The sequence below is a fragment of the Histoplasma capsulatum genome (genome assembly GCF_000150115.1).
Source record: "Histoplasma capsulatum G186AR genomic scaffold supercont2.3, whole genome shotgun sequence".
Classification (NCBI taxonomy): Eukaryota; Fungi; Ascomycota; class Eurotiomycetes; order Onygenales; family Ajellomycetaceae; genus Histoplasma; species Histoplasma capsulatum.
Genome location: NW_025544803.1, coordinates 1,554,287 through 1,687,354, shown reverse-complemented (window position 1 = coordinate 1,687,354; position 133,068 = coordinate 1,554,287). Strand labels below are relative to the sequence as shown.

Genomic DNA, 133,068 nt, shown 5'->3' with positions numbered 1-133,068 from the left:
AGGGAGAAGCTATTTTGAAATAAAGTGAAGTTCATCATACGTCATAGTTACTTTTCCCATCTTACAAAAAGAATATTTTCTACATCGAGTCAAAAGCGAATGAAGGAATGTGAGCACCGGAACCTGTCTCGCGACGATTAGGAGCAGGAGCAACAAAAGTTCAGTTAAGCACATGCTTGTGTCGGGCGATGGAGTTCGTGTTGGCGCTCCAGAACAGGAAAAGTATTTCAGCCAGTCTAAGTTAGCTTGTGAGGCGAGTTTCTTAGCGCGTCTTATCGGGCGAAAATGCTCAGGGGTGCAAGAAGCTAAAATCAGAAAGGGAAAATTGTTCCTTGAGATTTTTGCTTTTGAGGCATGTCTCTCTGGCCTCTTTAGGGATTCTTGAACCGCGAAATCTGGAATATGGAAATTAACCTCGTTGGTTGGAGGGATAATAAAATGATCATTTTTAGTAGGGTATTATTCAAGAGTGAAAATTGGGCAACATAGGAAATCTGCTAGGAAAAAGAGCAAGAGATAGACAAAGCATTCATGACGTTCGCTGAAATCGAACCAGCCCCAATAACCGCATAGAATTTAATTGTTTGACCATAATATAGTCTTATTTCTCATAACACCCGTTTCCACCTGTGGTATCAGCTTTCCCACCGACATCCTTTATCATCTAGGCCGGTGGATAAGCCATAGACTGAGTCTTCTGATAACCAGCCTGCCCAGCAGCCTGTCGAGAGAGGACTTCCTTCTCTTGCTGAACGATAACACAGCAAGGACAGAAGAAGGACGCGAGGCAATCCTGGACCAGGGACTCTTCATAGTTGTGCTTGGCCTTGATGGTGCCAGGTTCCCATTTCAGGAACTTCTCCAGATGGGTTTGGGTGATGCCGTACTTCTCTCGCAGCTCGGTGCGCCTCTTAACAAGAAGGAGCCATGCGACTGCGAAGCAGTTCATGCCACAGAAGATAAGACACTATGTTGATTAAATCGAGTTAGTAAAGCTTTGGGCTTCGCGTGCTCAATAATGAAGAGTCCTATCGAATATCAAGTGTGATTGAGAGGGTGCCATTTTTTGCTCAGCTTACATTGTCATTGATTGGGCTGTAATTCGCAAGAGTGGGATCTTCCAGACGGGCCTGGGTCTTGCCGAAGAGAATGCACGGGCAGCACCATCCCATTAAGCCTAGAGATTTCGTACGTTCTTGTTAGTGTTTTCATGCTTTCCAGATTGTTATTACTTGATTTCCGCGATCATTGGTCACCACATACAGGTATCTATGGGGTTGAAGCAGCCCCAAAGGGAGTCTCCCCAGTTAGAGTTGTTGGATGTTTCAGGGCCGGACATTTTGTTGAATATATGAAATCAAGGGCGAAGTGCGAAGTAAAAGGGTATCTTTATTGAGATGAAGATATAAAAAAAAAGAACGACGAAATTTGATTTTGTTTAACGAATGAAGGACAAAGGTCAGTCAGTTGATCAAATCTAACGATGGAATTGTTCTCTGACTGGAGGGAGAGACTGTGCTCTATATAAATACTGCATAGTTGGGCGTTCACAAGCACACTCCTCAAGCCGTGTTGCAAGCCACCACAAATCGACGATGACCCCTTTTTCTCATATTCATAGTTCTCAGCAGAACGAAGGTCAATATGCGGGCTCGTATTGAATTCCTTCGACTCCACAACAGACCTTTAAATCCGGCTTGATTGGATCCAAAATGTCGTCCGCGAGTTAACGTTATGCTGCTCTTACGAGGACCCAGAAGGAACTCATGAGGCTCTTGCAGCATCTTGTGGGATTCGTCTGATATTGTTGTCAGCGCGAACCGAACACAATATTTTTAGGAGACTCGAGATCTCGTATGGCTTTCCGATTCCCTGGCCAGTCGCAGCATCCTGTTCGCGCCCGCAACAAGCTCTTAGAGTCGATTCGGTTAGTGTTGACATGCGGCTCGTGATGGTGGACTCCGTGAGGATGTGACTGGCGCAGTGCACTGACTAGGAAAAAGAAACGCTAGGAGAAGCGCATTCTGGGTCAGCAAGGAAGCTTTCGATTGTCACACCAGGAATTCGCTTCCGGGAAAAACGGCTTGTCCTAATTCCCTATCCGTTGATTTTCTTTTTTCCCGTTGAGTGTTTTTGTTTCCTTTTCCAAGCTTTCTTGCTCGGCCACGGGAAGGGCCACAATTCCAAAAGTCTTCTGCGAATTATTGGAAACTCTTGTCGCAATGACGGATTGTGAGATGTGAACAAGCAACGGTTTGCATAGCTATCCATCATCCAGTCACTTCAAAAAGTGGTCCAGGCTAACGAGGCTAGTGGCCACAGCAAGTCTGCCTCGTGGCCTAGACGTTTAAGCGGAGCTCGTTTGTGATGATAAAAAAGTCAATAGAAAATAGAAATAAAAAAAAATATTAGACAGGAGAAAATCCACAAAATCCACAACGTCCAGGGTATGTTTCAGAAACAATATTTTGGGATAAACTCTGGTTCTCTGGATGGTTCCGCCAGCTCTATCGGCGGCCCAACGGTTTAAATTTCCTAGAAACACGACCAAGCCTAGTGAGGAAAATGCCCTTCGCTTCAAGTATTCTAGCTCATAAAACAGACACCAACTGGATCACGGAGGGCGCAAAAAAAAAAAAGGTTCATGGAAAAAGGTCCGTGGATCCGCATCTCTTGATTTTCTCTCTCACATCGACAATCTTGCAATCAGAAAGGGGAGGAAGTGTCTCTGCACAGTGCTTTATCATCCATTACATGATGTGCAGTAGTTACATGAGCCTCTACCTGTACAATACATAGAGATGGGCGCAAGCAAGCAGACCATTATCGATTTACACAATGTATTTTAGAACCTCCCAAATTCCCTGGCAGAAGACGACGATGCTTCCAATATGCGCAGTAGAAAACCGTTCATCACACTAATCGAACATTAACTATGGCTGGAGCCTGGAGGACGACAAGTAGAACATAAGAGTGGCAATTCACTATAACAAAATAACATCGCGTGTGTTGAATCTGCTGCATACCTGATGGGCTGCGTAAGGACCCCAGAAAAGGGGCCACTTTTTAGGATCGCTCAGCAGCAGCAATCACGGTGGGAATGATGCCCCAGAAGGAGTTTGAATAACTAGGCCAGCCATTCCATTCATCTACCCTGCTCTGTTGATAGATAGTGTCCCAGTGTGTATCATCTCCGGAAAGTAGCAACAAAGTGCGGCTCCTTACAAGTTGCAATGGCAGTAAAAAAAAAAAAAAAAGATTGAAAAAGATTGAAAAAGGAAATCATATGAGTCGATCTATTTATTATGGAAACAAAATACTTGTTCTCTTCTTGCCTTGTTATGATATCATCATCCCTGCCTTGTGGAGATGTATACCCTCCCTTGCACAAAACGGTTATGTGTTTCAGATGCCCTACGGGGCTGAAAACGTTACAGCACATAAGAACTGGAAATAATGGGGGAAAAAGGGAGAAAGAAAAGCACACAAATTATATCTATTAAGTGTGGGAGGATTTTTACCCGTCTGCATTCCAATTTTTATGCACCAAGAATAATATGAACATGGAGGGCTAAAACAAAAAGCCAATGGAAGGCTTGGAGAAGCACGAAAGGAAAAAAAGAGAGTAGAAGAAGAGGAAGGGGAAAAAAAGGAAGGGGAGGGTGGAGGATAAAGATATATGTTGAACAGAGGTTGCCAAAAAAAAATACTATCACTCTTGAAAAAAACACCAGTTGATAAACATTTAACAAAAGCAGTTGCCAAATAACAGATGGGAGAATCAGTGGGCGGGGATGGGATGGACAAAGGCAGGTAAGTATTGGAGAGGTAGATTAACTGATGTATATGGTAATAGACAATGCTATCTGACATATAAAAAAAAAGAGGATATGATTCAGGGAGGTAGATGCGTGATAGGAAAGTGACTGCAAACGAGGGCGGGTTCTTCACAAAGAACAATATGGAAATAAAATAGATACAAAACATGAATAAAAAATCATCGCAAAACGAAAAAATAGAAAAAAAACCCTGTTTGGGGTGACGCAAGGCGAAGCGACGACATGAGGGAAAAGAGTAGTAGATAAGTTGCAATGTTCGTAAAAAAATTTAAAAAAATGTTTAAAAGGGAGGGCAAAAAAAAAAAGTACCAGCCCCAAACTATCAGCTCAGTTTTCCACAGAGATAACAGAAGAAAAAAAAATCCATCGTTTCTTTCTTCTCCTCCACTCCCCTTCCCAAATCGCAATCTTCCGCAGGATCTAATGAAAAATTTTTCTCAAAACATCACATAACGCGGTGGGAGCGCGCGGTCAGAGCAACATCGGATAAAAGACACCTCAGCCCATCAATGCCTCTCCCTCATCTTCCTTTCCCTTCCTAACCTCATAGATCAATCAGATTCCCACTCTGCTGTGGCTGTGCCACATACCCCGGCTGCATTCCAAAGGGATTGTTATTGCGCTGCTGCTGTTGCGGAGCTCCCGTAAACTGCTGGTTGAAAAAGGGGTTGTTCGCGGTTTGGTTCGGTTGGAGACGGTCGAGGCCTTGGCCGGCGGAGTTTACGAATACGCCAGGCGCGGTGTGCTGGGCAGGGATACGGAGGTCGCCGACATTACCGAAAGTGTCTTGGCCCTCGCCGGTAGCAAGGAGGGCGTTGAGGCGGGCATGTTGCGGGTTTTGGGTTTGTTGCTGCTGCTGCTGCTGTTGTTGCTGTTGTTGCTGTTGTTGCTGTTGTTGCTGTTGTTGCAGCTGTTGCTGTTGTTGCAGCTGCTGCTGTTGTGTATTGAGGGGTGACTGGTAGTTGATGATGGGGTTTGTTGATGATTGGCTACTAGTGAACTGTTGGACGGTGCGTTGTTCAGTGAGGGAATTGAGGGATGGTGGGCCGGTCTTATGGACCTGCTGCGCTTGGGTTCGTGTGAATGACGAGGCAAATGGATTGTTGGAGCCAGTTGGCATAGGTTTGAGGGCATCTAGTGATTGTTGTTGTTGGTTTGATGCCCATGGGTTATGGGTCCCTGGCTGAAGAAAGCCATTATCTTGTTGCTGTTGCTGTTGAGGTTGTGGCTGGGGCTGTGGCTGGCCAAAAATGTCATTGCCATAAGGGTTACTGTTGAATGCAGTTTGCTGTGGCTGGAGGGTAGGTTGGGGCTGCAAGAAGTTATTTTGCTGCCCGAACTGATCGTAGCCGGGCTGCTGCGCGGGGAAACCGCCCGCATATCCATTTGTATAACCAGTTTGTTGTGGCTGGAATCCGGTTGGCTGAGCGTATTGATTGTTCAAGTAACCGGTGGACATAGGTTGTTGTTGATCCATTGGGTTCCCAAACCAATCTACTGCCGGCTGCTGCTGATATCCCTGGTTATACCCTGTCAATTGAGGCTGAGCAGGTTGCACCGCAGAGGGGGTGTTGTCGTCGAACAGCGCAGAGGGATTGCTCTCTTCCAGTTCACGTCTTCGAAGCTCCTCTTCTTCCTTACTCAGTTTTATAGCCTTGGCAAGATCGTCATCGTCATCTTCGGCGCGTGCTACCCTTTCGCGTCGTTTCTTCTCCTCTTCGGCTTCATGCTTGCTGGCCTCGATTGCAAGGCGGTATTCCGCATCCTCTTCATCATTTGGTCTTTGAGGACGATCCCGTCTTGGACGACGGCCCGGCTCACTGCCGCCAGCAATGCCATGTATTCCATCGTCGATTCCGCTGACACGCGATTTCCAGAGTTTCCGATCAGAGCGTTCGTTTCGTAGCCGATCTTCATCAAGGATCAGCGCGGTTAATTCCTTCGCGGAAACTCGGACTATTTAGAAACAATTAGTGACAAAGAGATTCCTGAGATCTCAGCCTGTTGATATGTATTCGGCGGCTAACCATTTTGTCCAACATCGCGACCATCCTCATCAATATACTGGAACTCGCGCAATGTTTTGATAATATAAATATTCTTCCTAGCCCATGTAACTACCATCTCGGAACCTTCATGAAGGCAGTAGTCCAACACTTTCAATGACTTGAGCACATGTCGCCAGTTCTTGCCCTTATCATTCAGTCGCTTATCTAGCATGTCCATAATCTCGTAGAAATCGCTGGGACTGTATGTAAAGCCAGCTGGTTAGTAAGAAAATAGCTAAAATTAGAAACTAGTAGCCGGGAGTAAGACTGAAGTGGATCTTTATAGAGAGGTGTAATTGCTAACCTATGAAAAGTCATCGCCGCGATTTCCCCCATCTCTGTTCCCGTCGGGCCCCAAGGGTCATTACTCGTCGCTATACGAACAAAATAATAGTAAATCAGCATTATGGAATAGAAACATATGAAGAGGGAAAACGACGGAAATGAAAAAAGCACGTTCATAAAAAAGGATGGAAACATACCATTGCGGACTTTGACCTGCACAGACGAGTATCCCTTGGTAACATTCTTTACACTCCTCACAACCTTCGACATGGTCGCGATATGAAAAGCCTCTCACCCCGAGCTATTGTTGTTTCCTTAAAATAAACAGAACAAAGATGGACAAATTAAGAAGATACCAAAAGATCTCTCAGTTTATGTGACTCCCCAATGATGCGATGGATTCCTCGTCGTTCCTTTCTGTTGTTGTCGTCGGCGTATGAACCGATGACGATTGGGTGTACCAAGGGGGAAAAAAAAGGTTATGGTCTCAGAGAAATAGCACAGCTTGTTTCTTCAAATTAACAACTCTATATCGTCTTATAGAACTGTGAATAAGCCTTTCCTTTTGCCCTTGTTGTTTTGAGCACGCTGTGTATTGTAGGTGATATTTGCGGATGATGAGGGGGTGTGGTGGCGGGCGGGCGGCGCGGCGGCGTGGAACGACAACCTTTCTTGCTGCGCAGAAACCCGAGGAGATCGTCTCTCCTGGATTCTAGCGTGGGAGAATCGACCCTGAATTTGGGCTAAGAAAAGAAAAAGGAGACAATACTAGGCTAAGAAGGGCAAAGTTATTGGAGGAGGGATCGAAGAGGAGATGGCGGGAGATGGTCGTGTGGTGGAGGAGGATGGTGATCGATTGATGATGTTGTAAAGGTCGAATTGGCTTGTTCCCCCGACCCCAATGCGGCTGAGTCGCCTCAAACATGCTGTGTGGCGCGGATATAATCACGTGATAATTTCTTCCCTTTACCGAGCCGGTAGAGCACGGAGGTGAAAAGGACGATTTCCTTTATCATCATCAAAGAAAAGAAGTGGCAATTGTTAAGTCTACATGAAAGGGGGAGAGTCATGCATGATAGATAAATAAATAAATAAAATATAAGCCAATAGAGAAAAAAAATTTAATCTACAGCCAGCCCTTCCTTGGCGATATACGTCTCCTCCGCCTTCTTGATACACTGAATATTAGCCCCCAACTTATTCAACGTCTCAACATACTCATCATACGGATCTGAATCAAACACAATTCCCCCTCCCGCCTGCAAATATGCAACCCCATCCTTCATCAGCATGGTTCGCAGCGCAATGCACGTATCCATCGCCCCATCAAAAGTCCCCTTCCCATCTGTACTAGCACTATTGTATCCAAAATACCCTACCGCCCCCGCATACACCCCGCGCTTCTCACCCTCAAGCTCAGCAATCAACTCCATAGCCCGTACCTTGGGGGCCCCGCTGACCGTGCCGGCGGGGAAGATGGAGCGGAAAGCATCGAAACGCGTCTTTTCCGGCCGCAGGATGCCCGACACCTGCGACACCAGATGCTGCACGTGCGAGAATTTCTGCACGGCCATGAGCCAGTCAACTTTTGTGGTTACCGGGTCGCAGACGCGGTTGACGTCATTGCGCGCGAGGTCGACTAACATAACATGTTCGGCACGGTCTTTTTCGCTGTTGCTGAGCTCCGAGGCGAGTTTGTCATCCTCCTGCGGGGTTTTCCCGCGCTTCACGGTGCCGGCGATAGGATGCGTAATTATCCGCCGTCCTTCTTGTTTGACTAGTAATTCGGGACTCGCACCTATGAGCTGGAATTCGTCGCAGTCGATGTAGAAGAGATACGGTGATGGATTCACGGTGCGCAGGTGTCGGAACAGGTTAAAGGGGTGAAGAGACGTGGGGCGTGCTAGTCGTTGTGAAGGGACGGTTTGGAAGATGTCGCCTTTCATGATATGCTCTTTCAATACCTTCACATGGCCTTCGTATCCTGCCTGCCCAATATTAGAAGTATACTGCTGGTCCCGTTTAATTGGTGGCTGCGGAGGGAGAGGGATGTTAGGGTTTAGCAACACATCGATGGTATGCTGGATGACCTTTTGACCCCGTTTATATTCCACTTCAAGATCTTCACAGCCGTTTTCTGGGAGTCGCACATAGGTGATAACTTTGACAACCTGGAAGAAGTGGTCGAAGGCAACGATGGTATCGAACATCATGAATAACGACTCCGGGACTTTGAGAACATCTTTCATAGTCCGTGCTGTCTTGGGCTCGAAATATCTCACGCAATCATAGCTGACGTAGCCAATTGCGCCGCCGGTCATGGGCGGCAACCCCAAGCCTGGTAATGTGGCGACGCGGAACTGGGAAAGCTCTTCCTCGAGGGCGGGGAGTGGATCGCATTCGGGGCCATGGCCGGGACCAGTTTTGAGGACTTTTCTGGGGTCTAATGCGGTCAGAAACGGAAGTGAGATATGTTTTGTTGGCATATCGTTGCAAGTGAGAAAAGGGAAAACATACCAGCTCCCACAAAGCTATATCTCCCTATTGTCTCCATCGTAGTAGCGCTTTCATAGAGGAAGGAGAGTTTGGAGCTGCCCAGAACAAGTGAATCGCAATACGTTAGGTTGTAGGCCTCTGCAAGAATGAAAATCAATAGCTACATGCTAAACTCACTTCTCCGAGATTTTCAAATATGCCACAGTAGGGGTGAGTAGATCTGCAGGCACAGAGGCTACCAGAGGAACGAGGTTGGGCGGATACGGCGACCCCTTTGATTGTGCCAGGACATCTTTAACCACTTCTAATGTGGGTTGAATCACAACCTACCACAGATTCGAACAAAAAATCAGCTACAATCCAAGACAACCTAGAGTTTTCACGAAAAAGATAGAAATGATAGAAGCGCAATTCAATCGACAGGCCCCCAAGAAAGAAAGGGTATACAAATAACATACTCGTGGTGACATGGTTGCTCGATGGAGGTGTGCGCGGGGTGTGTCCAAGATTCACGGCGGGGTGTTGCGGGTCTCGTTGTAGTACTATGAACGATGCTGGATAAACCGGTCCTTGAACAGGATTTCAAACAACCAAAACAAATCAATTTCATAGAAGCAACTCTCAGCTGTAAAAATGGGGAGACGGAGGGAGGATGGAGGTGTCACAATGGCATCCATGGTACGGAAAAAAGCATTTTCCTGTCAATGACTCTCCATAGACAACCGAGCTCTTGCCCAAAGGTTCAAACCTGCAGCCAACCAAATGCCGCGTTGCAGGCTTGGCGACGCTCAATCGGGAGCTGGCAGATTATGTCATGCACACAGCCGGGGCCACGGAAAATCCGATCCCGTAACTTTGTCTCCTGTCTGCGTAAGGGACTTAGTCAGCCCCCAAATTGCACCAGCCACATTTTAGCCTGATGAGGGCTGGCTGGCGATTTAGCAGCGATTAGCGGCAGCGTTTGGCACCAAGCTTAGACGTAGACCCGCCCTCGCGTCAAACAGTCAAACAGGGGTAAGAAAGGAGGTGGAACAGGGATGATAAATAAATTAAATCTCTGCCCACGGTGAGTTAGAAAAATACTTGTGTTCTAGGAATTCACTTTGTGTTCTTTCTGCTGTGGTAGTTTTAACTATATCATATGAAAAAAAAAAACACCCATGCAAACCTTCCCCGTCTTTTAGCAAACCCCATGAATTATTTCCTTTGTTGTTCTTGAAACCCAATTCCGAGAGAAAATAGCCAGCCCCCGCACCTTCTTTTCTGCTTCTCCATTTACATATAGACTAATTCGATAACCCCCATTTTCTAACGTAGGCATCTACCAAAATCAATACAGTACACAAGAGAAGAGAGACACAAACATAGAAAATTCCCAAGGCTGGGCCGTCGCCCCTGCAAGAGGCACATACGAATACAATATTTTTTAAAAAAGGAGAGAGAGGTGGTATATAAGAATATAGTAATATAAACCAACAAGAAAAAAGAAAAGGAAGATATGGGAGGGGAAGGGGGATTCGAGAGGTCGGTTCCTCCGCACAACCCATATGACCCGGGTGCGGTGCCGACGACTACCAGAATGATAACGACGACAACAGCATCATCGTCATCGACATCAACCCCCAGCTCCCCCAACATTAACATTAACATTAACAATACTTTTGCCGACTCCGCAATCGACATGGACTGTTCTCAAACGCCAGACACGACGGCAACAACAACGACAATGCCAATGCCAACACAAATGAAAGCAATAACACCTTCACCTCAAAAATCAACAATAACAATAACAATACCAATTGTCACAGAACGCCTGATGCGCCTTGCCTGTTTGATAGCTGATTTAAATTCCAGTTCTGGCAACGGCAAAAATGACAATGACACCGATAATAAAAGTAGTGGCAAGAAGAAAAATAACCAAACACATCCCCACATGCCATCGTTGCGATCATTGTCGCAGCAGAAATTAATCGCTATCAATCGACGCCTAGATGGTATCGAGGGGCTCCTGCTGGATCTCCAGGGTGACGACGAGATTGGGATCGACGGAGCAGACGAAGGGAAAGAAGAAAATGGGGATGAGGAAAATGAGGAAATCGAGGATGACAAGGAAGGCGGCGCTGGGAAATCAATAACCAAGTTGTCCGCGTCCGGTGCCTCCGCCAGTATAGGGAACGAACTTGCAAATACCAGCCCCACAGCATCAACTATACATGTATCACTACCAGCATCACCACTGTCATTGCTATCGTCGAATCAACTCGCTCCGCCACAGTTGGTTCCCAAACGGGAACCGCCGGAAATTGAATTCCAAGCAAATGGCAAGGACAAGAGTCAGAGGCAAGTCGACCATCGCGAGCTGGAAGTTTTAATGCGGGACTTGCAACGCGTTACGAGGTGTCTTGAGCAGCGACGCACTGAATGTCTTCATCTGAACGCTGTGTTCACGGTGAAATGCGAAAAGCTCGCGCAGCGGATTCTGGAGATGGAGGACGAGATTGATGAGCTGTAAGTTTGTATTTCCCCGATTTCCTTTTCTTTTTTGTTGTTTCCCCCCAGCTTCTTAAGAGGGACTGGACCAAACCAAGCCCAGTAACCTCCCGATTACTCCTGCTCCTACCCTGTCAGTTTCCTGATGAATCCTTCTTCCCCAAAACATCACTTTTTCCAAAAGAAATATTCTATAATTTTGAGCGATATCCAAAGAAAACAATTGTGGGTATCGATGTGAATCCTTCTTTATTGGCAGGGTTATAATGAAAAATCTTAGTGGAACCTTATTTTTCTCCCCTTTATTTTGAAACAATAATAATAAAAATAACAAAAAAATAACGAGAGAGAACCAACAGACGTGCAGAGAAAATCGAAAACGCAGTCGAATTAGAAGGTTTAAAGCGCACCATGCGAGGATTGGAAGGTTGGATACGGAGTTGGAAGATGAAAATGCATCGACGCGATGAGGCAGGAATGAACCTGGATCTGGATAGCGATTCCGAATATACATGGTCTTCGGTAGATTCTTCTCTTTTTGGTCGTGCAGGAGGAAAGGAGGGGTGGGCTCACAGCAATGAAGTGAGTAGGTTGATGGGAGTGGTTGATGGTAGAAATGATGATATTGATACGTTGATGGATGGGATCAGGATGTGGTTTCGTGATTGGGATGAGGTTGAAGAAGGATTCAGGATCAGAGCTCGCTTGAGGGAGCAGAGGATGGCTATGAGATTGAATCGGGGCCGAGGGGTGGGCTGATTCCTGCAGTGTTCTATGGCAGATGGCCCCGTTTGTTCTAGGCTAGATTTGACTGTGCCATACCGCGATTATTCGGTTGCCTGCTAGTGCGGACCGATTATCTTGAATTTTTGAAGATAAGTGGGGATTTGGTTTGGGGTACGCAAGGTATGGCAGAGAGAATAAGCTCCAACTATCCAACTACCCATCCTTTGTGATGTAGTATCTGCAGTTTATCAGTCAAGCTGATAAATATTTTATTGCAGACTCCGAAAACTCCGGCTTGCGTCATGTTATGGAGATAATAAGGATACCTGCAGTGTCGGGACATATGGGGGGACGGTTATGCCAATATATATATCCTAATATGCTTTTTGAGACGTATTTTTCATCTGTAAAGGATCTCCGCATCTGTACACGGACGCAAGTATGATATGTCTGGCGTATTCAATTGATAGATGATAGGACCATTGCAAGTGATACACGATGCCTTTGAACTAGGTTTTTAGAAAACAGGTGTCATCGTTGAAGATTGATGATAGCCATCTATAGCAAAGCAGTTAGTGAATAAAGTTAGGCGAGAAGCTAGAAAAAGTATAATTTGCAAGGGAACGGAAATAGCGACGATAAACTTCGCCTTACCTGTTTCCCAAATCCCAGAGCAAGTTTCTTGCCGTCACAATCCCACGATAGGGAACGATAGAACGCAGCATCCTCCAAATCCTCCATATTTTTATTATTATTACCTGCTCCATCCGGGTGATCTACAACAGTTCTTGGCGCCGTCCATTTCGCCAGCGCCACCCCGCCACGCTCCACACTCCAAATAAAAAGTCTATCATGCGTCGCCGCGGCGATGGCGTAGCCATCTGGCGAAAATCTCGAGCATAAAGCCGGAGACGACGCGCCCAGGTACAAGCGGTGCAAACACTGGATCTGCTTCGATTCCACATTTACGTTCCAGAGTTTAACCGTATCGTCCATAGAAGATGTGGCGAATAGCAACGATGTACTCTTTTGAAAAAGACTTGACTGCGGCTGTGGTCGGAGCTCGAGCGCCGTTATATCCCCATGGTGGGTCGCGCTGACACTGATGTCATGGGTGGGAACCCAAATATTTGTAGTCGAGCTGGAAGCGGTAACGGCCACTGGTGAACCGGCTATCATGGCGCTGGCAATGAATGTCCACGGCTCCTGTCCGTCATTGGAATTGTAAGTTTTGTTGAGGAGGAGATCGGTAATCCCGCGGTACTCATATACCGATCCATTTCCACACGCATAGATCATCTCATCACTGCACCACGATACCTCATGGACTAGCCCATCTATCACCTGCGGTGCTGGGAACTCATCGGGTCGAATTGCTTGATCCCACAGTGTTAATTCGGAGTGCTGCCCATCGGATAAGACCACAATCATCCGCAGCCCTCGAGGAGCCCAGTAGAGTCCAGATACCATCCTTGGTAAGTCCGGGAGTAGGTCTACAGCAGTCCCATCGTGCCCATACATGGTAATATTTCCATTCATTGGATCTTGGTAGGTAGCTACTGCGAGCATCTTGCCAGCAGAATCCCAACTCGAGGTGGTTACACATGTCCCATCCCCTTTAGTTTCGACCAAAGGCTCATGAGTCGGTGCAACTGCAGAACGTGGCCCTGACAGTTTCCAGAGGCCACAGAATGTGTCACCGGCTGCAGTCACTGTTGTTGGATCATCTGGCCGCCATAGTGTCTGTGTTATCTCGCTGTTACTACCGATGTCAAAGAGGGTAGTGTCTGGACCCAAATCGGCTGCTTTAGAGGGAGATATTTGAACGCCAGTACTCTGACCGACTGTTAAGGTGAAGATCGGTGGAGATGGTTCCCGCTCGTTTTGTCCTCGCATACCGATGTCCCCATCCGCATCTACAACAGGTTCGGCCAGGGGCGACGCCTTGGCTTGGGGGGCTCGTTCTTGGGTCATGTCTTGCTGGTCAATTTCCATGGGTGTTTCACCGGCATAGAACGACACATCGCCATCCTTGGCACTCGCAGACTTCCCAGGCTTCCCAGATATTGGCGTCGTAACAACTTCATTTGCATGCCCATTGACGATCCCGTCCGTTGTTGGTTTGCCCACAGCAGGCTTGGGGAGTGCTGTGCGGGTGCCGGTTTCAGCGCCGGTTCCATCTTTGATATCGCCATGGCCTGGCTTCCGCGCCGGAGTGCGCGAGTCACTAGCAACAGGGCCGAAGAACGATACGGTGGTCAAGGGCAGTGAATTCCCGGCCTAAAATAGTAAGAGGGAATTGTTAGATTGGCATGGCGTGTGAACTGAACAGCACCAACTCGGCCAGCAAGGTTGCATACCTGGTCTAATGATTGTTCAAGTTCAAAATACTGAAGCCCTTTCTGAATTAGAACGATCAGGGCATGTGGTTTAATATACGATGCGAATGGGAAATCTTGGGGATTGTGGTTCCAGGCGCGTTGTAGCATCAGCGCAGCATCTCCGTGGCCTATGAACATTCATGAAAATTGCTCAAGCGGTTAGCGACCAATTCTAGCAAAAGAAAATCAAATTCTTTGATCACTATAAAACGAACCTGATTCCTGTAAATATCTTTGTTGAGAAAAGGGTTTGTCAGTTAACTTTTCATTATTTAATTATTATTGCAACGGTGATGGGGTAAGATAAGATCAACGTTTTTCTCCCTCGTTTTTGGAGTGGGATTGCGGGTAGGAACACCAAACAGAGGCGCGCATATATGCAAAACTCACCTCCAGATCAAGTAGTTGACATGATGCGACGTGAGGCCATCATACGCCATGGTGACATGTGTAACTGCTGTGGCTAACAGCAATGAAATACAGATACCAAGGTAATATTAGCCAAAAAATACCAGCCTCCACGACAGGTATTAATGTCCCCCCAAGCGCAGCACAGGAGCAAAGAAGGATTTGAGAACGCAAAATGTGACGAGCCAGTGGAATTCGAGAAATGGACGACCGAGTAACCCAGGGGGACAACAGGAACCTGCGACGGGAATCCAAAGATTAAATTAGAGCTTGACGCGCAGAGGACCGCAGCTTGAAATCGTGGTGATTGACGGTCTGATGCAGCGGCGCCAACCGGCAGTCGATCCAAGGAGAATAAATTCAAAAACTACAGACGAAAGCCGAGATAGTGATAAGGAGTTTGAAATCGAGGAATCGAGGACAAGGAAGAGGAATCAAAGCGCCCACAATTTCGAGGTTTTCCTTGAGGGGGAAAAGGATTGAAGATTGGCACTACGAAGATGGACCTTTTTTTAGGCGTTAGAGTTCAAACCCACCAAGGATTAGTTAGTTCTGATGCTTGAGAGGGCGATCTCGCGCGCACAGGTTTCCGTCGAGGATTCGGCAGGCTAGCAATTTAGCAAAGGCTTCCAGCCTCTGGGCTGAATCGCTGAAATTTTGGGCTACCGTTCATTGAAGAATGAAGATGGATTGTCGAAACGCGTCAGAAACACCAGTTGGTCGCAGATGGGACAAAGCGCCTGTTTTTCTGTCCCACGGAGCTATGATGCAGGATTTGAAACTGCCTTTGCGCGGTTGTTGGATCCGGGGGTTGTCCACCGGATAAACGATCTTGGGGGCGATTTGCCAAATCTGGGAAACGAAGATTGCTCGACCTTTTAAATGGCAGGGAATAGTTGGTTGGTCGGCGCTCCTTGCCTTGGTTGGTCCCTTTCGCCAAGTTGCTCTCGTCAAATATCCCAGCGGGCCAGAAGTTGTGTCTCGATCTCGGACGATGTTGGCGGCTGAAGGCGCCGGGTTGGCCCGATCGGGCTAGAGGCTGGCTGCCGTGACAGTACGATACCGGGATTGGCGGTGCTGGCCAGCATGGGACCGGTGGTATCGTGTGGTTTTGTTACCATCGTTGAGACCATGGGTCGAGATCGAAGCTATGTCGATATATCTCAAACAGATGCAAGGGAATCAACAAAACCTTGAATTCTACTTGTTATACCCCGCACAGTAGCAGTATTGCGAGCATTCAGCATTCAACAAGCTCAACGCTCAGTGCTATGCTATTTCTCCATAATTCAATATCGTGTGATCGATCATGTGTAGTTTATCCACGGACATCAATATAAACTTGAACCGCTGGGGATGCCATAGGAGACGAATGAATAAATTGCTCTATCGTCTGTCGAATCAAATATCTGCTAGACACCGCAAGAAGCTCGATATAAACTTAAATCAAGATTGTTCAAAGTTAAGCATGATATGCGAGTACAAACGGCCCGGCGTTTGTTGTGCCTCTGTCGAACATTTCCTGGGCAACAAAACCATTCGTTTATGCACCCATCACATCATGGCAAGGCTCCTTGGGGTTCAACTATAGTTTGCACGTTCCCAAAAGAAATTTGTGCACCTCCTATAATTAACCGTGAGATCCTGAGTTGCTGGAAAGAGAAAAGAGTCCACTACTAACAATCTAATGTCGAGCAAGAGCCTCTTTGCTGTCCATGAAACTGTGAAATCCAACACATCGCCTATGGGCATCCCGTTTTATTATTATACTGCGTATTTTCTATTCTTCCGTACCTAGTAGTTACTAGTACCCATATCGATGGCAGATGGCTATATTGCTATCATGATCTCTCCTCGTCTGGTGTGGGGTCATGTGATCTCATTTCCAAAAGGTCCTGCGACCTTCAAAACACTCGCTGAAGCCGCCAGCAAAACAGCTGCAAGCTGACCCTTCGGAAAGTAAACGAAATTCTGCTAACTGCGCGGTCCATGGGCACTGGATTCAGCGCTGCCAATCTAGTGGAATCTGCTATTCATTCTATTACCGTACACCATCCGGAATAGGACAACTATCTGCTTCCACAACATCTCTCATGGCGCCGCGAATAAACATACCTCCTATCACGCGAGCGATTCTCAGTGCCATCTGCGCTTTATCCTTTCTAAACGGTGTGGCCAGATGGAGACAGTATGAAGGCTCGCCGGGCGTCCCGATCCCTTATCTATCTCTGGTTCCGTCCAACGTTCTCTTTTATCCTTGGACACTGTTGACGGCTACATGTGTCGAACTAAATATTTTCACTGTTATCATTACCGGAGCGACAGTGCTATATGGAGGGAAATATCTCGAGCGGGCATGGGGATCGCGAGAGTTTGCAAAAGTTATCCTTGTTGTTTCACTGGTACCGAATATCGTCATGACTTTTCTCTACATCCTCTGGTCGAGTATTGTGTCTGATGCTAGTATTGCGTGAGTCTTTTTTTGTTTCCTGCCCATGGAATCTTGATCTCTTATTTCATCGGCGTGTCTACGAAACCGTTACTAAAATTGTCATTTCAGTCAAAAAGGGATATCTGGCGGGATAGCGATCCAGGCGGCGTTTCTGGTGGCCTTCAAACAATTAGTCCCTGAACACACCGTAACAATTCTTAAGGGCATTATCAAAATGCGAGTCAAGCATTTCCCTGCTCTCTTCCTCCTCCTGAACGCCATCGGTGGCATCGTGCTCGGAACCGATGTCGCGCTCAATTTGAGCTGGCTCGGTCTACTATCGAGCTGGACATACCTTCGCTTCTACAAACGCCAACCAGACCTCTCCGGCACCTCAACCAACGAACTCGGCATGAAAGGAGATGCCAGCGAAACCTTTGCCTTTGCCAATTTCTTCCCAGACGCCATACAACCACCCATCTCATTTGTCGCAGATAAGATATACTCAATCCTCATTGCCCTACGTGTCTGCACCCCTTTCTCGGAGGAGGATATCGCATCAGGCAACGAACAAGCAAGAGCACGTGGACAAGCGGGGCTTCCAAATCTGTTGAATAACGGCAGGATAGGCAGCGGAAGAGGCTCGGGTAAGCGAGAGGAGGCAGAACGGCGGAGAGCCCTCGCTCTTAAGGCTCTGGATCAAAGGCTTCAGGCAGCCGCCCCAAGTAGGCCAGTTCAGCCAGCTGCCGCAAACTCTTCCCCGTCACAAAAAATGCCCCCACGACAACCTTCGCCGCTGACAGCAGCCCCGTCTGTTCCTCCCGGCCAAAGTATGCTGGGTGAAACGAACTATACACCTGATCATTCATGATGAGAAAATGAACCAAGCAACAAAAGAAGCTTGTTTCAGATTGTGAAGGTTTTCAGCACTATAATAGGACTAACGGGCGGATTGGCACGTCCAATTTATATGTGTGTTAAACGGATTCATTTTCCCACAATGTGAATGGAGTGACGGACCTACCATCCACACTGTTATCATTAATGTCAGTGACATGCGGGTTTTGTGATAGGATACGGTATGATTTTCCACCCGTCTTTCCCACGGCACATGTTTTCCCTTCTATCTCCTCTTTCGTGGTCTAGGACGATTAGCTTTGATCCTTGATCAATTCTCTGTAACATTCTGGTTCACAGCTGGGGCGGGGTATATCACATTTTGGAATCAGTTCCTTTTGTTTGATTATGAATTTTATTGTATATGCACTTGTGTGTTTTCATTCTATATATATCCCCCGCCTGATGACGCTATCCTCCTGGACACTCAACGCCCTTCATATTATCTCATTCGCCTTCCACCTTGCGATAGCGTTGCAAAGCCTGTGAATAAAACACCAACATTTGTTTCTATTACCCTACTTTTCCCTACCCACTTATTTAACTATTATATACTTTTTAACACCCCTTTCATTGATGAAAGGTGTAATTATTTCTATTCTTTGCATTCTGATCTCTTCTAATGGTTTTGTTTTTTCTTTCTTTCTTCATATTTAGCTCCTGTTCCCTTGAAAATACCCCTATCGTCTGTAAGATGGGGATGCGGACACTCGGAGAATCCCATTTTCAATGCTGTTTCAAGCTCATTCCTGGCCATGTGACACAAAACCTACTATCTACAAGTTATCTATACTCAGCATCATTGTAGAATGATGATACTCTACTTAAAAATCATTGAGATTCAAGTCACATTTTTGCACACATCGACATCCAATCATTTCATCCACAAAATGAAGAAACTTTTGACCCCCCCTCTCAAGCTTTGTATGATTCTTAGAGACTTCGCTTCGCTCCGTCTAATTAAAATATTTCCGCTTCATAGCCGCCTCGCCATGGGTATGGGAAATCTCTTTCACCTGTTCTTGACCTCTTCCAATTCTAATAGGCAAAGATGGTGGTACTGCCAATGTCTACGGCAACGGGGATACATCATATTGAATTTCTCTATATTAAAAGATGGATACTTTATCAGCTGTTGTTTCTCAAACCTCTACAGCCACCGCCTCGTTACTTTCAATTAAATCTCACCTCATACCTTTGCTCGATGTTACTGCTTCTTTTCTTTCCAAGCCCCCCTTCCCCCCCAACAAAAAAAAATGAAAAGAAAAGAGATTTGCGAATTAGCGATTGAGTATTCCGGAACTGGGTTTAATAAGCGCTTTTTCCATCATAATATACAAACATATTGACATAGATGGCACGATCTAGGAATTCATCGGTCTTTAATGAAAGGATAGGGTATGCAAAAAAGGCGGGGGAAATTGACATATTCTACTCCGTACCACCCAACAAAAAAAAAAAGAAAGCAAAAGTTATACATGAAATGGGTTCTAATACATGGGTCAGTGAGAAAAAGGAAAGAAAGAAAAAAGAGGGCCAAAAAAAGCCGTCCCTCTCCACTCGCAAAATATACATATATATTCTACTTCTCGGCCCTCAGCCGCTTCACATCTTCTCTCGCGGCCTCAAGCAACTTCTCCTGATCCTTAATCATCTGTCTATTCTCCGCTACCCTCTTCCGATCCAAATCACTCAGCTCTTTCTGCCGCTGCGTCTCTTCGATCTCCGCCTTATCCGCCTCCGAGAGTGGGATATCCTCCGCACCCGTCATCTGCTTAAAATCGTCCCAGATATGCCTTATCGTCTTCTTTTTTACATTGATGCGCCTTACGATCTCAGACTCCGTTGGCGGAGGCGCAAACTCGTCTGACAGCTGCTCTTCTCCTTCTGGCGCGGGAGGGGCTGGGGAAGGGTTGGCGGTCGCCGGATTTTCACTACTCGGGGAAACAGCTTCGGACGCCTCAGCAGCTTTGTTCTTGAAATATATTGATAATATGGCCGGTCCTGCTTGGTTGGTGGTTTGTTTCACTGTGACGGCAAGCGTGGGGTTGTGATATTTTAACCGCGGGAGACAGACGCGCCAGAATTTCCTGGCTCCTCCGTGACCTTCGTAGATTTTTTGCGCGTAGGTAAGGTGGATGCGTGTGACAGGTGGGAGTCCGTGTGTGGACGTTGCCGGAGGAAGGAGGGCTGCACCAAGCCCAACTCGCATGTTCAACAACTAAGAGAACCAGTGGGAAGTATAGATTAGCATTAAACTATTCCTACATTCGTTGGGTTGTAGTATTGGTTTGATGAATGGGGCATCGACAGATTGAAGAGCCGGGTTTGTTCACCACAATTTGGTGTAGAAATATTGTAAACAAAAAATAGTAGAGTTGTCAACCTTCTGTAGAATGAGAACGAAATTAAGTTAGTCATATTATCTTTCATGGATATACAGCTTTAATGCAAAGAATGGGCCGTGTTTCAACATACTGCCTTGAGAGCTCGCATCCGTTTCACTATGGAGACCATGGTGGCGATTGCTCTCCTGCCTCCGCCAAAAATGGTTTCTGGGAGGCCGTGCCTAAATTAATTGGGACAGGAGATTGTACCGGGAAAACAATCGCCAATTAACAGTGGGAGGAAATCGACAACTCCGCGATGCATCTCCCCGAAGCTCGAAATTTTGGGAGCTGATGCTCGGTCAATAGAAAGTCCGACATGATAACTAGTTGATGGGCTGAGTCAGCAAACCGTGGAGTTTTGAGGTCATCGCATCTACAAAAACCCCGCTACTAGAAGATCTTGCAATTTTGCGCAATACCAAAACTCATTTTCTGCTAACCGCTTAAATTGCCTCTTGGGCGTACTTAGCTAGAAACTATGGCGGCTGCCGCTGTTGCAGCTGCAGCGCTGGACCCCAGCAATAGCGCCAAAAATACATTGAAACTTGAAAATGTAAGAGTCATTCTGCCCCGCACATTGAGTAGGGACACTGCTAACAGCGGTGTTCAAGACGGACAAAAGAGACACCCTTATTGCAATTGAAAAGAAATACCAAGCGCAATGGAAGGCGAACAAGGTTTTCGAAGTCAATGCCCCATCTATATCCGAAATCCCCCCTGACTCTATCACCGCCGCCGGCCTGCGGGAAAAGTTCCCAAAATTCTTTGGCACCATGGCATATCCATATATGAATGGAACTTTACATGCCGGCCACAGCTTTACCGCCAGTAAAGTAGAGTTTATGGCGGGGACTGCTAGAATGGAGGGAAAACGAGCTCTATTTCCTCTTGGTTTCCATTGCACCGGTATGCCGATCAAAGCTTGTGCCGATAAGCTGGTGGACGACATTAAAAAGTTCGGGAAACATTTTGAGAGATATACCGACGAAGGGGATGAGCCCGACGAAGCGCCCGCTCCGACTCAGGGAACCAAAGAGGACCTGACCAAGTTTTCTGGGAAGAAGAGCAAGGCCGCGGCCAAGTCTGTGAAAATGAAATACCAGTTCCAAATTATGTTGGCTTTGGGTATACCCCTTGAAGAAGTACATAAGTTTGCCGACCCTGCCCACTGGCTTGAATTTTTTCCGCCATTGTGTGTCAGAGATCTCGATAGTATCGGAGCTAGGATCGATTGGCGGCGTCAGTTCGTGACCACGGATGCCAACCCTTATTACGATGCCTTTACCCGCTGGCAGATGAATCGCCTCCATGAGCAAGGGAAAATCTTGTACGGAAATCGATATACTATCTATTCACCCAAGGACGGACAACCGTGTATGGATCATGACCGGACTGAAGGTGAGGGAGTTGGTCCACAAGAATACACCGCTTTGAAACTTAAGGTCAAGGAATGGTCGCCGGCTGCCCAAGAGCTCGTTAAGGGGAAGATTGAACCCGACGCCAATGTGTACTTTGTTCCTGCCACCCTACGTCCCGAGACGATGTATGGGCAGACATGTTGCTTCCTTGGGCCTAAAATACCGTATGGCATCTACAAGGTCAGCGAGAAGGAATATTACATTGTTACTAAGCGCGCGGCCTGGAACATGGCCTTCCAAGGCACTTTCTTTAGCAGTGACAATTTCCCACGAGACCAGAGTGAGCTTCAACCACTAGTGGAGGCCCCTGGCTCCACATTTGTTGGTACGCTGGTCAATGCGCCTCTGTCTGTTCATACTGGGGGTGTTAGAATACTTCCTATGGAGTCCGTGTCTGCAACTAAGGGAACTGGTGTCGTAACATCGGTACCGTCAGACAGCCCAGATGATTATGCAACTGTAGTTGATCTCGCAAAGAAAGCTGATTACTACGGTATTAAGAAAGAATGGGCTGAATTGGAAATCCTTCCCATTATCGAAACCCCTTCGTATGGGAACCTTACAGCACCAACCTTGGTAAAGCAGCTCAAGATCAACTCACCAAAGGATGCAGTTCCGCTCGCCAAGGCAAAGGAATTAGCATATTCGGAAGGATTCTACAAAGGTACCATGCTTCATGGTGAGTTCAAAGGCCAGCCAGTTCAAGAAGTCAAAGAGAAGGTCCGTGAGTCTCTCATCAAGAGTGGCGATGCGTTCCCATTTGCCGATCCTGCAGGCAAGGTCGTCAGCAGAAGTAATGATGAATGTGTTGTTGCATATCTTGGCCAATGGTTCTTAAATTATGGGGAAAACGATCCGCAGTGGCAGAAAGAGACCCTTGATTATGTGAAAGGACCACTCAACACCTATTCTCAAGAAGCTCGCCACGGGTTTGAGAAGAATCTTGAGTGGCTGAATCGATGGGCATGTGCCAGAACTTATGGCTTGGGTTCCAGACTGCCATGGGATCCTCATTTCCTAGTCGAAAGTTTGAGTGACAGTACAATTTACCAGGCATATTATACCATTGCACACCTTCTCCACGCTGACAGATACGGAAAGGAACCGGGTAGTCTCGGAATCAAGCCCGAGCAAATGACAGACGAGGTTTGGGATTATATCTTCACTAGAAGAGATCTTGGCGATGATTTAATTCAATCAACCGGCATCCGTAAGGAGGCTTTTCTGACTATGAGACGAGAGTTTGAGTACTGGTATCCCCTGGATGTGCGCGTTTCAGGCAAAGATCTTATTCAGAACCATCTCACATTTTGCCTATATATCCACGCCGCGCTTTTCCCTCGGGAATACTGGCCACGCTCTATCAGAGTCAATGGTCATTTGCTGCTGAACGGTGAGAAGATGAGCAAGAGCACTGGAAATTTCTTGACCTTGAAGGACGCAGTGGAAAAATACGGTGCGGATGCCACTCGGATTGCCTTTGCTGATGCGGGTGACGCGATTGAGGATGCGAACTTTGACGAATCAGTCGCCAATAGTAATATATTGCGTCTTTTTACACTGAAGGAGTGGATCGAGGAGGTTGCCAAAGACAGCTCTCTCCGCACGGGACCTGCGGATGCATTCTTCGATAAGCTGTTTGACAATGAACTGAATGTATTGGCTCGGGAGGCAAGGAAGCATTATGCTGAGTAAGTCAATAATCGTGTTCTGCTTCAGGATATATATTTAAATGTATGTATGTCGATGTCTAATTTGAATTATCCCATAGCACAAATTTCAAACTTGCTTTGAAGAGGGCGCTCTACGACTTTACCAGTGCAAGAGATTTCTACCGCGAATCGACCACCGCTGCTGGTATTGGTATGCATCGCGATATAATTCTTCGATACATCGAACTGCAAGCTCTCCTTCTGACACCGATTACTCCTCATTGGTCTGAATACGTGTGGCTGGAGGTCCTCAAGAAGGTATGTTTCCCTGAAAATTTCCACCTTTCTAAAGGTATCCATATCCTCAGGCTGCTAATCATTTTCCTTATCGAACAGCCGGATACCATCCAGAATGCCCTTTTTCCTAATGTTCCAGAGCCATCCCCAGCCCTTTCATCCGCTCTAATCTACGTTCGCACTACCTCCTCAAACATCACCTCATCCGAAGCTACCTTTGCCCGCAAACTCTCCAAGGGCAAAACCGTCAGCTTCGACCCTCGCAAACCAAAGAAGTTGACCATCTTCGCCGCCAAGAAATTCCCCAGCTGGCAAGAGAAATATATCGACCTTGTCCGAGAGGCGTTCGATGAAGTCTCCCTCTCCATTAACGATAAAGAGCTGAATGGCAAAGTGAGCAAGTTAGGCGAGATGAAGAAAGCAATGCCGTTCGTGCAGGGATTGAAGAAGCGATTGGTCACGGCAAAGGAACTGCCGGAAACAGTTTTTAACCGAAAACTGGGCTTCGATGAGCTATCGGTTCTTGGCGATATGGTTGCGGGTTTGATCAGAACGACTGGATGTAAAGTTGTGGAGGTCGTTGCCGTTGAAGAGGGCGGTAAAGCGGGTACGACCTTGGATGGTCAGCCGAGAGAGGGGCTACCAAATGTTGCGGAGAATGCAGTGCCCGGACAACCTACGTTCCATTTCGAGAATATCCCCGAGGCGGGTGAAGTGTAATTTGTGACCGAGTAACGTTGTTTTCGATTTATGAGGTCGCCATGACGTGCTTTGTTCATTGCGGGGCTGGGGGTAAAGAAAGGTGATAGAGATTTAGAGGGGGTATCTTCGTTAAGGTCTATTTAACGTTAAGAGGCATAGCGTAAGAACAAGCAGAATATATATTATACATAAATATTTGACACGAGCCTGGCTCGCATTCTCCGATCAAATTTTCTATATTTATTGATCCAACTTGTAAAAAAAAATTGGATATGTGACCGAGGAGCAAATTGGTATGATAAACGCCAACCCAAATGTTTAAGTAGCAAAACACCTTTACCCGTCATATCATACAGTTTGGTCTGTCTATCAGATATATGTTAGTTACATGTCCGTAAGAAAAAATACTGGGATATGGACCAAGGAACCCCGAAAGAAATCTAATGATACAACCGTTTTGAAAAACCCACCAAAATCGAAGGAACACACAATCGATACGATCAACCCTAATCTAGCCTCCTCCTTTGCGTCTCCTCACACTGCTCATCGGCCTCTTCACTCGCTTTCTCGCAACGCTCTGTTGCTTCTCAAGCAAAAGTGAATATGCGCACATCGGCCTCCTCCTCGCAACAAATTTCCCCGCAGGGCTAAACACCTCGACCTTAGGCGTAAGCCCCGCCTCCAAATCCTTCGCGCGCACCTGCACAACGAGTTCCACCCACCCGCAACCCTCAATCAAAATATCCGTGGACAGAACCTGATACGGCAGTGTGCTCATCATCTTCTTCTGTTTCCTATCCAACGGCAACGAAGTCGGTTTGCCGTACGTCTTGGTTACATCTCCGTCAATCTCAAATATGCCAGCGGATTTTATCGATTCAGCGAAACCTTCCCTGGCAATGGTAGGCACATTGGGCACCTTGCGCTGCTCTGCCTGCATGAGTATAGCTTTCTCCGTCGACGTTACGTGTGGCTGTATTGGGACGAATGGGGCGGCGAGAACGACGAAGTTGTCTGCGTCAACTGGTGTGATACGGATGAGCCCCCCACCAAGGACGAGGGATTGTTTGGGTTTTAGTGTCAGCCGCTCGGGTTTTAAGCGTTTCTTCATGATTAAGTCTGATTTGTGATCATCTTTCACAAATTCTTCTAGGCCGGCGCGGGCGAGGCCGGGAAGGTCTATTACTTCCCCCCTTTTTCTGCCAAAGGGGATGCGGATAGGGGATGCGGTTGTTCCTGGGAGGGAGGACACAATGGGAAAAATGGGATATTGCGCCACTTGTTGGGCAGGAGGGAGGAGGGCATCGACTTCTCCGTTGGTCTCACCATTCTGATTTGGGTCAGGATCTTTAAGTTCTCCTGGGAGTGGCAGGTCTCTATAATCCAGGGTGGCATCGGTAGAATTTGAAATCCGGTCATTGGCCTGCAAGCTCTCCTCGAATCTCCCGCTGCCACGTAACTTATAAGGAGGTAGCGCTCTAGGGGATTTTGGAAAAACAGCTTGGAGTAAACTGCTTTTGCCCACGTTCGTTTTACCAACCATCCAAACACCCCCACCTTCCTCCCAAATTTTATCCTTGATCTCCTTCGTCCACCAACCCCTATGCGCACTAACCATGTGCACGTTACCCAAACGTACTTTCTCGCCTTTCGAACCTAATGCCTCACGCATTACGTTTAGGACATAGGTCATTAGGTGGTCCACAAATTCCTTTCGCGAACCGAGGAGATCAGACCGAGTGATGATAAAGCTGAGAACGGGTTTCCTGCCTCCACCGCCATACTGTATAGTTTTCGCTCTTCGGTTTTGCGTTCGCGGTTTTGCCAGGTCTAGTATTCGGCTGATATTAGGGATTAGGGACATAGGGAAGTCCGCAGCGTCTATAATGTGATACACATGATTGTGCCTGTAAGGTGATTCGACGAGGATGTCTTCGATGTATGATATTGGCGGATAAGGAATGGGAGACGCAATGCCATGATTTATAAGGCCATGACATCTATCACAGAATGGTACCTTTATATCGCCTAACGATGGCGTATCTATAGATATTATCATTTAGTCTAGGGCTCGCTCATACTCGCGGGCTCCACGTACCTTTAGGCTGTGGTGTAGACTCTACGCCTAGTTTTATTTCGGCTGGAGCACTATTAACACTGTCGACATTACTGTTCCGATTCTGAACACCTTCTGCTGCAGAGGGGGACTTTTCCGAATCGGAAGAAAATCGGCGAATATACTCCTTCACAGATTTTCTATTGACGGAGTAGTACCCGGCTTCTTCAGGAGTGAGCCATTGCGTAAATGCGCCGCATCCGGGACATGATAATGGGAGCGAAGTAGGATCAAGTTTCGGGCAAATACGCTCGGGTATATCTGGAATTGGGGTATCTGGAGAGGAGTGATGAAGTCGTCGCGGAAGGACTGGGAGATGGATGCTGCATACGCTCGGTTTCCATCTGGAGGAAGTAGAATATGAAAGTCGCAGTGAAGGAAGATATCCGAAATTGATAAGTCTCCGCAATGCAGACCGTGGATTTAGTGACATTATATTAATTAAAAGCAACCAAAAGAAAAACCATCGCAACAAATTCTCGAGAAATCTCAGGCACTGAAATTTTGGTCGAGAAGACAGCGCATATGGTCTTCCGGGGTGACCGTATAAAATATAGATAACAGGACGAATGCCACACCCAATGGAAACAAAACGCTGACGTATTTACTATGCTAGAGAATTATGGGAATAAAAGCAATAAGGATAGTGGATAAAAGTGCAGTGTCATCCATTTCCATTGAAGAAATGATTAAATTTTCATCTAGCCCCTATGTATACAGAGCCAACCCAGGCAGTATGAACCAAGCTAACAAACCGATATTTAAACTCTGAACGCCTTGCATCGTGAAAAAGACTAAAAACGAATTGCATGCATAATTGGAAATTAAGCTCTTCCCTTCCCCTTTCCTTCAACTTCCTTTTCGTCAGGTATATCCACGTCCTCGTCTCCGTCTCCATCACTCGTCAATTCATCATCTTCTTCGTCGAAGCCGAAATATCTCCTTACAGGCGCGGCGGACTTGACTGATTTCGGTCGTGTGATCGCAATCGTGCTTGTCTGTTCAATATCCTCCATATCGCTTCCATCGCTCGGACTCGATGAAGACCCGGAATCTTCACTACTGTTGCTGACGCTGGTACTTGACCCACCTAGAACCTCAGCTCCGGCCAGGTTATCTTTCCAGTTGCCTTCTTTCATTGCGCGCAAAACAGCCTCTCTCGCTTTTTCACCCACTTCCTCCTTATCTTCCATCCACGCCCCATCAACTTTACCCTTGCCTTCACCGTTTCGAATCTCCGCTTCACGTCTCTCAGCCGCCTCAACCACAGCCTCCCATCTCTTTCTTCTGGCTTCCTTTGCCTTCTTGTCCATATCGGGCTTGAGCGCAAGGTACTCAGCCAGTGCTTTGGCTTCCTTCACGGTCCTAAGCCGACGACCATCGAGATTACGGTTCGAGCCGTTGTTCTCTTCCTGGTTTCCCTTGCGGCGACTAGACATACGGCCTCCAGCAGCACGAAGCTGGGAGCCAAAGCCGCCCTTCCCACCGCATAATTTGGCGCTGAGTCGAAGAGGGATAAATGTGTGTTGCGAGAGGGTTTGCGCGTGGTCGAGGAGGGAGGCGATGGAATTTGAAGAGTAAGGCAAAAGTTGTTTATTGTCAGTAGTGGTTAGGAGAAGACGTGAAGACACATTCCTCAGAGACGATGGGAGACGCGAGGATATGTTGTCCGCAACATCGGCGATGGTTGCAGTGGATGGGAGAGAGAACGAGAGGGTGGGTGGCAGCGGCAAACCAGGGAAAGAGGTGAGGAGGAAATTTATCGTTTGAGATGGCATATTGGCGATATCGATATGATTTCTATTTCGATAGCCTCAGATGGATACCCTGCTGTGCTTTGGTATGCTATCTAAAAAGATGTTTGTTCGTGGCGAACTTGATAATGAAACTTGATAATGAAGAATGCTGCGATAGAATTGAGATTGACGTCGTTTCGCGGAAACAAGTCACATGATCTACCAGCCACGAATATGTGTACCGCTTCCTAGTACGGACTAGCGCCCTGAACCACACTGCAAATAGCCACCTCTCAGTTCGTCACTTAGGGCAAACCCTAGTCACGTTGTCGGTCACACTATCGGCAATAGAAAAGCATTGAACAAGCGCAAAGGTCCAAGTCCAGCTCAACAACCCTCATCACCGCCCGAATACCCCATTGTCAAAGCGATTCCCCGAATTGCGCCAGGAACTCGCGACAATGTATGATGGCCTTCAACTATATGCTGCTGAATACCTTGCTAATTCTCAAACTCCAGGCTGATCCCCAAAGCTGACCGCAAGAAAATCCACGAGTACCTCTTCCGCGGTATGTTGAACCAACGCAATTTCTCACCCATACCTAAATTTTTATTTATTATATGAATATTTCGATTCTAATCATTGTGTCAAAATTATATAGAGGGCGTACTCGTGGCCAAGAAGGACTTCAACCTTCCCAAGCATGGCGACATTGACACCAAGAATCTCTACGTAAGAAACCCCGAAAAATTGCAGAAAAAGAGGGGGGAAAAAGAGGTCACTTAATAACGAAATTATGAAAAACAACAGGTGATCAAGGCCTGCCAATCCCTCACCTCTCGCGGCTACCTCAAGACCCGCTTCTCGTGGCAATACTATTACTACACCCTCACCCCTGAGGGCCTCGACTATCTCCGTGAATGGCTCCATCTGCCCGCTGAAATCGTCCCCGCTACCCACATCAAGCAGCAGCGTTCGCACGCTCCTCCCCGCGGCATGATGGGCGGAGAAGAGCGTGAGAGACGACCCGGTGGTCGTGGTGGCCCGCGAGGCGACGGTGGCTACCGACGCCGTGAACAGGGTGACGCCAAGGAGGGTGGTGCCCCTGGCGACTTTGCTCCTTCATTCCGTGGCGGCTTCGGTCGTGGACGTGGCGCTCCTCCAGCTTCTTAAGTGAAGATGATGACGATTGGGAGATTGACGAAGTTTTTGTCCGGTGTTTACAACCGAAGGGGGTTATGCTCGGGTATCGTGTGGGTGAATGAGGATGGTTGGGAAAATTAAAACATGCAATATTTAACCTCAAATGAAATAAATAAATTATTACCTGGAAAATAATTTCTTTCTGCGAATTTGTTTTATTTTGCAATGTGTCAACATGACTTTGATTCCAGCTGATTCTACAGGGACCTACCGCCGTAAACGGGCTTTTCTTTAGATACCATAAACAATATCTACAAATACGAATCAACCTTTTTCCCATCTAAAATTCGAAACTTTTAATATTTACATATTTCATTTCATTTACAGATGGCAATTGAGAGACACCAATCGCCCTCACCCTAACCTATTCGATAAGAAAAACCACGCTGCTACCGCCTACTCCTTGAACCTCATCTGATCATACCTCACAACGGCCTGCAAAATAACCGTTGCCCCCGTCACACAATCCTCTGCCGACGAAAACTCCTCTGGATGATGACTCACCCCATCCTTACACGGCACAAATACCATACTCGTCGGTACTTTTGTCGAGGTAAAAACACTATCATGTCCTGCCCCACTCCGAATCGTACGATACAGTGACTCCGGGTTCGCCTGATCCTTCAAAACAGCCCTAACAGACTCCGTCACGCATCCAATGCAGTCCTCATGGAAGTTAACTGCCGGACTGTCCAGGTCCAACACCCACTCAACCCGACACGGCTTCCCAATCCCCTTTCCTTCCTCTGCCGCAATCGCCGCAAACTCCTCCCGCAACTCCGCATCGCACCGCTCTACAATCGCCGTATCCGCCGCGCGGAAATCAAGGCTGAAACTAACAAAGCCCGGGACCGTATTGACGCTGCTGGGCTTGATATCAACTATTCCCACGCTCGCAAGACCGCCGTGCTTCTGCGCAATCTCGCGCGCGCGAACCATCATCCTCGCTGAGGCGTAGAGCGCGTCCGCCTGGTGCTCGAAGGCCGTGGTCCCCGTGTGTGTGCCACGGCCGGTTACGTTGATGCGGTGCCAGCGATATGCCTGGACGGCGGTGACGACGCCCACACGCTGACCAGCGGTGCTGAGGTAAGGGCCCTGTTCGATGTGGAGTTCGAAATGGGCGGCGATGGGATATGCGGTGTGTGAGCATGGGGTGGAGCCCAGGTAGCCGATCTTTTCTAGCGCGGACTTCATGGTTTCTGGGGCGGAAGCGGCTGTTGGGAGGGAGGCAACGGTGGGGACTTCGCGGACGGTATGAGCTTTTTCGAGGGGAATTTTGCCCGCCCAGACACCGGAGGAGACCATGCTTATGGGGAAACGGGCACCTTCTTCGCTACGTTTTGTTTTTGGGTCAATGTCTAAATAATTTTCTACGTTTATCCATGGCTCTTAGGAGGGGGATGAGGTAGGCTGGCAGTATGGTTAACCTACTTCGTCCAATTGACGACACCAACCCCTCCCTCCGTTTCGATTCCTTTCTCTTCTAAGACCCTAAGCATCTCAATTCCGGCACAGACCCCTAAAATACCATCATATCTGCCACCGGTCGGCTGTGTATCGAGATGGCTCCCAACGAAAGTAGCGGGGACCATCTTTCTCCGTCCGGGACGGACAGCAAAGATATTGCCCATCTCATCGACGGTGATATTGCATCCCAGGGCCTTTGTGGTTTCGATGAACCAGTCTCGTACTTGTTTGTCTTCTTGCGAGAGGGCTAGGCGGCCCATTCCTGTGTCTGTTGGACCACTGTAAGGGCAGCATGATCGTCCACTTTGTCAGCTACATTGTAACGCCATTTGTTATGTTTTTTTTAAACCGGCCCGATTATTCATAAATCAATGTCTACTAGTCATCATTTCATAATATAACTAGGCGCAAGCTATGATTGATAATCGTCGCACCATAACGGGGTAAATGCCCAAAAATAGCATGCGCAAAGCAGGAAGAAAGCACATACTCTCCCCATCTGATGCCTGTGCCCCATTGGCAACTATGATGAATATAATTCCACAACCTCTCCTTGTTGGCCCGAAGCCCCGAAACATCGGCTTCCGAGAGCTCACTGGTCAACATGGATTTTCTGCGAAATGGCTGTGAAGACAAGAAACGATGATATTGAAGGGTGCAGTGCACGGGTTGGCAAATTCTTGAGGCAAGGATTATACTGTGCGGGGACAAGTTGTAGATGGAGATACGACACATGGTATCCACGAAGGGGTTGCTAAGGCATATATAAGTACGGAGTAGCTGCAAACCAGATATCAACTTGATTGCGGTTATGAGGTTTGCTCATAACCGATAGCCCTCAGCCCGGGGGGGGGATCCAGTCGGCATTCATCAAGTCAACGGCGCTCATGAAAGGTTGTTTTTGGGATGCTGACCCAATTTAAATGCCGCGTACAATCCCCTTCAACTTCAATTACAGTTTGCTTATTACTAGTATCTCTCACCTGGGACAATAAAAAGATTCGCAGTTATTGATGGTGGGGAAGCTGCGGGGTGGGATTAGATAAGATCGAGCTTGCAATAATTATACACACGGACCCAGGCCAAAATCCACGCACCGGCCCAGAGGATCATTATTGTCATTTCACCAAGGGATGAAGGACCCAGAGCCGGTAGCATCTCCCTTCATTCAAAACACAGTTTATTTCGCATAGAGGAAATGAAGTCAAAAAGAGCATAAAATTATCGACCAACTATTGTCGAATAGGAAAGTGTCCAAAGATTCGAGTATTGGAGTATTTTGGACAGAGCCACGGCCATCTCTGGTAAAAGGCAAGAAATGGATTCTGAGCTAGCCTGTTCCACTCCATGTAGTTGCGGGGTTGGAGTGTCTTATATCCTAGGTGGTATTATATAAGCATCCTATGCCCGTGAGTTCGAACCCGACATGTGTGATAGAGGTGTAAGCCGCGGTTCATATTACTTTCCATATTTTGTTTTCATTTGATTTGTTGTAATTAAATCCCGTCATCTTTTAGTTTCCTCCTACATTGTGGGACCGTGCAGGTGCATCATCTTCCGCTCCCATCCGCGGCTGAACTTCCCCCCGGTCACTTCTCGTGCAAGGAGCTATCTTCTCATAGATCTGCTCCGTAGTTACAGTACAAAAAGCTCATATCAGTCATCCCTCGACCGCTGGAATCTCAAATCCCCCCCATATTCCATCAATTACTTGTGTTCCAAAAGTTAGCTACTCGTCGCAAAATAACTTCGCCATGTCTGCTGCTTCCGCTGCTTGTATTTTCTGTAAGATCGTGAAGGGTGCGTATCGTTCCCCTCATAGCTGACATCATTGGACCCCTCATCCGGACACATGGGTACTAACTCCGCTTTTCCACAAGGCGAGCTCCCGTGCTTCAAGCTCTATGAAAGCGAACGGGTCCTGGCCTTCCTCGACATCATGCCATTGAGCAGGGGCCATGCGGTGAGTTATGCGCTCTTTGCTTCAAGTTTGGATTGGGACTACGGGAAAGCAGCCACAGCCTGCACGTTAGTGGCCAATTGGAAAACCGCCATTATCATCAGTTTTCACTGTGTATCTTTGAAAAGGAGTCACTTGTTCTCCTTTTTAAGTCTCGGATAACACAATACACTTGGGCTACCAATAAACCTGCACACGGACTTGAAATCGATATACTAATAGCTGGCCAAATTCGGCCTCACGCAGCTCGTCATCCCCAAGTTCCATGGTGTCAAACTCACCGATATTCCCGATGAAGATCTTACTGAGCTTCTGGTATGTAGAGCACATCAAACCTAAGTGATTTCTACCCGTCCTTCCGCCGTGATTCCCGGCAATTCTTGAAAATGAACAGCCGTTGTGCAACAAGAACCAGCGCGAAGAAGGCAAGGAAATACCCTGTACAGTACAACTCCGACTCTGAGGAGTGGGATCCACCAATCTTGCTACATACAGATCACTGTGCTACCATTTCAAGCTCCGGTTTCTTCTCTCCTGTGTCATAGTCTCTGGCAAATTGCCCAAATTGCCTCATATTTTCTCATTTATGCCCCCTGATGAGTAAATTGGGCAGCTAACCAAAATAACTCCGTCTTTTTTACCTGCCCAGCCCGTCGCCAAAAAGATAGCAATCGCCTCTGGCGCAGTCGATTTCAATATCCTCCAGAATAACGGGAGACCAGCCCATCAGATTGTGGATCATGTAAGTTTTAAAACATGCATATCCATATTACGTTCTACCCTGTGCTAACAATTCCCACGCAGGTTCACGTTCACATGGTATGTTTCATTTTCTTTTTCCCTAGCGTCCATTTGCGATTTGTCAGGGACTCTTATTTCTCAGCCAAGACCGAGACTTGTTCATGTTGAAATCCTTTAAAACGAGGGAATCCAAAAAAAAACGAAGAAGAAAACGTTGAGCACCCTCACAAGGATTACCCGGCCCTCCCCATCTACGCATCCAACCCCATAGCCTAACACAAGCAGCACAAAACACTTAAAAAGGAATGCACACAATACTAACATTGGAAACACTCTCTCCCCCCCGTTCGTCATCAATTTAGATTCCCAAGCCAAACGAAAAAGAGGGGCTCACGATTGGCTGGCCCAACGCTGAGGCGGACAAGGAGGAGCTCAAGAAGCTGTGGGAAGAGCTGAAATCGAAGATGTAACTGAAATTATGTTATACCAAATCTCTCCGATGTAGGGAAGAGAGGGAAGGGGATTTGAATCGGAATTCGATTACGGAGATGAGCGGTGAGTGGGAAATGTGAACAATGGGAACCATTGTATTTTCCCCCTGGTTTACACTGCATGTGTGTGTACGTGGGGAAAAAAGGGGCTTATTCAAGGAACGGTGGGTGAAAGGCAGATATCATGATGAAAAACCAAGTGAAGCTATTTTTCTCTCTTCTTCTTTAAATTTTTTCCCTGCCCAATGTGTAGTTGGTTAGCTAGTAAAAACGACGTGAGATCATATTTTTATCCATCATTCATTCCACCAACGCCCTTCCATACAACCCATCACATTCACACACCAAGTTAGCTGGCGAGATCGCAAAGAAGCGCTCACATGCGCTGCTTGATCACAACGACAGAAATCCTCCCACCACACCCGTGTCGATCTACGCCTGTTTCCCGTCCACCTTTGTACTCCGCCGGAGGGAAATCCATGATGGAAATCCACACCTTGAACTGTTATCCCTAGGTACGGCCAGTTGCTCATAATCTCTGTCGTCGCTTGCCTCAGCACGTGCAATTCAATTGTCGTCTGCATGCTCGCTTACCACAATTTAAGAATGGGCTGAATGAAACATATATAATAAATTAATTAACTTCATTGTTCTCTATTTAATTTTTCTTGATCATTATCTCGTTGTGGTTGTGGAGCTCACGCGCTTTGCATGTATTTTATATCTAACATGGAAAAGAGAAAGAGAAGAAAAAAGATATATATGCAGGTGGAAGGGAATAGAAAGGGAAGAAGGTTGACCACAAAGGGAGAAACAAAAGATACGACTCCTCCAGTGACAACTGAACATAACAAAGCGAACGCAGATGTAAACGAGAAAGTAAAAGAATCACCCGAGATCCCGAAACAATTGGGAAAAAGGAAAATAATTAAATTAAATTAAAAAATTAAAAAATAAAATAAACGAAGGAGGTACAAGAAACATTCAGACATAACATGAAGAGCCTTTAGGAACTGGAGCTGAACAAAAAGGAATCTAGTTAGCCGCAGCCGCAGCCACAACCGGTGTCTCCACAACGTGGCTTTGAGGCCCGAGTGTATCTGTTACAGACTTTTCCGACACTGTGGTCTGCTCCTGCGCCTTCACAGGGGAAGCCTCTGTTTTCGTTGCTGTAACAGCAGCGGCTGCATTTTCGGCATCCCTTATACGATCGTAGACGGAGCGCGCTCGGATATATGGATCAAGCTTCCAGTAGAAATCACTCAGTCGCGAGGCGATATCTTGCCTCTGCTTTTTAATATCTTCAGCCTTATCTGCGGCGTTGGAAGAAATGTTTATCCAGTCTAGCGTCGTCTTTTGAAACTCATCAACGATCTTAACTCGTTCATCTTTGAGTGCGGCAGCTTTAGCGGTGTCTTTCATTTGGTCATTTTCGCCAGCCTTGGGCTCTATGTACTTGTACTCGTAGTCATCACTACCCCCAAGGCCTCGGGGAATGGCTTCCTTGGCAATAAATTTTTCTAGTTCTTGGTAGTTCGATGTGAAGTGGACTTTCGAAGCGACTATGGGATCCAGCCAGCCCTTGATGATTGCCCAGAAGCCTGCGAAATGTGTTAGAGACAGTGCTCGAACAACGCCGAGTTGAGCGATATGAACTTACTGGAAAATATCCAGGGTGCTTTATGGACGAGAATCGCACCGAGGCTTTCAGGATAGTTGGCTTCGAAGCATTTGATGATGAATTTAACGGGTATATAGTCCTACGAAATCGCGTAAGCTTATGTATAACCGGCGATCCACGATGAAGCGGGGGAGACTCACCATATTTGCCAGTCCAAAGTCGGTCATATCGAAGACAATAACCTGTAATTTAATTAGCATCCGATGTCGATTGACGAAAGGCATGACAGTGACATCAATAACTCACAGCGGTGTCTATTCTCGAGTCCAACATCAGGCGACAGGTCTCGATTTGAAAAATGATGTTTTTCTCAATAGCAGATTGGCAATAGGCACCAATACGATGAAGCCGGACATTGGTATAGCAAATCGGTCTGCCGAGCTTATCCTTGCCACGGCAATATGCCTCGCCAATTCGAAGCATATGAAGCATATCCTCGCCCTCCTTTTTCTTGGTGGGGTCGTCACTCTTGCTGTTCTCATGGAACGCAGCCTCGCCTTTAAACACGATCTCATCGTCCACCTTCCACTCCTGAGATCTCCATCTAAGAGTAGATATCAACATCACCAGGGCTTTCTGGACATCCCACTTCCTTGCCCGGAGGAATCGAAGCAAGAAAGCGTCCGGGTTATCTTGCTTAATCGCATTCCAGAAGGCCGTCCGTAGCTCCTCGGGTGATTGACTGGCTAAAGCAGTCAAGAACTCCTTGTTCAGCCCATATTTATCGTCATCGTCCACCATCTTGAACTGGCTAGCCACAGTTTGACCACTGGTGGTCGAAATTTCTTCCTTCTCCTCCACAGTCTCGTTAGATCTACCGAAGAAGCCAAACCGTTTCTTTGTGACTGTCTTCTTCTTCGAGGTCACGGAGGAGGTGTCCGTCGTGTTCGCAGTTGTGCTTTGGGTTTTTTGGAGAGGTAATAAACTATCCGCCCACTCGACTCCGACGCTCTCAGCCTGGCTGATTTTGAATATCTTGAAAAGGACCGCCCAAAACTCCCTAAGTTTCGTTTCCTCCTGGTATGTAAGGTGACCAACGCGCCCGCTAAGCGCCGGATCTGTCGACATTTCGTCTTTTTCTGTCCCTGCTGCTTCTTCGTCCTCGAAAAGAATCCTAGAAACGATGCTAGATTTATCCGGCGCCCAATAAATATGTCGCAACCCTAAGCCGCCAAATACAATAGCAGTAGCAACAGCAAATGTCCAGAACGACGAAGCGTATCTTGTACACGAAGGACTATATCGCCCAGGGAAGCTAGAACGGTTATGTTTGGTAGGGGGCGAGTCCCGTCGTGACGGCCACCCTCGAACGCCAGAATGCGCGCGTTGTTCGGTCAACCGTACAGAGGCAAAGTGAAGGGACGAGGGTGAGACGCGGCGGTGGAACGCAGCCCACATATATATTCTAGTTGTATATAGCGGATAGCTTAGCAAGAGACAGTAAGTACTACGCAAAAGAGAGGCTGAGTCTTAATGTGTTTGCGAGGAACCTTCTACAGGCTCGTCCTCTGAGTGCAGTCCTTCGGTAGCTCCGGATACAAGATCCCCGCTAGAGGCTTAGCAGGATGTGAGGCAGGGCCCCCCCCCCAGAAGAGAATGTGCTGCAGGCAATAGACAATTTCAGCAGGTTGGCGGTAGATTGATAAGTTTTCGTATCAACCAAGCTTGGATCGATTGGCTTGTGCTTATGTCATACATTAGCACGCGTTTACACAATTTTGTGTCTATACAATCATTCAACAATCAACTTACAGCAATCTCTATCCTAGCTCTCGCATCCCGCCTAGCCCGTGTGCGCGTATGCATCTGCACTCTAACCTCCTTCACCCGCTTGCCCATTTTACTTCCTGGTCATGGACTCAGGCGGGGTACACCGATCAATCTCCCGTCCGCGTCCTTCATCCCGACCTACAACCCCGCTTCGGCCTGGTTCACGGACCTCGATTCGAGATTCCTACGCTTTCGGAGGAAGTTTGAATCAGGATGGTGTCTTCCAACCAGCCGTCAACGCGCTGGAACCCCAGTTTGCGGAGTTAGCGGATTCAATGGCAGATCTCGAAGCCAATTTTATGCATCTCCAGCTAATGCATGAGAGCTTGTCGCGGTTTAATGAGAGCTTCGCTAGCTTCTTATATGGATTAAATATGAACGCTTTTTGTGTTGACTTCCCCGAGGTATTATTCTTGTTTTCCTTGTTCGTTATCATTTTCACTTTCTAGGTTAATTTCTCTTGTAGAGAGAGACATTGACTTATGCTTTGCTTTAGGCGCCCATTCCAGATTCCTTCAAGAGAGCGAAGCAAGCAGAAGGTAATCCGACACCGGACATAGTCGGAATGGACCACGAAAGCAATTTTAGTGGCGCTGATATTCTTGTGACTAGATCCAATAACCGCGAACGAACCATTGACAACATCAGAACATGACGGTGAAACGACTTTCATGTAAGGCACTCAGCCTGCTGCATGATTAACAACAATTGGCTTACCCAATTCAACTTAGGACTTCTGATACCTCCTTTGTCGATAATCCTCCTGTATCAGCCAAATCGAGCTCAAAAAGCACAGTACCCGCTTCCTCAACTCGTGGTTCTAGACAATCCGGCCGTGCTTCTGTCGGAGGCCGCTATTCGACTCGAGGGTCCACGCGCGGTCGTACCAGCGGGCTTGCAAGACCCAGAGCTCGTGGAATTCGGTAGCTGACCAAGGATACCTGACAATTCATTGATATACCTAAGAACTTCGCCCTTGCAACCGAATCCTGCGTTCTTCGCGCCAGCAAGCAAGTTCTAACACTCCCGATTACGAAAGCCAATAAGCGGCCTAGGCTGTCTATTTTATCGCAATCTAGTACTTGCAGATTGATTGGAGGGAAGGCTACGTCCCTGGCGTGCGTTGCCTAGCAGCGGAAGAGGTTGAAAATTTACCAAGCCCAAAGGTTCACCACTGCAATATACTCACGTTAGCGACATAATTAATCCCAGCCAAAAGCTGCTTGATTAGCTACTCTCCCTGTTGGAAACGCGCCTTTGGCAATTTAGGGCGAATGGGTTCATAGAATCTTGTCTATGAATAGGCCCTTCCACCCACGAGTTCTCAGTGTGCAATAGACGCCACCGTTGTTTCCGGTTTCCTTTTTCTAATTTTTCCATTCCATGTCCCCTAAGAGGTGGATTCGTAGGTTTGGCTATGCTTAGAAGTAGCCAGCTGACGCAATTAGAATCGGGCGCTCTGCAGGTACCAAAGTTTATATTGGATGTGAAGTATTTAGCACGCGCTGATAAATAGTATGATACCGCTGCTCAAATAGAAATAATAAAGATAGTAGAAGTCCTACATGAATTGAGGCCAAAATTACTCTCCAAGCTGGTAAGAGACTGAAACCATCTAATCATGATCGATTGGGCAAAGTCCGACGATTGTCCAAGGTTCCGCTCGGCAGAATACTAGTATCAGTAAAGCCAGAACCACCACCACCATAAGTTCACCCACAATAACAACTTCTCCATTTTACGCAACAGACGATCGCTGTATATTACATCCTGCATCGTGTTATTTTATTCGTCTGGTATTTTCTTGTTGTCTTCTTCCAGCGGTTCTCTCTCCATGCCGTTACCTCTTCACGGCCACATGTGCTGAGATTGCGGTCAGAAGTCAAAAAAATCGGGAATTAACCCCAAAGTTACCCATAAGCACAGAGGAAGGGGTGAGCTGTCAACTCATCGATCTTTGCATTCGCCCTCGTTTGCTTGAGCTTTTGTGTTGCGATTTACGTCAAGTTTTCGACTATTATTCAGACGCCCGTTTCGTCTCGCAGGATCAATACTATTTAGTACCTCTCGGGAAGCTTGAGGGAAGCTCGAAAGCTTTTATTCTCCCAGATCGTCTATTGAACGGGTTGAGGATCTAGCTAAAATATTTATTGCTCCGCCTCGAGAGAAGCTATCTCGGACTCTGCTAGTAGCTTCACATCTCTCTTGAAAAGCTACTAGGAGAGAAGCACCTGGCTACTCGCGCTCTTCCACTTCTGGCTCAACTCTCCCTTCGCCACCAGCAGCAGCCGGCCTTCGTGACGGGCTGTCCTAAAGAAAACTTTCGTCTGGATAGGTCCAACAGTAACTAACCCAGTAGAATATCGCCGCCGCAAATCACTCCTCCTCGGGGAATTAAACGAAATTATAGCGTCACACTCCACTCGAAGGTCTTTCGACTATCCTGAGATTCCACCTGCAGGTTTCCATCAAGTGCTTCAGTGAGTGACCACTTTGTCCACCTTGTAGAAATCCATATCGCATTTATCAATCGGTCCCGAACGATACCTGTTGGAAGGAAAGAAACTATCATCATGTCAGATGCCGAATTTGGATGTGGTATGGACAATTCCCAGCGATAGGTCAATCAAAAAATCGGATACTAAAACGTCATTCAGAGCATCTCAGGGACGTTCTAGAAAAAGACGAGAAAACTGCTAGCCAGTTCCATCATGCTCTCCTCCAGGCACATCAGGGAGCGCCTCCCAAGCCTGCAGAAATAAAGTCATTGAAGCCCTTCTATCCCTGTCTAGAGTGCTCTACGGTCTGCACATCGGTGAGCCGGTATACCCATTTCCAGAACTCAGGCCACAAATTTTGTAAGGATTCATGTTGATTTTTATCTTTTCGCCAACTTCTCAACCAATTGCTAATATTTAGCAACTAAGTCACGGATTCCCGAACCGGCACCATATTCTGCTTAGGATGCGATGATTACGTTTACGATGCGGAGCTAGAGAGCTTCCTCTTCGACCCTTCAGGTTCGTTTCCATAAAAACATTCCAAGATCAATGGGCATGCCTCTCTAACATATTTAAAATAGTACTTAAAAAGCGTAAACTTGAATCTGGGAACGATGACGATCAAGCCTATGTCATTGCTAATGCGAACAAGAGAGTATGTGGGAAGGAAGGCGTTAGGGGTTTGTTTAACCTAGGCCAAACCTGCTATATGAATGTCATACTGCAAACATTGCTTCATGACCCCCTTCTGACCACATACTTTCTCGGAAATAACCATCATACGTACGATTGCACAATCCAGAACTGCATCAGCTGTGCTGTTTCTGAAGCCTTTGCCGAATTTAATAATGACGACAAGACGGAAGGCTTTGGCGCGCTTAATTTACTATTAGCCTCATGGAGATCCAGTCCGGTAAGTTTGCTCCCGAATGGCTTATTGCCAGATTTGAATATTTTGAAACTTACCACGTCATCGCCACCACAAATAGATGCTATCTGGTTATCAACAGCAGGATGCGCATGAATTCTATCAGTTTTTGGTAGACAAGTTACACGCAGGGGCTCATGACCACGTTGAGGACCACAACAAAACATGTCACTGCTTTTTCCATAACGCTTTTTACGGAAAGCTGCGAAGCAGCGTAACTTGTGACAAGTGCGGGAATGTCACACAGACGGAGGATCAGATGATAGACCTCAGTTTGGACGTTCAAGTCCAGAAAAAAAAGCGAGCGCTTGGCGGTGGTGAATCAACCGCGGCCCCGACGCTTGACGGCTGCTTGCAGAGCTTCACCTCGCCGGAGAAGCTCATGGCGGATGCGTACAACTGTAGCGGCTGCGGAAGCACTCAGCAGAAAGCTACCAAGCAACTTCGAATAAGAAAACTGCCTGTGATATTGTGTATGCAGCTGAAGGTTAGTTTCCCCCTATTCTCCTGCGTAGAACCGGCTCGCTTCAATACTATGTCTGTAGCCGCCATTCTGACGCAAAATTTTCGACAGCGATTCGAGCATACTCTTTCCGTCTCAGAAAAAGTCGAAGGAAAAATTGACTTCCCACTCTCTATCAACATGCTCCCATATACCACCCGTGCACACTACAAAAACGAAGGGGGCCATTCAAATTTTTTGTACGATCTTTCCAGTGCTGTTGTCCACAAGGGCAAGCTCGACGCTGGACATTATTATGTTTATTGTCGACAGGGCGAGCAGTGGTACCTGTTCAACGATGACCAAGTGACTGTAGTTAACGAGGCGGAGGTGTTAGCTGCCGACGCCTACCTTCTTTTCTACACCCTTCATGCTCTGTCTGGAGCTAGCTAGCGTTATTACTCGCCATGAAGATTTGTTTTCATATTATTTTTCATATCAATATTCGTCACATTGCTGTCTCCCTGCTCAAGCTGTTATGTTGGGTCTACCCTTGCCATTAGAAGCACGCGCCCAGGGATGCATATGCACATTGGAGACAACCTTCTGGTCTTGACATTCGCTCTCCGGTTTCCGTGGGGTTCTGGGTTGTTGTCACTTCGTGCGTCTTGCACTCCTCGCCTTCCGTTGTGCTCCGTCTAGATCTCCTTCACTCTTCTTCATGTTGGCCTCAAAGACCAAACCCATGTCGCTGATCAACTATCCTTCCACCTCTCTCTGGCTCTAGTTATTTGCTCAGAAGTCCTTTATCACTGGTTGTTACTCGGTGGGTCGGTCCGGTCCACGGCCCCTCCATCCCTCTCGCATATACGCCCCTTACGTTCCGCATTTTCATTGATGTGAATGCTGGGGGATACCTATTTGTTCGAGTCGGTATTGAAGTATGGTGTTCAAGGAGAATTGAGTTTTCTCAGTAAGTCTTGGCCTGTGAAGTCACTTAACCCACATCTATTAGGTCGTACACCCATGTTAATAATAGGAAATAGCGATATGGTCTTCTCTCTTGAGGGTACTCAGCTATTATAGCACCATGGTCGTACTGCAGATGGACTACCCGAGCTGCAACCGCTATGCATTGGAAGAGAACGGGTCTATTATATCACAATGTTTTCCAAACCCGAGCTGATCGCGTATGATATCCGGACGGAGCTACAGCTCTGTCGGTCAACCTTGCCCGAAAAAATTAACAATAGGAGTCGTTATCCACAGTTCCACTGTATATCCGACATGGACTACGAGTTTCTAGCCTACGTATCGTAGGACCTTTCACCTTCATCCCCATCAACCCACATCATTCTGGTCAATGGCGCTGATGGCCATATATCCCAAGAAATAGAAATTTCGGATGTACGCTGGGCCCTGGAGTTTAAGGAACAACCCAACGTGACAGCCTTTGCGTTAGAAAAGAAAAAGAGAGACATCATTGACGCCAAGCATGATTTTGATAGTCTTTGAGAAGTATCCACTGCAGCCAGATGGATTGTTTACGGTAACGTCGAGGGATTTATATCTCCTGAATATCAGCGCGACACCCGACAGAACTCCCGTATACGTGGATCCTTTCAGGCTGCTGGCATTCGCTATAATAGATGCGACTAGCGGTTGTACGATTCCTCGTGTCCTAGGGCCCAGAAAATTGGAAAACACTGATCTCCGCGAGATTAAAGCGACTCTCAGAGGAGAGGGAGTGGTTGGGAAGATTGACAATTGGTTCACTTTAGCTGCTCTGCCGCCCAAAACCACAACATCAAAAACTAGGCGCCCTTGAAAGTTCGAGACATAGATCCCCATTTGGCGTCCAAAATTAGTTTTTGGGGAGCACGAGGAATTCTCTTTTAAGTCAACGGTTATCATCCGCAGAATTCGGATGCCACATATGCTTTCGATTCCACGCGCAAAACGAATAATACAAGACCTGGAACGTCCGGGACACGAGAAGTGGCTGGGCGGATGACCGTTTGTTTATTTTTTATTTTTTCTTATTTATTTTATGTTATTGCCATGTTATTTTATTTTTATATTCTTTTCGTGCTGAACGAACAGCAGAAACCGGGCATAAGTAAGGGGAGAAATTTTCTCTGGAGCAGGACCATAGCATAGCGAAATAAGGGGGGAAAATTGGATTTGTGATTAGCTAACTCTATTAACTTCAGCCCGTGATCCCAGAAAATAATATGCCCCTGAGTATGAGAGCCGCAGCCGCCCCATCATTCTGATATATGTACTGTACATTCCAAATCCAAAGCGCCAGAACAAGCAATATTAAAAATGGAACTGCAGAGCTCAAACAGGAGCAAATATATGCCTCTGGATGGTATCAGCTTGGAATTTCCGCCTTCCGTTCCCATATCCAGGGGCCTCGGATATGGGTATCGAGTATTAACACTCCTTAGCATCTACCCTGCACCGCCAGCGCGAATCCAAACGGGCATATCTCTCGTCCGATTCTCGTTCGATTGATGCATCGCATCTTTCCCTCATGGATCAAGTTTTCTATATAAATTTTCTATATATATATATATATATTCAACTTCCTCGAAAAGCCATGCCCAATAGAGATAGATGGCTATGTTTCATCCTCATAAGCAATTCAATCAATACAGGGGATAATATTGCTCATTTCTCATCGCTCATTGTTCGCAAACAGAGAGAGGAACTGGTGAGGGCATCGATGATATAAAACAAATCCTAGTCCCTTAAAAGGATAATAGCGTTAGTTGTATTAAAAAAAAAAAAAAAAAAAAAAAAAAAAGGGGAAAACTGCGTAGCCAGGGACCCTGCAGGGAGCTTAAATCTGCTCAAGGATGAATACACGACTATCCCCCTAGTTATCATCCGAGGCATCGCGGAGGGGAAGAAAATGTGCAATGAATGAATGAATGGCATAGCACGGCCGAACTACGGGCGCATTTTTCAAACATTGATTTCCCACCCATGAAATCTACAAACCGCAAATCAATCCGGCCTGCGACAAGGACATGTACAGTACATACATAAAGTGCACGGTTTTTCGAGCTTCAAGATCTCAACAGGGGTGCATCTTTAGCCCAGCAAGAAGCGCACCGCCGCTTCCTATCGAAGCCTAACTAACACGCCTGTTTCAGAAGAATATCCCATGCAAACACTAGCATCGAATGGATTGATGCGTGACAACTACGCACTATTACGTTTCCAGGGTTTCTTTCATAGAAGTCGGGGCTGGGATGATTGTCTGCATCGCACGCAAAACCAAACGGAGCAAACCCAGTTCTTTCCAGCCAAGGAATGGTTTGTTTGTTTGTTTAACACGGCGCGCTCTCGTTCTTGTTCTTGCTCTTGAATTCTGGCGGATTCCCCGCCAAGCTTCTCGGTTGGGATAGAAAGGCGGGGGAGGTGAGTTATGCTGAGTAACCATTCATCTATGGGAGTTGCGAAGAACCACAATATTGAGCTGGCAGGAGGTGTGAGGTGTGATGGGGTGATGGGTGGCTCTGATTAATTGCGTGTTTCTTGTTCTGCGTTATTGTCAGGCTCGCGTAGGTTGCTAGCTCTTGTATAGCTCGATCGTTCCCTCCCTCTGCCTCCCCCTCTCTCTCTGTTCTTTGAGCTACCTCACAGATTCTTCACAGCTGCCGCCTCTCCTCAGCGTACGTCCAGTCCACACTACACCATCAACCCCACACCCGGAGCCAAGGCCACCAAAGCAGCTCCCATCGCACCTCATGCACAGCTGCAGTCCAATCCACACTTTATCACAAAAGAACGACAGTCGTGATCATGATCATGATCCCGCTCCCAAGAATACCAAGACCAAGAATACTAAGCGGGGCCCTGGTGACTCATGCCCCGTTTTTGAGACGGAACCGGCTGGACCGGTAAATCCTTCACCGTGTTCCCTCCAAAATCTAGGCATAGAAGATGAAAACCTCGGACGAGGAGGTTTGAACTCCTGGTATTTATTTAGTATTAGCGTTAATATTACTATTATGATGCAGGGGGAATTTTTTTTTTTTTTTTTCAACAAATCTGAACACTGTGAACAGTTGGGAAAAATATTACGTGCAAGAGAAGAAGTCGAAGGGACTTCTTCTGTTCGACGCGTGAGTCGGCCCACTGCTAGCTTGGCGCTGGTGATTCCGGTTATTTTTATTTATAGATATAGATATATTTTTCACCGGCTTTTTCAATCGACTTGTCGAGTAATTTTCATAATACTGGCAGACCTCCACCGGGCCCAGGCGGCTGGATCTCGGAACATAATAAAAAAAGGAGTGGACTGTACATAGCATTTTATGAACGCGACGACGGTGCGAGAGTCCAGTGCTGGCGGGCAGCCCATTCCTTGCTTGCTCGGGCATTTTTACATAGTACTGAACATGACCGTGACCCAGGGGGATAGCTACTAGTATAACCTCGGCCATGGATTTTCGGACGGCCGATCGAGCTGAGGACAGTGACTCAGCGAGCAGCTGGGAATATGAGGAGTACCCACAGCGTATGGAATCTCCTTAGATCTAGTTCGTCGTTCGCCGTGACAGGTGGAGGACAGAAGTGGCAGCACCGTTTTATGTCTCCGAATGGTGCGAAGCAGGGGTCTTCATCGCCTGAAGAGCAGGAGCTACAACAATTTGAATCCAGGTGGAAGTAAGCATTTTCTGCACCAGAACTAGTTTGACCCTTGCTCCGCTTGAGGAGAACAGTCGTGTCAAATCCTGCTTCAGGATGGTGGGAAGATCATGCTGATGGTCAGAAATGCATGACCACGGCTGACTGAGTGCAATTGTAATAAAGTTTCTATCTATAGTATATACTGTGTATATCAAATGCTTCCGCTCACTTGAAGGGGAGATGACGTTGTCGCTGAGTAGTAGATACAATTTTCCCTCCACGATCCATCATCAGAAGGAATATCCTTTTCCCCTCGTCTCAAAATAGGCAAACGCTCAAAGCTGTAAGTAAGCTGGGGAGTCTGTTGCAATCCCTTGTTGTTGTGCTCTCTGCCATTGCTGGGCGGAAGGACCGGATAGATAAGATGGGATACTCGCAGGAGGAGATGACCAATGCGAAGACGGAACACGGCGGATCTGTGTCCTTGTCCTAACCCTTGCCAATCGATGAATGGGGCCCATTACTGACCTCAGCGCCGTTTCTCTGCCCAGGCAGAAATGGCCCATCCCATGACACAGGAGTTATATCTCATCGTGTCCGCGTCTCCCTTCGATCTTGCTCGTCTTTTCTGCGCCTGTTCACCCTCGTTGAGGAACTCGTGTGTTCTCCGTAAGCAGTAAGTAGAATGGAATAATCCCATCACATCACCCTCACCCTTGCCAGCACAGGACGATCCCTCTCTGCAACTAGCGACTAGTTATGGATTACATAGTAGTCCCGCAATGGATGTGGTTTGTTTTTCCTCCGTTGTTCCGCCCATGCCGTCACCTCATGCCCAGCCCTAAAATGTGGTGGTGGGGACCTGGTGGTTAACTTGTGCAGCTTTATAGCTATATGATACTTTCAGCGTCGGGGGGGAGGTTAAAAAAAATTAGTGGGAACAAGGTCAGAGATAATAAGGGGAAAATACGAGCAAACCCCCTCCAAAGAAGAAAAAAAAGAAAAAGAAAAAAAAGGGCAGGGTTTCCCAGTCGCTTCTCTCGTCGCATGATGATTATCATCGTCTATACTGACTTGAGAAAGGGCGCTTTGGAACGTTGAAGCATCGTAATATGCAGATCCAGTATGAGAAGCATCCACAAAATCCGTTCGGGACATGTTTACTTACATATTCGTATTGTAGTTAGTTATACAACACCTATCATGATGCTGGGTTGTGACTCTTGTGAGCAAATCAATAACATCGCTGGGCGAATTGCTGCCCAGGCGCATCCGCTTCCATCGATGACCTGTCAAGCCCATGTGTTGTGCTCCACAATGGCTCTCGGGATTTTAAAAGCATGTAACTAGCTAGCATCCTCGACTCTACTAGATGTGCTGGAACTTGTTACCGGACAGCACAGCGAAGCACACCACAGCACAGCATGGCATGGCAAGCTCGACTTCTGAGGAACGGTGCTGCAGAATTTGGAGATCGAAGCGAGGGTTGTTCGTATTTCCGTCGTCATCGTGACCAGCCTGTTTCCGGCAGCCGATACGTCACTTACCTCCGTGGTTTGTTATACTGCGTCCTTTGCCTAACATCTCTCCCTCACCACGCTTACACTTTATAGCTCGCTTGTATAGCTCGCTGCGCAGCATCGGGAAATGGGGAACTAAATCCTCCAAGCTTTGCCATTTTCTGGAATTTTCACATCCTCAAAGAAAAGAAAAGAAATCCTCCTCCCAGTGAATTAAAGAAACTGACTTCGGCATCACAGATCTGCCCCTCCCGCAGGTTCGCTCCGTGGTCACCGCCCAAAGCCTGGGCCCGCGCTATCCAGCAAGCTGTTTGCCGGACCCGCCAGGCGAGAAACGCTAATCCTGCATAGCATCATCAGGACGCTGGGACGCATTATTAATCCGCCCTGTTCTCCAGCACAGCAGAGCTTGGAGAGAGAAGCGGAGAGAACGGAAGAGCGCACGCCGGAGACAAAAGGGAAAACGGGAAGGGCAGGGGGGGGAAAAGTAATAAAATAAAATAAGTACATGAAAATAAAAATAAAGAATCCTATCAGCTCCCAGCTTCCGGCTCCCGATTTTGGTTTCTGTTTCTTCCTTTTTGTTTGGCTCCCTTCTGCTTCTGCTTCTTGTTCGTCCCAGGGATTCACTGCACTCTATCCTGACACCCGCCTCTTTCTCTCTGGAACCTGATCGCTGCGCATCTACATTCTATTTTTTGAACTATCCTCAACCCTCCTCCCCCTCCCTACCAAAAATAAAGCTTCCCAAAGCTCCAAGTTCACCCGAGAGTTCTTCCATCGGGCTCGCCACGCTACCTCTGCCTTTATACCATCGCTCCAAATATTGCTATATCCGTCTAACCTACCTGTTGTTGTGATAAAAAATCATTTATCCTCTTTCTTTCGGCACCCGGTGGCGGCCATGCTGCGGACCGCCACACCCTTCGTAGCTCCCAATAGAGCTCTCTGCTACCTCCTGTTTCTGGCGGTCGCTGTAATCGCGCATGGCGACGATGCCGGGCATGGTATGGAGATGGATATGGATGGTGATGGTGGTGGATCGGACAGCGCCGGCGAACATAGCAGTAACAATAATGGCCCAACACCGTCCGACGGCTCGAGCCCCATGAGCTACTTCGCGTATCAGGAACATGCGGGCTCCATCGTAGCCCATATTGTCCTGATGGTTATTGCCTGGTTCTTCATTCTGCCAATTGGTACGCATATCAAACTTAAGTTATATCGAGCAAAAAAAAAAAAAAAAAAACAATATCGGTTCCTTCCCCCTTGTTTTTTCCCTTCTTTTTTGGCACACCAGAGTGGACAAAGCAGAAATTACTACAATGGACAAACGAAACACGCTAAACGAAATTGTCAATTCGCAACCAAGAAGATGAAGTTGATGGATTGCTAACCATTTGTGTGCCGCACACTTGGCACTCTTTCCTCCTCCTGTGTAGGTGTCATGTTAAGCGTCGCTCGATCGCGACTCGCCCTGCCTACGCAATTCTCCTTCCTCATCGTAAACGCCTTCGGGCTTCTGCTAGCAGCGGTGTATAACAACCAAGTCCCCAACCTGTACGAGAACAACGTCCATCACAAGATCGGCTGGATCGTGACTTGGGTTATGGTTGCGGAGGTCGTCATGGGCCTTTTGTTTGCGTATTCGGGTGGCCGTCGGGACGCCGACACGCTCGCTGGCCCTCCCTACGAGCGAGTTGCTTTTCTCCCCGTTCCGACCACGGATCATCCGCAACACGAATCATATCCCGCGGCGCCTTACCATCAGTACCGCTGGTCGGGCGACAGCGGCCAGGGCAGTGAAAGGAATACCTCCTCCCTGCGAAGCCACAGCTGCTCCCCAGAACGTGGACGACGACTGTCCCGACCAGGCGACAGTGACGAGTTTGAGGAAAAGCCAGACGACGAAATTAACAATAATGGCGAATTGCCCGCGGCCACCAGCCGAGTCTTCTGGAGTGGTTTTGTGGATAAGTTCCTCTCGAGACGTGTCCCCGGACTGCTTTCCAGGCGCGCGCTCGACATCATGAATGTTTTCTATGTTGCCATCGAGAGAACCATTCTGATTCTCGGCTTCATTGCGATAGCTACTGGAGCTGTGGTTTATGGTGGTATTTTCGTAAGTTAGCTTTTTCTCTTTCTTTTTTTCTCTCCCCTTTTGTATTCTTGCCCCTCTCCCCCTGACTTTTCTCGTCAACTATGCCTGACCCCACAAGGAATGGCGCGCTAATAATTCTTCTAGCGGGGCAATGATGTTTTCAATGGCCTCGCACATTTCATCAAGGGAGGCATCTTCTTCTGGTATGGATTGCTCACGCTTGGTCGATGGATGGGATGCTTCGCGGACCTTGGCTGGGCTTGGAATATTAAACCATCACGTGATATGGTGGGGAGATGGCGGGCCCGCGTACCCTCAGGGGAATTTACAGAATCCTTCGTCATCTTCTTATACGGCGCCAGCAACGTTTTTCTCGAGCATCTCGCAGCATGGGGCGAAGCGTGGACTGCGCAAGATTTGGAACATGTGTCCATTTCTGTCATGTTCTTCGGTGGCGGTTTGGTAAGTGACTTTTTTCTTCTTCTGTGGTTTCAAAGGTGATGTTTCTTTCCCTCCCCCTGATGGTACTAATGGACTACATACAGTGCGGGATGCTGGTTGAATCGAAACGTGTTCGAGACTGGATGAATACTGCCATTTTTGCTCCGACTGGCCATTCGGAAGGTGTGCCGTCGGAAGTTGTTGAAGTGCCAAAGTCGCAACGAGTGCCTCTCAACCCCATTCCTGGTCTGATCATCCTGCTTCTTGGTCTGATGATGAGCTCGCACCACCAGTCGAGTATGGTATCCACCATGGTGCACAAGCAGTGGGGAATGCTGCTGGTGGGATTTTCTCTTTCTAGAGCCGTAACCTACATCCTCCTCTGCCTCAGGCCGCCGACATCGCTGCTGCCCTATCGACCACCTTCGGAACTAATTGCCTCCTTCTGTCTCATTTCTGGAGGCCTCATTTTCATGCTAAGTGTAAGTGTTGTATCCACTCTCACTGCTTTCAAATTATCTTTGCTAACGAATCCTGTATTCCTTCAGACAAGGAACATCGTGGATGCAATGGATCATTACGATCTCAATGCGATGTTCGTGTTCACTGTCGCCATGGGATTTACATCATTCGTGATGGCATGGGAAATCCTGTGTATTTCTATCAAGGCATGGGCTACCAAAAAGTCAGCACTCGCCATTCCACCTCCAGCCAGCACGTACCGGTTCCCTGCTTGAGAGGAGCAGGAGAATGAAAAGAGGAAGAAATTGTTTTTCTCTCTCAATTTCATTCCTCTTCTCCAAATTTCTACTTACGTGGCGTCTCCATTTTTATCATCTTCGATTTTAGCGATTTTACTTACCATTTCTCCCATTCAAAAAAGTCGCAGGCTCTCCCTGCTTATAATACCCCCATATGTTTTGATGTTTTCATGATGCTGATTCCATGCTGCTCTCCTCCCCTCCTCCCCTCCTCCCCTTCACTCCTTCATACATAATGCCGTTTTATGCTTTTTTGTCCTTGCATTTGTGGCAGTTTCCCCTTCCAGCTATTATTTTTTGAAACTGCTGAGCGACCATTCTGGATGGTGAGAAATATTTAACAGGATATATGAAGACAGTGAATGATAAAGTGGCCCCTCATCCCTCCTCCATCCCCCATTTTGTGATTAATAAAGTGAAGCTTTGCAAAGAGTGTTCAGTCGCAGTCTGTCAATTCATATGCGTAATGTGTTCCTTCTGATATTTTTTGACCCTTTTATCTTTCTTTGATACCAAACTGATTTCTCCCTCCACTGCCATCACCCTCTTTTTTTCTCCTTTTCTTCTCCTTTTCTTTTCCCACATCTATCCGGGATACCTCCCTTGCGTTCCGGTGGGTTGTATCATCATAATCGCCCACTTCATGCTATATACCCTCTGCTTATATTGTCCCTATCGTTTTTTCTTTCCAGGGATTGTATGTCTTTCCTTGATTGTTTTGGTGCGTCCATTGCGCAGGCGCCAGTCCGATAATTATTCTGAATTTTATGTGTGGTATTTTTTCTCCCTTTTCGCTGCTCGCTGTGTATATCTATGAAGGCTTTCATGTTTTAGCCCCAACTTACACTTTATCGCGAAAAATGATCTGCTGGCACAAATCTATATAAGCTGAGTTACCCCTTAATTTTCTATAGTATATACGTGCACGTTGTATGTGTAACTGCGCCTGTACATCCCACCACGGCGAAACGGAAAGCCCACCATATGACAACGACGACGACGATGGCAGTGGAATGAGAAATGGTGAAAAAGTAAAGCTGGAATAAAAAACCGGCTCTGATCTATTCCGACTATCAAGGTGAAGTTATTGTGTATATACAATCTTTAGGTAGGATGCGCATCGCTCACCTTCTCCCCCTCCCTCTCCCTCTTCCCACGTTGGAACGGATTACTTGATAGGGTTTTGTCCCATCGCGGGCGCGTCCGCTGTTGCATGCTTGTTTTTTTTTTTCCGTTTCGTTTCGTTCTGTATATAGACATTACTCTTCTCCAACAGGGACATATCATGTAGCGGAGAGAGAGAGAGAGAGAGAGAGAGAGATTACAATGGCAATGTGCGAAGTTCTATCAAGAGCCCGATGTTCAAGGCAGCGTTTTGCAACCTTGACCGGGGTGCCGGGGTGCCGGGGTGCCGGCTTAAAAACTCAAAACAGAAAGAAATTCAGTCCATCCCCAGGCAAGAACGCAGATTTAAAAATTTAGACAAAAACCTAGTCAAAGCCTCTTCCCTCCGTTAGCTGCATCTCAACTGCATGCTAAATCGCGACCTGAGCATTCGTAGCCTCGCTTCATGATCCCCACGCTGCCAGCGCTTGTCAGCCATCTCGCTCGTGCCGTCCCCCATCTGTAAATGCCTTTGTAGCAGCAAATGTTGCTCCGATCATCTCGGGAGTAGCGTAGCACATCGACAACATTACCCTCTCCCCCCACCCTCTCCAAACCAACGACAGGACGCCAATGAAACAATCCGGGAATTCCCCCACCGACGCGCAGGATGCCGGTGCTTCCCATTATAAATTTGGAAAAAACAGCAGATCATGCGGTTGCATCAAACATTTCAAACACCACGCAATCAAAACAACACATTACATACGGAATTTCTCAGCGGGCCATCTGTCACGAGCTATAGGCTTGGTGGAGCCTGTCGAGCTTTCCGACATCCTTCGCAACCTCTCCTTAGCATTAAAACGTTGGGTATATGTGGCAGCCAGATCTGAATAGAAGGATTTTAGGATTTTTTCCTTCTCCGACTTGAGTAATTTTGCCGAATTCATTTCAACATCAGGGAACTTCCATGGGAAATATGCTTTAGAATGAGACCCTTTCACATAGAACATACAATCTACCTTGTGTAGGGCATTAAAAAATTCCCAACAGGCGACGCAAGATAGTTTTGACACCCCAATATATGGCAATGCTGAGATCCCCAAACGACTGTTGCCGATTAGATAGAGTACAAGCATGCATTCACAATGAACCCAACCCTTAACAGTTTTCCTTCTCTTGAAGCTCTTTTGAAGATGAAGCCCTGGAATATTTTTATTTGTTTCTGAAATATCCCTGAGAAGTGAGCTAGCACCCTGAGCTTTAAGAATCTCTTCAGCGATCTGACGCCACTTATCTGGGGAGGGGAGCTGAATTGGTCTCTGACTGCGGTTCAGACACTCAACTTCAATGTCTGTATTGATCAAATATTTTTGATACAGACGAGGTGAATAGGCGTACTGTAAAAGGGTATCCGTGTTGCTTGAAATTGAAGACATTTTCCTTAAGAATTGTTCAAATGGAAAGTCTAAGACCAGTCATTAGTAAAACAAAAGTAGTAGAATAGTTGGAAACTTACCATCTGTTTTGGATGAGGTGTTAGGAATGTCCGCCAACCATGTCTTTGTCTCAAATAATTCGTCAACCATACCTGCAATGGAATTCAAGCCCTCAACCACATAATCTTCCTTCTCAATAGAAAATAACCTGGAATTATTTGGCAAATGATGTAACATCCAGTTTATAATCATGGAGCATTTCTTCAGGATATTGACACTGCTATTGATATTGATATCCAGCTCTTCGGCGATACGGACGAATGTCAACCCTCGGGAGGATTTGGTGGGTTTGTATCCCTTATGGAGTCTCTGGTGGATTTTTGGAAGAGCAAATAAGAGTACTCTTCTACGAAAGAAATAAATCTTCTGTCTGAGATGAGGGGGTAAATTCCTCTCATCAATCTCAGGGGAATCCACTCTGCCAGGTTCTGACTGCTGACTGGTGTGTATCTCCTGTTCTGCACTTTTTCGATAATCGGCAAAGTCAGCCCCGAGTTTCTTCAGGTCATCAATGAGGTTGCGAGCGTGTTGATAAGTTTTCTTGGGAATGCCTGTTTAAAAGAAAGAGTCAATTATTTTCTCACCAGCAGGTTAAACAGCTTGTTGATAGTACCTGTATTGGAAGCAAGAGTCAGAATTATTTTCTTTCCCAAGCCATTTTGTTGGCTACGCATCCCAACTGCTATTACTTCCCCTCTCGGCTTTGAGACAAGCACACTGGCGATGGCGTCTAGAACAATACGAAGCCGTTCATGAAAGGTATCTTCAAGGCGGATATCCGCTTGACGTGGAAGTTCATTTTGGGGGGCAACTTCAGTAAGGAGGGCGATAAGATGTTCGACGTCCATAGTTCATGAGACAAAAGTCTATCGAGTTCCAGACAAAGACGGACGCGTTTAGCCTGGCGTGATAGGAGGTAAGTTCTGTTCAAGTCCGTCTTTCAGTCCTCCAGAACGAAATTTGTGTCCAGGATACCTCGTATTGACCGGAAAAACCTTTCGGCGGGGTTCCAATCTTGGCTTCAAATGGTATGAGATCCTGCAAGAGGGTTGAACCTTAGTTGTTGTTATCATCTATCCAGTAGCTAGCGGCAGCTAATGTATGTGTGGGTCACGTGGGATAGGGCTAGGACCTCCAACAGATCCGTACACTAGTAATGATATTTCGGCCTTCATGAAATTTTTGATACCAGTCTGGATACGCAGATATCGGGCATCAGAAAGCACATATGATAGTAGCGGATGCTTTTTTCAGTGTTTCTCTAACTAGCGGTCTAATCCAATTCCCTAATCTAACCTCTAATCCTCATCCTAAACAAGTGATGTTATTATGTTGTCCTACGTCCTGTTTCTGAGTTTAGGCTTAGCGTCCACTGCATAAATACGAGCATCTCTTTTCGAGGCGAGATCTCCTGCCAAACAACTTTCCTGCGCATTCCGTTCCCTCTCCTACTCACATTTTTAGCTGGAGGAAACAAGGACTGAAGGACGGCCTGTGCAGCCTGTTCATAACGCCCGCTGATGTCACTCTTCACTTTTCGAACCGCCCTTCGACAATAATCATAAACCCGCGCAGCTGGCTCCCGATGAGCAAAGTTCCTACTTTCCAGCTCATCTCGAACCAGCTGTGCAGTTCCATCGGAATATTACCTGAGTGTCACTGAAGGGGTATCTATATCGGCTTTCCTGCCTGGAAAATCAGGGTCGTTAGGTGCCTCCTCCGTGTTACAATCGAGCACCCGTGTAGCAGAGAATACAGATTAAGTATAAGTTCATCCATATCTCGTTTTATTCTTCCGATCAAAACCATTTGTGCAGAATACCGACCTCGGCTTTATTCAATCGAACTTAACTTAGTTTGGAATGTCCATACCTCCCTTCCCGCGCGCAGATTGACAACTATCTCTTTCAGAGAAGCTTTCTAACCCTTGCGATAAAGAATGGCGAGCCCGCTTCCACCCCTACCGTTTAACCCGGGGCGATTACGTTCATATATACTTCGTTTACCACTATTTACACGCGTTGTCATCTTCGTCATTGCAGTATTTTGGGTCTTGGGCATTCAGTCGCTATGGGATGTGGTACAATGGGGTGCCCTGATACCCAGCGAGACCGGATTCGGATCGCGTGCGTAAAATCTCTATTTTGTTGTGACATAAACGAAAATCTGCTTTCGGAGAACACTGGAAATTTTCAGACTATATTTTGCTAACTCTACCTTGCTTTTTTTTTTTTTTTTTTTTTCCGAAGTGTACCGGCTCAACACCTATCCGTTTATTCACAATGGGTTGTTCCACACTATCTGGAATGTCCTAGCTCTAACACCTCTCTTGGAGAGGTTTGAGGCGGAACATGGCACCCTTACATCCGTCGCGTTATTTATCGGACGTTCGTATTTAGATATTCTTTAGTTCATTGGACTCTCTTCTTCGAATGAAACTGACCGATGCTATTTCATCTAGCACTGTCAACATTGCCAGCGGGCCTATACTTGCTCTTTGAAAAGGTCATTTTAAGGGGTAACACGACTGCCTTAGGCTCTAGGTAAGTTTCCTCGCACGCATCGGTTATGCAAAATAAGCACACACAGCTAACTTTCATCCTGACAGTGTATGGATATTTTTGCTTCTCGGAATTGAGGCAATAAAAACATTCCAAACGAATCCTCATTTTGTGTTAGTTCTCCCATTCCTTGTTTCTTTGCCTTCATCATTTGTTGTTTGCTGACTACTAACATTCCTTCGATAGTATTGGAATATATAGAATTCCCACGTGGACGACGCCATTATTTTTAATAATTTTGGTGTTTGCACTAATCCCCAATACCAGCCTCCTGGGCCACTTATCTGGTCTCGCTGTTGGCTATATTTGTAAGTTCCTTCTCGCTTTCCCATAATATCTACCACATCTGGCGATCTTGGAGACTCACGAATACTGTGTAAATGAAGTTGGACTAGGATACCTGAAGTTTCTCGTTCCGCCCGAGAAAATCCTTCGCTGGATCGAAAGGAAACTAAACCTTCTCGCAAGATTACCTCACTACGTCTCGGTCGATCAAAAAACCTATGGAAGGTACGGAATCTTATCCTCCAGGGAGTTTGATCAGGAATCGGGGGCAATAAACCTTCCTCTGGGCTCTACCCAACGTCTAGGACCATAAGAACATTTAGCGAATTGATATGCACATGCATGAATTAATTTCTTACTGTATATATTTGTTTTTTTAGTGTCTACCAATTTATTAATTATGGGGGACTGGCATATAACAATGAATGTGAGATAGATGGAAATTATTCAGTATTGATAACGTAGGTGGTCTCTGTGACGTGCCGTAGTCCAGCTATCCGACTTGCAACTTCGGAGTTCAATTCCAACATGCGCACCCATCCGGCCTGTACAATTAGCTTACGGCCTCGTGAGGATATGATTCCCGGAGGTCTCTCGTTCAATGGCTTTAATATGTAAGAAATAAATCCACCCAGGTCGTCTTCCAATCATAGACATAATGCACTCCTCGTTCTCTGGTCACGTTGGTTCTAATGATTGTATATCACAAAACAGCCAATTTAATCCTCAGGCTACGCCGCGATCCACGCCTGTTATATGAATTTCCCCCGTATATATCTGCCATTCTCGTCGTGGTCGGGGTTGTTTGGCTCTTTCTCCTCCCACTTAACGAGCGCCAAACATACATCTCTGAAAACGCGCTTTTACCGGGGCAGGTGCACACGTATTTCGCAGGGAGTGAGCAGAATGTCTTTCGGGGATATAGACGGGAAATCGACCTCGTGAAGGATGCGGAGTATGATGTGTACGTGGCTTTTAAGTTTCTTTTTATTTTGCAGGACCCTAAAGTGCTCTCAGTGCCTGAAGGGGCATGGAATACCTTGATAGTATTATATATCTAACTGTAATCTTCCTATTGTGTTGGTCTTTATTTCACCACTTTTTCTATAGAGAGACATATAACTAATCCTCCTCATTGTACTTCTATTGACACAGGAAGTCTAAAAAGATCCAGTCGATATTTCGAGAATCCGGTCTGAAAATTGCAACTCAAGATTATGAGTATCGGTCAGCTGGAACCACACATCGTGGACAAAATGTTTATGGTGTCATTCATGCTCCAAGAGGAGATGGGACAGAAGCTATTGTTTTGGTGGCCGCTTGGGAAACCATTGACGGCGAACCAAACCTCAATGGCGTGACTTTGGCTCTGACCCTGGCTAGATATTTCAAACGTTCGCCTCTCCCAACTGAAAGTTAAGAACGGGAATAGCAAAATCAAATACTAATCTATGTTGAGAATAGGGTGGTCCCTGTGGTCCAAAGATATCATAATCCTAATTACACCAGACAGCAAATCCGGCACACAAGCATGGGTCGATGCCTATCATGATATGCACCCAGCATCCGTCCAATCTCTTCCTCTCAAAAGTGGTGCTTTGCAAGGCGCTTTGGTTTTCGAGTATCCCTTCGACCACAGGTTCGAATCTATCCATATCGTATACGATGGTGTCAATGGACAGCTGCCAAACCTCGACTTATTCAACACTGCCGTTTCAGTAATCCATGGCCAAATGGGCAATTCAGCAACCTTGCAGAAGATGTATGAGCACAGTGATAGCTACAAAATGCGCCTGAAAACAATGCTTCGAGGCATGATAAATCAGGGGCTGGGTAATGCTGCTGGCGCTCATAGCAGCTTTATTCCTTATCACATTGATGCGATTACGATCCAGACTATCGGAAACGGATGGCAGGACGAAATGGCGCTTGGCAGGATCGTGGAAAGTCTTGTCCGCAGCTTGAATAATCTCCTAGAACATTTCCATCAGAGCTTCTTCTTCTATATTCTAATGCAGGCGAACCGGTTCGTTAGCATTGGGACATATCTTCCCAGCGCAATGTTGATTGCAGGGAACTTCACCATAATGGCTGTTGCTCTATGGATGAAAAGTGGAGTTCGTCCTTCCGCAGGCACAAACGCAGGATTGGAGGATTATGTTTCCAAGAAAGGAAAATCAAATGGAATGGAAAACATCATCGCTGATCAGGAAGGAAATGGCATTCTGGAACGACATATGACATTGCCACTGGCGCTGGTGTTTGGATTGCATCTAGTAGGATTTATCCCGCTCTATGCGTTCAACAACATGCACCATCAAGTAAGTGTAGTGTTTTTCTAATAAAAAGAAATTCGAACTCCGCCCCATGAACAACACCCTTGACTAACCCATTTTCCTCACAGTACTTTGAACAAGCAACCTACCTACTCGTCTTTATAAACATCGTCCTCCCAATACTTCTCGCTGCAATCATAACCCGCTGCTCCCGCCCATCAACCCAACAATACCTCCTCATAAAATCCTTCTCCCTCCTCCTCCTCGGTCTCTTCCTTTCTGCACTCGCAACCTTAAACTTCTCCCTCTCACTCATGATCGGCCTGTTATGCACTCCCCTGTCCTATATCGTCCCGATCCCAAACGAACCTAGCCAAAACGCAACCGCGAATTCGAAACCATCAGCTTCTACGGACAAGGCCAGAGAAAAGCCAACAAATTCAACCTCAACGTCAGTGACGACTATCCTCCTCACCCTGTTCAGTCTAATCTTCATGAATCTACTTTCCCCCACTGTAATTCTGTTGGTTGCATGTCACTACTGGCAGATTCCGATAACGACCTTGTTGACTGAGGCGGTGTTCGGATGGGACGTATGGGGGGTGTGGACTCAGGTAGCCTTCTGGTGTATGTGGTGGCCTGCTTGGCAATGTGGATGTGTGTTACTAGCGTCGTCCTTTTTCTGAGAAAGATAGAATGGCTGTTTCCTAACTTCACGATGAGATTCTGGTGGTTGAAGGAGGGGGGGAAAGGGGAACGGGGAGACTCGTTTCCTCTTTTCTTTTCCTTTCTTTCAGTATTTGTTTTGTATGTTATGCTATTATACTCCAAGAAGCTATTATGCCAGTTCTAGCGGAAGTAACGGTAAGGCCCGTTCTGTCAAAATATTTAAAATATTCCCCGTGTTACCTAATTTCCAAACATGTATTCCATATCGGGGCCATTGTGAGGACCCTCATCCAGCATCCTTTGCCTTGACTTCGTCCATAGACATGTCTTTTGCACAATATTTGAACTAGGCTCTGGTGCAGATTGATAAGATCTACCACGAATCATAACGTGAAAGCTCTCACAACAACTAACCTTGCAACCCAGATAAAAAATCTTACTCTTACACGGGACAGCTGGTTAAATCAAGAAAAGGTCCCAGCAAACGTGTAGAGCTATGACATTGAATAAATGAAAAAGCCAAGAGGAAAAATGGTTATGGCAAAGGTTAAAAGAAAATGGGGGTTGTCTGTCTAGGCTGCCCAAACATCCTTCCCAACCCCTTCAATCCAGTGACCCAGTTGATTAACCCCAGAATCCCACTCACGCAGCCGATTCCTCATTCCTTCTATCTGCCCCATGTCCAGAACCTTGGGCTGCACCCAACTGATCTTTGCCATCTGCGCAACTTGGTCGATGGTTCCCTTGAGCAGGCCGAGGCTAAGTGCCTTCATGATAAGATGCTCGATCTCGTTAGGCTGCACTTTAGTCTCCTCTGAAATCGCACTGAATGTCATTATGCGGTCATGTGGCGGTCGGCGGAATACAGTCTCCGTCAAGGCGGCCAGCGAGATCTTCTGGTATAAGAAAGTCTTGTGTTGTTCCAGGAGCTGGTTCTTGCTAACGTTCCCTGCGAGGACATCGTAGGCGGCCAGGTCACCACGGTTAAATGCGAAGAGCAGGTCGCGGAGCCAGGCGTGTTGAGTGTTTTTGAGAGAGTCAAGGACGGGGTGAAGAAGGAGTTCGCCAAAGTTGTAGATGGAGTCTGAGACGAGGGCGGCTATGCTCAAGTCGTATGCTCTGGCGGCGCAATCTTCTTGTGTCAGGTCTTTGACGTCCACGCACGCAAGGTAAAGCAAGGCGTTTGTATAGTAGGAAGCAAATTCTAGTTTGGCCTAAAATAACGGACATACGAGAGAGAGATTAGAAAACCGTTGATGCATATATATATATACGTATGTGTATGTGTGATGAGGCAGGACTTACGTGATAGTACTCCGCATTTACTTTGTAGAATGCAGCATGTACCACTGTCTCAACGGAGTCAAAAGAATCCAAAACGCGTTCAGACGCATCCAAATCCTTCCGTGCTCCTTCAAAGTCCTTTAATCGCAGCTTCACATTGGCCACATCCGCCATGGCGTAAACATATGCATCTTGTGATCCCGGTTTGCTCACCCTATCAGCAAGCGACGTAAGGAATGCGAGACGCTCTCTGTCATCTATATCCGCAGAGTTAGGTGTTTGAGATTTTTCATGTCATCTTCTGGAAAACAGAAAATAAAAAACCCTAGACCAACCTTCACATTGTGTCGATGCCATCAACCCCAGTGTAACAAATTTCAGCTGATTGATCTTGTCTGCAAAGCTGAGGATAAAGTTCTTGAAGATGGCTAATCTCTGCGGCGCACTTTCCGGGAGACAGAAGAATTCTATCAGAGCGTTCGTGAGCTGATGCCATAGTTTTCGCTCCCAGAAATCTTCGAAGGCGAGAAAGGATTCATGGGATTCGCTAAGAGCTTCTTCCCGCTGCTCTGCGAGAAAGTCGGGAATCTTGTCGGCCTGCATTGCAGGAAGAAGGGCGCGGGGCTTGGTGTTATTTGAAGCTAGAGAGATTCAAATGTAATGGAGAAACCCAAAACCGAATAGGAAGCTCCCCTACTCAGGCGTATGTTGTTTTAGTTTTGGGATAGGCGTTGGAGGAGATGTTGGTGTTTGCGAGTGGTCTATTGTTGGTTCTCTCTGGTGTGGATGAAGCTTCAAAGAGGCTCTTTTGCCTGCCGTAGTTAGTTAACTAGCGCAGCCCGGAATATTTAGTTTGACTCCGCTTCAATCTTCGATCTGCGAACAATGAACAGTCCGACAACCCAACCGATTCTTGATTTTGAGAGAAAAATTATACATGCGTGACTACAACCATCGCTGTAAATGTGGACATTTTATTATTATTACAATCCACCTCGATTTGTGACTAGTTGGATTGAGCCTCCTCTTAAGTGTTCGAAGCCTGAATATACATGTATTTTTTGGCAAATATTCTCCCTTTCTTCCTCCTAAGGATGAATACTTTCTTGTTGCAAGCAGATGTCAGGCCCGACTTCCAAGAGTGAATAGGCTACACCTATTGAATAGTTGGATTTCAGATCCGATGTGATGATCACGCAAATATGCAACAACAAAATAGCATGGTCTTGAGCACCCAGATACCGTATATGAAGCTGAGTTTAGATTTATTATATAGTTTCGAATTGCAGTCCTGGCGAACATCGTTGAGTTCCTGTCCATTGGAATTGATTAGTTTGTTGGCTGGCTCGTCAACAGCTCCGTTTGAGATCCAATTCTGCTGCAGGGACATGTTTTATCTTGTTTATCCAAAATATTTATCCAAAACAGCTTGTCAATGATGAATCTGAACATAATTTTGTTAATAACGTGTAGCAAAAATAAATCTGATTAAATGAATAATTGAGATGAGATATGAAAATCCCGGCACATGTATGTGAAGGTTTGTAAATTGCGTTTAATCTTTTCGTTGCAACATCAAGTCAGGGGCATTTGGATGAATGGTATAATACCCCCGTAGCATCTGAGGATTTCTGTTAATGAAAGGGATTTGCAATTAGGTGGTGTTGAGTTCGATTCTCCATTGTCCACTGTTGTGACAAGTTCAGTTGAGTTCAATCTGGTATCTAAGTCAGACTTTTGAGATAGAAAAGCATTGCAGATTGTATGCACATAATAGGCAAGTTAGAAATATGCTGTATTTATCATCGCTGTCCGTTTTATATATTTTGCCTTGGGGATTCTGCGCCATCAACCATTCCAATAACATGCAGCAAAACTCAAGAGAAGCTTTGAAAGGTTGGCATCAGGAGACAACATCAATGTTGAGAAGAAACATGGTTCATTGGATCGAGTTGTTTTAGCAGGCCCGACTATTCCCTTTCGGGACGGATCCTGAGTTCACAGTTCAACCATCAATTCCACTCGGAAGAACCAGTATACTTGCAGACACAACAGGTTAACAAGCTTCGAACTCCACACAGCGCCGCAGGAACGCTACTTAACTATCGCAATTGCGCCACCGGCGATTCCGGCAGACTCCTTTTCTCAAATTATAACAGATACATGGTCAATTGACCGGAGTTTGCAATGCAGAAGTGCCGCGCCGTCCAGAGCGTCTTGGGCTCGCGGGCAGCTGTAACCACCCCGCTGCCACCAGTTCGAGCTCAACCTCACATCCAGCGGCGAAATATACAAGATGTCTACATCACCCGAACAGGAACTCCAATTCTTAAGGTTCAGGGCGGACGGTATGAGACCAATTGCTACTTTTATTGGAGGTTCTGTGTGTGCGCTAACATATTGGTTTCAATTCATGCAGCTCGTCTCTTGGAGGTATTTCTATTTCTCCCGCAGCTCCTCTCGCACATACTACAATTTACTGAGAGGCCTCTTTCTTCGTTTTAGGACATACTGCTACAGTCTTCGGAGCTACGGGTTTCTTGGGTCGTTATATTGTGAACAGGCTTGGTAGGACATATCAATCCATTGGTAACAGCTTGTGGAAACGGATTGAAATAGTTAACGGAGAATATTGGTACATACAGCTAGTCAAGGGTGTACCGTGATCGTCCCTTACCGAGAGGAAATGGCCAAGCGCCATTTAAAGGTTACTGGTGATTTGGGAAGAGTTGTCTTCATGGTGAGATTGAGTCGAGGAATGCCAGCACAATATGTGACCTCCTTCGCTCATTTCATGTCCGTTGCATAGGAATACGATCTTCGAAATACACAATCCATTGAGGAGAGTGTACGCCATTCTGACGTCGTCTATAACCTCGTTGGCAGAAAATATCCGACAAAGTATGTGTTTCTTCTGCGTATCTTTATAAACAATCCACATCCATACTGAGCACCCTTTTACAGGAACTTTTCGTACGAAGATGTGCATGTCGACGGCTTAGCGAGAATTGCGGAAGCTACCGCTAAATATGATGTTGACCGCTTCATCCACGTTTCTTCATACAACGCGGATATGAATTCTCCTTCTGAATTTTTCCGAACCAAAGTATGTTTTCCAGCGAAGAGTAGTCAAAGATTTATTTACTAACCCCCCCAATTAGGCTCAAGGCGAGAAGCTAGCTAGAATGTTATTCCCGGAAACAACTATCGTCAGACCAGCGCCGATGTTTGGGTTCGAGGATAACCTTCTTCACAAGCTAGCCGGCATTACCAACCTGTTTACTTCCAATCACATGCGGGAGAGATATTGGCCAGTCCATGTAGGTAGCCCTCCTCATGCGCTTCATGTAAAATGACAAGAACTAATATATTTCTTCCTTTAACAGGCTATTGACGTTGGCCATGCTCTTGAGAAAATGCTGTTCACCGATTCATCCGTAGGCCAGACATACGAGCTGTACGGACCAAAAAACTACTCAACTGCCGAAATTGCCGAACTTGTCGACCGTGAAATCATAAAAAGGCGTAGACATCTCAATGTACCCAAACGCATCATGAAACCAGCAGCGCAATGGGCCAACAAACTCCTCTGGTGGCCTACGATATCAGCAGATGAGGTAGAGATGGAGTTCATCGACCAGAAGATCGACCAATCTGCCAAAACTTTCAAAGATCTAGATATTGAACCTGCTGAAATCGCAAATCTGACCTTCTATTACTTGGTATGTACAAGTCCCACTCCGTCTGTTCGCTTCTAGCCCTGGTATAAATCAATGCTTACCTTTGATTTTCTTCAACAGCGAGGTTACCGAAGCTCCCAGTACTCTGACCTCCCTCCAGCTACAGAACGAGAGAGAATGGAAGACAAGAAATATGTGCACGTCCTCGACAACCAGTAGACCATTGATACATTTCCCTAAATCATGTATATACTCGTATCTCACTAGACACAAATCAACTTCAGTTTTCTTTTGTTTTAATCGCATGCTATGTGGTAAACGATCCAAGGCCTAGCGGTTTGAAATCTAGAGACCAAGCGCAGAATTGTTTGAATAGAAGTTAGTATAGTCAAATATTCATACATAGGTAATGTGCTAATAAATACATTTATTATAATCCCAGAATTTACTTGTATATTGCTTTTGCGCTCCATTTAGAACGTTGTGCAAGGCCACTACGGAAGGTATAAAAATGAAGTGCTTGCCTCTGCTTACTGCCCAGTGACATCCTCTGGTTCCCCACCAATTGATAAAATTTATATGTAAAAAGCTACAGCCCTCCAACAGACTCGCCTTTCTATCGAATGTGCTGATGCCATCATCATGACGAACACTCCTTCAAGCACCCCCGCCAAAACCCCCATCTTCCTCCTGAAAACCAAATCGACTCCCCACGACGGATACGAAGAATATTTCTCCGCATCGGGCCAGTATGACCCCATCTTCGTCCCGGTCCTCGAACACAGGTTTCGCGAGGCAAGTCTGCGGAGGGTGAGGGACCTATTCGTCTCCGGGAATATAGGGAAGCAATATGGGGGGTTGATATTTACGAGTCAGAGAGCTATGGAGGGGTTTGCGAGGGTTATCACGAATGAAGTGGGGGGTATGTATGCTCTTTACCTTCTCCTCTCCCAATATTTTCCCGCGTTATTTATCAAGAGGGAACAATACCTTTGGAATCAAAAATTATTGTTATATTTTTAACCAAAGAAAAAAAAAAGAAGAAGAAGAAGAAAATATAACCCATAAAAATTTCACGGACAGAAAACGCATCTACAAAAGCCTCTGAATCCCTACTCCTCTACAGCGTCGGACCAGCGACCTACCGCTCTCTGAATACATTACGCGAATCACACCTCCCCCACTCTGAACTTGTAGGCCGCGATGCAGGTACGGGCGAGAAACTCGCGCATATCATCCTCGACCACTATAATGCCAATTACAGCAATAGAAGACCTTCCACCGACCCCGAAACAAGGGTAGATGATGATGGCTGCGCAAAGACAAAAACGGGAGGGAGCAACGATAACAAATTACCCCTTTTATTCCTCACGGGAGAGCAGCACCGAGATATCATCCCAAAGACGCTCATGGGGGACAAGCTTCCGCTGGAGAGGAGGATACAGGTTGAGGAGTTGATCGTCTATGAGACGGGGGTTATGGAATCGTTTGAGGATATGTTCGGGGCTGCACTGAAAGCTGCGCGGGCGAGGAGAAAGCTCGAGGGCAGGGGAGGAGGTGGTGGTATGGATGATGGTGATAATAATAACGCTGATGAGCGGGCTATGTGGGTTGTTGTTTTCTCGCCTACTGGCTGTGACGCTATGCTTCGAACGCTTGGTATGATTCCAGTCAGCGAACGGGAGGGAATAGATGGGGATGGGATATCAACATCTATGAATAGAGGAGAAGAGGAAGAGAAGGAAAAGAAGAGAATTAAAGGGGCACTGCGTGATTGCTATATTGCAACGATTGGGCCGACAACTAGAGATCATCTACGTGGGCGATACGGAGTGGAGCCGGATGTTTGCGCAGAAATCCCTAGCCCTGAAGGGGTTGGGAAGGGGATTCAGGAGTTTTTGCTAGAGAGAACGGTGAGATAATATTTGGGGTCTTGGATGGAGCATATTGGTCCAAGATGTTTTGATTTATATATTTCAAGATCCCTTCCAATATTATAGAATAGGTATATACTGTATAATACGGCAAATGGGTATAACGGTGCTCTGTGATCCTTCTTTCCTGTTGGGCTCGAAATCTCAATTGAAAGTCTCTCCCCAATATCGAGAGGAGAAATCTATGTCCGTGGGCTAATAAACAAATGGAGGTTAACTCTTATGCACAGCTACATCCACTTTCCCAGGCCTTTTTTCTTTCCTGGGATATTGCCTTTCCACCATAATTACTAAGAGAGGAAAAACTACCTTTCAGGCTTCTGTAGCCGGCCCTCTTTACATCGCAATCAACGAACGGACAACCCATCAACAGGCAGGAATCTGGGCCGGCACCTAATTCTCATCCAAAACATGAACAAATTGCCCGCAGGCCTAGCACTATATCGAAGTCTGCCATCTCCTCCGAGCCCTCCCTGAGAGAGTTGTCTCGGGTCATTCATAAACTGTACCCCATTCCTAGCCAAGTGCTCATGGCCGTCTTGGTAAGTCCTGGTGTCAATATATATATCGATCCCCGCGACGACAGCGACGTAGAGATCGTCGTAGCGTGGCCTCAGCATCTTGAGGATCTCCTCCCTGGCTGGCGACCGAACATCACTATTCTCAAGGCTATTATTGCTATTAGTGATGTGAACGCCATCGCGTTTGTGATTGTCATTGTCGTCGCCGCTGCCATCACCTCTTGCTCCTGGCAGCAGAGCATACAGCTTCACCAGTAACGCCGCAAGCGGGTACATCAAGGGCCATGCTGGCGCCGTGACACCCTCATCCCTTAGGGGAAAATCTTCAAAAGAAAAGGGGAGATTGGTCCATCCGAACGGGATGGATCCCTTCCAAATATCTTCGAGGAGAACGATGGCTTCATCCAGGTGCTTTGATTTCGCGTGTTCCTGGCCTTGCTCTTGTTGCTGCTCTTCTTCTGGTGAGTAAATAACAGCAGGGGCAGGAGCGGGAACAGGAGCAGTAGCAATCGACCACGCAAGCGCCATGCCAATGGGAATCAGCATCTCCTCCATGTCCCGCTCCATAAACCATCCCCAACACTCTTCGAATATGCCCCGCGCCCAGGTCCTGGGCACAACAGCATAGCGCACGATGTCAAACAGGTCACGGAGCACGCTGCCATACTTGCGCGGCTCCAGTGAAGAGCATTTTCGCTGGAGGATGGAGCGTAGGATAGACCGGCCGTTATTGCCTGTGATGAAGACATCATGCCAGAAGTGGCTAGATTGGATTGCAGAGAAGAGGTTGGTGAAATCTGGGAGCCAGGTAAGGATCACACATGCGATCTCTGGAGGGAGGGAGGTTAGGTTTGCTGGCGGCATGGCGGGATGATAAGTGATAAGAGTGGCTGGGGGGGGTAGTTGTGCGGGTCTTGGAGAGGGGGAGGATATGCAGCGATCTGTATTCATCACCTGAGGAGGGTTCTTGTTATTGGAAATAAACGACACCCCGGTAACAATACCCCCTCAGAATTTTTTTTAAAAAAATTATGTAGTATAGTACTGAGAGACAAGCGACTACGAGTATTCCGTGGGTGACTGCTGTGCCAGGATGGCTGTTTGGCGATAAAATGGATTCATTAGCTATAATGGAGACCCATTCTTCAATTTCCACATTCTGGACTGCAAAACCACTAATAAAAGTATAAATCAAATGGAAAAAGGGATCAAAAAACAAACGAACGGTAAAATAAAAGAGAGAGAGAGAGGGAGTGTGTGTGTGTGTGTAGAAGGGGAGAAAAGAAAAGAAAAGAAAAGAACTATGAGCTGAGAAAGACGATGATAATATTCAATTAGAAATTCAATTAGCTACCTGTACACCACCAAGCGTAGGTAGAATATGACCATGCAAAAAAAAAGTAAAAAGAAAGAAAGAAAGAAAGAAAGAAAGAAAGAAAAGAAAAGAAGAGAACATAAAAACAATCATTTGATTCATCAAATCAGCCTTTCAGACCATAGATTCAGTTACTTCTTTCAAATGTTGTCCATTTCTTGCCCCCAACACACGCACACACTCTCGAGACGCCAATATTGCTAGACCCAATATATGAAACGGGGGTGGTGATAGTTTTGTTCCTTCTTTCTTCCTTTTAGTGTTTTGTTTCTCGGATACACATCAAGATGGACAAAACATTGCCATTATTTCCGTGGGCTCCTACCGCATGATCTCTTCGTAGATAAGAACTATAATGAGAGGATATGGGTCAGACTGAGTATGAATGAACAGCATAAACATACAATGGATGGATGGGGTTCATTTTAACGGAAAGGATATATTCAGGAATTAAGAAGTTTATTACCTTTCAGCTGCTCCTTGCTAAGGGAGTCTTTATTCTTGTCGAAATCAAAGAATTCTTCGGGGATCGGATCAGCTGTTGGTTCATCCTCTGGATCGTGATACGGCTCCAGGTAAGGATGGCGCAAAGCTTCTTCGACACTGATGCGTTTTACTGGGTTGAATGCAAGGAGTTTCTCGAGCAGGTCCAAGGCTAGATCGGAGGTCTTGGGGAAGAGGGCCTTCAGGGGTATCTTCTTCTTAAAAGGGAGGGATCGGATATATTCCCGAGCACGACGAGACTTGATGCCATAATAGTCTTCCATGGTTGGTGTCCCCAGGACATCCAGGATGAGGGTAAGTTGATGGTGATCTGATTGGCTCAGCGGGTCAGTTCCTTTTGCTTTTCTATTCTTTTTGATTTGGGTGTTTGACAGAAGAATGAATACCATCATCTCAAATGTATATGGAAGGGCAAATCTTACAATCCTTGCCGGGGAACAACGGCTTCCCGCTCAACATTTCCGCCAATATGCAACCAACACTCCACACGTCAATAGCCTTGGTGTACTCTTTGAAGGTCAACATGATTTCCGGTGCACGGTACCAACGAGTGGCCACATATTCTGTCATAAACCCAGAGTTGTCGTCCGTGGAAGCGGCAGAACGGGCTAGACCGAAGTCGCAAACTTTCAGGTCGCAATTTGCGTTTAAGAGTAAGTTCGAGGGTTTCAAGTCACGATGAAGAACATTTGCAGAGTGCATAGCTTTCAGGGCTCGTAGGGTCTGATAGATAAAGTATTGGCAATGGTCGTCGGAAAGGTCCTGGGTGCGAATCACGCGGTGCATATCCGTCTCCATGAGTTCCTGGACGAATATAATTAGTCGCGTAGAGTAAGAACTGGGAGCTACGCGAGCCGTACCTGAATGAGGTACACCTCAGTGAAGCTTTCGTAGCTACGGGGTTTCTGGATGTCTAGAATCGAGATGATGTTTTCATGATTGAAGTATCGAAGGAGCTTCATCTCGCGCAGCGTGCGCAGGCAAAACATGGAATGATCGAATGGTGTGATCTTCTTTATGGCGACCTTCTGGCTCGAGGGTTTATGAAGCGCAGAGCTAGCATTTTTGTTAGGGGTACAGCCTCCCAACGGGCAGAGTATGCTAGACTGACCAGACAACTCCATATGCGCCCTCCCCAATCACATCCTGTATATCGTACTGGTCGGAAACATTGAACGATATCTTCCTTGACCCTCCTTGAGAAGTTGATGGCTGGACCATGGTGATGGTGCTCGATCCCGAGGACTAAACCCCACAGATTAGCAATCAGAATTGCGACGAAAGGAGAGCATGAACGAAGGAGAACACAAGGTCTGAAAGCCTTTGGGGAAAGACGAGAGGTCGGGCGTAGTTGTTAATGAAGAAGTCCATGTTGACAAAAGTGACAAGGTAAACAATGATAGCAGAGCTTCATGAGAGTGGGGGCATCTGCGAAGCCTGAAACTGGGGGCAAAAGAAAGATAATTATAGCAAGCATATGCATAGGACAATGAGAACTTGCTCCAAGTACACTCCCCAAACGCGCTACGAGGCATTTGATATATTTGTTTAGCCACTGCGAGATCCGCAAGCTTGGCCGTGACTGATTCATACTGCGATATAACCGTGTGCAGAGCAAAAAGTTCTGAGGAAGAAAGGGTTCAAAGAACACAACACATGGCAGCAAAGAAAACGAAATATCAAAGAAAAGAAGTAGCCGAAAAAATTTCAATGCGAACAATGAATTTTACTTCAAACATGAGCGCACCGATAGAGACATGATTTAGAAGTGAATGTGAACTTCAGAAAGAACCGTCTTACACTTGCTCACAGAGTAAACACTGAACCTCTGTTGATTCTCAGTTCCCCTAGAGCAGTAATGGTGATTCCCTATTTGCAACACACTTGAACCAATATCAAGCTCAATATTCTGATAGCGTTTTTTTTTTCTTTTTCTTTTTTTGGTGTGTATGTTGCAGGTGTGAATAGGATATCAAACAGGAGAGAGTCCTGAGAGGATGTGAGATATTTCGGAAGGATGGCTTATTGGGCTTCTGCTGGCGTCAAATAATTGGTGAAACCGTTTTGCTATGGTATGTAACCTGAATCGAACGATGGTCACTGGTTATATGGGATATATAGGGTCAAGCTTGGGATCTACCGTGGGGGAAAATTGCGGGGTTGGGGAGTCCGTGAAAAGGAATCGAGAGAGGGGAAAAGCCTGATGGTGAAGAGGAAGGCCTAGAGAACTACCACATTATCAGTGTATCTCCGTGTTAGAGAGCGCGACCGTGAATGGATATCAGCGATTCACCATGGCAAGGTGGGGAGGCTGGTGATCACGATGAGGGAATGTGGGCGGACAGGACAGAGAAGATATGGTTCATGTCATACCTGGTTTGTGTTGCTCCGCCTGGAATAGATATTCCCCGTAATATTGCAAGAGGAATACCTGACTGGGCCAGTCTTGGAAAGGAAAATAGATTGAATAACCAGACAAGCGTACTCTGTCGTTGGGAGTGATATTTTGGCCTTGTCACAAGTATTTCTCCCCAGTCTGAGCTATTGTACGGAGGCTGATGATGACGATGCGGTCTGGAAGAGGTCGCATAAATATGCAGTTAAACAAGGGGAGTTAGATGCCGCACGTTCTTTACAGAAGCAGAAGATGGCAGCCGCAGGAGAAAAAGGAATTAGCTAACCGTCTGAATTATGAAACGCAGCCCCTCTTCCTCCGGGAAACCAATCCGGATCTAGATTCCAAGTCCAAGTCCGAGAACAATAAGAAGAGGCAGAGGGAAAATCGTCAACCACCATGGGAGATGATGATATGCTCCCCGGCGGCGGGCTGGCGGGCGGTTAGCGGTGGTGGGGCAGCATCACAGCCAGACACCATCTGTGCACACCACCTACCACAACACACAGCACTATCCCAAACCGCACCAGCCCCAATCCAGTCCTCAATAGACTGCGCCGTTGGATCGGGAGGAACAGAGCACCTGCAGGCTGCGGCACGCGAATAATCGTACCGAACAGCAAGCACAATCAAACCATGCCTGATCACACCCGTTCGTTACCTTGCTCTTTCTTGCTCTCCCCCCACCCACAAAAAAGAAAAAAAGAAAAAAAAAATCTCCATCCTGCCCAAATCAAACTGCTGTCATTCCATTCGATTCGTGGATCACCCGACGGTCTAGCTGGCGATTGGCCCAATGGCAGATTCCCAAGGCCAGTGGAGGGAGAGGGGCATAAGTCAATCGACTCATTAAACAGGATAAATCGGCGTACTATTCTGGTGAAGTTCCCCACCAAATATCACCTTGTCAGACAATTATTATAACATTTAGATCAACAGGGTCTTATCTCCCCGGCGATCTAAAAAATCGAGCAGACTTCCCATATGCAACAAGGACGGGAGCGAGAGAGGAATTCTGAACCAAGCTGCTGGTTTTAGCCGCCCAGTTATTCAATCTACTTATTTCTATTTCTCAATCTCTAAAGGCCGGAGCTGCTGCAGTGGAGTGAAGAGAAAGAAGAGGCTGGCGAAGATACTTCGATACTTCTCATACCTCTAACCATGCAACGCTGCCGAGTGCTCAAGGAAGGAGAAGTATTCCAACGGACTTTCCCTTTTTCTTTGCTCAAGCTTCTTTTAGTGAACGCCATGGATACTAATTGTCGTGTGTTTCAGCTTACTGCTAAGCCCTTCAGAATGTAGTCCACCGAGATTTCGCAGCGACCCTGGACCATCTGGATTCTTATTTTCTTATTTCTGAGAAGAGAGCTGGTATAGTTTCAAAGGATTTCACCGTACCACTGTGTGTATTGCAGCTCCTGATCAGCCCCATCGTCGAATCATCTCTTTTTTTCTTTCATTACCCCATTATCTCACTTCAATGTGATAACTATATGTTGAAACATTGATCTTGTATACGCCACTCAAAGATATATGTGAACAAATAATAAGTGCCTCCAAATTGATTTTGCCCACTGATTATAAACGTATTTGGCTAGCCTTCCTTGTGTTCTAGGGATTTATCTATTTATCGTGTTATAAGCAAATAAATAAAATCAAAATGAAGTAAAAACAAAGAGAATGAATTAGGCTACATATGTGACAGAAAAGGCTTCCTTCACCTGATGCTAGTTGATATTCATCGGATCCCCCAATGACCAAGACAATGTTGAGCTTCACTGGTGGTAGTCATTCAGGAATATTAGAAAATGCATCAACTTGTCAAATGTTAAAAGTTCACTTCTCTATAATTCAATAAATCCACTGACAACGTTTCATCCATGCATGTATAAATCCCCCATCTCCCCCTTCCTTAATCAGGCATGTATAAAGATTCTACGCACGGCTCATTTCACAAGTGAAATATCTTATTGAAGTGAAAGAGGAGAGAGAGACGGATCAAAATCGATGCTCTACCCTCAAATGCTCTTCCATGGCCCTGGATTTTTTAGAGGTAGTATTTCAATCTACCTACATGGAATCTCCCGCTTGTCAACGCGCAAATGAGAGAGGAGACATTTCTGAAGCCATGTCAGGATTCCTCCAGCAGCTCATCCGTGTTGTTTATTTCAAGAGAGTGATAGATTGAATCAGCATTTCTTGCTTCGGAGACGTTGTGCTCAAGTATCCAGACTATAAGCGTGGAATTTCTAAGGAGGTTGTGATATATATATATGATCGAGGTAGCTAGAGGGCTATGAGACCTCATGAAGCTTGAAATAGTCCTTTGTCATCCGGTTTCAATGCCTGGCTTCATCTTGCTAGAAGTTGAGGTCCTGCTGAAGCCTAGAGAGGGCTGGCTATGAGCTAATTAGAGTCCCTGTTGAAATGTCAAAAAGCCCCCAATGCTTGCACTAGTTAATGGTCTTGTGGTCTAGTGGTATGATTCTCGCTTCGGGTTTGCCCGATTAAGTGCACTTAATCTGATATGCGAGAGGCCCCGCGTTCGAGTCGCGGCAAGACCCTGTTTATATGATTTTCTTTTGGATTTTTTATTTTGAACCAGCGCAGCCGTACTCAGTATTCATTCAAAGCGCCCCTGCTAATTTTTACCATTTCATATAAATATGAAAAAAAGTGATTCTAGTCACGTTTCATTGCGGGTGTCTGGGTTACTCGGGGGCATATACATATATGGAGTGCCATGACATAAATGTTTTTGTCTATGGAAAGAAATAGGTTCAGAGCTAATGGTTATCCATGCTTTCTTTCCTGTATACTCTTCTGGGCAGGTTATATACGTGCTGGAGAAAACTTATTCTTCTTCATTTTGTTTACAGCTTGGTGAGAAGAAGGAAAGGTTGAATGAGATTTAGCAACGAAAATAAATGGAATTTTTTCTCTCTCGAAGATGCGGAATATGAATTGATTGATTAACCTGGAGAATATGACGGCGGGGCGAGGGAAGGATCTTTTCTCTAGAACGTGATACATCACTACCACTCTCCTGTGCCCTTTTACTGTATAACCTGTAAATTCCGAAAACGTCACACGTTAGCAAAACATGAAGCTACGGGATGAAGAAAAGCCACAAAGGCCAAGAACAAGCACAATGAAAGCAAAAACAAATGTGTACTAGATCAACCCTATGCATGATAGGATAGGACCAAGAAAATCAAGGTCATACCTTTTCCCGCAACGATCCCATCCATTGCGGCAAACTGACTCCCTGGTCAGCCCGATCCTCAACCAACATAGTTTGTGCCCATAGTCGCAATCCAGGCTCCCCTTCCTCCTTCACAACGTAAAGGTGGGGAACGATAATGCTACCAACACCACGAGACTGTTTATCGCGACTTTTCTGCACGACAGCACGCACCCTCTCGCTGAAATCGTTCTCAAGTTCCGGTAAGAATTGCTTCCCAACCTTCACCTGTGCTTTATCGGCAACGCCAAAAACATCCACAAGCAGCTGTGGAACAGCATCACGGCCGACCCAGAGGAATTGCGTCTGCCCGTCGTCGATGAGGTAGAGGCCATACGGCACGAGGCGCTCGGATGATAGGTTACAAGGTGGTGGCAGCGTGATTTCTCCGGTATTCTCGTCGGGCACACCAGCATTGTCGGGCATATCGTGAAGCGAGTATAGTTTCGGGTAGATGTACTGGGTCAGAAGAGGGAGTGGCAGTGTTGACAGAAGGCAAAGGGCAGCGGATCGCATATCCGTGGGAATCTGAGAAGATTTTCGGAGGCCGATCTATTTGGGCTTGGTTAGTTCATGATTCATGATAAGATGGCCGTGTAACGTGTTCTTACGTTTTTCATCAGTGCCAGGAATAGTACAGGCAATCCTCGTAAATTAGCGGGGAACTGCAACCCTCCACCACCAACACTTCCGCCTGCAAGTTCCTTTCTATATGTTGACAATAGCTCTACAATTTTGGATTGAAGTGCATCCCGGGCTTGTTCAAGGCCGTTGCCGAGAGTACGTTCAACTGCTTTATGACTGAAGTAGGTGACAATTGCTGACTGATCTGCCGAAGCATAGACATCTGCGAGAGACTGTGTCGTAGGCAGGGCCAATGTTATGACTCTAATTCTTCGTTCTCCATTGCAAGTGGTATGAAGCACAGCCGTCTGCAAGCAAATCACTGGCTTCGTGACGGTTTCATCGATGGCGACCTCCACAACGTATGCTTGGTCACGGGGAAATGCCGGGAAAGCACAGAGATCCGAGCTCCTATTGAAGAAATTGCCGTAAAACGTGCTCATTCTCAAACCAGTCGTGGCACGCACACGCAAGACAGCTTCCAGGCCGATTTCTGCCGAAAGATAATCCGAGAACTCTTTGGCGAATTTGATTGCATCTTCGCTTCGGGCCGCATTCCAACCAGGGTAGAAGTAAGTTTGGCCGCCGGTATACCTGGGAAGATTGCTAAGCGATGCCACATCCTGGTATTGAGAAGAAAACAGGAACATATCTACAGAAATCTGCTGCTTCGAACACTCGACAGCAAAGCTCTTGTAGAAGCTGTTACCGGTCTGAAGCAAAGAGCTCTCTTTACTGGTTCCAAGTGCTTTCTTATCCTCTCTCAGTTCAAGACTTCCGAAACCAATATTAGGAAGTGATGCTGTCAATACCGTTATCTTTCCACCAACAGGCCCTATTAGTTTATGACCAGCTCGAAGGGCAGAACCCATGCATGAACCATTGTTTTGCGTATTTTGGAACATTTCCTGCAGTTTATCCAGGAACAGCTCGATGTTTTCGCGGCATTCTGTGAGAGTGACTAACAAATCTCCAGGAATAGGCAGGAAAGGCTCGTCCAAATCGCTGACAACCAACATGCCTGGGTCTGAATTTTCCGAGCCATCTCTTGGTATAGTGAAGTAATGGAGACTAGAATCCACAGCAACAAAACCAAGCCTGGTTCGACGATCTGCGTTTGGTATTCTATCAAGGCTTTCGCGGATGCAACGCGCGCTGGTGGCCAGGAGCCCGCTGGTGACGGATGCGAAACTGACATCAATCAGGAACAAATAAACGAGAGGCTGTGGCGGCCGGACCATATATTCTTGAGGCGCCACAAACTCCACAATAGCATGGTTAAGCTCCGGTCTCTGCCATCTGTCAAGGGCTTTTTGCGAGGCTGCGTCCCAGTCGAATGCTTGAGGAACGTCGTTGACAAGGTTGCACATGTTGCAACGCCAGCGATGACCGTGATCAAGAAACGTGACGAAGGGATTGATATAGGAACGGCATCGCCGGCATCGAGAAATTACTTGATCAGACACGATAGGGATCGGATCTTCAGCGTCATGCAGCGATGCATAAGGCTGGATAACCAAGGCAAATGGTAGACGAGACTTCTTCAAAAGAGAATGCGTGGTGGGCACAGCATTTAGAGTAGAGCGCACATATTTTGGAGGGCAATTCGCTGTTGGAGAAGGGGTGACACTGGTCTGGAACTGGTCAGCCCAAAACCTCGATCACATCTAAAGGATGTCAACTCACGTTGGGAGGCAAAACAATTGGTGGAGGGGGATAGTCTAGTTCAGCAACATTGAACGGCTGTGTTAGAAGATCCGTAGGATATAGCGTATTGAGCGGGACACTTCTTTGAACTGGCATCTGCTGTCCTGCTGGCTGACCACCCATACTCATCTGACCCATTTGTTGGGTTACTTGACCCATATTGACAGGCTGAGACGGATAGGGATCGACTGGAGCTTGATATCCCCCAACGGCTACTGGTTCCGGCTGGCCAGCCATTTGAGGAGCAGTTTGGACTGGCTCCGTCCCATAAACAGTTTGCGGATAACCCTGCGGTTGTTGAGGGGCAGGATACCCGCCGTACGCCCCACCGCCTTGTAACTGACCCCCCAAGGCAGCGTTTGGACCAGCTCCAAACTCATAAGCCTGGCCGGCGTATGCTCGTTTCTTTTTACCACCATGAGGAATTTGCCCATGGGTCAGCGCATCGGCCTGAGCTGGAGAGTCTGCGCTTCCGCGTTGTTCCTCAGCGTATTGTTGTGGTTGACTATACTCATCTTGGGGGTGGCCTCCAGGAGGAAAGCCTCCCTGTGGTGCCGCCATCGCGAACGTAGAAACCGGTTCCGGAGGTTACAAAAAGTCCGCGAATATGCCCAAATCCTTTTATGAGTAAAATTGGGGATGCAGGACGCGGAGATGAGGCTAGTTGGTTATCTCTGTCGTGTCAATTCCCCAAGCAATATTGTCCAGAAACGACAGGGGTTATGGGAGGATCTGGAGTTCTTACGGATTTTAAAATCAAATAGAAATGTGTACAGAACACATTGGCCCAGCAGGCACAAGGTAGAAGGTGTGGAGTTGAACGAACTGATGGGTTGGATGTGGTTTCAAAAGGTGCTTGAATCAAAGCAAGGGAGAGTTAGTGGTGGTGTGATGTACGGTGGCCTTAATTTGTGCTGTTTGGAGGGTTTGACAACCCCATTTTCTATAACTAGTAGGTGCACAAGAAGCATCGTCTTACTGGTATTTTGAAATTGGACATCCCAATTGTAGTGATTTTTTTATACTTTTTATTTGTTTCTTTATAGTTATTTTTTTCGAATTTTGTTTCGAAGGAGCATTGAAGTGGGTGCCAGGGCCTGGATTTACTTGCAGAAAAAAAATCACATGATCCCATATTTGTGCCATAAGCATCTCAGAAGAACTTGAAAACAAAGCAGTGCACGAATTGCGGTCAGATATGAAGGTAATTGGATTGGGAATGAAAGCAGCTATGAGGGGATGGAGTACTCAAGGGCAATGCATGACATGCAGATGATACTGCAATGTTTGATATTTTCCACCCTTGAGGACAGGTCTATGTTCATGGAGGCCCTGGAATCAGGATGAACTACTAGCTTGAATTCAGTCCACTGTGATGCAAATTCAGCATTTGAAGGGTCTTGACGGAAACTCGGGCAATGGACACAAAGAGGCATAAATTGAGACACAAATTATGGATATTGAACTGAAATGACCATAGAGCAGTGGTGAAGAATCTCAAAATGGCGTGCCATTCACTGTTTCACACCAGTACTGCGCACAATGCCTGAGGTATGGAAGGGAAAATACTGCTTATTCAATTAAGAGATGGTTTCTCCTTCAATGCCATTCCCAATTCTATGGCCTAGGACACCACTAATACGGATGGGCTTGTCGACTCTAGTTTCTACTGCCTGCGAAATAACCGCTTTGGCGTATTGCCTCAAAAGGATTTTGCGCATTGGCGAGTGGTATATGGTACAAGAACTGAAGAGGAAACATACCTGCAAGCATTAGACCGTACTGGTAGTGATAATATTTTGTGTTCAGATGCTGTTGTACAGTACAAGCTGGCAAAATTCCTAACTTCGACATTGCATCATCAAGAAAGATTCACCATCGAATAACGTGGTCAACTATGTCATACCCTAGTTACATCATCCCTCCCAGCAAGCCGAATGCTATTTAAATCCTATCTATAATAATGACATCGAACCCTTAAAAGCTAACCTTCGACTAGAGCTGGTTATCTCCTGTATCGTTTTGACCTTGCAATTTATCCATCTATCGCATACCACCCCCGTCGCCATGGTTTCTATATCTGATTCGGTCAAAAAGGACCACAAAGAGCTGGAGGCATTCCATAACCAGATAGTCAATGCTGATAATGATATTATCAAAACTAGGTTTCAAAACCAGTTTGTATGGGAGTTGGCTCGCCATTCTGCAGCTGAGGAGCTTCTGCTTTACCCAGCGTTGGAAAAACATTTAGCAGATGGTAAGGAGCGGGTAGAGAAGGATCGCGAGCGGCATCAGAAGGTAAGTGAAAGGAGGGATAATGCTTCAGAATCCCTAGCTATGTCACAAAGTAAGGACACCAAAGAATGCTAATACCAAGATAAAAAAAATTAGACCAAGGAGCAGCTTATGGAGTTCCAATCCATGAAGCCGACAGATGCAAACTTCGAGCCGACAGTCAACTCTCTCATGGACAATCTGTCCACGCATATGAGAGATGAGGAAGGAGACAATCTCCCCGCTCTTGAGAATGCTATCAGCAATGAGGATAGTGAAGAACTCTCCAAATCTTTCAAAAGAACAAAGATGTTCGTTCCAACACGCTTGCACCCTGCAGCACCCAACCAGCCTGCCTTTGAGAGCGTCATTGGATTCATGATGGCCCCAATTGATAAACTTGCGGATACCTTCCGCAGGATCCCTTAAAAAGAATGTCTTGTTTCCCGAGATCGATTGCGCAGCTGAGTGGATTAGCATTTTGGTCGTATATAGTAGCCACTCGAGAATGGAAGTTGGAAAATTGTTACTTTGGGCCCATTATTTCTTGATCTTCTGTGCATGTCGGAGGACGAAAAAAAACAGATGAAGGAGAAGCACAGGGAACCTAACAATTTCGGACTAGTTTTTATGCGAATTGTTTTGAAAAATCATCACTACCAAAATTGCAAATCAGCGGCTATTGCAGCTTCCTGGGTGCCGCGGATGAGCTCCGGCAACTATGAGCTGTATATATGTGACGTCATACATCCCAACCAACCAATATCCAGCGGTGATGCAGTGTTATGTACTTTCCATTAATAAGTTACATGTCGCATATACATATGTGCTGGCATTCCATATTCCGTGGCAGATTTTTCTCTCCATATGTTTGAACGTTTCCAGAACTATATGAAGACATGGTTAGCTCCTCTCAGCCAGGATGAACCAGGCAATGTCAAGATTTTTGTCCCCAATCTGCATAGAACAATAGCTTACAATCGGAATCACAAAATCCATTCTCCCTATCTACTGCTGGCAAATATATATATCCAGAAGTTTTCAAGTTCTTTCACAAAAATCAAAATATGGAGTCCGCCGTTCTCCCAGGGCGCCAATTCAGCGTCAAGGGTAAACTGGATATTGTCACCGTGGGCGGCAGAGTGTTGGGACTCTTTATGGAAGAAGCGATGGCCGAAGCTGGAGCAGACAGTGAGGCGTACAGCTTTAGTAAAGCGATTATCTGGAATATCACATATATTCCCAATCTCTATAGACAAACGAAAACCCTTTGGCTCTAGAATCTAATTCTACTTTGCCAACCTAGGTCCGTTACATCGGCCGTCTCCGAAGTCCTGACGCGGAGTTCCTAGCCACCCAAGATCTAGCCGGCCGTGAGCACGTCGGTTCCTTGCACTCCATCACCTCGACGTGCGACGTTCACCATAAGTGGAGTCGCGTCCCGCAACCGGCGCCTTGACTGCCTAGTGGGAACGGCCAGAATCTTCCGACCCACCAATGCTGTCGACTACTCGCCCGAAAATATGACAAAACCATGGATATCAAATTACTCGGGCCTCTTCATGACAGCGCAGGTGGTAGCAAGGCAGATGATGGAATATGAATGTGTCGACTTAATCATGCTGGCGGCAAGTATGAGCAGGCTTGTAACCATCAAGGGGCTTAACGCACCAGTGTATACCTCATCCAAGGCAGCGGCTATCCAACTAGAAGGGAGCCTGACAAGAGGACTAGAGTTAATTCATTGTGCCCAGGGCACATTCTGACATCAATGGTGGAATAAACGTTTGAGAGAAGGGTCTGAGGAGGACTTGGGAGTCGGAGAATCTGCTGGAACGGTTGGTAAACCGGTGTAGTCATTTTTTGTTGAGCGATGCCAGTAGACTCATGACGGGGCCCTCGTTGGTAATTGATGGGGATACACCGCTTGTTAGTTAGCCTTTCTCTCATTCTATTTTGTTTGCCGGCTTTCCATCATCCAATTTCCGTTCTTGAGCTGAATGATTTATGATTGGAAATTGGTGCGTCGCCGGCTTGGTGCGGTAGTAACGTTTTGGATGCTCAATATTTCCTCCCAGGATCAAGAACAATCACCCAATAGAAGCGTTGATAGATGCAGAAAATCCAAGTAAATAACAAGAACAAAACTGGTATCATTTCAAAAGAAAAGTAAAATCATATATCAAATAATGGCATAAACTCCAAATACGCCTTGCTCGATAGTCGACAATGATAACAAAAATAGTTGGAAATATGCATGTGAAGCGATGAGATGCAACGCAAGGACAATAAAGGGAAAAAAAACGGTGACAAGTTGTGGAGTCGAAATAATAGGAAGCAAAGAAATCAACTAAGTTGAAGACATCTGCCACCCTCCAAACATCCCTTCCAGCATCCCCGCACAAAGCTGACCATTTCTAACATAACAGCTCAGTCATCGGCGCTCTACGGCAATCAATCAGAGAGACCGGAATATCGCTTAAATCGCGTTCCTCATATTCTCCACTGTTTTCGCACCAACTCCTTTCAACTTCCCAAGCTCTGCTAAACTTCGTATCTGCACGATGTCGCTGGCGTTGTTTTCATGACTATCCTGGGCATACCGTGTATCCATTTCACATAGACAGTCAACGATGGCCTCGGCTTTCTTTATCCCAACGCCCCGCAACAGCTTTATCTGATCGACGTTCCTGGTATTTATTGTTGAAATAATGTGATGGGTGCGTGGGGTATGTTTCACATCGGTTGGCTCGTCAGCAGTAAAGCTTGTATCTTTTTTAGTTGGTGTTTGATATGGAAAGGGGACAGATGACGGCTTTCGAGATTTGCCATTATTAGGCGCCACAGGTCTTTTTGACGGCTGGGTATACGGATAGGCTGTTTCTTCATCACTGAATTGCTCATTCGGATCGGATGGTTGGGAGTCACTGACATCGCCAACATGATCTGCAGAATTGAAACTTTCATCTTTCGCATATCTCTTTCGCTTTTTTGGACGCTTCGTTTCCGCCCCTGCATCACAGTTCTCTGCTGCCATTGGGAACGACAGCGGCACCTGTCCCTTGCATATCACCAACTTCTCTTTCAATGCTTTTATTTTAGTGTCCAGTTTTTCATTGCAGGGGAAAAATGGTTGAGCCAACTGATACATTCTTAGAGCTGATGAATCCTCCCCTCTTGACTGGTGCTGCTTTCCCATCAAGAGGTAGGATAACCCTTCCGCTCTCGCGTCCGATTTCCCTTCAATCCTTTGCTCAAGTAACTCAAGTCGGCGTTGCACTTGCTCATTGAGTTCATTGTTAGAAGAATGGTCGCTGTCACGTTGCTTTCCAGCCTCATTCAAAGCTCGGGCGGCGAGAACTGCCTCAACCTTTCGTTCCACCATTTCTTCTATCTTTGCCGCAGATATGCCCTCCAGAGCATGTAAGCCGGCATCTACAGGCCGAAACACTTTCGATGGTCGTAATGTGTCGACACCACTTGCATCAGCTCTAAGTTTCAACGGCGATGATCGCCTCGAAGGGACAAACCGTTTGACGTTGGAAGGTGGCTTCGACTGTAGCTTGTCAGAGTACACAGAGAACGCCTTAACAGGTTTGGATTCTGCTGGTTTTGAGGAATCCGTCGCAGTCGGTAGTACTATATTTGCGTTGATCGAAGCCGTGAGAGGCCGTAAAGGTTGGCGGTGTATTACGGGCCCAGTTGTCCCGGATCCCCGAATGGTTGGCCGTGGCGGCCCCTTGAACATGGGCTCGTTTTCGATTTCTCGTACTTCTATCTTCTTCGTACGGTTCGCAAAGTTAAGCGAACTGAGCGTATCAAGATGATATGAGCGTATCGGAGCCAGATTCAAAATCATGATGGTTAGTCCATTATTTTGGCCCAAAGACAGTATTCTCGTCATTTTCGATTCACGGTAGGGGATTCGGGATTGCTTTTTGCTGATTGCTTCGACGCATTGAGCAAGCACAAATAGGCTTTTGTTTATACTAGCAGATTCTACCATGCGCTCCTTATCATTGTCAGTTCGACGATTATCTTCGGATCCAGCAAGATCAATGCATGACGCAAGGCTCACGCGGGTCTGCTCAGCAGTTGTAACAACCAGCTTGACGCAGAGGATTGCATGAGACCTCGATGAATGGGCGTTGAGCTATTATATTATCCCCTGTTAGTATGACTACTTTGGCGATATTTGTCTGGCTGATTTCTCCCACCTTCGTTGCTGACGTTGACCTATTCACATTGGCATGATCATACAACATCTCAAACTCTTTCAAGCTCGTGCATGGCCGTTCAGTCAGTCCAACTACTACAGTCTTTCCACCTGCATCCCGCAAGGGCAGACCCGCAGGCGTTCTCTTCTCTGGTGGCTCAAAAAGATCGAACACCTTGTCATTATATATCTCATAGTAGCTCATGACCACATCCACCTTAGTGGCGCCCTGGCTATCCCTTTCAACCTTACGACTGCGTCTATAAATGCCACTCAAGAGTCGTGGAATGACACCTCTATCCTGGAGACTTTTCCCGCCACGCATTGTATGTGTTTTGCCAGTTCCCGTAACCCCGTAAGCGAATATCGTCACATCAAAACCGTTGAAAAGATGCTTTATCGTTGGAGCAACTGAATATTTACTGCCGTTAGCTTCCCAACTTGAGCACTCCTCGTCCTCCTCCTCCAGGTTGCCACTGAGAAACACTAGGTTGCTTTCCGTAACCAAAAAAAAAAAAAAAAAAAAAAAAAAAAAAAAAAAAAAAAAAAAGGCAAGACAAGTCCCTTGAAGCGGAGAAACTAGAGGGGACAAAAACTCACCCTCGCCATCAAAAATCTCCTGCTGCGATACGTCCGGCCCGTACACCCCATTGAACTGAAAACTATATTCCTCCCCTTCATTCTTTGGATTTGGAATGCGCACCAGATTATCTCGATCCAGCGCTAGAGCCGCATTCGCCCCATCTTTCTGCCTTTTGCCCTTCAATGCCGTTGTTGTCGTCGATTTCCCATCACTTTTGGAAGAGCACAACTGCTGCTGCGGCAATGAAGCCGCTGGGGGCCGCGTATTCGCTATAGCAGGGATGGCCGTCGTTCCGGAGCGGACGATGATATCGCTTTCCTTCTCCGATTTGAGAAGGGGCCGGATTCGTGCGATGACGCGAACGCTCATGCCTACTCGATAGGGAACTTATCGAGGTGGTGGGGTGTGGAGGAACGCAATGGATGTGTTTGCTGGGACTCCACGAGAGCGTTCGGGAGTTCTGTCCGTCCGGTTTGGCTTCAAAATGGCCAATTTCGACGGCGAAAGGGAAAGGTGTACAGTAATATAGTAAACAAATGCAGGGGGAGACAGAAACCAAAACGGAAGCCACAGATATTGAAGCCGAGTTCTTTTCTTTAAAAAATATATATATCTCTTGAATCTCAACTTACGTGTGCCATTCACGCCGTGGTTGTGTTTATTTCACGTTCGAATGGCAGACAATAAACAACTAACCAACGGAAAACTCTGGGCTCGTCGACTGAAAAGGAAAAGAAAGAAAACCCAAACAAAAACAAGAAAATGAAATGAAAAAGAAGAAAAGAAAAGCAATTGCGTATACTTACCTTTGCTGCTGGGAGATCCTGTCTATCTGCTGGGAAAACCTTCCAAGGCCAAAAATACATTCGCGGGTGAGAGGAGAGAGAGGAACGTTGTGAAGAGCGTTCATTGGGTGTGTTGTCGGGGCAACGAGATCAGGAGAACAAATAGGGGGCTTTGTCTAACATCCCCAAGGGACGCTCCCCATCAAACTCCCCTCGATCCCGCAATCCAGCCGGCCTTGGACTCGAACAGCGCCATTACCGCTGAGGAATCGATCGATCCTACGGGTTTCTGAGATTCGTTGAACGTCTCCATGTGACTCTTGGAATGTGACTCTTGTAAATCCCTAAGCAACCCTTGGGATAGAATCCTTTGTTACCCGAAAAGCCGCAGTCTATCATTTATCGTTAATCAATGTCTCTATATAAGTCTATATACATCTACAAGAAGACCAACTGTTCGGATCGAAATATTGCAAAATAGAAGCGGGTGAGCAGTATAATTTGTGCACAACGCCAAGAACGCAGGAGAACGTCGAGAAAGTGGGAGAAGAGGGAATGCAATAATGAAGAACGATAATCATATGATAATCCGAGGGAGAAAGGAACAATGGACTGAAAGGAACGGAACAGGGAGCAAAAAGGGCTCATGTACTAAATAAAGCGGGCCCCTTGCGCTCACCAAACCATCAACTTTTCTTCTTTTTCTTTTCTTTTCTTACTTTTTTTCAAAACTTCGTCTTTAACTTCGAACCAGTCAACCTCAACCTAGCAAGAGCATAAAACACAGCCCCTCCAGCCATAACAATTCCCGAGAACAACTGCATCCGCCAGAACGTCGGTTGTTCAATGTTCCCCACAAGGGCACCGCCGATAGGGTTTCCCGTAAGGCTGGCTAAGGATGAGACAGCAAACATCACACCTGTGCGTATACCGATCTGGCGCACGTCGGAGATTTGCGCTACCAAGGCTGGGTTAAGGGAAACAAAGGCGCCGGAGGTAAAGCCGAAAAAAGCGGAAAACAGGAGAATGGGGATGTTGCCCCGGGCGGGCAGCCAGAGAGCCAGGACCATAATGACGTTCAGTACACTGGTTATTACCATGACATTGAAACGGCCGAAGACGTCGGCGGCATGGCCCGGCAGGATACGTCCGACCGTGCTATATATGGTCGCTTAGTTAATATCTAACCTGGATGGGCTGTTTTAAGGGAGTTTGTGAAGGGAGGCTCAAGAGGATTTTGCTCTAAGGTGTGGGGGAATGGGCCTACCTGGCTCCGTTCATGATTGAAACAAGATAACCTGCTAGACGTGGCGACATCCCATAGTATCGAGCAGTCGAGACGATAAATGTGAACGGTAAGAAGAGCCCGAAGAAGGATAGCCATGCGCCTGACGTGGTCAAGAGGAATGGCAGCTCTGTGAAGGGGGTCATGAAGTCCTTGAATTTGAACGGCTTTGGCTGAGGTGGTATCCTCGACTTTACCGTCAGATTTACAATGATGCATAAGCCCAGGATGAGAAAGGCGCAAATCCTCATAGTCCAGCCAAATCCCACCTGCGGAACTAGCTTCGCCACCATGATAGGATATATCACTCCACCGATGCTTGAGCCACTGGCAGCAATTCCAAACGCCAATGCCCGTCTCTTGAAAAACCAAGTTGTGATGCTATTGACACAAGGATAGAAAAGCGATCCAGCGCCAAGTGCACTGCAAATGCCCTGGGCCAGGAGGATTTGATAGTATTCGGTTGATATAGATGCCATCATCAGACCAAACACATGGAAAAATGATCCACCTATGAGCAAATATCGAGGCCCGTAGTTGTCGAATATTTTGCCGCAAAAGGGCGCCTACCCATGGAGTAAATGGTCAGTACGGTTTCTTTCAGGCTAATATTTGACATGGTTCAGGATGGTGCTTCTTTTCGACATACAACCAAAAACATCATGCATGTCTCAAGGGACGGAATCCAGGCGATAGTGCTAGGTGAATAGGCCTTCAGCTGGTTATTCTGGTAGTGATCCTGGAACACGCCGATGCCTAATATATACGTCAGATGGTGGTCGTGCGGACTTGTCTCTTGGGCCCAAAAAATATTTCAGAGAATGTAGACAAAAGTAAAGCATTTGGCTTACAAGTGATCCATCCGAAGCTCACAAACAAAGCACAGAACCCCCCGAAAACCACCGTCCATGCCTCAATTCCGCCGTCAGGAAACGAGCTTGGGTCCATCATGGGGTTTACGGGAGGGCGAGCCTCTGCCTCTTGTTTTTCTGGGTCCTCGTTCGCGGGGTGCTGTGTTGTTAAGGAATCCAAAGCATCGTGGCCGAGATTATCGGATCCTTTGCTCAATCTTCGTTCTGGAGGTGGCGAGCCCAGGACTTCAGTCAGGCTGGATTTCGATGATGAAGAACGTCCGTATGGCTTTTGTTCCCCATCTATCTTGGTTTTTTCGCTCCCGACACGACTATCTGCTTGTCGATTCTCGACGTCATTCTTCTCGTCGGTGGACGACATCCCGAGAAGCGTGAGAAGTATGTCCTCAGGGCGGAAACAGCTCTATGCCCCAGTGCCGTATGTATTGCACCAACGGATAACGAAATAGGAAGCTGTGAGTTTTCACAGGTTATTATAACGGGAAAATTAATCAGGCGCGGGCCGAGATGTTTCCTATGAGCTCCTAGCTCCTCGAATACAGTAAACTTGGGAAACTGAAACGCGATATGGAAGGTGCGGAGAGAGCATGAAGATTGCCAATGCTGGCGGGCAAATCTCGTAAAAACAGATATAATAGAAAAATATGAACAGATATCAATGAAATCATCGAAGCTAGCTCTATGGGACCGTATTTAAAGTTATGCCTGTGGGAGCTCGGAGGAAGCGAGAGCAAGCATCGAATGAAGCGAAACGGCATCAAACAGACTGGAAGTCTCGTCTGGACCCCCATCAGCACGGATCCGATTAATAATTGTTTGTTCGTTGACTTCTTCGTTCGCGTTAATGTTCCGTACGCTCATTTATAATGTCCGAAGCCGAGAGCGGGTCCTGCGGACTTAAGTCATAACCCCGGCATCGAGTGAGCCTGTGATAGCTTCAAGCGAACAGCTAAGACAAGGATACCATGACAGGAAATCGGCATCGTCCGTCTTATGGCTTCGGGGAGGGGAAAAAAAGTGATAAGCCGTTCCCCATATTCGAATTTTCAAACCGGGGAGTCAAGTAGCTTCATGCTTCATTCAAACGAGCGGAATTACCGCCGCCACACCCAGCCGGTTAAGCAGGGTCTTTAGCTATTGTGCTCACAATCATTCACATAGTTACCAAACTGGGTTGCGACAGAACCAAACCTGCACACGGGTGTCTTGAGGAGGGAGCTAGATAGCCACATATATGCCACACATGTCCAGAGCTGCGAGGTCAGGTCCGTGAGCGAATGGCCAAGCAAGCAAAACGCCCCAGCCAGTTAACTGGTTGAAACCTGGGTTTGGAGTTAGCACCCACTTGACCCTCACAAAACAAACCAGGGTGAGTGAAAGGGGCCAACTCACAGGGAAACAAACCTGCAACGGGGCGACGGAATGTGGCATCTGAGACTTCTCCAAATGACAAAGCAGTAGTACTGGACATTCGAGTACCGGACAGATGAACCCACGTTACCGCCCAGTCTCAATCAAGATTGTAATGAGGCCACAAGGCTCGAACACTGTGCCGCGCACTAGCATTTAGTTACTCACATAGTAGGGTTAACTAGCTAAATATGACTTCTCCAATCTGTCAACCCTTCAAGCCACAAAGCCAAGAGATAACAGCACGGATGGTCGGTGCTGGTTCGCCCCGTGCTCGTATCCTGGGTCGACGCCCAAGAGGTCTAGCCTGAGCTTGTCAACCACCAGCCGACTTGGGGTCTGTGCAGTTCAGTGTATGTCGTCATTAACGGGATGGGCCACCGGGAGCTGGCGGTCTATTCATATTTTCCGGAAACCAGCACATTCTGTCTTTTCGAGTCCTACGTCCTACACACTCATCTGCAGAAGATCCCCCCCACCGAAATGAAAAAGGAAAAATAGAAAAAAAGAAAGAGGGAAAGCAAAAACAACAGATCGTTCATTGTTCTGTTTCCCGCGCTGCATCTATGCTCCATGCATTAACAAGAAGAAGCTCCAACAATACTAGTTTAGTACTGCGGGGATTCAAAAACATATCAGGTTGGGGAATGCGCATATGCAGGGCAAATACACTATACTAATACTTCAACCCGCGAAACTGGCCTATCAATCAATGGAGCAGCAGTTGAAGATGAGTATGCTTACGATCTTATGTCTAGCAGGGTGCCGCTTGCTTATCTTCTGAACTGCAGCGGGCCTCTCGATGCCGGGAGTTCGTCTCTGTGGATGAACCATTGCAGATGGAACCTGATTGAGCTATAGCATCAATGACGGAACAATGGCCGTCCTCGTTGTCGATCGACGGCAAAAAAACAACTACGAAGATGTGTTTCCACGAAATCCATGAACTAGTTAATCAGTTAATCTTCACTGTTTTGTCAGCATATGTCAAGTTCTCTCATATGGATTCGAACAGAGGCACTGTATTTCTAATCCACCCATCCGGATATCTACTGAAATCTCTCCGACCTCGAATCTCACTTCCAGGGGTTCGCCCGCACCTGGACAAACTGGGACGATGACAACGGACCCCTGTGGAAAATCCGATTTGACAAAATGACGGTCAACATGCAAATGAGAAACTGAGGATGTCTTTCATGTTCGGCACAATGGCTTCGTGCGTTGCCAAAAATTAAGCCCTTTTCAATTTCAATGGCATTTGCATCATTCCGCATTCCAGTGCTCCCAGCACGCTTGATGACTGGATAGTTACCTGCCAGCCCGTGTTATACGATAAACTTGGGTGGACGCTTTGGCAGATGCTGGGCTTCAGGCAACGAACTGCAGCGCGACACAGCGATTTTCTGCTTTGATGGCCGCTCTCCCCTCCCCCCCCCCCCATTTTTTTTCTTCCCTCCCAGTCCACTTCACCATTTCTAGCGAACTGAACTACAATAGTAGAAACCTACGTGTTGAGGACCTCAACAGTGGCAGCAGTCAAATCTTCGTCTCCATCTGAGGAACTTTATCAGCTGTCTTAACTCACACAGACCGTTGGATGACTTATCTAGTTCATCTTCAACAGAAGGAGGCCTTCCGGGCTCTATTATGGCTGGGCAACAACTACATAGTAAATAGGTGAAGAGCTCTTAGCACACCCTAGAGCTAGATTTGGGATGGATATGACGTGCGGATGACGCCCGACCTATTCATTATGACATGTCCCTCTGAGATTGATCCTTTTATATCTACCCCTCGGTGTCAGGCCACCATGCCTTGCAATGCGTTTCTTGCAAATTTGATTGAATATCGGGAGCACTCGTGGAGCTTTCAAATGTCAGCGCCTTCGCTTTATACATACGCCTACCCCTCAAACAGTTGTTTCTACATACACATACATTGTTAAAGATGAAATAGAATGCTTTTCCCAATTCACCTTCCAACCTACCTTCTCTACTGGCTTGATCGCTTGTGCTCGACCTACTCTAAGGTCTGTATCAATTTTCCTTGGGCAACTACATCATTTTTCCGTGGCTTGAATGGTCTGATGCCGACCCAACCCCCTTAATTTTTGATTGTCATCAGAGCTGATGGTGACAGAATTTTTATAGTACTTTCAATCACGCTCCGCATTTCGTAACTTGATCAATCAGGACGAAAATTTCCAATAGCATCTAGAAACAGGGCGTTCGAGAGGTATAATGACAAAATCATGAACCCCACAAGGGTCAAGATGAACAGGTTCGACACCAAAGCCAGTTTACCAGGGAGTTTTAGCCCGACATTCCGTTGGCAAGGAGCTGGTGGTTTACCCTGCGCTCGAGAAACATGTTAAGAGTGGAAAGGAACGTGCTGATGGGGGTTGTAAAGAGCGTCACGCCGTATGTTCTCTATATCTCATAGGTCAATTACCCAGCCTATTCCCGATATGAGGGTGTTTGTTGACTATTTATAACCCAAACAGGTAAGAACCACAGCTCAAAGAAAATTCCAAGGCATGAAGACGACAGATCCAGACTTCATTCCTTCAATCAAGAACCTTGTGGCGGAGCTTTCCAGACACATTCAAGAGGAGGAGGAGGAGGATGGGGATCCTGTGTGACTTGAAGATGTACTGCAGGCCGAGGAAATTGAGAAGCTTGCTACCTCGCTTGGCAGAATGAAGGCATTTGTGCAGAGTTGTTCTCACCCAAGCGCACCGGACAAGCCACTGTGCGAAACTGTAGCTGGACTCCTGCCGACCCCCATTGACCATCTGGCGGACCTTTTCCGCGAGTTCCCTGGCGAGACGGCCAGCCCCGATTCATCGAGTAAGTGAGCTCTGCCTAAGGGCTGGGTTCGATTTTGTTCCTTTATGTCGTAACTAAAACACTATGTAACCTATTTTAATCTATTACTATTATTGACGCGTGTGGATGAGTAAAACATATTATCAATGACGCTTTCCTTGCGTCCTATTCCTTCGTGGCTAATCAATGACTTGTTCCTGGGTATGTTGTTAATAATTACTGCGTGGTCAAAGGTTGCTTAAGGACTCCCAGAAGTTGCATACTTAGCAATGTTATCCATAAATGTTTCTTGTTATGAGCGCCATGATCACAGAGAGTGGCGTGTGAAATACATTGACATAAGTAAAAAGCAAGTGATATGTAAGGAACTCGGCGTCCGAAGATAAAAAACATATATATATGTACACGGCCCAGATGAATAACAATAACAGAATATAGTAGCGAGCATTTTATTTTCGCTGGCTATCTCCAGTTTGGTGGAATTCGACTTTTCCGTCACGCATGACGCTTGCAAAGCTCTGACCAGATACCGCAGTCTTGGATATCAAATCATCCTTGGCCTTCGGAGCGGCCTCCGCTTCACCCGATTTCGCTGCTGCTTTGCGCACAGCCTCTTGAGTAACACCTGGCGGAGCATCGGCGATCTCGTTAACTTGCTGAGTAGTCAAGGCGTCGGCAATTCTTGAAGCGCGAGATTGTACCAGAATCGTAGCCGGTCCGTCAAATTGTAAGAATAACTAAAATGTGAAGTCAGAAAAATTGCTTTCCTTGATCCCGATGGTAGGAAATGCAGGCGTGCATCTGGACTCACTCGGTCGCCCAAAATGGTTCTCCAGGTCCATGTCCGAATTGTGTGCCATAGCTTCAATGAGGCCTTCCATGTGTCCGTATCAGACATATTCTTTATGAAATTTGAATCTGACAAACGCTGTCCTAACCCAATGCTGGGGATCTGGAACGGTAGAATGGTGGATTTAAACCGGTAGGGACGTGGCGAGGCAGCGGTGATAGTATATGCGACAACATTACTGAAAAGCACGTGTGTTAGACGGTAGAAAACCACAAAATAGTTCAACGTATATACATATGTACCTTGGATGAGAGATGTATTGTTCCCCTGCCTTCAATTCGACCGAATAGAACTGGCCGGTGCCAACGAGAGCTAGCAATCCGCGACCTGTTACCTCCGAATTACCCCAGTGTGACAAACTCTGTAATAATCAGCGCCAGCTTCCATACCAGGGAATGATGAGGGTATAGTACGTACTAGTTGCTTAGCGAGTTTCGGTATAATTCTCAAAGTGTGGCCTGTCCAAGCCAGCAAGGCTTTCTCCTGTGTGATCATCCAATCGACAGAACCATTCAATTCAACCACTGAGAACGTGGTACAGGCGGAGCGTGTTGATACCAAAGCAGTGATTGGGCTCGTGGAGGAAATCTGCAATTAAGCGGAGACATGAGAAGACGGGAGTGCGAAATGCTTGATGTTCTGCGAAAGTCCCACCTTTTGATATAGGAACGGGATCCTGAGTAAAGCCCGGCGACCTGGTTCTAAGAGACGTAAAGTCGAAACGACCTGCGGTACGGAAGTGTCAGTATAGCCCGTGGGTGATTTCCGTGATCAATGCGTACATTGTCTGCTTTTCCACTTAGTCCAACTAGAGTTCCGCGCCGTGTATATAGGTTCTGCGATGCGGAGAGTGTGACGGAGAGGAGAGAATACGGGGCACCGAGGACTTGGAACTTGGCATCTTTTAAACAGCATTAGCGCTTTTGCAACGTATCGGAGAGAAACATATTTCCATACCGGGAGATGAAGCCGAATTAGCTGTAGTCGAAGCGGGAAGATAACTACCATTGACGAGACCTGGCTCAGCGGACTGGAGCTGCTGGATATGTATCCAGCTCTGGTCAACACGGCGGGCGGGCTTTCGCCATACGCCTTTGCTCCGGATCAAAGGCCGGAAGGAATTCCTGATGGAATAGCTCATGACCTCGATATGAGCACATTCGCCAATCGCAGGAAGAGACAACCTACCAACATGTGGATAACGATGTCAATTGCCGTTGGTTTTGCGCCGGGAATTTGTGGTCGACTCTGGACAAGAATAGGTTGAAGCAAACAAGGCAAACAAGCTTCGGCCTTTTGGTGGGATGAGTTCGACTCACTCAACAACATCGCACGCCATTATTTAGCACCTCCTGCAAGGTTCTTGACGCTGGCTGCCTTTTGGGTATGTTTTCCTCTTAGCAAAGCGGGCGCAGTAATCAGGTATGTAACCCCTTATTTTGTGAACCTGAGGACCATGGTTGACCGATCTATGCCTAGCCCAGCATAATAAGGCCTTGCCGGCGATATAAAATCCTCCGACCAAGTCGCATGGGCGAGATGATATTCCAGCTGTAGCGGCTACTTCGGCAGTATTTTTCTACACACCTCCTCCCGACATGCTTTTCCGAGCGCTGCCTGTCCGCCGCTGCACAGCCCTGCCAACGAAATGTGGCGACGCCATTTTCAGCCTCCCGCACCCGTTGCGTCTTTCACGTACGCATTCCAGAGCGCCATTTCGTGTATTTAGTTCCAGAGGGAATGCCTTGGGAAAAGAAACTACGCAGGACCATTTTTCAGAAAGGAAGTCTCTCCCAGCTTCCCAATCTCTCGAAGCTCAGGCTCCCAAGGCTGCCAGCCAGAGGAACGATATTCGTCAGAACCCGCAAGATGGAGGCAATGCGATACCGAAACAGAAGGCGGAGTTTCTCAATGACTCTACAGTTAATATAAAAGAGCAACGGAAAGCGGACTGGGCTATTATGAAAGAAATGGCCAAGTATCTTTGGCCTAAGGTAGGAGAAGAAAAATCCCCAGGTACTCGCGGAGTTCACACTTATAAGAGGTCCCACAGGACGATCTAGGTACCAAAGCTCGAGTTGGCGCAGCACTCGCCCTCTTAGTTGGAGGAAAGGTGAACTATCATATTTCCTCTGGGATATCCTCCAGCAGGCTTACTCCTCTCTTAGATCCTCAATGTTCAAGTTCCCTTTTATTTTAAAAATATTGTCGACTCGATGAATATCGATTTTGCGACTCTCGGTGGCACTGCATTCACAGTTGCGGGGTCGATGATTATTGCTTGTACGTGGGAAGCGAATGCCTTGAAGAAATGCAAACAGTAAATTAACAAATTCAATCATTTTAGATGGCGCATCTAGAATTGGAGCAACGTTGTTCCAAGAGCTCCGGAATGCTGTTTTTGCAAGCGTTGCGCAGAAGACCATCAGAAGAGTTGCCCAAAATGTATTCGACCATCTGCTTCGGCTGGATTTGAATTTCCATTTAACCCGCCAAACCGGTGGTCTCACTCGAGCCATTGATAGAGGTACAAAAGGAATAAGTTTCCTTCTCACTTCAATGGTGTTCCATATATTCCCGACAGCGTTGGAAATATCCTTAGTTTGTGGTATCTTGGTATGTGTGCAGTCTTTCAAACAATATTTAGACACAAATATTCTAAGAAGTTCGTTATTTTTAAGTCCTACCAATATGGGCCAAAATTCGCGGCCATTACCGCAGCGACCATGGTAGCATATACCGCTTTTACAATCACGACGACTGCTTGGCGAACGAAATTTCGGAAACAAGCTAATGCAGCTGATAATAGAGGAGCCACTATAGCTGTCGACTCTTTAATCAACTACGAAGCCGTCAAGTACTTCAACAATGAGAGGTTCGAGGTTTCTAGATATGACAAGGCTTTGAAAGGGTATGAGGATGCGTCAATAAAGGTCACCACATCCTTGGCTCTGCTCAACTCGGGCCAGAATGTTATCTTTTCCGGTGCACTCGCTGGAATGATGTACCTAGCGGCAACCGGTGTTGCTGGCGGTCAATTGACTGTAGGGGATTTAGTCATGGTCAACCAACTCGTGTTCCAGCTCTCAGTGCCATTAAATTTCCTTGGATCCGTGTACCGGGAGTTGAGGCAGTCCTTGCTTGACATGGAAACGCTATTCAACCTTCAGAAAGTTAACATCACAGTCAAAGAAAAGCCAGATGCTAAGCCACTGCAGCTCACTCGCGGTGGTGAAATTAGATTTGAGAATGTCACATTTGGTTACCATCCCGATCGAGCGGTTTTAAAAGGCGTCAGCTTCACAATACCCCCAGGCCAGAAGTTTGCAATCGTTGGTCCCAGCGGCTGCGGGAAATCAACCATATTACGTCTCTTATTCCGGTTCTATGACGTGCAAGGAGGTCGGATTCTAGTTGATGGCCAAGACATTCGCGATCTGTCCTTGGATAGTTTGAGAAGGGCTATCGGTGTAGTTCCGCAAGACACTCCGCTTTTCAACAACACCATCGAACACAATCTCCGTTATGGTAGGGTAGATGCGACTGCCGAGGAGGTTCGGAACGCCGCACGCCGGGCCCACGTCCATGAGCTCATCGAGCGACTACCTGAGGGGTACGAGACACCAGTGGGAGAGCGTGGAATGATGATATCAGGAGGAGAAAAGCAGCGGCTGGCGGTTGCCCGACTCATCCTCAAGGACCCCCCTCTTTTATTTTTCGACGAAGCTGTCAGTATTTCTCGTTTCTGTTCTCCTCTAGGTTTTTGCTACAATGGACTTATCTCGGCTAACCTCTTCGGCAAAACAGACATCCGCTCTAGACACATACACGGAGCAAGCGTTGCTTCAAAACATCAACAGTATCCTGAAGGAAAAAGCACGAACGAGCGTCTTCATTGCTCATCGACTGCGTACTATCTATGACAGTGACCAAATTCTCGTGTTGAAGGACGGGAAGGTTGCGGAGAGCGGAGCGCATACTGAACTTCTGGGTATGGAAGGGGGCGTTTATGCAGAATTATGGAAAGGTATGTCGTATGAAGATCTTTTGGCTTGGCTGCATTTCAAAATTTTCTCATCGAGATTTTTTCTTCTTTCTTTTCTTCTCGTTTCATTCTATTTTTGCCCTACTGAAGTAGAACCCTATGCTGACCACTTTTGACCCTAAAACAAAACAATTACAGCCCAGGAAAGATCTCTCGCTCAGGACATCGACCTTGAAGTTGAGGAGATGGAGGCGGCGGTTGAGGAGCCAACCGACGAAGACCCAAGTAACCGGCCGAACCAACAGCCACCGTCGTCGCTGGCTTGAGGCACCCCTCACCACTCTCCCCACCATACGCCCAAAATGACAAGACAGGATGCTTGTTCAGATTACATATGTCCAAATAAGTATATAATTTTGATTCTTTAGCTGGTCAACTATATAGAAATGTAGCAAGAATACTTGGGACTTTGTACAGGTACGCATTGAAAATACACTCAGTAGTGACCCAATGTTGTTCGGCAAGAATGCCTCAACAGTGAACCAACATCGATTGAGCATGGGTTATCGGGTCAAATGATCCCACGGTAACATCATCATCCTCGTGGGAGTGGTCCGCTTAAGCACCTAGCCGCGCACAAAACGTAAGCCTGGAGCGGGGTGAGGACTTGGGGAGTTGAAATGCACAGTACAGAACCCAATGTAAAAAGGGCTTCATTGATGTGTTTTGATAAACAGTGCTATGAGCATACTATCGATGCCCAAACTGTCTTTCTGGCTGGGGGACGCCACAAACCTTGGGGGTTTATGCTTTCGTTTCGCTAACAGAAACATTGGCGCTTCCTGGTATCTGGCGTCTTTACCCCTGAATTGGGTCTTGTCCTTGGCTCGCACCAGACGGACGAACCTCCAACAACAAAAAAAAAAAAAAAGAAGAAAAAGAAAAAGGAATCCGAATATCTCATGCCAACCGCCCGCTTTGTGACTGTCTCGCCAGCAACTGTCAAAGCTCACCGCAGGTGCAACATCCGTAGATAGCCTGGGTTGCCTCCTGTGCGAGGAGCATGGCTCGTGGCCACAAGAACCCCAGATCACCAAGCCCTTGGTGCTTCTAGAAACAAAATAGTGATGTTTAGCTGCGACTAGCGACTTCAGAGTGGGACGGTCTGGCATTTCTGGTTTGCTCTGTGGCCCACTGTCCAGAGAATGGCGGGCCGGGGGATCGCTAGTTTCAAAAATTATCGTTCATTTCGTTCGTGTCCTTGGGTTCTCCTCTCTCCACCTTGATCCTTCAACCCAGTGCTCCGTAGGCTTTCCCTTCTGCTCCTGCGCCGATGCTTTGCGTGGAGTCTCTTCCCTCCAGCATACTGCATTTGTAGTAGTTTGTCACTCTCTATAGTTATTGTTTGCCTGCCTGCGTTTTATTCCCTTAAGTTCATTCATTCCTTTTAGACTGTTCGTGATTCTAGCTGCAACCAGACCTCAGCTGTGTGTCTCTTCATCCCTTTCTCCTCCAAACAGGTTCGTCCCACGTCCAATCCTTTCGGATATTGAATAGCATTGGTTTTGCGTTTGCGATACGTCGGCTCTGAGACACAAACCCATATCCATATAATACATGTAGTATTCCCCAACTGACTGGTGGGTTGCTAGGGCAGGGTCCTTATATTCATGCAATCACTGATCCACTGCCACTCATTAATAAATCAATTGAAACCGTCCTTTGATCCTTCGATTCTCCGCTTCGTCGATTTTTTTCCCTGCTTCGTTTCTGGTATTTCTGGAAGCGGGAAAGTTTTCTTGATAGGGCGGCTAAACAACTGAGGAGTGCTATTCAAACGATACCCTCCACTCACGGCAGAAAAAGTCTGAGACTGGGAAAGATCTTGGGTATATTTGTCCGAACGCAGGACAGGATATTCTGCCCCCGACGCATTGGTCGTTCTATATACATCGTCAGTCGACGCATCATTAGCGGTTCCTCTGTCGTCTGCTGCCAGCCTGAACATCGGAATACCAAACGGGAGGGCGTCTTTGCAACATACAGGAGGAAATCAATAGCTCTCTCTGCTGATTGAAAGTCAAGCTGGGCTTAAACGTCTTCGAGACAAGCCGGCTTTGACAAATACACGCAGTAGGATCTGAACGAAGAGAGGAAATCACATACACCGAATCTTCACCAAAAATGGGTCTTTTTGAGAAATTACATGCAAGTACGTGTATCTTTTTTTGTAATATTATTTTATCTTTCCCTATGCACTCCGTGGGGATGTATTACTGTGCGCCCTTTTTGCTTGTTCCACCCTTCTGGCATCATCTCTTTTAACATCTCCTTAGAACTAGAGCTCTACCGGCTCGAACAAAGATACGCCAGACGAAAACACCGCAGCACCCTCACCATGGGCGCCCAATACGTCGATGGTGAATATGTCTACACAAACAATACCGGAAGTGGTTATTCATCAGCCGCAACCTCGAGCTCAACAGTAGCTAAACACTCAACCGGCACGTCGTGGAGGCCGTCAGGGAACTGGGGCGGATTCGGTTCACAGGATCGTCGGAATCGATGATGCAAGACAAATCTTATTAAACTGAACAATATTTCACGAAAAACGACAAAGAAAAAAGAAAAAAAACCATGAATCCCACGTCCTCCGCCTCAATATGTGATATGTACAGCTGGCGTTTCTATCACTCTTATCTTCGTTTCTGAACCCGGAAAAACTCCAACCTCACAACCCGATAATATATACGGATGACTTGGAATTCTTGCCTCAAGCCACCTACTTTACATTTCGCGCATCGACTGCTCATGCCAATGACAATAGAGATAAAAACGACATAAAATGGTTAGACGTGTTTCTGTTGAGAATGTAAGCGGAGAGGAGCTATCTGGCTATGGTTCTGTATAACCCTGGGGGAAAAAATAAAGAACGATTTCCTTATCCGATACGGGTAGTTGTTCCGCAGAACATTTTTCGCGGTTCAAAGTCTACATTAAAGACGGGATGGGATGCCTATCTGATGCATCTCACACTGCGGTAGAATTACTTTGTTGTGACATCGTAATGCTTTTCAAATGAGAAATGCCAGACAGCCCACCCAACTCTCCGATCTCATATTTCCCTACACATCCCGATACCATGTCTTCTTGATTTTAACCATCCTCGTCTCTTCTTTTTATTTCCCCCGCCCCTATTTCCGTTTTTTTAATATGCAACTATACGATTTGTAACTCGACCTTTCACTTGTGAATATTTAGGTATCTCGTTGAACTGCGTACCTGTACATATGTATCTATCCATTGATTTATCCCAACAACTCGTCCCTTACCTCTTTAGTTTACTAGATCCCATAGTGTGATAGTTGCGTTTTTATTACTGTATCATTTGCGGGGAATTTAAGCCCCTTGGAAGTAACTAGCTAGATAACCGTCCGCAGTCAGAAAGGGAATGGATAGACGGATAAGAGACGTCCTTGCGTGTGAAATATTAATGAATTCACACTAAAGATAGCGTGTCTACTGTATATCTCGACCATAGATTTAAATCGGTCCTTCCTGTTTACTGCTCAACTCACAATGTCGCATTGCGCGTGCGCCACCATTTTGCCCATCGATAAAACGCACCATCTAAATCGCCAGGGAAGAGTTTTTTTTATAACCAGGTCTGTTGAAAATGGGGAATATCCATAAGCTGGTATAAATGGGGCCAATTAAAACACCGCAGCGCAGTGTATTCGATCTCTAAATTCTAGCAAGTACTCTTTTTTTTTTTTTTTTTTTTTTTTTTTTTGCCTGCAAATTGTTATGATGTATGTTAACTGTTTAGTTTAATTCATTAAGACACACTACTTATGATCATCGATTAAGCTAATATAACAATGGAAGCTGGGAAATTGTAGCTGGCCAAAGGAAAGGTGGAAGACAGAAGAATTGAAGGAAGGGAGGGAGAGTGTGGTGAAACCATGTCATAAATTTCTAGAAATGGGGCAGTCGAAAACAGGAGAGAAACGCATGGATTGTACCCCATAATCCTCTAGTATAAATCAACAGAACGGTATACTTCCGTATTTCAACGCTTCGACTTCCTCTGCCCGATTCCACTTAATCGTCCTAAATTTCCCAACGCCGATCTCGACTTAGGCGTCTTTTGCCCTGCAGCAGGGGCACCTTCATTCGCCGCAAACCCTGTTCGTGTTACATGCCCGCTTCCAAGTCCACTTCCAGTCCCTGTTCCGATACCTATGCGATGGGAATCTACATTCCCTTTCTCTTTATTTCCATTTTGATCAGCCGCAGTTGCTGCCGCGACGGCGGCTGCAATTGATGAATGGGGCATACCATTTGCATCTGGGTCGATTTGTCGTGACGCTGATCGCCCGGATCGTCTGGATTTCTCCTGCACACGTTTGAATTTCTCGAGCAAATCACCCCACCGGATATCTTCGCGCGATTTTAGTCTCCCTCCTGGCCTTTCGTAGGATGAAGCAATGCTTGGAGTATTTGAAGTGATGCTAGACAATATGAAGATGGAAGTAAGTACCAAAACTAGGTGGAACGGGGTGGAATAGTACGGATCCTACTATAGACATACCCTCGGGCAGCTGGTTGTAGTAAGCCAATGTTGCTCACGCTGTTAAGGCGGTTCTTGAGTGCAGCAAATGCAGAGCTTTGGGGAAGTAGCATAAGAACGCCATAAAGACATTTGTATAAATAAGGATACTTCTCTGGTTCTAAAAGCTGGAGACGGAGATCTACAGAAAACAAATCAGTTAGAGTGTGGACTTCTTCATGGATGAACTTATACCGAAGTACTAACAGGTGAAAACTGGAGATTCAAGTAATTGAACAAGTTTGTCGATTTGAATCAGCATATTGACGGTCATTTCCAACTCCGCGCTACGTGAAACTGATCAGCTTCCATGACAATAGTATAAGGGCTAGGTGAGACTTACAAGATTTGCAAAAGATTATACGCCTGTTCGTACGCTTGAGCGAGCAAACATAGGGAGAAGGTAGCAACGGCATTGTGACACCATGATCTAAATAATGCCACAAAGAACATTTGACCATCCTAAGAACACGTTAACGAAAAACATGGAAATCCCTTGGGAAACATTACATGCCCTTGATTCAGGGTTCCTTAATCTCTTCCTCATATCAGCCAGTTCTGGAGCGGTAATAAGATTGTTGTTAAGATTCTGCACCATGATGCTAGCAAATTCAATGTCCTATACACAAGCAGTTAGTTCATATTTGTTCATATTCACTAGAGCCCAAAATTTAAGTTTGATGATATAACCTACTTCTTCCTTTTCAAGACAATCTGCCAGCGTCCGGTAGATGCGTTCTGGGCTTAGGTTAACGCAAAGTTGTCTGATTATAAGGTTGCCGCGGATTTCAAGAAGCTTTCGATCGGTAGAAAACAGTTGAAGCAGATTCACCATGAATGAAGTGAAATAGCCATCATCAGTATTTCTTGAAATTTGAGAGAGTAGTTGCAGATCTCGCGTAACAACGGCTTCCGAAGGGTCAGATAGCGTCTTTAACAAAGCTGGAAACGTCCCGTCGTGGAAGGCCAGAACCTTCCGAGGCGCTTTTCTGTGAAGCATAATTAGCCAAGCTAAAGAGGCAACCCTCGTTTCCTCGTTTTCATTGAGGAACTGGAGGGTTAAGGCGCTAACCGCAGCCGCATAATCTAGATCGGGTGAAGGTATCGGTGTTGCATCTGAGCTGCTTCGTGAGGTTAAATCAGTCGTTGATGCAGGACGAGATGGGTGTAGTTTTTTGGCATTGACTTCGTTAGGCGCAGACAAGTCAGACTGTGTACCTGTAGGAGTTGATGATCTTCGACCATCTGTCTCCTTAACCGGCCCGGTAGGTACCCTTGACGGTTGAGTTGGCCGGGGATCATCAGGAGCAATATCATCGGTGAGGGAAACAATATACTGCATGAGTGACGTATTGACCCGATTCGCAGCCTCACGAACCTGGTTCGAACCGCTCGAAAGGGCAGGTAGTACTTGCGAAAGTAGGCGAGGAACAAACTGAAGGATGTCTTCTGGGCTTATTTCAAAAAAGCTATCAATCCATCGGAGGGCCGTCAGCTGGATTTCTTCCTCTGTAATCTTGTTAGCAAATAGTAGGCAAAACGAATATCTCACATCAGGTTAAAGGAATCCTACCAAACGCAGTGTCCACAAAGCCAAGTAGAATTTCCAAGATTTTTGGATGATCTACATGGACATCCTGTCCGGGAACATAATCCCCATATACATGAACATCTCCGTCGTTAGCAGGGCCAGAATCAGAATCCGCAATAGCATTGTCGCTAATATCTTTGACATCGCTCGAGCCGGAGCAAACACTCATACTATCGCTAGTAGCAGACGGCTTGGGATCCCCGCTTTCAGGATCACGGCGGGCGTATGCGATCCCTTTTTTTATCCGGGCAATCTTCTTGATCTCACTAAGGAATGTCTCCAGAGCACCCTGGGTTATTGTATGAACATCTCTATTGGGGTCGCTGAGGAACCTGAACAACCCTTCCAGGAATGCGGGTAAGTAATACACCAGCTCCAAATCGGGTATGGTATCCAATAGACTCAGCCATGAGACTAGGAAGGTACGAGTGAAAGGGTTGATGACATGTATACGTTGTTTGAGGAGGGGAATAAAATTCGCAAGAGAGAATGCTGTTGGCACCTCGGAAACTGCTTCTGATTCATTAACACCATCAACCTCAGAATCACCTTCAACTTTCTTGGGTGCTTGCAAAACGGAAACGTATGAAGCTGCTGATTCAGAAACTATATCCTTCACTAGTCGATCGAGGAGGTCTGCGCCGTTTTTCACTGACAGCTCTGAATCGGAAGCGAGCTAGAAGGCAAGGCGAAAATTAGCATAGTACGTTTTTAAACATCAATTCCCCATCTCAGGCTTACTTTGCACAAGGCATCGAAAATATCATTGAAAAAGAGTAGCAGTTCCCCCTTAGCCACTTTCGCGATGTTATACATGCTCTCGCAGGCGTAATATCTAACTCGAGCATCCTGGTCTGTGAAGCAAGCGAGGACTGGAGGGACAATCTCGTAGAGGTACGGCGCAACTTCATCCTGCATGTATAACATTGAGTTTTCCATGAGATTTTACACAACTCAGCTGGACGGGTATCCGCACAACTCACTGTTCCAAGCGCAATCGAGGCGGCTGCAAGGCCAATCAATCCCCCATTTCTTGTGTGAGGTTGATGGACAGCATATGCATATTCATGACAAAGCTGGTCGACGATGGTTTTTATCTTGGTATGTTCGGCTTTCACAAGGGCATCGCGGATAATTCTTTCGAGCCTATTATTGCCATAAAAAATCGTGGGTTAGCGGTTGCTTTCCACTCAAATGTAGCTATGTAGATTTAACTTGGGGATGGGATTCATTGAGCACTCACTCCAAAGCACCTTGTTTCCGCTTATCGTATAGCTTGTCGCTTAGAAGTCTCTGAACTGACGGGTCCATATCGCTATCACAGTCAGCAAGACAGGTTCAGCGGGAGGAAGCTTTCAGGCTTGGGCGACAATCATGTCGTTCGGTGAGCGCCTAGACAAGGGCTAAGCTAGATATGTGAGTTATGACTGCCGGAATAGGTCAAAGAGCCACCAGCTCCTCTCGTGTCATGATTACAATATTACCAAATAAACAATGAAACGTTCTTCTGAGAGGATACAAATTCTGTCCAGATGGTCGAGACGACTGATCTATTTGGTGACGTACAGTACATTGGAGCTCCAACACCAAACCCTAACCAGTTGGCAGTCTTGGCGCCGGTGGAAGCCAATATGAGACCACTGGGGCAAAAGAGCTCAATCACCACCAGCGCCGTGGTGGTAACGAGGGGACGAATCACCCAATCCAATCCCTCCAACACATTCGATCCGTTCGGACTGTGCTCACATGACCAGTCATTCTATTATGCTGCCAATTTCGACGTGGTATGATTGAATGTACGCATATATATATAATCTAAGGCTGTTGTAGTATATCATTTGAAATACAATGTGCAACAGCGATGATAATTTCAAGTTTGAACTCGCTGAAAAAGAAAAATGAGCACAAAAAAAAAAAAACACCACCTCTATTCAATGACTTATATACTGGAATACTGCTGTCACATCCCGCTCAAATGCTTCTTGTCTCAAGAGCAGGTCCTGGATTTTACCCAAAAGGCCATTCTCCCCGTCATTGACAAAATGATTCCATGAGCTTGTGTCTCCGTACAGCATGGCCGGCGCTTTGATGTGCTGCGTGCCGTCGGGCCGGCACCTTTTGCACTTGAAGGTGTCATGAGTGTCGCTGCGGGTCTCCGGCTTGAACTGAAATAGCTCTCGCAGTGAATCCAGACTGAAATGACGTTCGACATCCTCGGCAGAGTCGACGACACATGAAGACAGCGATTGCTTGTGTGACTGCCTCTGGAATATCTTCTCCTCTATGGTACCAGTTGCAATGAAGCGGTAGACGAAGCAGTCTTTCTTTTGACCGTCACGCCACACTCGAGCGAGGGCTTGCTGGTCTGCTGCTGGGTTCCAGTCCGGATCAAATAAAACTAGGCGATTGGCACCGATTAAGTTGATACCACAGCCGCCTGCTTTACTGCTAAGCAAAAAGACAAACTCTTCCCCGTTAGGATCATTGAATTTGTCCACCAATTTCTGTCGTTTGGTGACATTCATCGTACCATCCAATCGTAAACAACCGTATTGACGAGTTCGGCAAAGCCGTTCAAAAAGATCAAGAGTTTGGGTGTAATTGCTAATCAAAACAATCTTGTCATTGGTGTCCTGTCGAATACGAGCAAGCATGCGATCCAAGACCATCATTTTACCTGAATACCAAGATCTCACATCGCGATCCCGCCCCCGAGACTCCAGGGGAACATAATCATCCGGGAGAATCTGCTCGCTCCCAGGAAGATCTGCACCCAGATTGAGCAGGTCTGGATGGTTGCAAAGCTTTTTCAAAATTCCAATCGCTTTCAAGGGCTGGCTTCCCTTACCCCGGAGCAAACTTTTGATATCAGGGCTTTGAATGAAATGATTATACAAATCAGTTTGAAACGGAGCCAACTGACAAAACACCACATGCTCGTATTTCACAGGAAGGTACTTAGAAAGGATATCGTTGGTTCGGCGAATAATGAACTTGTTGACAACGTTCAAAAGTTCGGTTACACACTCGTCACCCTTCTTCCTATCCTCATCCGAGCCATCAGCGTCTCGACCACGGAGGATTGGCATCTCGTATTTTTTATGAAATTCGTTCCGAGTCCCTAGAATGTTCGGATTGGCGAAATTCAAAAGCGAGAAATATTCGGATAAATCATTCTGGATTGGAGTTCCAGAAAGGATGACACGACGGTCGACGTTTAAACTATTCAATGCGGTAAAGGTTTGACTGTCTCCGTTTTTAAGTCGGTGGCCTTCATCGCATAGTAGTAATCCGATCGGCGTGTCCTTAAGTTCATCAACATAAAGCCTCAACGTTTCATATGACACGATCAGAACCGGCCTGACAATGGACCGCCCTGAAGATACTGCCCATTGTCGGAGTTGAGATGTGAGCTCCACTTTGGAAGCTTTGCCGTCAACAACAAAGGGCGTTACTGCGCCCTCACCCAACCATTTGACTACAAATGCCATCAGCATTAGAAACCTTGTTTGCAGAATCTATCTCAACATACCAAATTCGTTTGCCCAGTTCTTTACCAGAGTCGACGGACAAGCAATTATGCACTTCTGGATGGTTGTTTTGCCCGCCTCTGGAGACTGTTTAAGCAGCGTCCAGAGCAGAGTAATACATTGGAGCTGAAAGTAAAGGTATTTAGCACCATGCGACCAGCGGCTAAATTCATTTGACCCTACCGTTTTGCCCAAACCCATCTCATCTGCCATAATGCAACCATTAGCCTTGGGATCGATCATACCGGTCGTGCAACGATATAGAAACTAAAATTACCAGATATCAGCGTAAAATCTTAATCAACATGAGACAAGAACTCTTGACCACCATACCTTCACTCCCTCCACTTGATGGGGACGCAACACCTTGGCGAGTTTCGGATCTATAACCACCGGAATTTTCGGACGACCGTCAACCTTTTTCTTAATTCCAAGAATATCTGCCAAACTCTTATGCACAAGCGGTGCATCCAACTTGGGGGGGTCAGTTTTCTCCCTTTCCTCTCCTTTCCCATTCCCATCATTGGCATCATTAGGATTTACTGGCTTATCATCAATCGTAGGGTCATAAAGGACAATCGCAAATTCTCCGCTGGGATCATGTAGTGGTTTGACGACAAATGTAGTGCCACTCCGCATCCCAAGGATGGGAGCCGGTCGATTTGGATTATAAGCGCCAGAATTTTTGTTGATTAGAGGGACGGAAAATCGCTGCTTGAAAACCTGCTCTTTATCCCTTACTTTGAATGCAGGGAACCTATTTGCATCGCGATTTGCGAGGGCAAGCCGATCCTCGTTGGTCCATGGCTTCTCCCCATCCTCTTTGTCGCCGTCTGCTCCGGCATAGTTAACTTTCCGTCTTTTTCTGGCGGGCTTATCGGACGCCCGCGTATGTAGCGCTGATCCAGGACATTTGAACGGTTTGCTGAGCCCGTCAACTGATGGTTTTGGTGCAACGGCTCCCGGACTCTTTGGACGGGGACGATGCCTGGTGAGATATTAGCTGGCAGGTCATTTAAACATTCAGCTAGGCGGGAAGATACATTAGACTAAATCACTTATATGTTGAAGTGAATAAGGTAGAAAGACGTTGTCGACGACGAATCTCTGAGCCAAAAACGAATCCTCAACAGTTCGTCGAATGGTCTCAATCGAACGCGTCAAGGTGTGATTCAACGCGTTAGCTTGCCAAGCCTCCGTCACCAAATGACCGCGGGATCACATGATGTTCGCAACCCCACCATCCATTGCTTCTTGTCTCAGCTGCTCGATAAGAATATCATGGAAGCAGCTATCTCGAGGGTCTCGAGGTTCACGGCTCTAATCCCATGTCCAATGACTTCTGGGCTGGCTACCTCAGCGGAGCCATTGGCATTGTAATCGGAAATCCCCTAGACCTATTGAAAACCCGTCTTCAGGCGGGGCAAGCGGCCACCGGATCATTGCGATCTTCCCAGGGGTTCAGGAGTCATTTTGACACTGTGGGCTCTCTTGTCCGAGGTCAGTTATGGCATACCATGAGGTCGTGTTATTGCAATTGATTGAAAAGTAACGAGAAGGATATGGGTCGGCTAACCTCAATTGCTATTGAACAGGCGCAACAGCACCGATAGTTGGATATGGCGCCCTCAATGCGATTCTATTCGTTGCCTATAACCGGACCTTGACGGGTATAGCCTCGCAACCCGTATCTGACACGACTAACCCTGTAGGCGTCCCGCTATATCAGATATGGGTTGCGGGTGCTGTTGGTGGGCTTGCCAGCTGGGTCATATCATCGCCAACTGAGTTGGTAAAGTGCCGAGCGCAGCTTGCTACTCACCAATCAATATCCTCATGGACGGTGACGAAAGATATTTGGAAAAGTCGGGGGTTTAGAGGACTATACTATGGAGGGGGGGTTACGAGTATCCGAGATTCGGTGGGATATGGGTTCTAGTACGAACAATACTAATTTGGCTACCCTATTTTGCCTCTTCTCACCCCTTTCATGTCTGCCCCTGTATATACGCACTCGGTGTCTAACGTTGTGTATTCCGTTCAAAAATAACAGTTTCTGGTCTTACGAATTATGCAAGCGTCTCATGACAACCGCCGACGAAAGCTCTGAACAAGCAGCCGCCAAAATCCTTATATGCGGTGGAATCGCTGGCATTATCACCTGGGTTTCTATTTTCCCGCTAGACGTTATCAAGACACGGCTGCAGGTGCAGGGCTCGCCAGGCTCTCTTGCTTCCGGCTCTTTGGTCGAGAGGCAAACGCTTCTTCGACCTTTCGGGATCGATGGACGTACACTAGGTACTCTGGCAGTCGCGAAGGAGGCATATCGGACCGAGGGTTTCCAGGTATTCTACCGTGGCTTAGGCGTGTGTAGCTTGAGAGCATTTATTGTAAATGCTGTGCAGGTATGTAACTTGGTAGGTTCGCGTAGACATATGATATGATGGACTGACAATTTCTCAAAAGTGGGCGATGTACGAATGGACGATGAAATTCCTCAAGTAAACTGGCAATGCAACGTTGATGGAATAAATTAGGAAAAATGGACCTTTCCATAAGGAATTGATGCCATGTATATATATACATATATATAAAAGTTGCATATGTGTCTATACGTTTGACGAATTGCATTCTTCGTAGGCCTGTAGAAAGGAGAATTTATTCGAGATAAGAAAGCGCTATTCACACAGTTCGTTGCTCCGCAAAAAAGAACAATAGCCCAGATATTTTGCGCTTAACCTATAGCTTGTATTATTAGACCATCTGTTCAAGATGGGTATTTTTGATAAGTCCGTGAACCCAAGAAACACCATCTTCACCGTCCTTGCCGCCGTGTATAACCTCCTCGCCACAGCCATCATATCGAAGCAGCCGGTTAATTACGCTCCTCCGCCATGGCCAAAGCAAGAGAAGATACGAGCTCTTCCTCTAGGGCCACGCCAATAGAACGCTGGCTATGGCGTTCGGGAGGTGAATTCGGTAAAAAAAAATCTCACGTGTTCAAGCTCGTCATCGCATCATCAATCATCATAATAGAAAATATGCAATTTCACTCAATCATCTCCGATTCCGCAACGTCCATCGCCTGCACAGCTCGAGTTCCGTTATCTGTGCCCAATCCAATAGCAGCTTCCGCCATCTTTTGCGAATGTGGTTCTTCCTTTAGGATGCGGAGCCTGTTTTATATATTCATCGCTTCAGTCAGCGATGTTTTGCCTACCCCGAAAGAGAAAAAGAGAGGAAAGAATAGAGAGGGAAAATGTTGAAAAGGCGCGCACCTCCGCTTATGATTCTTCCCCCGTCGATGAGCCACAAGATTATAATCACTCTCGAACCATTTCGCACACTCGACACAATAATGTCTGCCTAGGCCAGGTAGGTCCTCCGAAGCCTTGGTCTTTTGGTACTGGGAAAGATGTTTGGAGGAGTTTATGTCCGCGCGAACTTGGTCATAGTCTCTGTACAAAGAGCGGGAGGTGAATTTTTGTTTCTTTTGATATATTTATTTTTGATTCATTTATTATCTCTTTTCCCCATGGCGGGGATAACAAGAACTTACCTCGTCCGTCGTTTTGTTTTTATTCTTTTGGTGGCACCCATTGTCGTGAAGGTCGAGGTTTTTTTTGGAGTTTGATGTGAAATATACGCTGTTTGACCTGCTCTCCATTTTCTGCCATGATCAGAAATACTTCCAATTTGGGACGGAACGCTAAAATATTATTCCAGAATCCGAAAGTAAATCACGTGATATACGAGTGATTCAATCCGTTCGATGCTGGAAAAATCAAAATAACTGCAAAGAATAAACTTTGCTGCTGTCTATATGAATCAAGGATATACAAAAATATGCCTTTTCAGCTGTTCTTGATGGTTGCAGAGCGAACGAAATCCAGCTATCAGCACTGTGGAAGCCTGCTGTCATTTCATGCGGAATGTGACGATCAATGACGTTTTGGCTGGCCTCGGCACTGCCATCCCCCCTCCAACCCAAAATTACCGACCAGGACGCTTCCCTGTCATTTAGGTAAATTATTAGTCAGTAGTAGAGCTGCTGGGTAACTGCTCTCGCTTTGCTCATGGTTACGGTGACACTGTTTCCGCCATTCTCGTCTTATTATGAAGGGGTAATTAGTCCTGTTCAGTGAAGAAATAAAAAGCCCCGATCACAGGGAGGTGGGACACGGCAAAACAACGGTTGGTATTGGAGGTTGTCGGACGGGAGGAACTGGGCATCCAGCCACTCACAGAGCTGGGATTTGCATTGCTGGTCTGCAGGCCAACAAAATTTTTCGCTTGCTGGCGGCTCCACAAATCAGCAATTCCAAGGTTGCTGCCGCGAACAACCACATGCGGGCGGCGGCCGTGGTTGCTGTATTGCTGCGTTTTAATTTCGGCCAGACAGCGGCGGGACACACCCGAGCTTGCCGAGGATTCTGTGTTGATTGGGCATATTTTGGTTGGCAGTGTGTAATAATACAGGGTCACGGTAATTGTAAAACAACGTAATCTTTTCGGACCTATAATGAAACTAGTTCTATTTTGGCACCGAACAACACCCTGGGGTTCCTTCATCTTGCTTCTGATTCCCGTTTGTCTCATCTTCCTCCTCTTCCTCTTTCTCCTCCTCCTCCCCTCGCAATTCCATTTTCTTTCTCAACCCTCAATTTCCTCTCCTCTCTTCCCTCTCACGGCCGCTGTCGAGCTAATCTGCTTTGCCTCGACATTGGATGAGCCTCGACGTTTAGCTCCATAGCTCAGTGTGCTTACACAGCAAGCTGCCACCATGATCTCAACCCGGATTGGCCGCCTGGGTGCGCTGGTAAGTTGTCCACGCTCTCTGTCTTTATTCTATCAGTCGATCTTGAAGAGCTTCTTGAAAGCGATTCATCTACATTATCTCGATGTCCATTGCGCACAGTCGTATTTAACTAACATGTCCTGTCCATAGGCATCCAAATCCCGCACCGTAAGTAGCCCTAGGAGAGAAAAACTTATAGCGTGCCCCACGGTCTAGAATCTATACACGATGTCCAATTACTGACTAGATTATTTGGAACAGCTTTTGGGTGTGCGGGGTCTGGCGACTGTCAGCGATTCTCCTCTCGACAAAAAGGTCGAGATGTGCAATCATGAGAAGGTGAGATTTTCCCTGAGGATTTCGCCTCGGGTAGGCTCCGGATAGCGGGAGCTGGCCTCTTAGACCATGAACAAAGAACGAATACAATTGCTAACAATACCTCTGCAGGGTAACTACATAAACTACAAGTATGGAACTTCTTCAGTCCATGTTTCAGGGAGCTCCTGCTGTCCTGTTGGGACAATTCGCGAAAGTCCAATTCTATTCCGGCCTCATTGGCCGAAGTAACTTTTATGGATTTTCCCGCTCAGCTCCTGTGGAACCAAACGGTTTACTGACAAAGCTTTCTGCTCCCTACAGAAAAATGGCAGAGAACCTCGACATTGTTCGAAGCCGCTTGAACCGCCCTTTAACATATGCTGAAAAGATTATGTACTCCCACCTTGACGATCCCCATGGACAAGACATTCAGCGGGGAAAATCTTACCTCAAGCTGCGGCCGGACCGTGTGGCCTGTCAAGATGCAACTGCGCAGATGGCCATCTTGCAGTTCATGTCCGCTGGCATGCCTTCTGTTGCTACTCCAACCACCGTTCACTGCGACCACTTAATTGAAGCTCAACTTGGTGGAGAAAAAGATCTTGCCCGAGCTAACGAGATCAACAAGGAGGTCTACGATTTCCTTGCTTCATCCTGCGCGAAGTACAACATTGGATTCTGGAAACCGGGATCCGGCATTATCCATCAAATCCTCCTGGAAAACTATGCTTTCCCTGGAGGCCTGATGATCGGAACCGACTCGCATACTCCCAACGGTGGTGGTCTTGGTATGGCTGCCATTGGTGTTGGGGGTGCTGACGCTGTCGATGTGATGGCTGGTCTTCCCTGGGAACTGAAGGCTCCCAATGTCATCGGTGTGAAACTAACCGGTCAATTGTCCGGCTGGACGGCTCCAAAAGGTAGCATATCTCGACTTCTATACCAACTCTTGCGGAATATGCAGCTAACGAATGTAAATAGATATTATCTTGAAAGTTGCTGGTATTCTCACTGTCAAAGGCGGTACTGGGGCTATTATCGAGTACCACGGACCAGGCGTTGAGTCCCTGTCTTGCACGGGTATGGGCACCATCTGTAACATGGGTGCTGAAATTGGTGCTACTACTTCTGTTTTCCCCTTCAACGACCGTATGTACGACTATCTAAAGGCCACCAGACGTCAACATATTGGTGACTTCGCGAGATCCTATGCCCACGGGCTCCGTGAAGATGAAGGCGCTGAGTACGACCAACTAATCGAGATCAACTTGTCTGAACTCGAGCCTCACATTAACGGTCCTTTCACTCCTGACTTGGCAACCCCCATTTCCAAATTTAAGGATGCTGTCAAGGAGCACGGCTGGCCCGAAGAGCTCAAAGTCGGTCTGATCGGTTCCTGCACTAACTCCTCTTATGAGGATATGTCTCGAGCTGCTTCCATCGCTCAAGATGCCTTGGACCATGGTATCAAGGCCAAATCTCTTTTCACCGTCACTCCCGGCTCGGAACAGATCCGTGCAACCATCGAACGTGATGGGCAGTTGCAAACCCTCGAGGAATTCGGCGGTGTTATCCTTGCCAACGCCTGCGGCCCTTGCATTGGGCAGTGGGACCGTAGGGATGTCAAGAAGGGCGAGGCCAACTCCATTATCTCGTCCTACAATCGCAACTTCACTGGCCGCAACGATGCCAACCCTGCCACTCATGCTTTCGTCACATCTCCCGACCTCGTTGTGGCCATGACTATTGCCGGAACTCTTAACTTCAACCCCTTGACCGATACTCTCAAGGGTAAAGACGGGAAGGAGTTCAAGCTTAAGGCACCAACTGGTGTCGGCCTCCCGTCCCGCGGATATGATCCCGGTCGCGACACATACCAGGCGCCACCAAAGGAGCGATCTTCCATTTCCGTCGCTGTTTCACCAACTAGTGATCGTCTCCAGATCCTGGAAGCATTTAAACCATGGGATGGAAAGGACGCGCTTGGAGTTCCTATTCTGATCAAGGCGCAAGGCAAAACCACCACTGACCACATTTCCAGTAAGATATTCCAAGCTTTTCCTTGCAGCTCTGCTTCTTGGCGTTTTCCAAATTCCACAAAACTAACTGATTCTACCATTAGTGGCCGGCCCCTGGTTGAAATACCGTGGCCATCTTGACAATATCTCCAACAACATGTTGATTGGCGCCATTAACGCTGAGAACGGAGAAGCCAACAAGGTCAAGAACTTCAAGACTGGTGAATATGGCCCTGTCCCCGCCACTGCCCGTGACTACAAAGCTAGAGGAATCCCATGGGTCGTCATCGGTGACTGGAACTACGGCGAGGGAAGCTCCCGAGAACACGCTGCCCTAGAGCCCAGACACCTTGGAGGTCTTGCTATCATCACTCGAAGCTTCGCCCGTATTGTAAGTTCAAAAACTTAGAACCCTAATGATGGACAGAAGTGCCATGTACTAGCCGTGATAACTAACACAATATCCAGCACGAAACCAATTTAAAGAAACAGGGTATGCTTCCTCTCACCTTCACTGACCCAGCCGACTATGACAAGATCCAGCCCAATGACATCGTCGACCTGATGTGCACCGAGCTTGCTGTTGGAAAACCCATGACTCTTCGTGTCCATCCCAAGGATGGCAAGTCGTTCGACATCTCTCTCTCCCACACCTTCAACGAGTCTCAGATCCAATGGTTCAAGGACGGAAGCGCCCTGAACACCATGGCCAAGCAGCGTGCTTAGAAAATATTTTGGTTTCATTTCCGACTATTCATCAAAGAAAAACTCTTAAGGCCTGTGAAGAAAAGTTGGTAGCGTTGGTATTTGCAGTGTCGTCATCCCTTGTTTATGTATGAATATGTCCCCATATTTTGCTTTTCTCTCTATATAAGGCATGAAGAGAACGGATAAAATCTTGGACAGCGAAAGGTTTGGGTGGGAGGCATTGTTGTCGGGTGTTGGACAACGAAATGTTACGAGCCTAGAGGAGAAAAGCAGGGAACCTAGGCCAAAATGCTAGTGCATTGCGGTGAAGAGCGCAGTAGGGTCATTACCCGTCCTCGTCGCCGCAAACAGCAGCATCCTAGGTACGATTTAGCGGGTTTACTCTTTGATGATCTTCTCTCCCGCAATACGCATTGGCAAATACGAAGCGAAAACATTTCTCGAAGAGGAAACGCCCGTCCGTCCTGCTTTCATCGATCAGACGCGAGCGGCAATGCCAAGAGGGTGGATATTAACACATCGCATCGACTGGGAGTTGAAACGGTTTAGTTCGCAGTTGGATATCCAAAATAGGGACCTGTTACAACTACGTCACATTCTTCACTTTTTCCTCTCTCATCAGCCCCCCTCCCCACCCCAATTTTTTTCTATCCATTCCCTTCACTTCGCCAAAACTCCATCCTATACCCTACCAACCCAAATTTTCCCGAACCTTCGCGCCTTCGATTAAGTTTTATGTTTACCCAGTCGGTCCAGTTCCTTTTTACGTGCTATTCCTCTACCTGTTTCGTATTATTTTCATTATCGTCTCAGGAAATGTAATGAAATCAACACAAATTTTTTGATGTGACTTTCTTTCCTTTTTCCTTTTGTCTTGGTCTACCACTTTGCTTATGATTTCTTCACATATATATACAACAGTACATATGTTAACTATACATAAATATTATCCGTTATTTTAACATGATATTCTCTCATATTCGATTTCTACGTGTCCTTTTATATATCGATTCGCTTCCCTTTTTTCTTTTTTTGCATTCTGTAGATTTATTGGGAAAATAATAGCAGTGTCCCAGAATTTGGGAAAACAATATAATCAAGCCTTATATCTAGGGTCATCGAGTAACAAGGTTCAAAAGAAGAGAAAGAAAAGGGGTATCAGGCTTCACACACTCGCTGTATTTCAAAATACCCGCTTTTATTATTCCAAATTAAAAAAAATAGCACCTGAGATATCATTCCTTACGTGCTCAGAAGACAATCTTCTAACTCAGACCGACTTTCCTCGGAACTTTAAACAAGACAGGCGACGATTCAAGAGCAAAGTGGACAGACAAATGGCTCGCAAATATATATATATATATATATATATAAGGCCACTCAAAAGAAAAAACGAAGTGGCTCCTTGTATATGGATTTCTAGAGCAGAAATGCCGAGGTTCAGACAAGATGCTACCGCCCCCGGGGGGCCCTTGTTTGTTTTTCACATTGATACTGATACGGATCATGATGAATAAAAAAGCTGATAATGAAAAGAAATCCAAAGGGACAACCCATACTAGTATTATTTAAAAATGCGATTGGGATTTACTATTTGCTCTCGGATGAAGAACCGTGGATGGGAAGTACTTTGAAACCCGGTAATCATTCGTTATATTATACTCCATTGTTACCCGGCTATGAGTTTGTCTCTCGTTTTCTCCCATGTCCCCCTCTTCTGCGTCGTCTCTCTAAACCATTCAGTTACTGACTTATATTGCTGTGCTTTCCCGCGATACTTTTGCAATATTCTTCCCAACTTTTTTCTTTTTCTTCTTTTTCGATCTCTCTTAGCAAATGGAGCCGTCAGGCTGAAGAGACAATAACCGAGCTTCATTCATATAAATCTCTCGTCAAAGCCTTTTTATTTATCAAGGGTTGATATTTCGATTTTTTGCTTAACTTTGTCTCCTTTTACGTAGACTTTTGCATACATACAGAATAAACGCCCCCCTGTCCGGAGCCTGCCTATTTTCAGGAATTTTCCCTTGTGGATTGTTAGCTGGTGCTTCTCAAGAAAAAGGTTCCAAGGGAACAATAAATACAAACCATCTCCCAATATTGTTTAAAGAGACCGGGGTGAAAAATACATTTATTACTTCCCACATATGCTTTATTCTCAACAATTAAAATCAAAATAACTATTGAAAAAAAAAAAAAAAATGGCGGCGCAGCGATTTCCACTGCCGGAGGTGGAAAGGTTGAGCGGATCGGTTATTAGGTTGCTTGCAGGGAATCCCGGGAAGGTGAGTTAACTGTGTACTCTGCCTATCTAATCTACATCTCACCCCATTGAGCGAGTACGGGCGCAATCCAACAATGGCTCAGAAACCACGATATGGCACTGTATAACTAGCGATTGCAATTACGCTAACCAAATCTCATTGTTCCTGCTCCAGTACACATTGCAAGGTGAGAACGGACCTCAATATCCCGAATTCTACAACCCACGCAGGGCCGGAAAACTCGCTGTCTTCGGCTACTGAAACGCTGACAAATGCCATATCGTCGAACTATGCGAAAAATGAATGAAAATATCAGGCACAAACACTTACCTCGTTGGTCGGGGAGCTCAACGTCTTCTAATAGACACAGGCGAAGGCCGACCCAGCTGGTCCGCTGTGCTCAGAGAGCTCCTAGCTGCCGAGAAGGCTACGGTCAAGCATGCGCTTTTGACACACTGGCATCGCGACCATGTCGGCGGCGTCGCGGATTTATTGAAGATGTGCCCGGAGGCGCAAGTGTATAAGCATGATGGCCGAGAGGGTCAGTTGACTATTGAAGATGGACAGATTTTCCAGGTGCAAGGCGCCACGCTGAGAGCTATACATACGCCTGGCCATACGACTGACCATGTTTCCTTTTTGTTGGAGGACGAGAATGCGTTGTTTACCGGTGATAGTAAGTTAGCTCTGTTTTCTCCTTCTTTCTGGAAATTGTGAAACCTCTTCCTTCCCCCCTCCCCCCTTTATTTTCTTCTTCTTCTTCGTTTTTGTGGCATGTCTGATATTTCTCTGCTGTAGACGTGCTTGGCCATGGAACGGCAGTTTTCGAAAACCTTGTCCTGTACCTGTCCACACTGGAAAAGATGCGTAACCTTGGTGCTGGCAGAGGATATCCGGGGCATGGCGCCGTGATCGAAGACTGTGAAGCCAAGATTACGGAATACATTGACCATCGCCGCCAGAGGGAGGAAGAAGTATTTCGAGTGTTGAACTTTGGAGGTTTGGGTAATGGCAATGTCAGGGCCGCGACAGCAGCGCAAGGTAAACCTCGGGCGTTGTCGCCTGCCGACTTGGTAGCAGTTATTTATCCTGATCTCGCGGAGGAACTACGCTTGTCGGCTTCGCATGGGGTACTCCAGGTGCTGCTAAAGCTCGAGGGTGAAGGCAAGGTAATCCGCGATGGAGAGTCGGAGAAATGGATGGTTAGGGGCGGGAAGGCGGCATTATGATTTATTTCTCATTGTAATGAATTTAAATCCGTTTGCCATTATGTGCAGCACATGCAGATATCAGATTGTATGCGCTTTTCAGCTTTGAATTGCGTCATTACGTTTCGACCAGAGAAGTAGATACTTTGATCACAACTTAGTCTACCAATATAGGAGTATGTCACAACAAGCTTCCGTGGGAAGAGATATGAGCAGTTTCGTGCAGTGCATTTGGATCTAATTTAACTACGAGGTTACCGCTATTATTAAGCTTCGAAGTAGTGAGTTAGGGCTGGCCGCGGATGTCTGAACTCGGAAACGACGTCAGGACCGCGTCGGATGCTGGCCAGTTTCCCTGCAGTCGAGCGCCGACACAACATCCAACATTCCGTCGATGGAACCCGTCTCCCTGCCATGTCCCCGGATCCCGCTGTCTTGTCCTCGCGCCCGCTTCCTTCGCCTACTTCGCCTGGCTCTGTGACGTGTGGTCCTGCCCGCTTGTGAACTTCTCGCGTTGTTCCTTGTTCTTGCAATGCTTCATTATTGAGCTCCAACCCAATAACTACGTCTTATCTCTCATTCCTGGGTCGCTTCTGCTGCCAAGTAAGTGGTGCTAAAGCAGCGCGTCGTACCTTGGTCGATAATTCCTGTATAAACCGTTTTCGCTCCATGGCAAACTGGTACGTAAACGTGGGACCTTTTTTTTATTATTGCTGGATGTTGTGCCATAGCAAAAACTATTCCCCGCATCCCCCTTCCGCTTTATCACCTATCGTCTTGTAGCTTCAAAACGAATGCAGATTCTTTCTGCGATTTGTATTGTATTGTCGTTATATATACTAATTCGTTGAAAAAAAAAAAAATCAATAGCCAACCGGCTGTGTTGATTCCAATATATGCCCCGGCGCAGCCGTCCCACCTCCCTAACCAAACCAAAGCGCAGGCGTTCATGAACTGATATTATTCTTATCCTAATTTCGGAATTTTACACCATGCCGTCTCTGGAGAGCCCCCTCAAGGAGGGTGCAAGGCTGCTCCTGGTCTCCAATCGCTTACCCATCACAATCAAACGATCCGACGATGGCAAGTATGAGTTTTCGATGTCGTCGGGCGGTCTTGTCAGTGGACTGAGTGGGTTATCGAAATCAACGACGTTCCAATGGTACGGATGGCCTGGTTTAGAAGTGCCAGAGGATGAAATCCATTTGGTGAAAAAAAGATTGTCCGATGAGTACGATGCAGTTCCTGTGCTTATCGATGATGAATTGGCGGATAGACATTATAACGGATTTTCAAGTAAGGGATTATTCCCCGAGTTTCGCTAGGTTCAATGCTGTCCCGATCTTGCATGATTTCATAACTGATTTCATTCCTACGACCTGCGCCCCCAGATTCTATACTCTGGCCACTTTTCCACTACCATCCGGGGGAAATAACTTTTGACGAGTCCGCGTGGTACGCGTATCGAGATGCAAACCGTCTTTTCGCTAAGGCTATCGCGAATGATGTGAAGGATGGTGACCTTGTATGGGTCCACGACTACCATTTAATGTTGCTGCCAGCAATGCTACGCGAAGAAATCGGAACGTCAAAAAAGAATGTGAAGATCGGATTCTTCCTGCACACACCTTTCCCCAGCAGTGAGATATATCGAATCTTGCCTGTCCGGAACGAACTGCTACTAGGAGTGTTGCACTGTGATTTGATTGGATTCCATACCTATGACTATGCACGACACTTCTTAAGTAGTTGTTCGAGAATACTGTAGGGGACTCCCCAACGACTTTAGTGCATATCCATCCCTTTTCGCTAATACCAGTGAACAGTGGCTTATCGACCACTCCAAACGGTGTGGAATTTCAAGGCAAAATCATCGCAGTGGGCGCGTTCCCTATCGGTATTGATCCGGAGAAATTTACAGAAGGTCTTAAAAAGGAGAAGGTGCAGAAACGGATAACTGCTCTCGAGCAAAAGTTCCAAGGGGTCAAGTTAATGGTCGGGGTGGATAGGCTAGACTACATAAAGGGTGTTCCGCAAAAATTACATGCTCTTGAAGTCTTCCTAACAGATCACCCTGAGTGGATTGGCAAAGTGGTGCTGGTACAGGTTGCTGTTCCCAGCAGACAAGACGTGGAGGAATACCAGAACTTGAGAGCTGTTGTCAATGAGCTTGTTGGGAGAATCAATGGTAAATTTGGTACGTTCATCCCACCAACCTAGGGTGAACTTAACCCGGGAGACATAAATTCTAACGATTTGGCCAAGGCACCGTTGAATTCATGCCAATACATTTCATGCACAAATCAGTTAACTTCGACGAACTAATTGCGCTCTACGCCGTTTCGGACGTCTGTGTGGTCTCCTCGACCAGGGATGGTATGAATCTTGTTTCTTACGAATACATAGCAACCCAGAAGAAACGTCATGGATGCCTAGTTTTATCAGAATTTGCCGGTGCGGCGCAGAGTCTCAATGGCAGCATCATTGTCAACCCATGGAATACGGAGGAGCTCGCCAACGCCTTCCAGGAGGCCGTAACGATGAGTGATGAACAGAGAACCTTAAATTTTTCCAAACTTGATAAATATGTTTCGAAATACACAAGGTTCGTCCTCCCATTGCCACTAACTACTTGGCCACGACAAGGAATGTGCTTCATGGATTGGCCACCGTGGCTAACTTGCACCTTTAACCATTTATAGTGCTTTCTGGGGCCAATCTTTCGTCTCTGAGCTTACGAGAATTTCAGAACACGGAGAGAAAAAGCTCAGGCTAAGGAGATCCTCAAAGGTGCCCGAGGAGATGGCTAAAGACGCGGTTGTGCCTTCCATTCCCGTGTATGATACTACAAAAAATGAAAATAAAAAGTGAAGATCTGTTAGGACACCGAAAGATAAAGTTACGTTCAATTGAGAACGGAATATGAATAGCTACGAGTTTAAAATACTTTTACCGAAACAGCATTACCCGGAGCGCAACCTGTATTTCGAAGTGGAAAGGGAACAAGGGCTTTGTCGAGTTTATATATAGCAATTAATCGCAGCCTATTTGTTTCTCTTCCCTTTTTGTTTCTGCTCAGCTGGTGGGTTTATTCGTTGGGGTTGAGGCCTGTTTGTTTCTCTCTCTCTTTCGTTGTCTTTGTTTTCTTTTGCTTCTATTAAAAAGCTATTCCTCTGTTCCCAATCTATCTTTATCTTGAAACTTAACCTCCTTGAGTTATGAAGCAGTGGTTTGCCATTCAGGCGTGCTTTCTTTCTTCTACTGTACATATGCATATCTGGCACATCCTTATCTGTACATAAACGTTCAATGCAAACAGAACAAATACACGTGATCTTGAACTTATCCCAAATTTCTCCCAAAGTCTGAGAGCGAGAGCGACAGCGACAGCGACAACCAGAGAACTTATTGGGGTGGAAACATGAAGAGCACATTCTCAAATTAAAGCCCCATTTTCAGATTGTCCACAATCTCGAGTGGTTTCCGCGCAAGGGGTAATCCGCCCAATTGGACTCCGCAGGACCAACCCAAAGCCATATTCATACCGTGGTGTCCTTTTAGTGAACAACCCATATCATAAACCTCAATTACGGCCAGAAAAGACAGAGACTCTGAGGATCCGACTAATATGCCCCTTACATCCTCTGACTGAGAGTGTATCGCCATAAGAGGGAAATTTTGTGGCCTCCTAAGGCCCGAACAACGCAACGATGACTCCAAACACCGTCCTTTTCCGTGCCTCCGCGTACTCATCTCATTTTATCCCGAGCAATCGCGCAACACTCCATCCCTTCGCCTCGCTTTCCTCTATAATATCAACCGTGCAATTGAGGCCCGGCAACCGCCAAATAGCTCTCCGAACCTTCACCACCTCCAAGCAATCCCGGGAACAGGCAGTCCAATCCTCATCGCCCGTGTCACCACCACCACTGGCATCAACACCACCAGCCAACACAACCCCACCCCGCAACTCCCTAACCCGCTACTCCCTAAAATTCGGCACCGTCCTCACCGCCGGCCGGATGGATAAAACCGTCCGCGTCCTGCACAAGCACACAACCTTCCACAAGAAGCTTCACAAATCCTACCCAGCCAGCACGGTCTATCTAGTCAGCGACCCTTGCAATTCGCTGCGACAGGGCGACGTGATTGAGTTTTCGAGCGGGTGGCGGACGAGCAAGAATGTGCGCCACGTCGTGGAGAGGATTGTGGCGCCGTTCGGCGTGCCGGTGGATCAGAGACCCCGGGTCCTTAGTCGGCCTGAGCGGGAGGCGTTGAAGGCGGAAAGAGACGAGAAGGCGGAGAAGATTATTGGAATTGGTAGGATTAAGAGGCTGGTTCGGAAGAGATTGGAGATCGAGAAGGAGAAGCGTGGGACTTAAAAATGGGGGGCGGTGTAAGCCGGGGTTGGGTTGTGGGAGTTCTGGAGAGTTATTTTTGTTTGGGCTGAGAGATTGAATGAACGGATGTATGGATGCTATTGGGAAAGAGGCACGGTTGGTGAGGATCAAGTAAGCATACTTATAAAAATTGTACAAGACGGTTATCGTTTTCTCTTGCTATCTCTCGATTTTATTTTGCAACAATGTACAGTACAATACATCCGGTTATATAGTGTTTGGACGACACCACTTCTTCCCCTTTTTCAAGAATTCATACACTTCGTTCCTTTGTTACTTGGTATATACACCTTGGCGATTTGCCTCCTTTTCTTCACTATACATGTATTTTGTCCACTTATTTAGGGTCCGGAAGTGGATAAAAAGACCACCCGGAACTTTCCCCAGAAAAGCCAATGCCGATATTAGAACGATAAACCTTTTCTCTAAGCCCAGGAAGACATACCACAACTTTAAAATCATGTAAAACGAAAACTGTGTGTCACCCATCTTTCCCGTACATGTAACATCGAGGCACATCGATGCACTTCTCAGATGTAGAAAGGTTGTACAGACAACGGGCAGGAAAGGGTGGTAATACAAAAATGAAGAAAACGAGGACATCTCAACGCAAAAGGGCGCATCCATATATACAGATATCTGACGGGATGACAAAGCTGCCAGAATAAAATATAACAAATAAATGGTAAACGAACACCCACAATGCGGGAATACATAAAGAGAGAAGGAAAACCAAAGCTAAGCTAGTGCAGTCTCCGGCCATAATGAGATTATGATACAAAATACCCAAAAAGCCCAATGAACCAGGCAAAAGCAAGGCCCTACCTGGGCCCCTAACCGCCTCTCTCACCAAACTCCTTTGCCCAGTCCTCATGCTCCTTGAGGCCCTCGCGACTAACACTAGGTCGTATAGAACATAGCGACGCCTCAAAGTCTGCGAGGTGGATGGGCCGGATCTGGTCCATGGGAGTATATAGGAGGGCTTCACCTAGGTTGCGCAACGGGCCCATGGCGGCATCTTTGGCCAAGGCGGTGATATCGGAGCCGGAGAAGCCTATTGTTTTGTCACTTGGTTAGGCAAAGATGATTGTTTTAAAAATGGGTTGGGTTATATATAGATGGGAGGAAACATGACAGATGTGTCAGGCAAAAGACTCACCATCAGTAGCCTGAACAAGAGTCTCGATATCCTCACTCGATAGATCATGTTTCTGATGGCTCAACAAGCGTTCAATTTGCATCTTCCGCACCCCTGGTTCTGGTAACGGGATATACTGTCTCCTCACAAACCGCCGCCTAGCAGCCTCATCAATATCCCACGGCATATTCGTCGCAGCAAGAACTAACACCCGACTCGGATCGCCATCCTTCTTCTCTTTCTCCGTTTGCTCCCGCCCAGCCGCTGCTCGTTGCAAGTCCGACCACTGTATGAGGAACTCCGTCTTGGTTCGTCGGGACACTTCTGCTTCGCCAGACGCGGACCTCGCGGAAAGCAAGGAGTCGATCTCGTCAACGAAGATGATAGATGGAGCCATGTGTTTTGCCAGTCCGAAAAGAGCACGCACGAGTTTCTCGCTCTCACCATGCCATTTTGATGTTAAGCTTGATGCGGACACGGAGAAAAAGGTGGAGTGAGATTCCGTAGCCACGGATCGGGCAAGCATCGTTTTCCCCGTTCCCGGAGGCCCAAAGAGGAGCATTCCTCGAGCAGGTTCACGGAGCCCACTGAATAGATCCGGACGTAGGAAAGGGTATACGACGGCTTCTTTGAGTGCGTTCTTAGCAACTTCCAACCCAGCAACATCGTCCCAGTGGACTTCGTCTCCTCTAACCACTATATCATTTAGGATTTGCCGTGCTGCGTTCTCATCAATGCCCTTGGGGAGGTTCTTCATGACATTTTCAATGCTTCTACTGCATTCTGCCGTATCTGATGAAACGTGTTGCTTCGGTAACAATGAGTTGTTTGGTTGAGTATGGAATTCTGCCCCCGACACCTCGGGCTTGGTCCCCCGCGCTATTAAAGATGTACGGACAGTGTTGATGGGCATACTGCTAAGCGTGCTGCACAAGGCATCGTCATTACCGACCGATGATTGGGAATTCGAATAACTCGAACCGCGACCCTTATATTGAGGAACAGGTGTCGTCGTGCTTGTCGCAGGTTTCATCGGAGTCATGTATCCCTCACCAGTATTATTTCCAAGTAGCTGGGGCGGCAAAGTGGAGATGGGATTATTTCCTTGAGCGAACGTGGCGCCGCATCCTGAAGGTGGCCCTTCCTCCGGATGCCCGCCTAGATTTAAATAATCGGATTGAAATTTGGGTTTTGGGGGTGGGAACGGTGTTGGGGTGCTGGGTAATATGCCTTTCGTATTCGAAGTTGTACGGCTTATGGGAGGTGGGGGTTCGGACAGGTCTATCAAAAGGTCGGAATTGGATGTGTGGAGGGCCGTAGCAGCCGCATCAGCGGCAAGAGTGCTTGATGAGCCAGGCTGTTGAGTTCGGGACTGCTGTGGCGATCCCGTTGGACTAGACGACCGGAGATAGTCTGAGAGATAGGATGTTTTGGTCTGTCTAGACATGTCGCTACTGGAAAAAAGACCCTTCCGCGAGCTGGGATCGACTGCTGGATTCTTCTTAGGTGTAGTTGTTGCAGCACCGGACCTGGACAAGCGGGAAATAGAACTCCATGCTAAACCCGCAGCTCTAGATGCCGATAGTGCAGGCCGGGACTCAGCTCGTTCGGTCCGCTCACCGGTATCTTTATCCCTCGAACTGGAGCTCATCTTAGGGTCCTTGGTCCGTAAGGTCGTTAACATGGTTCTCTTTTCCGGGCTTGAGATTCTCGACAGTGTATTTACCGATGGTGAAGATGATTGAGGAGACGACGGAGATAGGGAAGTCGAGTTGCATCCATGAGCGGGCTTCTCACTTGATCGTTGTCTGAGCAGCGAATCTCCGCTCGGTCTCTGTGGCAATGACGCTCTCCTGTTGGACACAGGAGCAGAGGCTCGTGAAGGTGGCCGTGAGAGTTGCGCATAAGTAAATGACGGTACTGTGCCATCTGCAAGCCAGCCGGGTGTCGTGGGCGAGCTAGACACCGCACCGGTTCCGTTCAGCTGTACCTTCCCAGTTTCCTGTTCCCCAAGGGATGCGCTCGGCGCCACCTGCAGGAAGCCAGCTTCCTTACGGCTTTCACTCAGTGCATTTAACAAATCTATGCGCTCCTTGCATTGCAGCTCCAAGTCGCGCAGCGAATCGTGGAGGGCCTTCTCAGTTTCAGTCTTGGGGACATAATGTTTGGACATTCTATAAGCGTTGTGGTGCTCTAACGTTTGGAGGGCGGAGCGCCATGATCTAAGAGCTTCCGCCTCATTATTCTAGATAGCACAGGAGACCGGAAAAGTCAGCTTGAAGCAATTTACAGGAGAGAAGAGGGAGGTATATTATAAACCACAGGTTAAGGGTGGGGGCTCTGGGAAAAGCATTGTGACAAGAGGCCGCCAATGCAACCAAGCCAGACTCAACACGCACCTGGCCTTCAAAAAACACCGCCGTTGAGCACATCAGGTAGCATTCATCGTAAGTTTTCTGCATCGCAGACGAGGGTTTGGAACGCATCATTTAGCCCGACAGAGGGGGTAGGGCCAATCTCGCCATGTGAAGCTTAACAGCCTGAGGCTATCGCAATATGCGAAAAATTTGCGCCTATTTGCCCTTCGGGGTGTAAAGAAAGTAAGAAACTGATTTGTTCCGGGTGATCTTCCACAGCTGACTGTCCTTGCAGCTTCGCTTTAATTTCTTTTGGTATTTGGCGATCACGGCGGGGGGTCCTGGTTGTTGGTCAATGGAGGAGGGGAGATTCAACTTTGGTGGTTCTAGACCCGTGACCTGTTCCGCCGTGGACGTCGGAGCTTCCTCCGCCTGCAGCGGGGAGACTAGTAACCAATTATTCGGGTGAGGTTGGTGAGATGCCCTGGGAGCGGGGAGGAATTGGTGCATGTAGATACTTGTTTGAGATTGGAATTCTGCAGGCCATGAAGCTGCCGGACAAGTTGGCATCCGTCATGGATTCTGACAGCTGGTGATGTGGGCGGGATCAGCGGAAAGCTATCTACATCAACACTTACATTTATCTTATATACTGGCTGTCTGACATCTGACTGTAGTTCTGATTTAATAATCCTAACGAAAGCCTTTATTTAATTCAAAAAAACCACGAGGCAACCTGCTCAATATCTATACACATACCCTTTCCGTGCATTTCAGGAAAAAAATCTCGAATGGTCCAATTATCATGAAAAAGACTAATAAAGGGGAAAATAACAGCGGATATACTTAAACGGGTACACCTGCAACCGCCCAGAAAGAAGCCCTATTCAATTGGTTGCATAAAAAAATAAATAAATAAACCGCAAGAAACCGCAAAAACTGCAAATGCCCACCCAATACGATCTCTTCCTAGATGGAAAGAAACAGGCAAAGACAACCGGACAACGAGCGTTCAAGCAGGAATATATATAAACGTAGATGTTTAGAAAAAATAGCCTCGGAGACAGCATCGTGGGCATTAAGAATGTCTCTAAGAAGCCGCTCGCCCATATTCAACTCTATGAGTGTTATTTTGGGAAAAAATAAAACAACGAAATGCAATGCCATCTGCTTATTTCTCCAAATCGACACGGTAAATGGACAGACATAATTCGCCAGACGGAAAGTAGAAGGATGAGGAGAGAGTGTGTTGAAAAGAAAGGAAGAAATGAGATATCATGGTAAAGAGAAAAAATGAAATAAGACGAAATACGAAAATAAATAGTACCAACTTGGGAAGCGAAAAAAAAAGAAGATGCACTGGATCAAAATGAGATGATAATGAAACCCCCCATTAATGAAGAGAAAAAGAACAAAAATCATGACAAAACACATGACAAGGTATTTGGGAACGGCCGAAGAGAGACAGAGTAGATGTTCTGTTGAAAGAACGAGATATGCCACTCGCTGTCCCGGCGTTTACCAGAAGAAAAAAAACCGTTCTTTTCCCGTGCCCAAAAACGCCCCACTAATACGTATTGCGATCGGTTAGGTTAAGGGAAAAAAAAAGGAAAAAGAAAAGCGAAAAAAAGTACAGATAAAGAAGAAGAAAATAAAGCAAGAAAATATGGAATGTGCTCGCGCAATGAGAAACTGGGGGGGGAATTAAAAAATAAAACCAATCCGAAGGCAAAGATCTAACCAGGGGCAAGCGTGAATCACGCATCCTTTCTTTTGGGGTAACTGCAAATATGATAAACGAGTAGGAGAAAAAGACACATACAGCGAAGAGTAAAAGATAACAAAAAGGGGAGGACCGCGGAATGGACTTTTCTTCTTTCAGAAAGCTGTGCTTGCCAGTGTGTGCTGCTCTACGCAAGTGTTGTGTTGTTTCTCGCGTGCGCAGATAATAATGATGATGATGATGGGTCAATCGATTGTAGGGAGTCGCAAGTTAAACAACAAAACCAAACGGTCGAGGATGTCGGTATTCACGTGAGCGATTCGGACACGGTTTGTCGCTTGAAGTATGCCTTGGCCATTTCGTATGAAGTCCTGGTCATTTTTAAACTGTTAAAAGATAAATTCGGTAGATAAGGCATGAGGAAACGGAGGCAGAATTGAAAAATATATATATATATATGTATAAAACAAATCGAGCGCAACATACCAACAGATAGCGGTGCTGGGCATGGTGGCAATGACTCTTGGGCGTATTCCGCGGATGAATCCAGACCAGCCATACTGGCGTTTGATAATTCCCGCCGCGTTAAACAGGCCGCGAGCAGAACGGGCCTCAATATCTTCTGCAGTACCCCGGGTCTGTAGCACTGTCTTGATCACATCAAGCGGGGTGGTAATGGCAGCAGCGACAGCACCAGCCAATCCACCAGCGATACAGTGGGTGAAGGGATCGTGAGCCTTTGAAGGGTTCATGACTTTCGAGATGGATTCGTAGGCTATGAACTGGGTGGCCGTGAATGGAATCGTCATGCATAGCGTGGTGGGGTAGGAGACGTAAAATGCTCGAATTCCTTCGCTGCGGTAGACGGTACGCGCGCATTGGATCATGGTCTTATGCGCGGAGCCGTGGACCTGCATGCGTTGCTTGATCACTATAAGAGTTTAATGCATCAGCATTGCAAAATTTCAAGATAGGCGGATCTGTTCGTGGCTTGGGGTTTTGGCATACCGTCAAATGGATTCATCAAGGCATCGCTCGTAATTGTGGCACAGGCTCCGCTCAATCCTAGAACGCATGTCAGTCACAATGCATAGTCGACCACCATTGCAGATTCCCAATGGCGATATATTCTGGTTCCCCCAGCGAATTAGAAGAGCTGCTTGGGGGGCGGATGCGTACCGGCCGCGAATGGATGATGGCCATTTCCAACATTGCCTCCCGCGAGCTCCTTAACCACTTCATATGTTCCAAAGTAAACAGCATGAGCAGGACCTAACTCGAAGAAATTTCCAAATCAGTACCCATTTTTCATAGGAAATTGAAATCCACGAAGACGATCCTCGTCGCACGTGCTTTTCATATGGATAGTGCAATTCGGGATTTTCCCTACCAGCACCCACAATCACACTCGACACACCCCTCCATAAAGTCCTCCAGCCCTCAATCCGGGAGATCGTTGTGACAGCGTTGCTGAGGCCCGTATACAGCCCGCCAGCAGATGGATTTAACACTTGCATTCGAGTCTAGAACGTTACATAAAGCAGAATGCAGTCAGTAAATTTGGTGCAATTATACGGTTCTGCACATACCACTCGGGGACAGCAGGAAATGTAATGATTTTTCAGCCGACAGCTAACAGGTATGTTACAGCCCCCCGCGGAGAAAAGAAAATCGAGATGGGAACAGGAGTGGGGGAAAAAAGAAAAAGAAAAGAGCTAGAATAGATGCCTACCTTGAGCAAGTCAACCGGATACATGACAGAGTGTTCCTTTACAATGCAATTGTCAGCTCCGATGCAATTGGTTGATATCGTGGAGCAAAGAGTGCACAAAACGTTGTTTTCCGTTCAGGAAACACCTGGTCACCAAGCACATACCGCAATGCCTGCGAAGCACCAGCCAACATATTACGTCCAAGGGAGTATTCTGGCGGGAGGGCTTCATAGCTAGATACATCCAGAGAAAACAAGTTAAATCGGCGACGTTAGCTTTGAAGAGGTAAAACATTTGAAAGATGGGCCTTCGAAGAAGAAAAAAAGAAATTTTTTGGGCCGAAAACAAAAGCGGATTCCTCGTTTATTGATGCGGGAATGGGACAACGAAGAAAAACAGCATACTCATATTCTTCAGCCGGAACACTGTCTGGAGATGCCATGAAAGGCGGGTTTGAGCAGCCGGAGCTGCCTGGCTCTACTTGGACCCTCACGGTGTCTGAAGGGAGGAGAGACGTGGGCGAGGAGAGAGGAGCGGACGGCGGAGGTTTGGATGTGAACGGAGTCGCTTCAGAGGGTAACACGGTGGCGAAGGAAATGCAGCGGTTGTTATTAAGCCAAATACAGAGGAGGTGACAAGTGCGATCAGCTACTGTATACGGATAACATCAAGGGAAAGTGTGTTTCTTGAGAGTGGAGAGTCGGGGCATATTATGTACGAGCAGCGGATGTTGAGAAAACGAAGAAAAAGTTGAAATTTGGATCTTGTGGCGGAGTGGAGTTTACGGTTTGGGGTAAGTTGCTAGGTTATATTTCATTTTCCTTCAGCTAAAGCTCATGCCCGGGGTTTGCTGCTCCAGGCCTATCTAACCCCCCGACGCCATTGATACGAGGCCCATCTTTAGTTGACGCGGGTTTACCCTTTGTATTCTTCGTGCGTTCGAAAAAGTAGAAAATAATTCTGGGTTGCTTTTTACCTTTTTGGATAACAGCGCCTTTGCGGTGTTCATCTCTCTCAGCTCACTCTGCGTCACACATAAACGCTCTCCACAAACATCATCTTGGGCCAGCATTAATAGTTCTTCGTCATTAACCACCATTTACATGCTATCTAGACTCTAGATTCACCCCATTTTTCAGCTCGAAGCGCCCCCAGAAATTCCCATCATCGTGATATCAGCTACCCGGTTTTGACTAGCATCCACCACCCTAACCATCACCAATGATTGTTTGTTACCTCCACACCTGGAAGGGAAATGAATGGACACCCGAAGCCCGGCTCCGATTCTCGGGAATTTACTTAAGTGGACGGCAACCCGCTCCGTTGGCTCATCTCTGTCATTAAACCAGAACAGTTGACACCGCACGCCCTTGAAAGGCAACCTCCCTTGAATCGTGCGTTCAAAATGGGAAAAAGACAACGGGGGGATTGAAAGAGATGATATGCAGACATAGAAGACAGGTCAACGATGACGCCCATGGGCTTTGGTTCGTATATATGAAGTTGCAGTTCGTAAATGCAAATACAACTTGATTCCATACAACAAATTTTCCTCCAATGCTAGAACCAGAACCCCGTTCGCTGCTCGATCTCTATATGCTCGATTGACTAAAAGTAAAATAATAATGAACCTCTCGTTTTGTACGATAGTAATTTTCGTTGGGGGCTGATTGCGGGCACTTGTTACGAACCTGCGCCATTATTGTTGATATTTTGATAAAGAATCCTAGACGGCGGCGGAGAGAGACAACTTGGCAAGGGAAAATCCGTCTTATCAGATCCACCCGCACGCGCCCATACCTTCCACATTCGGTTAACTTCGCTGTTCGGCACACCCCGGCATCGGATACTGCACTGGAAATCATTCAAGTTGAGCTGCGAACGACTTCGACAGCAGAATCTTATATTATGGCTATCATTACCTTCGTTTTTTTTCCCTGAACTTCCTGAGTTACCTATATAAACAGCCTCTTGCAGGAAAAATACAAAAGAGATCATTGTAAGATGGATTCATGGAAAAATTCATGTATTCGCCAATCCCGGTTGAGTCGGCCAAATCCTTGCCTAGACTCCCGGAAGAATTATTGATATTTACAGCGTATGTCTTCGGGCTGAGCTAGTTGGTTATCCTCAAGGGTCCCCACCAAGCCACTAACTAGTTTATTTGTCAACCCCCCCACATAATTAGTTGAACTTCCAAGCAAAGGTGACATCCTTACGGCTCCGTTGACAATTTTTTTATGAGGTTCGCGGACATCATTCCTCCAGTACAGTATACTGTGGAAGAACTTCTCCCAAAGACATGGTTCGCCTAACAAAAATTCAAAACATGCATAACCATACCGAAAAAAGAGGTGAGATTCAGGCGACAATCACCAATTACCAGACCTCTATCGCCGACCTTGAGTGGGTTCCGTGGAATTTGCCAAGGATGGGAGCATAGCGTATAAAATCCAGTTTAAACTGTGTTTTCATATAAATGTATTCACACTCGGGGAGTTCTATAGCATTGTAGCTGTCTCCGATTTCAGAGTCGGTGAAAGTTAAGACTGAGCGTTTCTGCGTAGTTAAATTGCAGTTATTGCCCACCCCACCAATCCACGTACCTAGTGATTGATTTATACGTGACGTATCCTCCCTGACGTCGTCCCTCCGTTGCGCTACATACGGTGATATATAATGTATAGTGTATGTCCATGTACCCATCTATGGAGGAATTAAAGTTCCCATATCAATCTAATCTTTATCTGATAAGATAACCTTAATCCGTCCGCTCTGCAACCGTGGATCCAACAGACTTGTCTAATATCAATACCGAATGTCCATATATACTACATGTACTCCGGGTAGACGTGCCCAGCGCCAGCACATCTCACGCGCAGTCACTCTGATTTGTCAGACTTTGACAAGTTTGAAAATGCGAACTATGAAATAAATAAACATTTCACATCTCAAGATTGAAATTCGTAATAAAACAAGCCTCACATCATTCGCAGATTCCTCTTAATCACAGCTTGTATTAAAGCATGATAAGTAGAACTTGGTGGAAGCCCATGACTACACACCGGCTGAGGCTTTAGGAGTGAGTTGACAACGGATTCACTCTCATTTCAAGCCTCTTCTATAGTTGCCCCAAAAATCGATTGAATAAGAAAGGGAACAATAACAGACTTGCTGACAGTAATCTGGGTCTTGTTTCTAGCGATAGTAGTACAAAAACCTGTGATATTTATAATATTTCTCGTAGGACTAGTTACTAGTTTTCTGATGAGTTAGTGGCTGACATAGATAGAGATAGAGGTATTGACTCACATAGTGGCTGCCTTCATTGGCTGTTTCAAGGCAGACACACCACGGTGCTTCCTTTCCTATTCCCATCCCTTTACTGAAGGCCGTCCTTAGACAGAAAAATACTAGTAGTCTTTCCAACCACCTATCAAGTCTCATTCACACAAGACGGGCTTTTGCAGAAACATCGCTGGATTCTAATCTCGTTGGATCGGAGGTTAAAGCCTTGCATGCAATAATTATCAAGACCTGTAAGGTAAAAGAAAAGCTCTCTCTCGCTGATTGCAACATATGATATCAACAATAATGCTAACCGACGAAGGTGGAAGGTTGGTTCATTGTCACTGTCAAGTTCGCTGGTCAAATGGCACATATTTTGAATTCCAACAACCTACCGTTCGAGAATATTTATCTGAATATATATATTTATATCAATACAAATTCAATATACAGAGTATAGTTATTTAAATTATTTAATATACTAAATTACTAACTAATCAAAAACCAGTCACAGACTAGTCCATACTTTTTTTCAAAATATTTATTGTTATAACTTCTAAAGATTGCTTCACTTCATCTAATAACTGATGATTAACTATATTGATAGGCTGGGAGGCTGCAAGATAACAGTTGATAACTTGGTAAGAGCTTGTAAGAGATCAAGTTGAAAAGGAGCTCAACTTGTTGGAGGGATTGGATTGGGTGATTCGTACCCTCTATACCACCACGGCGTTGGTGGTGATTGAGCTCTTTTGCCCTAGTGGCCTAATAGATAACGTTGTTGTCATTACTAGCTATCTGAGCGAGAGCAACACAATATGGTTGGGGGGCACGTGATAGGGTAGCCGTAGTATCCACTCATGCTCTGCCGTCCGGGGACCCCCCTTGCTCAAATCCAGAATTCGGACCCTGATTTCCCCTTTGGGAATAGGTGCCCATATGGCAATAACTCTAAAAAACAGGATAATATACATAGTAAGCAAATTTCCATAACTAGTTAATCTGCCATACCCGGGTTACCTGATCTCTGAATTCCCCAAGGATTCTCATCAATGCAGAAGTTCTTCTCTTTTGTTGCAGATACTCTGTCAGATCTGCACTGAGCCCTTCAGTGCTGCTAGTTGAGGACTTTATCCTTCTAGCTCTCATTTGCTCAATCTCAAGCTCTAGTCTTGCAATCTCTAATCTCATACAAGTCTCTGCACTTGCAGAACCAGTATCCCTCGACCATTCTGACCATTTTGGTCACCCGCATTGCCTGACATCCTGCCTTCAACCGGGTTTCTTCTACGCGTCGGTGCGTATTCATTCATCAAATCAGGCAGGCGTTCTACCAGATCTCAGATCTAATTATCACAAAAGAATGTCTAGGCACGCGTTAACGATACGTGGAGACATTATTAGCACGTTATTGCAGCGGTTCTTCGTAGCTCTCTAAGGGCCATAACCTGTAGGAGGATAACAAGAACGTTATCCTCCCCTACAACTAGCGTTGGTCAGCTCAGTGACCCGACAGCTCAGTGACCCGAAGGGTCAGCCGGCGTGTAACCTCCCTGTTGCCAACCAGGCTGACGCTGACACGATCCTGGCGCCTTTAGCACATATGCAATTTTAATATATTGTTATAATAACAGGCCATTCGCCCAGGGCTGCAAAGTGTACTTATGCAGCTTCTCTCTGTCTGTC

The 133,068-nt window shown here is 46.6% G+C and overlaps 49 protein-coding genes and 1 non-coding gene across 50 annotated transcripts; 27 read left to right on the top strand and 23 right to left on the bottom strand.

Moving 5' to 3' along the window:
- Window positions 1-397: 397 nt before the first annotated feature.
- Window positions 398-1,972, bottom strand: HCBG_02724 (PLAC8 family protein; the record flags this gene model as incomplete). Its single annotated transcript, XM_045429773.1, has 3 exons — window positions 398-967; window positions 1,080-1,177; window positions 1,264-1,972. The coding sequence occupies 3 exons, from the start codon at window positions 1,337-1,339 to the stop codon at window positions 665-667; spliced, it is 477 nt and encodes a 158-aa protein (XP_045289668.1).
- A 2,365-nt stretch (window positions 1,973-4,337) lies between these two features.
- On the bottom strand, window positions 4,338-6,442 carry HCBG_02723 (EH domain binding protein epsin 2; the record flags this gene model as incomplete). The annotated part of the gene is made up of 5 exons (XM_045429772.1): window positions 4,338-4,377; window positions 4,430-5,795; window positions 5,867-6,087; window positions 6,192-6,261; window positions 6,370-6,442. The coding sequence occupies 5 exons, from the start codon at window positions 6,440-6,442 to the stop codon at window positions 4,338-4,340; spliced, it is 1,770 nt and encodes a 589-aa protein (XP_045289667.1).
- Window positions 6,443-7,242: 800 nt separating this feature from the next.
- On the bottom strand, window positions 7,243-9,236 carry HCBG_02722 (anthranilate synthase component I; the record flags this gene model as incomplete). The annotated part of the gene is made up of 4 exons (XM_045429771.1): window positions 7,243-8,615; window positions 8,690-8,763; window positions 8,846-8,994; window positions 9,127-9,236. The coding sequence occupies 4 exons, from the start codon at window positions 9,136-9,138 to the stop codon at window positions 7,294-7,296; spliced, it is 1,557 nt and encodes a 518-aa protein (XP_045289666.1).
- Window positions 9,237-10,102: 866 nt separating this feature from the next.
- Window positions 10,103-11,180, top strand: HCBG_02721 (uncharacterized protein; the record flags this gene model as incomplete). Its single annotated transcript, XM_045429770.1, has 1 exon — window positions 10,103-11,180. One exon carries the CDS (start codon window positions 10,167-10,169, stop codon window positions 11,178-11,180), a length of 1,014 nt encoding a protein of 337 aa, XP_045289665.1.
- A 1,235-nt stretch (window positions 11,181-12,415) lies between these two features.
- On the bottom strand, window positions 12,416-14,705 carry HCBG_02720 (WD domain-containing protein; the record flags this gene model as incomplete). The annotated part of the gene is made up of 5 exons (XM_045429769.1): window positions 12,416-12,442; window positions 12,539-14,164; window positions 14,245-14,393; window positions 14,481-14,497; window positions 14,656-14,705. The coding sequence occupies 5 exons, from the start codon at window positions 14,703-14,705 to the stop codon at window positions 12,416-12,418; spliced, it is 1,869 nt and encodes a 622-aa protein (XP_045289664.1).
- A 1,932-nt stretch (window positions 14,706-16,637) lies between these two features.
- On the top strand, window positions 16,638-18,598 carry HCBG_02719 (uncharacterized protein; the record flags this gene model as incomplete). Its single annotated transcript, XM_045429768.1, has 2 exons — window positions 16,638-17,143; window positions 17,234-18,598. 2 exons carry the CDS (start codon window positions 16,767-16,769, stop codon window positions 17,973-17,975), a joined length of 1,119 nt encoding a protein of 372 aa, XP_045289663.1.
- A 985-nt stretch (window positions 18,599-19,583) lies between these two features.
- HCBG_02718 (50S ribosomal protein Mrp49) lies at window positions 19,584-20,213 on the bottom strand (the record flags this gene model as incomplete). The annotated part of the gene is made up of 1 exon (XM_045429767.1): window positions 19,584-20,213. One exon carries the CDS (start codon window positions 20,211-20,213, stop codon window positions 19,584-19,586), a length of 630 nt encoding a protein of 209 aa, XP_045289662.1.
- Window positions 20,214-20,869: 656 nt separating this feature from the next.
- HCBG_02717 (leucyl-tRNA synthetase) lies at window positions 20,870-24,664 on the top strand (the record flags this gene model as incomplete). Its single annotated transcript, XM_045429766.1, has 4 exons — window positions 20,870-20,944; window positions 21,003-23,500; window positions 23,581-23,779; window positions 23,858-24,664. The coding sequence occupies 4 exons, from the start codon at window positions 20,870-20,872 to the stop codon at window positions 24,476-24,478; spliced, it is 3,393 nt and encodes a 1,130-aa protein (XP_045289661.1).
- A 307-nt stretch (window positions 24,665-24,971) lies between these two features.
- Window positions 24,972-27,024, bottom strand: HCBG_02716 (uncharacterized protein; the record flags this gene model as incomplete). The annotated part of the gene is made up of 2 exons (XM_045429765.1): window positions 24,972-26,503; window positions 26,559-27,024. The coding sequence occupies 2 exons, from the start codon at window positions 27,007-27,009 to the stop codon at window positions 24,972-24,974; spliced, it is 1,983 nt and encodes a 660-aa protein (XP_045289660.1).
- Window positions 27,025-27,275: 251 nt separating this feature from the next.
- HCBG_02715 (uncharacterized protein) lies at window positions 27,276-28,354 on the bottom strand (the record flags this gene model as incomplete). Its single annotated transcript, XM_045429764.1, has 1 exon — window positions 27,276-28,354. The coding sequence occupies one exon, from the start codon at window positions 28,352-28,354 to the stop codon at window positions 27,401-27,403; it is 954 nt and encodes a 317-aa protein (XP_045289659.1).
- A 79-nt stretch (window positions 28,355-28,433) lies between these two features.
- HCBG_02714 (40S ribosomal protein S10-A) lies at window positions 28,434-29,796 on the top strand (the record flags this gene model as incomplete). Its single annotated transcript, XM_045429763.1, has 5 exons — window positions 28,434-28,439; window positions 28,687-28,775; window positions 28,832-28,881; window positions 28,975-29,045; window positions 29,124-29,796. 5 exons carry the CDS (start codon window positions 28,434-28,436, stop codon window positions 29,484-29,486), a joined length of 579 nt encoding a protein of 192 aa, XP_045289658.1.
- A 116-nt stretch (window positions 29,797-29,912) lies between these two features.
- Window positions 29,913-32,096, bottom strand: HCBG_02713 (beta alanine synthase; the record flags this gene model as incomplete). Its single annotated transcript, XM_045429762.1, has 4 exons — window positions 29,913-30,849; window positions 30,948-31,262; window positions 31,474-31,564; window positions 32,057-32,096. The coding sequence occupies 4 exons, from the start codon at window positions 32,094-32,096 to the stop codon at window positions 29,913-29,915; spliced, it is 1,383 nt and encodes a 460-aa protein (XP_045289657.1).
- Window positions 32,097-32,683: 587 nt separating this feature from the next.
- On the top strand, window positions 32,684-34,396 carry HCBG_02712 (uncharacterized protein; the record flags this gene model as incomplete). The annotated part of the gene is made up of 6 exons (XM_045429761.1): window positions 32,684-32,783; window positions 32,864-32,946; window positions 33,190-33,258; window positions 33,593-33,685; window positions 33,748-33,762; window positions 34,047-34,396. The coding sequence occupies 6 exons, from the start codon at window positions 32,738-32,740 to the stop codon at window positions 34,152-34,154; spliced, it is 414 nt and encodes a 137-aa protein (XP_045289656.1).
- Window positions 34,397-35,210: 814 nt separating this feature from the next.
- HCBG_02711 (CRAL/TRIO domain-containing protein) lies at window positions 35,211-37,254 on the bottom strand (the record flags this gene model as incomplete). The annotated part of the gene is made up of 3 exons (XM_045429760.1): window positions 35,211-35,776; window positions 35,836-35,935; window positions 36,103-37,254. 3 exons carry the CDS (start codon window positions 37,252-37,254, stop codon window positions 35,211-35,213), a joined length of 1,818 nt encoding a protein of 605 aa, XP_045289655.1.
- Window positions 37,255-37,614: 360 nt separating this feature from the next.
- Window positions 37,615-38,771, top strand: HCBG_02710 (uncharacterized protein; the record flags this gene model as incomplete). The annotated part of the gene is made up of 4 exons (XM_045429759.1): window positions 37,615-38,030; window positions 38,123-38,165; window positions 38,239-38,299; window positions 38,358-38,771. 4 exons carry the CDS (start codon window positions 37,710-37,712, stop codon window positions 38,551-38,553), a joined length of 621 nt encoding a protein of 206 aa, XP_045289654.1.
- Window positions 38,772-41,081: 2,310 nt separating this feature from the next.
- Window positions 41,082-41,985, top strand: HCBG_02709 (ubiquitin carboxyl-terminal hydrolase; the record flags this gene model as incomplete). Its single annotated transcript, XM_045429758.1, has 2 exons — window positions 41,082-41,542; window positions 41,630-41,985. The coding sequence occupies 2 exons, from the start codon at window positions 41,117-41,119 to the stop codon at window positions 41,948-41,950; spliced, it is 747 nt and encodes a 248-aa protein (XP_045289653.1).
- A 1,007-nt stretch (window positions 41,986-42,992) lies between these two features.
- Window positions 42,993-43,325, top strand: HCBG_02708 (uncharacterized protein; the record flags this gene model as incomplete). Its single annotated transcript, XM_045429757.1, has 1 exon — window positions 42,993-43,325. The coding sequence occupies one exon, from the start codon at window positions 42,993-42,995 to the stop codon at window positions 43,323-43,325; it is 333 nt and encodes a 110-aa protein (XP_045289652.1).
- A 1,632-nt stretch (window positions 43,326-44,957) lies between these two features.
- Window positions 44,958-45,739, top strand: HCBG_02707 (uncharacterized protein; the record flags this gene model as incomplete). Its single annotated transcript, XM_045429756.1, has 4 exons — window positions 44,958-44,997; window positions 45,155-45,475; window positions 45,580-45,636; window positions 45,693-45,739. The coding sequence occupies 4 exons, from the start codon at window positions 44,958-44,960 to the stop codon at window positions 45,737-45,739; spliced, it is 465 nt and encodes a 154-aa protein (XP_045289651.1).
- Window positions 45,740-46,701: 962 nt separating this feature from the next.
- On the top strand, window positions 46,702-48,005 carry HCBG_02706 (uncharacterized protein; the record flags this gene model as incomplete). The annotated part of the gene is made up of 3 exons (XM_045429755.1): window positions 46,702-46,820; window positions 47,517-47,698; window positions 47,905-48,005. The coding sequence occupies 3 exons, from the start codon at window positions 46,702-46,704 to the stop codon at window positions 48,003-48,005; spliced, it is 402 nt and encodes a 133-aa protein (XP_045289650.1).
- A 563-nt stretch (window positions 48,006-48,568) lies between these two features.
- On the top strand, window positions 48,569-50,943 carry HCBG_02705 (uncharacterized protein; the record flags this gene model as incomplete). Its single annotated transcript, XM_045429754.1, has 5 exons — window positions 48,569-48,863; window positions 49,107-49,786; window positions 49,910-50,227; window positions 50,311-50,688; window positions 50,755-50,943. The coding sequence occupies 5 exons, from the start codon at window positions 48,569-48,571 to the stop codon at window positions 50,941-50,943; spliced, it is 1,860 nt and encodes a 619-aa protein (XP_045289649.1).
- Window positions 50,944-53,286: 2,343 nt separating this feature from the next.
- Window positions 53,287-54,418, bottom strand: HCBG_02704 (uncharacterized protein; the record flags this gene model as incomplete). The annotated part of the gene is made up of 4 exons (XM_045429753.1): window positions 53,287-53,296; window positions 53,473-53,539; window positions 53,591-54,121; window positions 54,289-54,418. The coding sequence occupies 4 exons, from the start codon at window positions 54,416-54,418 to the stop codon at window positions 53,287-53,289; spliced, it is 738 nt and encodes a 245-aa protein (XP_045289648.1).
- A 1,091-nt stretch (window positions 54,419-55,509) lies between these two features.
- HCBG_02703 (rhomboid protein) lies at window positions 55,510-59,429 on the top strand (the record flags this gene model as incomplete). Its single annotated transcript, XM_045429752.1, has 12 exons — window positions 55,510-55,696; window positions 55,820-55,957; window positions 56,032-56,113; window positions 56,179-56,244; window positions 56,318-56,439; window positions 56,518-56,641; window positions 56,905-57,030; window positions 57,147-57,380; window positions 57,572-57,810; window positions 57,881-58,737; window positions 58,821-59,319; window positions 59,416-59,429. The coding sequence occupies 12 exons, from the start codon at window positions 55,510-55,512 to the stop codon at window positions 59,427-59,429; spliced, it is 2,688 nt and encodes an 895-aa protein (XP_045289647.1).
- HCBG_02702 (26S proteasome regulatory subunit) lies at window positions 58,856-61,402 on the bottom strand (the record flags this gene model as incomplete). The annotated part of the gene is made up of 3 exons (XM_045429751.1): window positions 58,856-60,575; window positions 60,667-60,902; window positions 60,981-61,402. 3 exons carry the CDS (start codon window positions 61,246-61,248, stop codon window positions 59,934-59,936), a joined length of 1,146 nt encoding a protein of 381 aa, XP_045289646.1.
- A 1,296-nt stretch (window positions 61,403-62,698) lies between these two features.
- Window positions 62,699-64,769, top strand: HCBG_02701 (NADH-ubiquinone oxidoreductase; the record flags this gene model as incomplete). Its single annotated transcript, XM_045429750.1, has 9 exons — window positions 62,699-62,993; window positions 63,065-63,078; window positions 63,151-63,213; window positions 63,291-63,385; window positions 63,455-63,546; window positions 63,610-63,751; window positions 63,807-63,965; window positions 64,032-64,367; window positions 64,446-64,769. The coding sequence occupies 9 exons, from the start codon at window positions 62,833-62,835 to the stop codon at window positions 64,542-64,544; spliced, it is 1,161 nt and encodes a 386-aa protein (XP_045289645.1).
- A 198-nt stretch (window positions 64,770-64,967) lies between these two features.
- Window positions 64,968-66,247, top strand: HCBG_02700 (uroporphyrinogen-III synthase HEM4; the record flags this gene model as incomplete). The annotated part of the gene is made up of 2 exons (XM_045429749.1): window positions 64,968-65,247; window positions 65,409-66,247. 2 exons carry the CDS (start codon window positions 64,968-64,970, stop codon window positions 66,245-66,247), a joined length of 1,119 nt encoding a protein of 372 aa, XP_045289644.1.
- A 359-nt stretch (window positions 66,248-66,606) lies between these two features.
- Window positions 66,607-67,644, bottom strand: HCBG_02699 (uncharacterized protein; the record flags this gene model as incomplete). Its single annotated transcript, XM_045429748.1, has 2 exons — window positions 66,607-66,928; window positions 67,025-67,644. The coding sequence occupies 2 exons, from the start codon at window positions 67,642-67,644 to the stop codon at window positions 66,607-66,609; spliced, it is 942 nt and encodes a 313-aa protein (XP_045289643.1).
- A 583-nt stretch (window positions 67,645-68,227) lies between these two features.
- HCBG_02698 (mitogen-activated protein kinase) lies at window positions 68,228-69,880 on the bottom strand (the record flags this gene model as incomplete). Its single annotated transcript, XM_045429747.1, has 5 exons — window positions 68,228-68,505; window positions 68,622-68,969; window positions 69,082-69,463; window positions 69,520-69,715; window positions 69,771-69,880. The coding sequence occupies 5 exons, from the start codon at window positions 69,878-69,880 to the stop codon at window positions 68,477-68,479; spliced, it is 1,065 nt and encodes a 354-aa protein (XP_045289642.1).
- A 1,397-nt stretch (window positions 69,881-71,277) lies between these two features.
- Window positions 71,278-71,661, top strand: HCBG_02697 (uncharacterized protein; the record flags this gene model as incomplete). Its single annotated transcript, XM_045429746.1, has 1 exon — window positions 71,278-71,661. The coding sequence occupies one exon, from the start codon at window positions 71,278-71,280 to the stop codon at window positions 71,659-71,661; it is 384 nt and encodes a 127-aa protein (XP_045289641.1).
- Window positions 71,662-73,516: 1,855 nt separating this feature from the next.
- HCBG_11016 lies at window positions 73,517-73,618 on the top strand. The gene has a single exon. It is a non-coding gene; the product is annotated as a tRNA-Pro (tRNA).
- A 104-nt stretch (window positions 73,619-73,722) lies between these two features.
- On the bottom strand, window positions 73,723-77,408 carry HCBG_02696 (protein transporter sec24; the record flags this gene model as incomplete). Its single annotated transcript, XM_045429745.1, has 4 exons — window positions 73,723-74,122; window positions 74,281-74,850; window positions 74,910-76,556; window positions 76,609-77,408. 4 exons carry the CDS (start codon window positions 77,188-77,190, stop codon window positions 74,111-74,113), a joined length of 2,811 nt encoding a protein of 936 aa, XP_045289640.1.
- A 1,288-nt stretch (window positions 77,409-78,696) lies between these two features.
- HCBG_02695 (HHE domain-containing protein) lies at window positions 78,697-79,332 on the top strand (the record flags this gene model as incomplete). Its single annotated transcript, XM_045429744.1, has 2 exons — window positions 78,697-78,927; window positions 79,021-79,332. 2 exons carry the CDS (start codon window positions 78,697-78,699, stop codon window positions 79,330-79,332), a joined length of 543 nt encoding a protein of 180 aa, XP_045289639.1.
- A 438-nt stretch (window positions 79,333-79,770) lies between these two features.
- Window positions 79,771-80,669, top strand: HCBG_02694 (oxidoreductase; the record flags this gene model as incomplete). The annotated part of the gene is made up of 4 exons (XM_045429743.1): window positions 79,771-79,839; window positions 79,939-80,094; window positions 80,210-80,276; window positions 80,371-80,669. The coding sequence occupies 4 exons, from the start codon at window positions 79,771-79,773 to the stop codon at window positions 80,667-80,669; spliced, it is 591 nt and encodes a 196-aa protein (XP_045289638.1).
- Window positions 80,670-81,382: 713 nt separating this feature from the next.
- Window positions 81,383-84,071, bottom strand: HCBG_02693 (kinesin family protein; the record flags this gene model as incomplete). The annotated part of the gene is made up of 3 exons (XM_045429742.1): window positions 81,383-83,056; window positions 83,121-83,530; window positions 83,720-84,071. 3 exons carry the CDS (start codon window positions 84,069-84,071, stop codon window positions 81,383-81,385), a joined length of 2,436 nt encoding a protein of 811 aa, XP_045289637.1.
- Window positions 84,072-85,212: 1,141 nt separating this feature from the next.
- Window positions 85,213-87,005, bottom strand: HCBG_02692 (monocarboxylate permease-like protein; the record flags this gene model as incomplete). The annotated part of the gene is made up of 4 exons (XM_045429741.1): window positions 85,213-85,645; window positions 85,755-86,338; window positions 86,422-86,528; window positions 86,624-87,005. The coding sequence occupies 4 exons, from the start codon at window positions 87,003-87,005 to the stop codon at window positions 85,213-85,215; spliced, it is 1,506 nt and encodes a 501-aa protein (XP_045289636.1).
- A 320-nt stretch (window positions 87,006-87,325) lies between these two features.
- On the top strand, window positions 87,326-89,239 carry HCBG_02691 (uncharacterized protein; the record flags this gene model as incomplete). Its single annotated transcript, XM_045429740.1, has 5 exons — window positions 87,326-87,478; window positions 87,806-87,950; window positions 88,240-88,407; window positions 88,846-88,865; window positions 89,141-89,239. The coding sequence occupies 5 exons, from the start codon at window positions 87,326-87,328 to the stop codon at window positions 89,237-89,239; spliced, it is 585 nt and encodes a 194-aa protein (XP_045289635.1).
- Window positions 89,240-90,305: 1,066 nt separating this feature from the next.
- On the top strand, window positions 90,306-90,911 carry HCBG_02690 (hemerythrin HHE cation binding domain-containing protein; the record flags this gene model as incomplete). Its single annotated transcript, XM_045429739.1, has 4 exons — window positions 90,306-90,320; window positions 90,361-90,474; window positions 90,558-90,689; window positions 90,714-90,911. The coding sequence occupies 4 exons, from the start codon at window positions 90,306-90,308 to the stop codon at window positions 90,909-90,911; spliced, it is 459 nt and encodes a 152-aa protein (XP_045289634.1).
- Window positions 90,912-91,114: 203 nt separating this feature from the next.
- On the bottom strand, window positions 91,115-92,873 carry HCBG_02689 (uncharacterized protein; the record flags this gene model as incomplete). Its single annotated transcript, XM_045429738.1, has 7 exons — window positions 91,115-91,619; window positions 91,694-91,910; window positions 91,975-92,093; window positions 92,150-92,320; window positions 92,387-92,458; window positions 92,515-92,633; window positions 92,690-92,873. 7 exons carry the CDS (start codon window positions 92,871-92,873, stop codon window positions 91,332-91,334), a joined length of 1,170 nt encoding a protein of 389 aa, XP_045289633.1.
- A 457-nt stretch (window positions 92,874-93,330) lies between these two features.
- On the top strand, window positions 93,331-96,191 carry HCBG_02688 (iron-sulfur clusters transporter atm1; the record flags this gene model as incomplete). The annotated part of the gene is made up of 6 exons (XM_045429737.1): window positions 93,331-93,726; window positions 93,901-94,015; window positions 94,080-94,348; window positions 94,414-95,460; window positions 95,540-95,759; window positions 95,916-96,191. The coding sequence occupies 6 exons, from the start codon at window positions 93,331-93,333 to the stop codon at window positions 96,041-96,043; spliced, it is 2,175 nt and encodes a 724-aa protein (XP_045289632.1).
- Window positions 96,192-97,017: 826 nt separating this feature from the next.
- HCBG_02687 (uncharacterized protein) lies at window positions 97,018-98,493 on the top strand (the record flags this gene model as incomplete). Its single annotated transcript, XM_045429736.1, has 3 exons — window positions 97,018-97,237; window positions 97,375-97,929; window positions 98,054-98,493. 2 exons carry the CDS (start codon window positions 97,902-97,904, stop codon window positions 98,284-98,286), a joined length of 261 nt encoding a protein of 86 aa, XP_045289631.1.
- A 1,296-nt stretch (window positions 98,494-99,789) lies between these two features.
- HCBG_02686 (DNA repair and recombination protein RAD54) lies at window positions 99,790-106,698 on the bottom strand (the record flags this gene model as incomplete). The annotated part of the gene is made up of 12 exons (XM_045429735.1): window positions 99,790-100,231; window positions 100,673-100,791; window positions 101,024-101,838; window positions 101,903-102,596; window positions 102,904-103,066; window positions 103,164-103,218; window positions 103,487-103,656; window positions 103,991-104,708; window positions 104,844-105,398; window positions 105,453-105,576; window positions 105,784-106,438; window positions 106,673-106,698. 12 exons carry the CDS (start codon window positions 106,696-106,698, stop codon window positions 99,790-99,792), a joined length of 4,536 nt encoding a protein of 1,511 aa, XP_045289630.1.
- An 80-nt stretch (window positions 106,699-106,778) lies between these two features.
- On the top strand, window positions 106,779-107,955 carry HCBG_02685 (mitochondrial carrier protein; the record flags this gene model as incomplete). The annotated part of the gene is made up of 4 exons (XM_045429734.1): window positions 106,779-106,950; window positions 107,046-107,388; window positions 107,504-107,855; window positions 107,917-107,955. 4 exons carry the CDS (start codon window positions 106,779-106,781, stop codon window positions 107,953-107,955), a joined length of 906 nt encoding a protein of 301 aa, XP_045289629.1.
- Window positions 107,956-108,439: 484 nt separating this feature from the next.
- HCBG_02684 (uncharacterized protein) lies at window positions 108,440-109,050 on the bottom strand (the record flags this gene model as incomplete). Its single annotated transcript, XM_045429733.1, has 3 exons — window positions 108,440-108,626; window positions 108,729-108,908; window positions 109,010-109,050. The coding sequence occupies 3 exons, from the start codon at window positions 109,048-109,050 to the stop codon at window positions 108,500-108,502; spliced, it is 348 nt and encodes a 115-aa protein (XP_045289628.1).
- Window positions 109,051-109,391: 341 nt separating this feature from the next.
- HCBG_02683 (uncharacterized protein) lies at window positions 109,392-109,900 on the bottom strand (the record flags this gene model as incomplete). Its single annotated transcript, XM_045429732.1, has 3 exons — window positions 109,392-109,463; window positions 109,696-109,819; window positions 109,866-109,900. 3 exons carry the CDS (start codon window positions 109,898-109,900, stop codon window positions 109,392-109,394), a joined length of 231 nt encoding a protein of 76 aa, XP_045289627.1.
- Window positions 109,901-110,233: 333 nt separating this feature from the next.
- HCBG_02682 (aconitase) lies at window positions 110,234-114,256 on the top strand (the record flags this gene model as incomplete). The annotated part of the gene is made up of 7 exons (XM_045429731.1): window positions 110,234-110,269; window positions 110,510-110,587; window positions 110,696-110,715; window positions 110,888-111,486; window positions 111,548-112,606; window positions 112,689-112,975; window positions 113,053-114,256. The coding sequence occupies 7 exons, from the start codon at window positions 110,234-110,236 to the stop codon at window positions 113,308-113,310; spliced, it is 2,337 nt and encodes a 778-aa protein (XP_045289626.1).
- Window positions 114,257-115,493: 1,237 nt separating this feature from the next.
- HCBG_02681 (metallo-beta-lactamase superfamily protein) lies at window positions 115,494-116,785 on the top strand (the record flags this gene model as incomplete). Its single annotated transcript, XM_045429730.1, has 4 exons — window positions 115,494-115,577; window positions 115,629-115,743; window positions 115,921-116,232; window positions 116,355-116,785. 4 exons carry the CDS (start codon window positions 115,494-115,496, stop codon window positions 116,783-116,785), a joined length of 942 nt encoding a protein of 313 aa, XP_045289625.1.
- A 245-nt stretch (window positions 116,786-117,030) lies between these two features.
- Window positions 117,031-117,435, bottom strand: HCBG_02680 (uncharacterized protein; the record flags this gene model as incomplete). The annotated part of the gene is made up of 2 exons (XM_045429729.1): window positions 117,031-117,312; window positions 117,397-117,435. 2 exons carry the CDS (start codon window positions 117,433-117,435, stop codon window positions 117,031-117,033), a joined length of 321 nt encoding a protein of 106 aa, XP_045289624.1.
- A 321-nt stretch (window positions 117,436-117,756) lies between these two features.
- Window positions 117,757-120,099, top strand: HCBG_02679 (alpha,alpha-trehalose-phosphate synthase; the record flags this gene model as incomplete). Its single annotated transcript, XM_045429728.1, has 5 exons — window positions 117,757-118,060; window positions 118,156-118,528; window positions 118,591-118,790; window positions 119,030-119,369; window positions 119,467-120,099. The coding sequence occupies 5 exons, from the start codon at window positions 117,757-117,759 to the stop codon at window positions 119,633-119,635; spliced, it is 1,386 nt and encodes a 461-aa protein (XP_045289623.1).
- Window positions 120,100-120,474: 375 nt separating this feature from the next.
- Window positions 120,475-121,439, top strand: HCBG_02678 (uncharacterized protein; the record flags this gene model as incomplete). The annotated part of the gene is made up of 1 exon (XM_045429727.1): window positions 120,475-121,439. One exon carries the CDS (start codon window positions 120,475-120,477, stop codon window positions 121,144-121,146), a length of 672 nt encoding a protein of 223 aa, XP_045289622.1.
- A 558-nt stretch (window positions 121,440-121,997) lies between these two features.
- HCBG_02677 (vacuolar sorting-associated protein) lies at window positions 121,998-124,788 on the bottom strand (the record flags this gene model as incomplete). Its single annotated transcript, XM_045429726.1, has 3 exons — window positions 121,998-122,218; window positions 122,324-124,547; window positions 124,702-124,788. The coding sequence occupies 3 exons, from the start codon at window positions 124,786-124,788 to the stop codon at window positions 121,998-122,000; spliced, it is 2,532 nt and encodes an 843-aa protein (XP_045289621.1).
- A 1,901-nt stretch (window positions 124,789-126,689) lies between these two features.
- On the bottom strand, window positions 126,690-128,536 carry HCBG_02676 (mitochondrial RNA splicing protein; the record flags this gene model as incomplete). The annotated part of the gene is made up of 7 exons (XM_045429725.1): window positions 126,690-126,753; window positions 126,869-127,313; window positions 127,391-127,447; window positions 127,562-127,654; window positions 127,800-127,905; window positions 128,240-128,327; window positions 128,499-128,536. 7 exons carry the CDS (start codon window positions 128,534-128,536, stop codon window positions 126,690-126,692), a joined length of 891 nt encoding a protein of 296 aa, XP_045289620.1.
- Between the last annotated feature and the right edge of the window lie 4,532 nt (window positions 128,537-133,068).